The sequence below is a fragment of the Hypomesus transpacificus genome, chromosome 3 (genome assembly GCF_021917145.1).
Source record: "Hypomesus transpacificus isolate Combined female chromosome 3, fHypTra1, whole genome shotgun sequence".
NCBI lineage: Eukaryota > Metazoa > Chordata > Actinopteri > Osmeriformes > Osmeridae > Hypomesus > Hypomesus transpacificus.
This window is the reverse complement of record NC_061062.1, coordinates 14,429,814-14,568,230: the sequence shown is the minus strand read 5'-3', so window position 1 is coordinate 14,568,230 and position 138,417 is coordinate 14,429,814. Positions and strand designations below refer to the sequence as shown.

Below are 138,417 nucleotides of genomic sequence, written 5' to 3'. Positions count from 1 at the left end.
ATTGCATCTAGCCAAAACAACCCCAGCACCTGAACAACATAGACGCCACTGGTAATAATGCGAGTGAATGACACATTCCTATACTGTCAATGTATTCGCAAACCTGAATCCCAATTACTACTACTGATTCCAGACGGGATGGATAAGCCTCACTTTCTCGGTGGTGTTGATTTCTAAACAAGTTCTAGTCCCAGATGCTGCTGTAACAGCGAAAGCAGAACAGTCAGGAGAGAGACTGTGATCCTCCAGGACTGCACAGCCTAGCCAGGCTTTACAAGCTGTGGACAGGAAAGCCTGCAGAGAAAACGCTAACAGATGTGTTGTTTATAACATACCGCTGCTAAAACAGGCTACAGCAGAACTGCTAACTTACGTATTATTTGAAAAGCGGAATATTTGCATCATTCCTAAAATGTATGCATGTTTTCCTTCAAGGTACAGCTTCTAAAACTGCAGTCTGAACATTTCTTATGTCAAAACACCCACCACTACTGGGAAGACAAGCACAGACACATTTACTACGGTGCTTTGGCACTTACCTATGGGACGCTGTTGTGTCACTGTGTCCAGTTCTCTATTGGGTCCACATTGCTTAGCACAGAGCACAACGGAGCCACTGCAGATACAAGGCAGATTTATTTGATTCATTACAGTTTGAAATGAAAAGAGAGAAGGATATGACAATGACCATTCCTGTATAATCCTCTACTCAACCATAATCCTTTATGACATTAAAATCTGGTAATCTGTAAATGATAGGATAATCTTTCTCTATGTACATTTTCATATCCATCAGCATACCGTATATGTACAGTATGTGCTCCTTCTTAGGAGGCATCTTTAGGTATTATACCATTTCACACTGCAACTGTTTTAATGGGGAATGATGAGTAAATGAGGATTGTGATGTCATCATTTTCCCCATAGGGATACAAAAAAAACATTTTTTGTTGACGAGGAGAGCTTTGAAATAAGCATGGCAGGAAACTAGGGCATTCGTCATTGTCTACATGTAATTATTTGTCGACCTACTGTGTTGATAATGTGCTTTGGCTTAATAAACATTTGCATATGAATGAATGAACCATGCCTGCATCCATTTGGGTGTAATGGGTAAAGTTACAGGAAAAGACACGGAAATCAGACGTTTTGGAAAAGCAAGATGATGGACTACACTGTGAAGTGTTCTACATATTTAGATATAACTTTGCAGCTAAATGCTCAAGATAGGTGGACTGCTGTAGGTTGTTAACATTTTCAAATGGCTTCATAGGCTACAATATTTCAACTTGAGCTGTGAGCTGTGACTGAATCTACCAATCACTGTATGTGGAGTTATCTGAGCCCAGTCACACAAAACCTAGCTCTTCAGCTACACGTGCCCCACTCAAATTCAGAGATATGGAAAGGCTCTGATTCAGACCGAACACATACTCCGACTAAACCACACATGCACAATCTCCAGGTCCAGTTCTCGGGGCACTTCCTAGCACTGTGCCATGACAGACGCACAGGCCTGCTCGCCAGTGGAACCTCAGGCACAAAATTCCTCCCAAAAGATGGTGGCATCAGAGCCGAGGGGGTTTTCACCCTCAGTGGTGCAGGGTATCGCATGACCACCTTGGCATAACAAAGAGGCGAGTCAGGCTATTTTCAGACCCAAACAAGCAGCTTGCCTCTGTGAGGAGGACCAAACTGCCATAATGAAGAGCCTCCGATGAGGACACCACTGTAAAATGTTTCACTGTTAAAAGTATAAGGCACAAGGACAAGAGGAGAGGAGGGGCACGGGGGTGTTCTCTTTGTAGGGGTTTGTTGGGACTTTGTAACTAGGAATAATAAGCACTTCACACTCAAGCAGACACACATCCATAGCCACACACACTGGGTGAGCATAGAGATGCCTGAATCTGCAGAGGTTTACTATTGATGATCAATAGTTGGTGCCAGACTAATGGACGTGAAGCTTTTACTTTGATTTAAAAGTCTGCACAGCGCTGGATTAGACTTTGTCAACAGTCCTGGTAGAATGTTTCCCATACTGTAAATGGTTTTTGAGCATGTTGAGCTCCTGTCCTCGCTCCTATCCTGATCCTTGAGCACTTGATCAGGTTTGCTGTTTAATCGGCACACCGGAATGGGTACCGGGGTAAATTAATTTCATGAAGTGGGCGGCTTTATTTTTGCAATCTGAATGACCTGTGCTTTAATCGCCTAACAAATCACAGAAGACCTTCACAAGCAGGGTTCACTAAACCAGACCTACTGCCCACATGGCTGGAAGATCAATGTTGGACATAGGATAGAAAGCGTCGGTAGGGGTCACATGCATCAGCAAACAGAGTCTATAGCAATAGGTACCCATATTGTTGTCTTGCCAATTCATAACTAACCCTTTTCTTTGTGTTTACAATATGATGACCCAGCTAATGATGGAAGTGTTGAACTCCAAAGAACAGGACATGTCATGGCCTTGATTAATTCCATGTCCTTGATCAGATCAAAACACAAAATGTGTTTCCTTTGTGGACAACGCCGGCCCTCTTCTTGATTTTTGAACCCTGTGGAAACTAAATCTGCACAGGCTTATTTAATCACAAATCATTATGTGATTTAATAAACTACAAGCCTGTCACTCTGTCAAGTATGGGGTGATTCTGTTCTCCAGCCTAATAAAACAAACCAGGGACACCCCTCCCACTCCCATCTCTCTGAAGTGCTCTCAATATAGTATGACTTTACTTACATAATACAACCCACCACCCATTTAACTGTGAAATGGCTCCAAAAAAAGGTTTTTCAGTTGTGTACCATTTACTAGCTTCTGGAAGCTACCAGTGAGCTTACAAAGTTTGCTTTAGCGCAGGCTTATATATTCTCCCTTTACATGGACCCCATTCTCTGGATAGCTACAATATTTGCTTGTCTTCGAAAACTGAGTTCATTCAGTGTATCAACAGAAACACAATGGCCATGTTTCATTGGCCCACAAGATTATCTACACAATGCAATGCAGTGTTAGCCTTTCAAAGCATTCTTCATGTACTGAATGAAAAAAAGGTTGTCAGAAAGCCCACAGCTGACCCACAGCTCACATTTAAAGAGTGGCTATTATAAGCTGTGTTTTAGCATCACACTGCACTGGCCTGAGAATATCCCATTAGTAAACCAAAATCCCTAAACCCTTACATTTGTGAGAGCTGTGATGGTGTAAGATAGCGTTATTGGAAAAAGAAAAACTATATTTCTGTTTCTATTCAGACATCCACACTAGCAGGTCATGTCCTGCCTGATTTGTGGATGTTGAATCTGCTTTGGAATACAAAGTTCTTTCCAGGTCTCCTGCCAGTGGGTTGGGGCAATATGGTCAGGAGTCAGAACCCACTGGAAATTATGATGTTCAAAACATAGTGGTAGGACATGCATTATGTGAGATTGGAAGGCTCTTTTGTACTGTAAAGGAATGTTTTTTTTTGATGGGTATAAACTACAGAAGTATAGGGTGGATCAATGTTTTGTTAGCAACTTTTTACATGTGAATTATGTAATAGATTGTGATGTATGAAATGTTCTAACTTGGCATTTCATGCATTTAAAAAGTCTTGCTGCTTCTATTGACAACAAAATATGATCAGTATGCAGTGGGTCTGCAGAAATGGATAAAAACACAAAACGAATAGAACCTTTTATGAATGGCATACTGTTGTGCATTCTATCACGTCTATCCCTGGTGGTTTAAATAGCCTGGGGAATCCTCGCGAGACATTGTGATGCATTCATTACATTTGTCTAAGCGATGACAAATCTGTGAGCGATATCACGCAAGCCAAATGTGATTTACATAGGCACATGAATCCACCGGCCAATCGGCAACTCCCTACTCTAATTCTGAGTGATATAACACAGGTGAACTCCATATGAAACTCCTTGCAATGTAATTGTAATCAATCGCTGACTCCCGTGTATAAGGCAATACGTTGAAAGCATTCCTGAGTCTTGTTCAGAAAACTAAGCTATAGCCTTTAGGTAATTGTGAACGTGTGGTGAAATGGCAACAAGGTTGCACCAAGACGTTCTATGTATTCGTTTTAGTAATTTCAAACTATTTGGCTACATGTACAGATGGTGATAACCTGGATTCCGTTTTTTGTAGATAATTGATTGCGTCTCAGTGCAGTCAACATAAATTGTATTTGGAAGAAACCCCTTATAAACCGTGAAGGCCGCCGGAGCAGTTCAGATTTGTGTATTGTAGCCTTGGCTACTCTGCAGCGCATCCTTTCCCAGTGCAACCATAGAACTGCAATCGACCAACCCTCCGGACTAACAGTATTGCAAAACACCCCTAGAATAACAGGGTTCCTTCATTCTGTTATACCTATCGAAATCACTAGTTTCTTCCGAATCAGATAATATAGTTAACACACATGGCGTGATGTTTTCTGCAATGTTAAATCTCGTCAACAGTTTTTTTTATCACCTTTCGCCAGTGTAGCCCATTCAGAGAGCAGTTACAGCGAGGCGAAGGAGGCGGGTGCACCATCAAATTCAAGACAAAAAACATGCTTACCGTGGACAAAGCGGCCTAATCCATTAGGTTTTCTAGCATTAGGTCTACAGCAACACATGCATCGAAATGACTACATATGTGGGGAGGCTTTTGCAATGCGAAAACAACAGAATCCTGCCCGTCCCTGCGCCTCTCCAGTCTGTGCGAACAGACGATGGCGTAAAATATGATGCGAATTCGCATGGACCAAAGCTGTAATTGACAGCCTCTACAGCCAATCGGCGGCTACAATATGTTGTCGAACCCATTTTTGTCTTGCCCACGGATTTGTGAAGTGACTAAAAAACAGACGCGACATCACTGGCCTAGGCATTTAAAGGACTATGATATAGTGACCTAAATGCCTGTTATTTAAGGACTAATGTACACATTATGGATTACAGCTCATTCCTAGAATGCAATATTATTATTTACAATAAAATACCCTCTTACTATTATTCCTACAATTTTAGCAAATTGCTTTACACAACATAGAGTCCGTTGACATAGGTTTCTGACAAAAGTATCACAAATTAAAAAACAAACGAATAATTTGTTTTTACACCATACCAAAGTAAGGCACGGGTAAAACCCATTATCTTTGTAAATGTCATCCTTAAGATAACCAGGACCCCAGAGGGACTTCAGGAGTGGGGTGGGGATCTAAAGAAAGCATTATTTGATTTGGTGAAGTGTCAAAAGTAACGCTGAAAAAGTTTGATATCAATCACATTTTGGATGTACACAATGTTAGTTGACTGCTTAGATGCTAATAATGAAATGCCAAACTAATGCAAACGGATTCTTCCTCCGAGCTGAACTGTTCTCACTGTCCAATGGGAGGCAGTAGTGGGCAACAACTGCAAGGACACATGCACACCCACATTTCAGATTTTACAGGTGTTTTGAATGGCTGCCTCTAAATGAACATGTTGTTTGAACATCACAGATTCTTAAGACTGTCAGTTTCATATATCCTAATTCCTTCTTGATAACCATTTTAAGTAATGCATTGCTACAGATCTATGGTAGGATATATCCGAAGCTTCCGACAATATCATGACAGGATAAAACATAGAAATAACCAGAAGAAATGGGTATATGGTTGGAGACTAACCTGACTTATTTAAAACCTACTCTATTCAGTAATGATTGCATTGCATCAAGGAGCCATTTTGCAGAGGTTACCATGGAAATACAGGTCATGCATTGATTGGTGTTGAAGCTGAGAGAGAGAGAAGACTTGTGGTAGATCAGCATGCTAGAACTCTCAGTAAACACTAATGTAAAAACGTTAGTTAATAATGTACACTTAGGTCACTAGGATGCTCCCAAGAAGCAACAAGCCTAATATCAGAGTTATAGTAAATGGGATGGAGTGTGTGTGTGTGTGTGTCTGTGTGTCTCTGTGTGTGTGTGTGACAACAAATGTTTCTGTGCCATGTAAATGCATGACCAATATTAACTTTTAGAAAAAACTATGTTGTTTGGCAAAGCACAAATGCTGATGATGTCAAACTCAATAACAAATAGGCATATACGTTTTTTTATTTGTTATTAATATCACTGGCTTCAACAACTTTTTTTATGGGTGCACTTGTATTTCCGTTAGCAGTTACTTTCTAGCTGACAGAAAGATAAATGATCAAAATCTTACCCTGTGTCTAGTAGCAATGAGCACAATCTTGAATGAGTTAAACCCGACAGTCGCAACAACGACGTTCAAACTCTTTAAAATTGTTGTTGCCTTACACAGAACGAGAAATGAATGTATTCTGACAAACCTCCTAATTAGTTGACCAACAACAAATCTATTGATAGGATTTAGTCATTTCTGAGATTGCTTAGTAGCTGCCTGGAGCAAATATACAATTTTGTGTGAAGAAAATGGTTTAAGAAAACAGATTGGCTGTTTACTGTGTGACACTGATTAATGTGTGAATAAAAACAAGTTGTATTTTTCCTCCATTGTCTAATTTAACATCGCCCTCCATGAACCTCCCCACCCTCTACTTTTTAAAGACTTCTCATTGGTCGAACCAGGATTGCTGTGTCGTCATACCCTGGAATGCCCATTCATCAGTGGACTTGGGCGTTGTACTCCGCATCTCATTTGCAGCAGGGGCAATTTCTCCATTTTCAAATTCTCTTCGGGGAATAAATTGGAAGATTTTTTGTTCCTTGAATTAAATCTTGCGGCTTTTTTGCTCTCTGTATATTTCAAGTGGGGTGCTACTGGCTCGAAGTTGCGTCCTAAGCTTTTAACAAAGGGAGAGTTCAAGATCTCACTAGAATTTTGGAAGGAAGCTTGCGGTCTTTGTTCATTCATTTGATCGTTTGGGTTTCTTTGTTGGGCTAGAAGCATGGGAGCACAAATCTCCAAAACCGGTGCGAAAGAAGAAACCGCTGCGGATAAACCAGCAGAAGAAGCGGCAGTTGCAGCCAAGACAAACGGACAGGTACTTAAATATTTGCAAATAATTTGGTGATTCATAAGTCTTTGTCTAAAAATTTGGCAAAGTGTTGCGCCAATGGCGAGCTCCTGCGCAATTGAGCGCATCCCAATGATCGCCGGTATTCAGGGAAAGTGGCCACATGTATCCATTTTGGAAAAAGCTATATTCGGCACCCTTTCATCCTAAACAATTGGCATGTTAAAAATATCCAGATTTTTTTTGTAAATGTAAGGATTGTGGATTCTAGTGCCTAATTTAGTCGGTAGTTTTCTCTCTTGGGAGAGAAGATCAAGTAACGGCATTGCAACGTTTGGTACATACCAAACATTTCTTTTTGTGTGTGGCGATGCCTAGATGTTTTTGTTACATTGTGTAACCTGTGTTTTTTGGAGGAAGCATGAATACTAGACAAGACAACTTCAGTAATTAACGCTGAAATGTCTAGACTTGCCACTCAACGTGCATGACCATTTTAATCAAGTTACCACACCTTTGTTGCAAGATTGCCATGCTCTCTTTCCCCATTCAAAGACCAGTAAATTGATCGAAAATAATACACAGATAATCGGGGAGGATGGGGGGGGGGGGGGGGGCGACGACAAAGCAGGCCAAGCTGGCCATAGTTTGCTTGATCAATTCGGTCAATTGCAATATTACTCGCAATGATATTCGCTAGAGTTGGCTGGGTCAATGGTTTCCTAAAGGTAACGTTTTAAATGGCATATTTGGCACCGTTGTCATTTTTACGTTAACTTGTTGTTTTAGAGGCTTAGTTAAATTGAAGAGACAAGGCCATTTAAATCATCCCGAATTCCGGCGCACGTACCGTGATTATTATGCATTTATTGGAAGGCCACAGCGACACCTAGTGGTTGCTAGTTGTAAAGTGTAGTCGGGGGGCTAGGCCCCAGAATGATCGGTCCTTATTCTCCTAGTAACAGATGTTGCCACACTTTAAGGACATTTCTTATTGGCTGCCACCAGACATATGCAAAAAAAGGCATGCCATATACTTGCTGCTTGTGCAGGTGGTACTCTTGTCTTCAAATTTCGACAAGCTTATCCAGAGGTTTCATTGTGGTTTCTTTTTGCATTTTCATTCATATATTTAGCAGAAACAACATACAAATAGTGCATACTTGGTAGGCCCACAGCAGATGGTCTAGGTCCGAAAGTGCATTGTTGAACCATTCTTACAGGGGTTAGTGCCAATGAACAGCCACTATTGTATTAGACACAATGGCTCAAGTAAGAACTGTAGGAGTTGCTCTCAAAGAACTAGCTTTTCAAGTCACAACATTTCTTTTGTACCTTCTGGTGGTCCATGAGATGCATTTATGGAGGTAAAAGGTGGAATCAAATCCATTCTTTTAACTATATATTTGTCCCCTTCAGGAGAATGGACATGCGAAAACAAATGGAGATGCCTCTCCTACAGAGGAAACAAACAAAGCTGAGGTCCAGGCCAACGGCAGCTCCCCTACTGAGGAGACGCCCAAAGAGGCAGCAGACAAGGTAGAAGCTGCGGAGGGGGAGAAGGAGCCAGCTGCGGCCGCCACCAACGGGGAGGCCAAGCAGGAGGAGGAGGCTGCAGGCACCAGTGACGAGGCCAAGCAGAAGAAGAAGCGCTTCTCTTTCAAGAAGCCCTCCTTCAAGCTGAGCGGCTTCTCCTTCAAGAAGGGCAAGAAGGAATCCGAGGAGGGGAACGAGGACGGAGAGGCCGCTCCTGCCGAGGAGGGGAAAGCGACGGAGGAGACCGCGGCCGCCGAGGAGGAGGAGGCCAAGCCCACTGAGGCCGGGGAGGAGGCCGCCAAGGAGGCCCATGCTGAGGAGGCCAAGGCCGAGGAGCCCAAAGCTGCAGAAGAGGTGAAGGGAGAGGCCGCTGCTGGGGAGAAGCCGACGGAGCCTTCACCCGCAGAGCCCGAGTCAGCAGCCGGCGGGGAGGCGGCCCCAGCCTCCAGCGAGTGATCCTGCACAGTGCACAGAACGAGACGCCAGAATGGAGAGAGTCAAAGAACCCGTTTGTTTGTTTTGAAGGAATGAGAGGACTTGTCTAAAACCAGGGATATTTCTTTTGTTAATTTGTTGTCGGTGTTTACTGTTTTCTATCCATTTCATCCATAAATGGCTGCCAAGTCAACTGCAGTGAAGGACAGGGCATTTGTAGAGAAGGCATGCTCCATCACTGTTTTTTTGCATATGTGATTGTGTGAGTGAGTGTGTTTCATGTGTGGATGTGAGTAAGTATTTGTTTTACACGTAACCATATAACTAACTGTATTGAAGTTGGAAGTTGTCATATTTAAAATGAAGTATTTGGTGTTGGGCAATTGGATGTAGCTGAGACTGCAAGAGTGACACATCAAGATTCAAAGGGAAGTCCTACAACCAATCTAGATGTTGTCAGTGTGCAGTTCACCACATTGTTTACAATTCCTTATCATTGCCCCTGTGGCAGCAAAACCATTCCTGAATGACATAGTTTTTAGATTTAATGTAAAAAAAAAACAAAAAACATAGATGCTCATTTCATTAGATTTCACCATTTCAAAACTGTAGTAATGCACGTTGTATAGACTTTGATATTACTGGTTTAGGACCTTCATGAGATGTACCTAAAGTTTTTAACCGCTTGTTGTAAATGAAGTTTCCTGTTTACCACCACATTGATTTATTTTCTTTTTGTTTTGGTAAGAATTAATAAATTTGGAAGATGTTTTAAACATTTTGCATCAAGCTGTGATAACTTGCAACAAAAAAAGTTTGAAATTGTGAATTTTGATGACTTAACAACAAAAAGCAAACTGGTGATTTAAGAAGGAAAATAGCCAGTACAATTTCCTGAACACCATCATCTTTTGTAAATAATGAAGCTTCACCCTATTTGAATTTGAGATGGAATGTAACTTTGCCTACAAATGGTAGTAAGATTTCTCTTCTTAAGGTGTTCCATTTTTCTGTGAGCACTGTGAATGAATAAAGGAATAATGCAGGCTGGATGTCTGTTTGCTATTTTGTAACCTGACTGCACTATGCGTTTATTTAGGCAATTCTGGTCACACCAGAGTATATCGGTTTTCTTCTAATTTGCAGCACCCTCCTGTGGACACCGACATTGCTTAAAAATAGTTTCTCAATGGGTTTCCCAACTGCAGTAGACAATTCAATGTTTAGGAGCCAAAACTATTGATTGTTTGAATAGTGACAAGACCAAACATGTAACCTCTAAATTCCATTAAGTAATTTCTTGACCTAAACAACTGCTAAATTCATTCAAATGAACAGTTGTGCTTGACACAACCTCCAAACCTCATAAAACCCCCAGATGTTTTTTACGTTTGCGCGAGATGGCAGTAGACGCCACTCCTGGGTGTTTCAGTCACCCACAACTGCACCAGCGTCTAGTTTAAACCAGCTATTTGCTCCTAGATTAACCCTGTTCACTGAAATATCCAGCCACCACAAAAAGGGTGTGTTTTACGTGTAATATTCCTCTTCCTGCTCTCTGGACCAGGGGTTTTGGACAGGATCTTGAGGCTTGCGGTGTCCAGGCTGCCAACCTCTGTTTCAGTGTCGCTACATGTCTCGCATGGATGTCTCCTGGATTAAAGCCTCTGTTCGATACCTCCAGTGAAAACAGAATGGGGTCACAGTGCCCTTTTTATTGAGGTGCCAGTGCTCATCTAGTACGATTGAACAGAGCAGGAGGATATTATTACTGTTGGGCCAGTTTCAAGGTGTCTACCACTCTTTACCTCCCTTAAGTGATGGTGGCACTGCCCATCCTCCTGTCCTGCCCCACCTCAATGCCACCTCTGTGCCCCTGACCAGAAGCCTCTGTCTACATGCCAGACCTCTAAGAAGATTGTTTGTGCCTACCAGGACCAGGCCTCCTCTTACCAGTGAGTCCTCTGTTCAGTCTGTCTTGTGCATCACCTAACCACCCCCTCTTTGAACCAGGGAAGAGATTCCTGCCAAGGAATACTCCCTCCGACGCCCCGGCTCACCAACTATTTGAAGAAGTTATGTAAACTGTGTCCGCCACCAGCAGAACTAGGGCTAGCTTGAGGAGATGTACATCTGTGAAGCCTGGTTCACTGTCTGTATGTGACAGGAATATATATTCTAATAGCAATATCGACTTTCAGGCAAGTCTAAAAAGTGTGGTTTGAGGTTGGCTAGTAAGATTTGATATCATTGTAACATGTTTAAAAAAGTGATTATCATAAATCTTTTTGTTGTTGTAGGAGAACATAGTGGTTATGAAAGGATACTAATAAAGTGCCACTGAAACAAACTATTTCTGTAAGAAGTTTTTTATTTTGATCATTACTCTTTATACAACTTAATGATTCTTAAGGGATATAACAATGTTGGTGGTGAACAGTTTGTATTTGTACAACAGTATTTTGTTGGTGTGCTGTATGTTGTAGTATTTCAAATGGTCAATTTGACCATTATGATTTCACAATATTCAAGTCACATACACAAGGAAGTCAGATACAACATGGTGCACAGAAAGTCATCATGTACTTTAATAAGATTATTGGTCACCAAAGAACAAGGTTGTACAAAAAACAGACAGACATACATAAAAAAGGATCACCAACTGTAATCAGTAAAAAAAAGAAGGAGAAATTTTCAGGACACAACATAACACCTCAGTTTCACATGCTGTTTCCAAAAGAGAAAACTTGGATTTGGCTGATAACCTCCCTGTCCCTGATAACCTGTTTGCATAAATTATTTCCTTCCTCTTAGCACCCATTTCTTTGATTTTTCAAGTCGAGATGCTTCTATTCCTCAAATAAGAGAGTGAACTACCTGTCTTGGCTGTTTGGCTGAGGAAAAATAACAGGGAGTTTACTTGTTTGAGAAATAGCTCGCAGATTGAGTTGTGTGGCTTGGGCTAGCACCGTATCACGTCGAAGCAATAAGGAACCCAGAGAAAGAGCAGTGGACATTCTCAGCGGCAAAGACGCCATTGGCCTCATCGTCGGGGATCTGCAGGTAGACTGTGTCCTGCTCATCCAGAAGGAGGACAGCGCTGCCGGACATCTGGTCCAGGAAGCCCTTGTTGTACTCATCATAGCTGAACATGACAGGCTGGCCGTTCTTGTACAGGGCCACCAGAGCGTGAGCTCCGTTCACGTGGATGGTGTAGGAGAAGTAATAGATTCCGGGGACCTGGCAAGTGAACAGGCCGGTCTCGGTGTCATAGTGGGCCTCTGCATTGTACACTACTTGGTCAAACTTAATGGGGGTTCCAGATGCAGGGTAAGGGGTGGCCAGAGAGACGGTGAAAGCAGACATGGGGGTTTTGACCAGAGCTGGGACAAGGACCTCACCCATGCCCATGCTCTTCTCAAAGACCACCTCACCAGGGGCACCAGGTGGGCCTGGGGGTCCAGCAGGGCCCATACCACCATCCCGACCATCAGCACCAGGCAGACCAGGGGGACCCTGTGGTCCGGGGATGCCCTTGGCGGCCAGACCAGCTGGGCCAGATGCTCCAGGGAGACCTGGGTGTCCCTTAAGGCCAGGTGCACCAACGGCACCGGAAGCCCCAGCAGGTCCTCTGGGACCTGGGGCTCCATCGAGTCCAGAAGCACCTGGTTCACCTGCATGCCCGGGAAGGCCTTTAGGCCCGGCGGGTCCTGAGACACCTGGGGCCCCAGTGGCCCCTGTGTGTCCAGTGTCTCCCTTGTTACCTGGAGCTCCGGTGGCTCCTGTGGGGCCAGCTGGGCCTGTTGCCCCTGGATAACCTTGCTTGCCTGGGAAGCCCTGTGCTCCCTGATCTCCCTTGTATCCCTTGGGTCCCTGGGGTCCCCCTGCACCTGTGTCACCTTTAGGACCCATGGGGCCAGAATCACCTGTGAAACCTCTAACACCCTGAGCCCCAACGGGACCGCTGGCTCCAGTAGCACCTGTGGCCCCGGTGTGTCCCATCGCACCTGACTCTCCCTTCACACCTGTAGCACCTGGGCTACCTGTTGCTCCTCTATCTCCTTTCACTCCTGGAGCACCTGGCTTGCCATATCCAGCGATGCCGGGGGCACCAGTGGCACCTGGAGCTCCTTGATGACCCTTAGGGCCGACTGCGCCAGGCAGGCCTGGGGCTCCATTCTCACCTGGTTTACCTGACACACCAACACCTGGGGCGCCAGGGTGACCCTTAGGGCCCATGGGTCCCGTGGCACCTGGTGCACCATCAACACCTGGGCTACCTGACTTGCCTGGCTCACCCGGCACACCTGCCCTTCCCGGCTTTCCAACTCCTGGCTGACCTGGCTCTCCGGATGGGCCCATTGGTCCTGTGGGTCCTGTCGCTCCCTGTGGCCCAGCAAAGCCCACACCTGTATCTCCTTTAGCCCCTGGCAGACCAGGAACACCTGGATGTCCTTTCAGACCTGTCTCCCCTCTTTGTCCATTTGCTCCTGGAAGACCATGAGGCCCAGGCTTGCCTGAGGAGGAGAGGCCAGCGGGTCCGGGGCTTCCAGAGGATCCAGGCATTCCCCTGGGTCCCTGAAGACCAGGAGCTCCTGTATCACCTTTCTCTCCATTGGCTCCAGGGACACCAGGTTTGCCTGGCCCACCAGGAGAACCAGGTTTCCCAGGTACAGTGAGGCCAGCAGGTCCAGGGGGTCCAGAGGGTCCAGAGGGTCCAGGCATGCCAACTGCGTTCTCACCTGCGGGGCCAGGTGGGCCAGCAGGGCCCTCTGGTCCAGGCTCACCTGGGGCACCAGGCTCACCAGCCACGGACACCACTGTTGAGACATGTAGGACAAATCCTCATTCAGACTGTTGTGACATTGTGAGAATGATATTTGCATGTGAAAATGTGTTATTGTCAGTTCAATGGACCTTGTCTGCACACCTTAAGTGAAAGAGTGAAATTCTACTGGAAGCAACTGATTTGTCTTTTTATAAGTGGTCAATGTGTTTATGCACTTATGTGTGGCTAGGAACATGTAAATATATATTATACTGTAACAGAATCTTACATGGTACATGCTTACATGGTATTGTTTACTTAAGCTAGCATTTTCTTTATTTGTACATTTTAGCCAATTTTCAAAGGACCAATTACTATTTTAAGAGAGAAATAAAGGGACTAGTATAATATCAAGGTTTAAAATAATTGCTACAGAAAACAACGGTATTACATTACATTGCTTTTTACCTGTTCATTAACACTCTAGTAATACTAGAGTACAAGTAATACTTGTAGTCCCTTGTCACTTAACTTAACTTTAACTATTGCTTGCAAGTAATGTTGAAGTTACTTGCCCCTACTGTAAAACTGCAATAAAATTACTTTGTAATTTGAACTACACAATTTATGTTGGAAGTACATTTACATTTATGCAAGTATGTTCTTAAGTGATATTTACCCTATTGTATTTTGTACTGCATTAATACTAAAATCAAAAAATGTAAGTCCACAATGAACTTTTAACCCTGTACAACCTAAATATATTTTGCTCCACTGTTACTGAAAATGACCTGCAGATCCAAGGAAATGGGATAACTAAAATATCCAATGTGGACATTTAACAAAATATATATACTTTATAAGAGGGAGCATACTAAAACACCAGTTGTCAGTCTTGAGGACTTAAGTCTTGAGCATTTTACGTGCTGCCTTTATGTGGTAACACGGCCCAGAGCAACTCAAAAAGCAACTCTTTCCCATCAGCCATAGGGTTCCAGTTTAGATTCATCAAACAGATGTTTTTACTTCGAGCATGGCTAGGCACACCCAAACAAACCACATTGCAGGGTGACTGAACTGTAATTGTCAGTTTCAAACTATACATAATTAAATGAAAGGCAGAAGGGCTGATGGAGTATTTTGAAATAAGAAAGCTTTAGATTTAGACTTTTAGATATGAGTTAATGTCAGGAGAGGATCATTGCCTTTGACTGCACAAATGCCTAGTTATCCATAGTCAAGACTGCATTATGTTCAGGTTGTGGTCCTGCTTGCGAACCAAATTGGTCAAAATCTCTTGACAGATTGAGGACAATAAGATAAATGTGAACATGTTTGTTTTACATAGCAAAATCTTTTTGCATTGAAACATAAAAACAGCTACAATGTGGCACAGAAACCTCTAAGCAATGCTACCAGACCTTGCTAATTCTAAGCAGTCAGACTAAATGTAATGTCCATTTTAATAAAACTATCAGAATTAAAGTGCCAGAGAGTCAGATAAACCAGAAAGTGTGAATCTATCAATCATAGAAGGTGTGTCCCATGATATACAAACAAATCTGTAAACTGTTTATAATGTGAGACAATAATCTACACAGGTCAAAATGAAAACTAGCGCCCTCCGTGGGAAACTACAAACAAAGCAGGCAGCAGCTGTGTACAAAGCAATAGGAAGGCTTGTGTACAAATGGTCACTTCTGGGAAACAAACCCATTGGACAAGGATTTACAACCCTGTAGCCAATTAGAGCTCTGGATAGCTCCTTAGCAAGTGGGAGCTCATGTTTCAAAGTACAGCTGCCAGAAAGCCAAGCAGGTTGGTTGTCAGAAGTGTTTGAACCCTAGAGTAAGAGGACATGATCCTTCGTTGGACCCCTCCAGGTAAGCAGCAACTTTGACATGTCACTATCTCACATGGGGCATTTGGGGAATTGACTGCAGATTAGATTTTGGTTTCAATTGCAGAAGAGTATGATGATTGTATGAGGCCCCTTTTCCATAGGTTCAGTCTGAACTTCTGACGGCTACAGTCTATTATGATGAACATGATCCTGTTGTTTCACACATATCATACCCAAAAAACTTGCACAAATTGTAGAATCCAAACCGAATTCAAATATCACTAAAATGCCCTTATTATTGTAGACCAGAGTGCAGCTTCTTACCGTGGCTCTTGACAGAGTAGGGCTGGTACTGAGGGGCCTTCATCACCTTCTTCACCACATATCTCTCACCGTGGGCGGCCGTCAAGGCCACCAGGAGGAGGATCAGGCTTGCTACTCTGATAACCATTTTCAGAGGTGAAAGCTGTGAGAGGAGAAAATAAAGATGCTCAGGACTCCTGGTCTTTTGTGTAGACATAAGACAAACAGGGATGTGAACTTTCAAACTGGGACGTAAGCATGGATTCACTAAAACGATATAGAAACAAAATCAAACTGTCCAAGCCCTTTATCCCGATTCAAGACCCAAACCTGCACAATGATAAATACTAAAATCTCCCATAAATAAACTTTATAGCAATGTACAGCATCCTGGATCTCTAGATCCAACTGTGTTCTCAGGAGCTTCCAGCACCCAGGCTACCCGGCCTGCAGTCCCAAAGACCCCTAATCTGAACTCCAGACCATGCAGCCCTGATGGGAGCTTCTCACCAGGGCTTCTCTGGGATCACTACCCCAGGGATGGAGAGGGTAGAGAGGGAAAGAAACTCACAGACGTACCTGTATCCAGGGGGTTCCAGAAAGAGGGGAAAATAATTCTCTTCAGCACCAGTGTGCTTCCACTGCTGCTGTATATCCGTAGGCTGGGAGCACGTCTGAGGATCTGCTGCCTCCCAGTACAATGATGTTGGTATTTATACCATATCTGCCCCTTGCATCATTAAAAAAGCCCCCACCACACAAGTACCTCCCTCCTCAGAGCAGAGCTGTAATTAGAAGGCAGATCTGCCCAGTGTAGGCATGTCACATCAGAGTGATCTGCCTAGGAATATTTCTTGAAGATAGATGGGATTAGGAGTTCTTGAAAGTTCTTCTACAATAAAAGAATTAAGATCAGGTATTGACATTTTAAGAAAGTTTAAAATTGACTTTGACATAAGAATTAGATTCACTTTTAGACTTGTTAGTATATAACTTCTTCCATAACTGCCCCCAGCCTTAATAAACATTGTACCCTCTGAGCGCCATATTTTTTTCAATATAACCTAAAATGTAAGCAATTTATTGCACAGTGCAGAAAATCCACAAATATTCCCACCTCCATAGTCAAAACAAATATGAAAACAGCCCTTGTTTCTAGTTGCCCTTTTAGTGGAACCCACCTTCTCACAAAGGTGGCATTGAGGACAGGAGACTGGACATCTCCATATTTACATCTGCCCCAGTTGGTCTGTGTTTGATATGTTCTTCACCTCTTCTGACCGTCTGGGCCCCCTCCATCCCCTTCCCTCCATCAGGTGAACATGCAACACTCTGGGGCAATGTTGCTGTAGCGGCAGGGTTGGTGATGAATACAACTTTAGCTACCACTTGAAAACCATTTAATTTATAGATTTGGTATTATTAATTTGACATTCAGAATTTGTATGTACAGCACCTAACCATTAGGTTAAATATTTCTACTGTGTTGAACATATCTGAGAATCTGTTTGGTCAGCTTGCCTGTTTGGTCAAGTATACTTAGCTTTGATTTTGCACACTATTTCAGGCTTAACAGTTTATAGTCAGTTTATATTTTTGTAAATGCTTCACCCTAGAAACAGCTCATAAAGATATATAAAGAGCCACTGGAAAAGGCATTTGTGTTGAAACTGTTTCTATCTGCAGCCCAGTGAATGCAAGACCAGTGTGGTGAAAGAACACTGAGCTGCAATACTCCAGCTTGAACACCAGAGAGCAGGTTCTACTGGGGTTATTCTCAGGAGTGCTGGGAAGTGGCATTGGATACTGTGGTGACCTTTTGTTATTTTTGGAGTTCTCTGTGAATATACATCATCAGAGGTTTCAGGCCTGATTCCTACAATTACAGCCTCTGACTGTCATGATGTAGTATTTCCTCAATCAGCGATACCCCCCAGTAGCCTATTACTGTCCCCATCCTCCCTCACTCTCCACCTTGCTGTGCTTACTTTGGGTTCCTCCAGCTGTAATTTCTCAATTTCACCCAGGCCACATAGGAAATGCATACACCCAAATAATCATACGTTTTAACACAGGCTGCCATAAACGATGTGTAGGGTAGTCAATACACAGATCGCCTCCCTTTTTTTTCTCAAGGGAAGGCCATTTATGTAGGATTTCCTGCTTGCATTTTCCTGTGTGCCAATTCAGTTGAGTGTTTTTCTGTCTATTTGTATCGTTGATGATATGGATGCAAGGAGGGATGGTAGAAATCTGAGGATTTAGCAGGATTGTGTGGAGAGATTTCACCATCATGCTAGCCAGAAAGTTTCCTTTACTCAAGGGTATAATTAAACATTCCAAGAACATGGGACTTGTTTGAACCTTTCCAATTTTAGAATTAGACCAAATTAACTGTCATTTTCCAAAGTGCTACCTTGCCCTGGTTTACAGTGAAATAATCATTCATGGTTGACAAGCATTGTTTGAACATGTTGTCCCTATCAAATGAAAATTACTGTAACTTCATTTGCATTTTTCTCCATGAACAGGTTGACAGCTAGACATCATAGCCATCCAGGGTTAGCAATCGGATTGTTTTCTTTTGACAAGTAAGGTTGTATACAAGCAAAGTTCTGAATGTGAACTTTCTTGGCTGGCGTACACAAAGGAAGCGAGCCGCCACTCCCGCCAACACAGCATGTGTTTCCTATGCCACCTACTGTATAGTGATATGCTCAATCTACAGCTCTATCATTTGATTCTATTTGTGTTCACACGCCACAAGAGAGACTCCATGTCCCAGCTCCAGTCAGTCTTAGCTAAATGACAGAGCAATGGAGGGTGGAGTAACTATTTTATGAGTTTCTAGGTTCAGATAATTCCAGTTTATTTATGTGTTTTTTTTAACAGTTCAAACCACACATTTGTAGGAGAAAGATTAAGAAAAAAAAACAGCTTTAATTTGCATCTCGGCATGTGCTGAGGGAATTAAACTCAATGCATGTCTTAGAACAGCTGTGTACCTTGGTATTAGGTGAGCAAATTAACAGTGTCATTTGCTTGGTTTTTGTGCATTCACAACGTTTTGCCACACTCCATGGACTGCATGTGTGAAGCCCTAACTGTTGTGTTTCTTGGGGTTGGAGTTGACTGTTAAAGGACCAAATGAAAGTACGTGGCTGGCTGTTTCTTCCCTGTATGCCTGCTCAACCCATAACACTCCCGCAATAGTTTGATGTGGCTGCCCTGCCTCCATTGTAATAACCATTAGGGATTGTGGCAACCACATTAGAATAGAAAGTCGATGACGTAGATATTATATAGTCTAATACCAAACACTGTAAAATCCACACGTATTAAACTCACTTGTCACTTTGTGTGTGAGTGTCACAGACCCTTTAACTGACAATATATCAAATTATGAAAACAGTTTAATAAATTGTTCCATGTCATAAAGAGAGGGTTGAGGGCATTGGGTTTCTTATTCTTCTGCCTACATCAAATGTGTATCAAATGTGTGTGTGACATAGTGTATTTGTGCTGAGAGTGTGTTTATCACCTTTTCTCAGCCCTGAGCACAGTTCAGATGGGAGGAGCCAGGGTGGGAGGAGCCAGAGTGGAGGAAGAGGAAGACGTCATGGCAGGGCCACTTCTCTCCTGACCTTAGAGTTCTACAACCACCATCCTGAGGGGATCCCTGGTCAGCCTGTTCTTGTTTGTAAGGCCATACAACACACTCAGCCCTCAGTAGGCCTTCCCTGTTGTCCCCCCGAGAGAGAGAAGCAGAGCTGATGGTAAACTGGTTACAACGTGTGGGATGATGAGTGTCCAAAGAAAAGGTTTCCCATTTTGTCTTTTTTTGTGTGCCCTCTTGTGCCCAGGAAACTGATATTTCTGGTTTCCCCCCTGTGCCCTCTCCCACACCCAGAGAAAGGACATAATTGTTGGTTGATGTAATAGAGACCTAACCCTAACCCAGCACGTGAGCTAAGCTAAGGCTAAAGATACACCATCATGTCTGGGATACTGATTTAAGCTGTTCAATAAACTCAATGGACCACTAAGAGGTACTTTGAGCCTCATGGATGCTAGGGTTGGTGGGAGCCCTTGTGACTGGTTGGTGGCAAAATTACAGGGTCCCCAAAGCAACCCTCCTCTTTCCGAGAAGGAAGTGTAGCAGTGCTGAAGAGTGGCGTTCATGGAAACAGAGGTTGAAACGTAAATCGGCACACCCACAAATGCATAGCTAGCGCCATACATTTGCCTGTATGTCTCACAGAAGTTTTCTGTGTAAATTAATAATGTGTAGATTAAAGTTTCTGAACTATCTGGTTGTTGTGTGTCTAAGTGTAATGCTACAGATGACATTGGTAACCCATCTGGATACATAAAACCACAATGTTGCTGTACAGAAAGGGAATTTCTGACTCTTTCAGAAGACACTCTTATTTTAATTAGCTTAGGTTGAACAAAGGTTCACACCAGAGAACTTAAATGGGGAATTAACTTTCCATATACCTTCATTATGTTGTGAACAAATACTTTCTTTTAGATGTGGCTTTGGATTCCCTGCCATGTTTCCTGGCTTTACTTGAATAATTCCCTGGGTCTTACTGAGGCAATGGGAGAAAAGAGTATATGCTTCTTGTAGAATCATTTAAGGGTATCAAAGTTCAGCACATAAGTGTTGGTGGTTGAGTCCTGTATTTAAGCACAATCACTAATCTAAGACATCAAGACCCTGTAAATTGCAGGTTGCACTGTCTGCATGGAATAATGTCAGCTATTTTACAAAAAAACTTGAAAAATGTGTCAAAGTGTGAAATAGGGGCCTGAACGAAGAATGTCAACAGGTTATGGAACAAATTATGTACTGTTACCAGATAAAATAAACTGTGTGTCTATTGTAAAATAAACAGTCCTGTCCAAAAGTTGAAAATCAGACTAAATTCCTGCCTTAAAATATAAGGAAAGCTACAGACAGGAAGCTGAGAGTAGACACTGTCACACTGCACTCCAAAATGGATGCTAAACTAGATGCCATAATGGGTCTTGGGGAGACAAAACAAGTGTTCTTGTGTCTGAGGCCAGCCAAGATGGTCCAAAATTATGGGTGCCAAAAAGTGAACCCGGAGGCAACATTATTTACATATCTCCCTTCTACTGTAGTATATGCTCTCCCACTGTCACAGGAAACCAACCATGGCTCTGCACATGCTTCCTACCACTCTGAGGCCAGGGCTGAGGCTGGCGTTCTGTGATTTAGAGGCCTGGGGTGGCTGTCGGAGCTGACACTCGCTGGTGTCAGAAACAGCTCTGTTCACAACTGTGGATGTCTAAAATAAACTGTGCCTGCTGAGTCTGAACTAAAGTGATAGAAAGAATGTGTGTTATTGTAGAATATAGTGTTTTTTGCTATTGTCATGATTATTGTTCAATCTAACTAGCGGCAGGCTGTTAAGCGTGTACCAATGGTGACTCACTGCAAAAACAAATACCTGAGTGCATTCTTAGTTGCAAAAAACTATACTTTTATCTCACAGGACATAACCAAGACCTCTGGTTTCTCCTGATGTTTTGGTGTCTGGTCATCGTAGAGGAAGGAACTTGTCCTAAATAAATCAAAGAAAATACACTTATAATGGCGTATTCATTGGCCAGACTTTGCATGATGTCCGTGGTCGCCTTTGTGATCTGTTTGTCCAGAGGTTTGGTTGAACCAAGCCCTCCATGTTTGCAGGATATTTTGAAAAAGTGTCCCAGACGGTGCTTCTCGGAGTGTGGCTGTGTTGTGTGCACGTTAAAGCCTCATGTGGCCTGAGATTGTGGAAAACTTTCTCGGAAAATAGATCGGAAAACTGTCTGTAGGACAACATGTCTAGTATATTTCTATCACAAGCAACTATACGATGGAAACCACATGATATTAAAGTTGGCTGGCTGATGGTCATCTTTCGGTTGAGGCTGTCTCAGTCATAGTGCTATACATACACAGACAGGCCCTAACATCTCTAAAGCCAGGAGACTGTTTTATGAGTGGCGCTTCTCAGTATTAGACAGAGTTTAAGAAATGTCTGCATAAAGCTTATGATGTTTACTTTACAAAAGTGGATTTGAAAGTGGTACAGCACACACCTTTTTCACAATGAAAAGTCATGACAGAACACATTTTTGTAAGATTGTATCTGCTAGACGATATAAGGCTTATTTCATAGCAAATTAGCTGTTCGAAGCGGTTGCTATTTCCACCAACTTCACTGATGATGAACTTTAAATAGACAGGCATTCAATTAGTAGCTTTTAAGATGTTTATCAAAGTTTGAGCCATGTTTGGTTAAAAAAAGGATGTCACTATCAGAATCAGAATCAGAAATGGATTTATTCGCCATGAATGTTTACACAGACAAGGAATTGTGGTCTGATGCTACCCAAATGCCAAAAAGTACAAAGGTTTTCTTTCCCCTCTGTGTTTCTGAAGAGGCATCAGATCTGAAGTGGAAAGTGTGTTCCAAGGGCTCACCCCTCCTAGAACAAGCCTCCAAGTCTCCTGCAAAGAAAGAGAGAGCGAGAGAGTAGAATGAGTCAGTGAGCTCTGTAATTTCAGCACCCAGCTGCTGTATTTGCTGACCTCTACTGAGGACCTGTTAACCATAGAAACCCACATGCAAGACTTTCCCTTCCGGCCCAACGTAATAATTATACCGTCACTTCCCAGGACACTCACCCTTCAATTGCAGCATGTATAAGTCTGTAAATACAATGATAGCTTACTGAAAGGCGTCTTATACACAGGCCTGATGGTGGCTATTTTTGGATGCCTTTAGCCTTTTTTTTACCAACAAAGAACCCCATCAGAACAAACAAATCTCTACTTTTCTCAGTATGATTAAAATAAAGACGAGAATGATGATAAACTACTTGGGCTTCTATGTTTAGACAGTAGGGTGCTGTGGAGCTGTAGGCATTATGCCTAGCTTCCTGATCTACTGCCACAAAGCTAAAGCTGTGTATGGCAAATTGAACTGTTTAGATTGGATTTAAATATATGCAGTTTGCCGCATTAAAAACAAATCTTGTGGACCATAGATAATAAAAGAAATCTGAAGTCTTATGAATGTCCGAAGGTCCCAGAAAGTTTTTTTAAATACAAATGTGGTTGTTGAACAACTTCTGTTCCTCAAGCTAACCAGCTAGCTTTTCACCATCGTAAGATACTTTGATGGGGCTTCCAACAGCTGAGACAGTTTTCTCAGCTATTTACAGAGCTGTATTTCAAACGAAATTTCCAAATGCAGCATTTTTTGTGGTTAAGAGGGAAAAAGGAAAAAGAAAAATACTCTACTAATATTGATACACCTAAGCTGTACTTTTTTGGGGAAGTGTTTACATTGCTTGACATACAGTTGGACAAACAATTTGTGGTTGAATAAAACCATGGCTCGAACCACAATGTGGGTCTCGTATTGGAGCAGACAGGTGGACAGAAATCTATGTATGGAAATTCTTGCCATGCTCTATTATAACATGGTCATGGCTTTAAGCAGTGACATTTCACAAAGAGAAATAAAACCCAATCAGGTCTGTTTTTCCCCCCAAGATGGCAGTCTACAAAAGCAAGTTATATACTGCAAAAGCATCGGCACAAGTTGTGGCATTTAGTCAAGATACACAATTTCTAAAGCAAACATACTTGGGATATTCTTCAACACCACAAAGAAGTCAGGTGCTCAAATCTGTAGTCTTATTTCCAGTGTTTTCTGTCTATGGTAGCAGTTTGTGCCATTCGTCAAACATGTGGGTAATTTCTCGTTCATTAACAGCATTAGCGTGCTCAGGCCGCTCAGACTGGCTGAACCTCCCACTGACTATGTCTTCTGTTTCTGGGTTTTTATTTTGGCACCAGTATTACCACAAGTGAGTTTTCCTGTGGGGAGGCAGGGTAAACAGGCTGGGCCCAAGCCTGCATTGAGGCAGTTATTATAGACTATATACAACCAGGCCTGAAAGAAAAGTTCTAAATTGGAATCATCCTGATACCTCACAATGTTAAAATAAAGTGTACATCGTATACATTTAAGTGTAATAACATGGAACATGGCCCTGTCATAGGACAATGCGCCACTCAGGGGCACCCGCAGGATTCTTGGTCATGGTTGGCACGTAGAGGAATCATCTAGGTCTGTTTGTCAGGCAATCTATACTGCATTTGTATTTGTAGTTAACTATGGGCAGGCCTTCCTCTGGACCAATGGTATTATAATAGTATTGACATGGGCTACATAGCCTATGTATTTGAAAGACTCAGAGGTGGGAAAATCCAACCTTATTGAAATTTGTTGAGCTCTGTTCCTAAACCCGACTCTCTATTTCTGTACACATTGTGAGGCCTTTGTTGATTGCAGAGTTGGATCCTATCTGTATACGCCAGACAAGTGGTTGACTCCATTGAAATTAAAAAAATTATATTCTTGCCTCTGTGCATGCAGCCTTTGTAAGCTATACTTTTACCCACCATTATCTTTCTAGGTTTCGTGACTTTTCTGAAACACCCATCTCAAATTAAAGGTCGGAAATGTGCCAGAGCCTAACTTTACGAGCTAGTCACTTTTTAGGGCGAGTGAAAGTCCAAATCTCCTGAGTCAATCTCCATGAGAGGTCAGCGAATGCACTGCGATGAAATGACCAGATTAGATCTTGGCATTAGGTTTTACTTCTGCCAGGCGGTTTACCTGAACATTCAGAGGCAGGTGAATTCACTCCCAAAATGATAATGTTTTGGAGTCTAAATAAAATGCTAAATACATGAAAATAACATGTATATCATGCATGAGATTGTAACAGAAATGCAAATTCTGTCAATCACATCTACAAAATGTACTTTCAACAGTCGAGTAAAAAATCGAAAATTCCCCTTAAGGATAAATTGTAGGTTATTTTTTATGTACTGCGCAGGTTACTACTTGCTAGTCACAAACACAGACATAAAACATGACTTCCATAAGAACATCACCATGGTTTACGGCGACATAGCGATTGAGATTTACAAGCAATAACACTGTCACTGTTGCCATGGTTTCGCAGCTTAGTTAAGTGACATGCTGAAGTTACCCCATGGTAGCGTTCTGCGGTCTGAGTGATAAGATAATGGAAAACAAAGAGAACAGTGCGATTCACAAGGCTTTCCCTGCTGTCATAAATACTGCTAATGTACCCAGAGATGATCCACACCTACAGGAGACCCAAAGGGATTAGCAGGCTTCAGTTCTTCTATAAAGACAACATGTCAGTATCAATCCTAAAGTCCATCTTTAGTTAGGTCAGGTATAGTATGGTAGTACTGAGGGATGGGAATCACAATACAACTGAAGGGATGGGATGCCACAGACCTTTAGGAGGTCATTGTGCCATAACACTTTTTTTTTTACTCTCCCACTGCCAGTACAACTTGTGCTTTTGCATTTTTTTGTGACCAGTAACTTCTGAAATACCCTAAGAGTACTGAGGAGAGAAACCACAGAAATCCTGTAGTGCAGTAGCCCTCCTCTACTCCAGCTCAGGTCTGTGTTTTGTGATATTGTTTTAAGTGTTTGATTTTTATAACAAAGACAGAGTTTTTCTGTCGTGGCAGAGATGGCCAGGCATGCGAGGGCCCTCTCAGGCAGCGCTCATGCTTTAATATGTGTAGGCTGATGTGTGAAGACGAGAAAGTGGAGGGCGTGAGAGAAGCAGTTCACTCGGTTTCAATTGAGGGGTTCTGGAATCCTCTATTATTCACTGGCCTCTCTAATGTGGCTATGGGTGTGTTAATCTGTGGAGAGGATTGGTGCTAAATGTCTAATTATGCTTGATGCAGCGAAGCTCTCTCGCTTCTCAGGGTACAGTAACAGTAACTTATACAACATTTGCTCTTTAATCAGTGATGTCAAAACCCACATGGGACGCAGTCTGGGAGATAAAGGTTACAATCTAGCTTGTTTCTGATGGTCAGGATCTGACCATGTCTGCCTCAGCAATAAATCTTTGTTCTCCTTCACATGGGCCAGGACATACTGAAACTGAACATGTTGAGAAGCTTTATACAGCATTCTATCTTGCCAAAAGGAACCTAAATGATGTTCTGTGTGTATCAGCACTCAAGTGCTAATTTTCTGGTAAAATCGTTTTCATATTGTTTTCATGATCATGTAAATCAAGCGAATGAATCAAAGGCTACAGATGATGAAGTTCACCTGCACCTTATCTTCCTTTTGGGAAAGCTGTGTCTGATGCCAGCAAGACATCACAGGCTTTACTAGTTTATTACAGTTTCCTGTCTTTGTGGCAGGTTTGTCCCAAGTTCCCTTTAGTCAGCATCTGTGCTTGGAGCATTTCCCAGACAGCCAAATGAGCCGGGGATGAAAAATGATGTATCTGGAACTGAAACACATGTCTGCCCTCGGATCCAGGCCACAAATGGGCTCGCCGCACCTGACCCCCTCCCCCTCCACACACACACACACACACACACACCATCACCTTCGGCCACGCACTTGCTGAATGGACCTTAATTTGAAATATCTCAATTACAAAGGTGTACTCACAATGGCCTTCTATCAGTTCCCTGAATCTGAGAAAAACAGGGAGTATGCCAGGAACTGTCATCTGCCATTTACCAAGCCTTGTTCCTTATCCAAGATGGTGTTATTACCCCTGCACTTGTACAGGTCATTAGGCTAATGCCACATAAGTAACACATTCATGGTTGACTGAAGGTCACAGAGAGAACTGGAGGTTCTCTGTAGCTCCGTAAAAGCCTGAGCAATTTTTCAGGATTGCGTGAGTCACACCAGCTTATTTTCAAAAGATAAGCGTGGTTGAACCAGCAGTGAGTGTATACCTCAGAGACTGCCTAGACACCTAGCCCGGGCTACATTTCTCCAACGATGTGTGTTACTAATGGGAGGATAAATACAGAGTTGCATTTTTTTTGTTTATTACACAATCTTTGTGGTTTTACTCCTCAACTCTTTCCCCTTCAGCTACAACCATTTTAAAACGTAATGCACTGTCAACAAATAGAAGCCACAATGATTAGTTCCAAAGTGTTTCACAAATAGATTTTGAAATATCAGCTGAACTCAAGGACTCCGATCTGGCTCAATCTAAACCCAATAAAGCCCTATTGCCACCCTGCCCTTATGTCAGATCAAGCTGCAGCAGATATAAAGGAGCGAGCCTGTGAGATAAGGCCTCTAGATGCAGGATGATATTCTGGTATTATACACACCATGTGCTATAGCCTACGTCTGTGCGTGGGGGGACAGGGTGGGGGCCTGCGGTGACTGCCTTTCCCCCTTCTGAGCCTCCTCTGGGCCAGCCTGCCCAGCTCCCCCAGTGGCACGGCTCCAAAACCAAAGGTAAAGAAAGCGATGGAAATGATAGCGTTGCCTTAGGAGTTAAAAAATAGACACGTTTTGATCATCCTCTTTCAGCTATTTATTCCCATGCCTACTCTGCCAGGCTGTAGCATTAGTTTAGTTGGGGAAAGTAGAAATTAAAGAAGGTTCAATGCCTTTAGGTTTTCTAGTACCTTAACATTATTGCTACCAGGGGTTGCAAATTAAATTCTCCTTGTCTCTTGCCAACCGCTAAGAGACTAAAAAAATGCGTCATAAGAGACATGATGCAGTCATTTGTGGCTGCTATGCTTAAAACGGCAGCAATGCAAAGAATCAAAGGTTCATTTTTTCCCATGGGTTTCACTTAATGAGCAACCTGCTGTTTTTTTTTCATTTGCAATAAGTGCACTGCAATATATTGTTGGAAGCAAAGGCTCAGAAATTGGGCTTGAAATTAATTGATTCATCAATTCAAAGCTGCATATACAGTGATAATGAAAATCTCTTTTGTATTGGTGGACTTTGTAGCAACCCAGGGGACAACCCGATACACAATAAAATAGAACTCAGACACGGGGGGTTAACATAAACTGGTCTTTACTAAAGGGTGTCAGGGTAAGGGTAGTGGGACAAACTTTAAATTAGGGGTCTTTATATTTGATTTTTTATTCCCCTTAGTATTAGTTAGACCCCCCTTAGTATTAGCTAGACTTTGCTCCTTTTGTATAGTTAGTCCACATGTTTAAGTTTTCTATATTCCTATATGTTTAATGTATGCACCTCCTTGCCAAAGTAAATTCCTTGTTTGTGCAAACATTCAATGCGAATAAAATCCTTCTGATTCTGATTCTGATTCTTCCCGTCCGGGGTCTGTGGTCCTTCAAGGAGTGTGGTTCTGGGGGGGTCAAAGCAGAGGGAAACGTTAGTTGCAACACTCCTCCAGGGTTGTCTCTCTGGTTCTCTCCCTCCCCTGCGGCCTTGGGCTGGCTCCCTTTAAGCCCTCGCCTGATTGTCTGGTGGGCTCCAGGTGTGACCAGTGCCATGTGCCCAGTGGCTGCAGCACCTCGACCGGCAGGTAGACTCCCGGATTGGCTGGTCTGACTCCCCTGGTTTGCTACAACTTACAATACAATACATTTTCCAAACTCCACAACAATAAAACAATCGACAAAACAATCACCAGGATCCGTCTTCCAGGCCTATGCGTATTCTGAGCATGTTCAAAACAAAACAAGATGTGCATGTAAACAGAAGCCTACTCTGATCCAGTCAGCCTTTTTTAAATTTAGAGAAGCAAAAGAGTAAAATGTTCTTGTTTTTCCTTCTTCTTCCGTGTCTGTGGTGATGGTGGATATTTATAATGGAGACCAATGTCTGGATCCCCACCATGCTTTCCTTCAGAAATGTTGCCTTTTTTTGCTTCCATCCTGTTCCCTCATGTGTGAAATGACCATCTGGCCTGGTCCCTTTAAAGATCCAGGGCTGACTTCCAGAGGAGCTGTTGCCTGCAATGACACACACTCACGTAACACCCAGCACCAGATTGCAAGGATCTTACACTCTCATCAGCAGCAGAATGGAGGGCTCGAGCAAAACAAAGCCACAAAATTGCCTCGAGAATCCCCCGTACTCTGGAATGATTACACGTTCTGTTGTGCTGACTTTGCTGTGCAGCTGATGTTTGTGTGGAGTCTGTTTATTGTTTGTTTTCACCTTTGGCTCTGTAGAAGCAGCGAGGCACATCAGAGACGAGAAAAATAGTTTTGAGGCTTGGGGCCCACGAGTATTCAAAACAACATTAGTTTCCTCCTTGGTCTGGCCCTGAAAGGAAGGAAGGAGAGGTGGAGAGGAGGGGAAGGAGGAGTTTGGAAGTGATCCCATAGTGAACCCATGCTGCTTGGGTCCACTCAGTGGTCAGCCTCAAGACTGACTCTGAGCCCCGGGGGGAGCCCAGCACCAGGCAGAGTTAGCCATGGTCCTGGAAGAACTGTTTTAGATGTCCCATGTCAGATCAGACATTCAACAACAAATAGGAAATTGATCCTTCAAGAACAAATCAAGGCTTCACACTGGTACCATGCAAGTACTTCACATTCATGTATGTCATACAGTAACTGATCCAGGTATGTCGTCTATGTTCACTTGTTCCTTCCAGAAATGAAACTGATAACACTATAGGTTGATCAAGAACAACCATGACCATGGCTGAAATAGGCTGTGGCCCAAGGTGGGAGCACCTTGCTTTCAGCTGAAAACACTTGTGCGAGACGCAGAACAAACAGACCAGCCAGAAGCACAAGTCTAGTCACTGTTTCTGGGCCCAAGGCGTCTCCTTGGCTTGCATTCCTAAATGTATCAGCATAAAGAAATAGTTGCACTTATGGTTAGCCTAACGACTAAATAGAGACTAAAAAAGATAAATAAATCTTGAGCCTGGTGTTCCTCCATAGGACTTAATGATATGTCTTTAAGTTTATTTACAACAATTTCCATATCTTACAATTTGCTGATGTATTATTAAATGCAATACACGGCGGTGTTACAAATAGGACATGCTCTGGTAAGAATTTAATAGCAGTCCATTTTTTTTCCACATAGGACAATTTCTACATGACCTTTTTATAACATATCTGCATTTCCAACCGAGTCTCCAATTAGGTTTTTTCACACAGTGATAGTGGGGGAATAAGATCCTTTATACATGACATTGGGTTGTGTACTGTCTCATTTCAATCCCCATATGGAACATAAACTGAAAATAAACAATGAATGGAAAGGATTAGAATGGGCAGGGACATAGTAGAGTGACTGGGCAGCAGGATGGCCAGACTCTCTGGAGTCCGCAGGTTGACAGCACAGCCAGTACTGTCTATCAATGTTTTTTTTAAGGGAATGGTTTTGACATAACCACAGTGAAATGTACATTGCTTGTCATAACACGAGGGTTTGGATGTTGTGCAAAGCCCTCATACTATGCAGTTATTGGCAAAGTGTATTTTTATATTTTATTCGTTTTGTAATTGGGAAATGCGTCTAGTCCCTGCTCCCTGATTTGGAGTGTGTTCTTAGAGCTCCAGGACAGTGGCTAATCCAGCATAATGACTGGGTAAGTAGAAGATATTTACAGAGTCAACATAACCAGGAGTCCAAACAGGATTTGTTGTTTTGTGTGTTGGGCCCTAGTACAACCCTTTATACTTGTCAACACAGACAGACGCACACATGCAGACACAGACACATACACAAACATAAACACACACACCAGCCAATCAGGACTGTGTCTAGGATTTTGTGCGGCTACTGCAGGTTGTGTGAGTCAGTTCACCTGTGAGACTACACACAAACTCTGACTCTGTGAGGTCCTTCTTACATGCTGTGCACACACAACCCCTGGCCACTCTCAGCATCCCTCCTGAGGCCTGGGCCTGGGTGGAAAGAGAGAGGGGTTGAAAGGGTTTACTGACTTCAGGAAGAACAGACTACTTCTGGCACTGTGGTACTACAAAGAGTCCACAGGAACAGGAAGTCTTGAATGTCCTATTGTTAGTGAAGTGAGTGCTTTACTGAGGATGTAAACAACTCACCCAAGTGTACTTGTGTCTGAGTAGCTCTGCCTGGGCCAGACCCCTCTGTACTCCCCCCATCCTCCTCTGGTGAGATGTCCCTCTGAGGGAGCCCAGCAGGAACTGGGAGACCAGCTGGAGAGACCAGGACTCTGGAAGCACCTGGAGAACTCTTCCCAGGTCGAAGGCCGCAGCGTTAGCATTGAGGAGGTCCACGGCTGCGCTGGTGAAACCAGAGGAACCCAGGTAGATTTGGAGTAAGTCGAGGGACAGGCTCTGCTTGAGTTCCCTGGTCTGGCCCTGGCCAGCCCTCTGACAGTAGGCCCACGCGTCCTGAATCTCTCCCCCCTGGTGGACCAGCATCTCCAGGGCCTGTTGGTGGTCACCACCCCTCCCCACAACGATGGCCTTCTCAAGAAGGAGGGTTGTCGGCTGGAGTCTCGCTGGAACATTGGAATTGTCGGGAGATTTATGGATTCAGATGTAGAAAATTGGTCATAAACAAATCACATCAAATACTTTTATTTGCAAATACGCACATGAATGACCATAATCAGTGTTTCTGAATGGATCATATTTGCCACTGGGCTCACTAACCGAGCACAGCTGCACTATCGAAGAGCGACGACTGCCATAGCAACTGTTGCAGTTTTTCTCTGGCCTCTCGCACACCAGAGTCTGCCTCCTCTCTCCTGTGGAGAGCCGGCTGTATCTGGGCAACATATGCCACAGCCAGAAGGCTGTGGAGCTTCTCCTCCTGAGAACAGATTGGGAAGGAGAGACAGATCTGTGCCATCATCATCAGCATCACTATGCACTATTAATTCTGTGTTAGTGTTCATGCTGTTTGGATATTTCCAGCATGTATTTTTACGTGATGTCGTAGCAGCACTAACCTCCCTTTTCAAATCATGAACCAGAAACTCTAGGTAGCGAACCAACGCCTGAGGGTACTTTTTCAAGCAGACAAGAACCTCATCCTGCACTGACAGATGAGTCTCCTCGGGGTCTCTTCTGGTGAAAATACGGACTCCGACCTTTTAAGTCACAGAAAAGATTGATCACCTTTCGAATATGGAATGAATCAGTTAGCTACGATTGTTTCGTGACCCAAGAAAATACATGACATGGAATATATGTACATGTGTTTTCTTAGAACACATCATTATGAAATATCATCGTTTACATTGACTGACAATACTCCTATTCTACTGTTTGGGCCTTTACACTGCTGTGTTAAATTGTGCAACGCTGCCCTCTACAGGTGAGATGAGAAAAGAGATCATTAACAGGTACCTCCTGGTTTCTCAGAAGAGTCCAGTCTGCAAACGCCCACAGCACGTCGCTGTAAGGCAGGAGGCTGAGAGTTTGTACGATGTGCTCATAGATGTCTGAGCACGAGGTGTCCTCATAGTGTCCATCTGCAATCCTCACCCAGGTCTGACACAACGCAGCAAAGCTTCACTGTTCTGCTCAGTATACTCTCATATTTGTACAGTGTGCATCCCTTGTTTTTCGTTGTTGGGCTTTTTAATTTTTTTACCTCGATTGCATTCATATGGTCCCTGTGACTATAGTAGAGCAATCCCAGGGTGAAATATCTGAAGAGGGGAGAAAGCAAGACTGCAGTTGAATGAACGAAACAGCTTTGGACAGTGTGGCATCTCACTGAGGTCAACAATCCATTGAGCTAATGGTATTAGTAGAGACCCCTCTAAATGTCCTATGCCCCCCTACCCATCCAGCCCCTCCGACCTCTGGTGGTGCTGGAGGACGGCCACGCTGGCGTCCAGGTCCCACGCCTCGGAGGAGGACACCAGCAGGTGCAGCTGCTCCGCGCCTCCCTGCTCAGCGTAGAGCCTCAGCAGGGCCCCGTCCACCTCCGCGCCACTCCTCCCACCCTGCTCCGTCCCCCTGACGGCACTGAGAAACTCCACCAGGAAGCCCTGGTACAACTGAAATGTGGCCCTGTCCTCTTGCCGTAGCGCTTTAAGATCCCTGGCGTGGCTGGGTGGAGTTAGGTGTGAGTGGAAGGCCCCGCAGACAGGCTCCAAGTCTGGATACAGTCTAACTACTTCTCTGGGGTCCAGCTCACCTTTACTGTTTGAAAGAATCATTGGAGTTTTTAAAACCTGACCAAACTATACACTACAATAGCAGTTCAATCTAAATGATTGCATGAGAGACGTTTGATATTATATGTAATATTGAACATAAAAAAGATCATCTTATTTGAAACAATGATGTGTACGGTGGTTTTGATTAATCTCACATGAATAAATCTTTGGCTTCGGTAAAGGCCCCCAGGTGAAAGTGAACAAATCCAGCCAAGCAAGTTATGGTCTTATGCAGTTCCTGCCAAATGACATTTGCTCTTAGAACAGGCCCATAATGCATGAGCGTATCATTGTATCCATTCATCAGTTTTTATACTCAAGTTATGAGAACAGAGGATTAAATGGCTGCACTTAAATCTCAAGGGCAGTGTGCTATGCAGTACTATTTTTTTTCTTTTCTTTTTTGTAAAAGCTGCAAGATGTCTTTTTTATGAGGCAGGCAGGCAGGCAGACAGACAAAGCATAATAAATGATTCATATGCGGAGTGAATATTCATTTAAGAAACCTCATGACCTTTGACCTGTAACCTAAGACTCCACAGATTGCGCCCTCAATCGCCATCTGCCCAGTCATCATCATCATAAAAAAAACAACTCTTTGAATCACAGCTGTTAACACAATTTCACAACAAAATATCTATTTTCATAGACTGTGTAATCTGATGGTACTGTAGTAATCGTGCCAGCTCTTTAACTGTACATCCATGTGTATCTCATGATCCATTCTAAAACAATGTCATAATGCTGCAGAGAAATCATAATAGTGGGGATTTAGCATGGTATTTGAATAGGTGGATTAAGTGAGGTTTTCTAGTGGATTGAAGAGACACAGAAGATGAATTGTTTAATCCATCTGGTTTATCCTCTGTGTTTTACTTTAAGAACCCTTGTGGAGACAACGTCTGAGAGTCTATTTGTGCTGTACTTTGTTTCATTGGTTAGATTTTTTAGAGACATAACAGATCAAGCTGGTTTCCCAGTGAGATTTTATGTCTGGCATAAGTCCATTTGGTTTTGTCCGTGTGGATTCATTTGTAAATAATTGTTTGAAAGTAATTTACTTGTGTCTGCTTTGCTTCTAGTTGGCACTCATCAGAATGCATACCATGTGATTGACAGCTATTGCAAGATGGAGTCACACTTTAGTACATTATCTTGGAATGGGTCCAATTGTCTAATGGTCCACCCTGTTTTGGGTCCAAGCCCTGGTCATTTGCCACCAGTTAATCTAGCTCTCCATCACATCTAGCTCTCCTACAGTCCTGCAATAGCCTAAAGTGTTTCCTTTGTAGGATCCAAGTGCCATTCATTATGCATGACAAAATTGTGCAGAACACAATATGACACCTAGGACACACTGGAGTTCTGATGACTGTCTTGCAATGCCCCCACCCTTCAGTGCTCTCTCTGTAACATCTCCAGACAGTGACAGCATTAAATGAATGCAAATTGGATTCAAGAGGTGGGGACACCGTGTACTGTGTGGTGTGATGAGCCAGGTCTTAATCACTGTCTCCTATCAGCCACCCATCAGAGCTTTGCTCTGGAAGACAACAAGTAAAACAACCTGTAACATAAATAAGTCATGTGCTGAGCCAGGGTAATTGCATACAGTAGGCATGACTGACATAGCTTCTCGTTTTGCAAACATTCCTGCTGTGGAAAATGCTTTGTAAAAATATGTGCTAAGTTGACTGATGGTCTTTTTTCAAATGGTGATTTTGGTAATAAAATGTATTGTGCACGAAATATTTGGTGAAGAGGCCATTTGGGGGGTAGATTAGACCAGATCTCATGTGCCACTCCTTCTCCTGACACACTCATAACCTGTGCAGCCTACTCCAGGTGTGTGTTACGTAATGGGTAGAATCTTACCTGGTAGCATTCATGGGGTAGTGTGTTAATGGGTAGTATCCTACCTGGTACGAGTCCTGGGGTAGGTGTTGTTGAACTCCACCCAGCAGAGCCAGGGCCTCCTGCACCCTCTCACAGCCAGCCAAGGTTTGGATCTGCTCCTCCAGAGGCACCATGGACAAAAAGATGACCTCCCTCTCTGTGAACACATACACCCCATCTGATGGACGGATGGATGGATAGACACAGACAGAGATAAATAAAGGAATCAATGGATGAATGGTTGAATACAAAGTAAACGAATGAATGAATTAAAACTGGAATATACATATCCCCCCCACACACACCCAAACAAAAACAGTGTATCTTTATACGGATAAATTGTTCCTCATCAAAGTGCATATCCACCCGTGATGGGTGCTTCCAGTAATGACATCCAGCAGTACCTTTGGTTGGGAGCAAGCCCTTGGCACCGAGCAGACAGACGGTCTCTTTCAGCTGCTGATCCACCAGGCTGTAGACATGGAGGGCCTGGGGCAGGAGGGTCAAGACGTAGGGGAAACACACCCCAGCCGCCAACACCCCCTCAGGCCACTGGAGCGGAGGACGCTGGCACACCCCCGTGCTCATAACAAACATGCCTGCAAGACAGGGAACATACAATCTAGAATACAAACATCCCAGAGCATTGTAGATGTACAGTACCAGTCAAAAGTTTGGACACTTACCAAAGTTTTGACTGGTACTGTATGTATATGTGGCTCCTACTGTGTGTGGCATGTTGAATAGTCTATTGTCATCCATCATTTACGTTACTCTATCTGATAAGGCAGAAAATAAGCTGTGTTCACAGTGCCTTTCAGTGTTTAATGTTTTGCTACGTAAGTGTTTCTGGGGATTAGAGATCGACCCGCTTTTTCTGCACAAGCTGTCTGTAACGGACACAGTACATAAACTGTCTAGCAGTCGTCAGCTTATACCCAAACAGTCAGGTCCGTTCAGTAGGAACTCTCCTCTCCCCGCCTTGCTCACGATGACATTCTGCTTGTTGAGGTTGTGAGGGAAGAGATCCACGCCGTTGCCTGTCTTGTAGTCGTGGAGGAGGTATCTGTTCCCGGTGGCCACACACACGACAGTGTCCTCCACCGCCAGGGCCACGGGGTCCTGGAGCAGGGCCACCTCCTTCACACACTCCCACCGGTCCACCCCCAACACGTGGATCCGGATCCCACGCTTCCTGCTGGAGGCGGTCACCAGCTCCACACTCGCATGCTGGGACTGGGTTGAGAGAGACGACTCACAGACCTGGAACAGAGACACGTGCTGGATCCTTTTCAGTGAGGGGGCTGGGTCGAGAGAGAACATGTTGAAGGCGCTGAGGGAGCGGTCCCACAGCACCAGGAGGTGGTTGAGAACTGGCACGGCCCGCAGCTGGGATACTGGACCGCCGGAGCCCAGTTTCCTCCTCCTTCCCTCTCTGGTGGTCCTGTCCGGGTCGGCTTCTAAGCGTGAGCTGCTGGGTAGGGTCAGGTGTTGGACCACCGAGCCCCTGGTTCCGATGTAGATGTTCCTGCCGTAGCACTCCAGACAGTGGATGCCAGATTTGTCCTTCTCTTTAGGGACATTAGGGCTCTCGTAGACGAGTGATTGAGTGAAGGCTCTGAAACTCATCGCGGATGAGCACTATTTTGTCCTAGAATTGTTATGTAACAAAATATGCATTACAGACAAGTGTCTATTTAAATGATGCTATCATCCAGTTTGAGATCAATTAAATGAGAAAGTTCAACAATGTTAACATGTAGTACTGAAACTGCAATTGTATGTAACGTGCAAAATGGGACATGAACAATTAAGCGCAACAAAACTGGATATTTGATGACAATACAGTTAATAGGCTACAGTATTTCTGTATCAGATTGATCCTACCTGATTCTGGTCCACAGGTCTCAGCGTCTTGCTGTTGTACATGAAATGCAGTTTGACCTAACCATGTGACTCCATCCTGACAGGAAGTCCTGTGTCAGCGCTTTACACTGATCCCTCCCCCGGCCAGGACCATTGCACAACTCCTCCTTGCAGTTTGACCAATAAAAAGATATGTTTATGAGGATGAAAACAACCTGACTGGTGGTCAGGGGATTTTATTTTTGGGATTCCCACAGGAATCAAAATGAGTTGTAGTGTTGCGGTGTGAGAATTGTGAATGACCAGATTAGCCCACTGTATGGTCTATCTTGTTTATACAGTGTAAACTCAGGAACATTTCAAAGGTCACATAACTAATTTACCTAACTACAACACATCTAATATACAATGTGGGAAGTGGAAAGGATTGTTTAATATTTGTATGCATCTGGGTTTGTTTACAGTTATCTGCTGCTTTCAGATTTGTACCCTTTGTGGTTAAGCCCAGAGGGCATGTCTCCTTGTCTGGCTACAGCTTGTTTTCTCCGCACCCAGAATTATAACTGAGGCCCAGACACGCTGGAGGTCATCCCTCTGAATGGTATACTTGCTGCAGGAATCCCTGGCTGGAGGCAGTCCTGCAGGGAACAAGAAGCCTTTCCCTGTCTTCGTTATGCATGCTCAGCTCAGTTCAACAGAGGACAACAGAGAAACAGGACACCCAGTTCTTTTTATTACAGAGGCCAAGACACAGTCGTCCACCACGGTAAATATGAGTGCAGTGAAAAGAAAGACTTGATGTACGCATTAGGATTCGTTAATAAATGACCAACAAGCTTGGTGTTCCTCAACGCTGGTCTGGTGCTCTGCAGTGGCCCGTTGGAGGGTTGCGACGCCAGGGCGAGGTCACTTCTCGCGGCCGCAGTCGGTGCAGAGGATGTCGTCACGCTGGGTGAGGAAGCCGCGGCCCACCAGGGACACGGAGCACTGCATGCAGGTGAAACACTCGCTGTGCCACTGACGCTCCTCGAATGAGATGTACTTAGCCCCGGCCAGGCCTAGACAGAGGGACAGACAGACAGACAGACAGTTGGATGGACAGACAGACAGGTATACAGACAGACAGACAGACAGACAGACAGACAGACAGACAGACAGACAGACAGACAGACAGACAGACAGACAGATAGATAGATAGATAGATAGACAAACATATTCACACGTAAGCACACCCAGGATACACAAAAAGCACACACAAATAGGATAACATCAGACAACAGTACTTGGGATGAGCGCAGCCAAATGAGCAAGGTTTATTTTCAGTCCATCTCATATGTTCACACATTACATGGCCCCTGTCACACAAACATCAACAGACCACGTGAAGTCACATCACCATTTTTGGAGCATTTGCACATATATTTTCATATGTAGCACTTTTCTGTTGCTCACAAATTCCCCCCCCCCCACACTCACACACCGTAAATAGAGGCTCAGAGGCAGTCAAGATAAAGCGTGAAGGGTGTTGAATATGAACGAAAACATTGGTGGAGTGACTCACTGGTGATGGGCTCGGTGCAGCCCACACACTTCTTAGCATAGAGGTGGCTGAAGCAATCAAGGCAGTAGGGGAAGTTCTCTCTGGAGGTGAAGCGCTGGCCGGACAGCTGCTTCTTACAGCCGATGCATAGGAAACACTCCCGGTGCCAGGGCTTGTCGTTGTAGGTCACCCCACCAGTGGTGATGGCCTGAGGGAAGGAGACACACACACATGCATGTGGACGCACCCACATTGACGTCCTCGGGTACAGTTTAAACTGACACATGCACACATGCACACACCCTCATAGACTCCCACATGAACTTACACACACACCTGCACACATACATGCATATTATGCACGCACACACGTGACCACTCACATGCATGAACATGAACACACATAGACACACACACATGCACACAAACACACACAGGCACAAACCAGATTGAATTTCTATTGACATTTGCTGTCCTGACATGCCCTTGTGTGCTATTTAGATCCTATTAGTATTCATCCACAGTCTAAGGCATGGAGTATAAATATGCCAGAGAACCTGGGAGATTTCGAATGCATCCGAGCCTAAACACCACGAGACAGCCAACGGGACTCACTTTCTTACAGGCGCAGCACTGGTAGGCAAACTGCTTCTCAAAGCAGGGCACGCAGAAGTAGCCGGTGTCTTTGGGGATGAAGGACTTGGTTCCCATTGGCTGCTGGCAGCGGTGGCAAAGGAAGCAGGTCTCATGCCAGCTGTTCCCCTTGTACTCCATTTTGCGGGAGCCTGCCACCAGAGGAGAGGAACAGCCTCGTCAGCATGTGAGAGACACAAACATGGGAACACATAAGGACACTGGGCCGGTGTTGCCCGGCAGAAATAGACCAACTCCTCCTGTAGGGATGAGGGAGAAGGGTTGGGACAGACCATAATATGAGATAGCATGAGGTCATTGATGCTCTTTTTGGACTAGAGGAAGGTTTCTAAGATAGATAACTACTTCATGATTTATGGCTTTGGTTTTTCAACATTAGCGTCCTCCTCTTTCCCCTTCTTTATCATTGTCATCGTTGTCATGGTCATCTTCAATTTCTCCTTCTCATTGCTATTGCTGCTTTAATAATGTCCTTCTCGGAAACGTCATCATAAATTATCTGGACTGAGAGAGAGCACAGTCACAAACGTCTGGGATCCAGAGGTCCTTGTTTGTTTGTGTACTCCAGAGCTCTGCACAGGCCTCACTAGCGTTGTTTACAAACACAAGCGACTCTTTTACTGGATGACACACAGATGTCACACTGTACTATAGATGTGCCTGGAAGGGTGGAGCATTGGAGGGACATGTACCAAAGTGGTTCAGCTAAGTGCCAGCATCACATCATCATCATCACTGGCAGCCTGAGCATCATTGTCATCAACAACATCTCAATTTTAATCACAACCACCATCATCATCATCCCCATCATCATCATCATTATCCTACTCCTCCTCACATTCCAACCCTACCAGGCATTATGGTCTTCTTGCAGGTGGTGCACTTGGAGGAGTACTCATGGGAGTAGCAGTCAGTGCAGAGCAGAAGCTCGTCCTTGGCAGCAAAGGGCTTCTCCACTAGGGGGCGACTGCACTTGGCACACTTAAAGCACTGCTCATGCCAGTGGCGCTCCTTATAAGACAGGTCCTATGACACAGATAAACATGAAATATTGAACTATTCAATAACACATTCAAGAACGAATGGCTTAGAATAATACTCAAGAATATCTGCCAACATCTTGCTTTACGGAGCAAACCTTGAGATTGTGATGGCACAACGATGGCAAAGACCAAAAGTGAAATTCTAGTTTGAGCTGTTTAAAAAACCTGCTTAAAACCAGTATATAAAAAATCCAGTCTTCCTACTTTAACCATACGCATAGAGTAACCTTCTGTCCTGAAAACCAAGGACAGGTTTATGCTACTTCCATCTTTGACGTCAGAGAAAGAAAAGGATTGAATTAGACCAGGGAGGTAGTCTTACCTTGCAGTTGCACCCAATGGGTAGAGTACAATCCTCACAGCAGTTGGCAAACAGGTTCTCGTAGCATTTAGTGCAGTACTGTGTGTCCTCTTTCATAATATACTTCTTACCCAGCAGAGAGTCCTTGCAGTAATGACAGTCAAAGCGTTCAGCTGACATGATTGCTCTTTACCTGCAGGTCAAACAGAGAAGTAGAGCGATTTTAAAAAACGAAAAAAGTAAAGGCAATGCCAACTTCCTTCCTGCAATCAAGGGGTCAAGCAATTTAGCCCCCTCTTTATCAACAAATAGCGGGGGGCAAATTGTTTGGCCCACATTTCCAATAAGGTTGAAATGTTGAAGTCGAATGTTTGCGTTCTTCGTGAAGAAGGAGCGAGCTCGGCTAGTTACCCCAGTGGATGTGGTGATCAGGGAGAGGCCAGCTGGAGGGCTGTGCGGAGTGGAGCAGGCGTGAGGATGGAGAGGGGATGGAGAGGGGGAAACAGGATTAAGTGGGATACATCGAGGGGGTCCATCTATAAATACTACCCCTCTTGTTAGTAGGGATCTCCAGGGAGCATACAAGCTCCCCTCCACTGCTCTGCACCTTTTAAGGTAGTTGGTTGACTACACGCCGGCCCTTATACACCGATTGAAAAATTATATTAAAAAAACTAGTTTTAGATAGAAAACCAACTCAATTCAGGTGTGCATGTCTACATGTTTTTTTTATATACATCCGGTGTGTCGATGAGTGAACATCCATTTATTCTCCATCACTGCTTTAAACAGCTTCTTAACAGCTCACCATCCTGAGCCCAAAGCTGTCTAGATCCGCTCAACCCACATCTTTCATCCTCCAGACTAACATTCCATGATACAGTTCTAGATTACAATGTAGGGGTGTCATGGCAGCAGGTTCAGACACACTTGTGGCCCAGGTCCATGCTCCGGCTACACGAGCAGTTGCAGATGGCTTAAGGGAGACCGGCGCCAATCGCTTCCTGTTTGCCAGGCCCTCTCATTGGCTCTCGACAGTGCTTTGGCTTCACCTCACATGGAGGGAGCTGAGGCTCTGCACAATCTCGATTGACAATATGGCCAAATTCTGAGACAAGATGGGCTTTGTACGTTTACAGTCACTGCAACCGAAACCGCACACAGACACTCACAGGAAGAATTGTAGTCATTGTTACAGGCATTTGACTGTAAGGAAACGGAAGACATCTTGAAATTGGAAGATATCTTAAACCTACAAACTATTGTAACATCATGATGCAACCTAGATCTCCTGGTGTGGCACTGTGCGTGATTGACAATATGGATGCATCTTTTACCATAATCCCTGCAGATAGATAGGATGTATCTGTACTCATGAGATTGCAATGTGAATGTATAACCAGAAATATCCGCACTGTCATTTTGCCACCTCGTTAAAAATCCCCACACTTTATCATCTTTGACTGGCTGCCAACTAATTAAATTTGAATCTTAGAGCATGTGATGGTATCGTTTATCAAGAGGATCAGGAGGCGGTCGTCTTAACCAAAATAGCCTGGGAAGACCACCATTCCTGAGGCTTAATCCTCCACATACACACAGGAAGGTCAGGCTCAGAGACGGAGCTGGGAGGAATGCAGATCCTAGGAGACTTTCTCCCCTGCTGTCTTCCCTGCTGCCCGCCACATAGCTGGGATTCAATGTCCTTACAAGAAACTAGTAATTACACCGTGATTATACTGAGGAAGATAGATTTCTCCAGTCAAGCTGTGTCTGAGCGAGGGAAAGACAGCTGCACCTGTACTGTTTTGTTAGGTGCTGTGTAAAAGGGAATGTACAACAGTCCCCATGGGAAAATGCAGATTGATGTTCTCTTGACCTATAAGGATGTTCTCTTGACCTATAAGGATGTTCTCTTGACCTATAAGGATGTTCTCTTGACCTATAAGGATGTTCTCTTGACCTATAAGGATGCCTTCATCTGAACCTTCTGTTCCAAGATAAGGTCAAATTGACACATCAGGTCTGGAATTCAAGAAATACAGAAAGACTGCATTAAATGAGATCATGTGATCCATTTTCTTAGCATTTGGGAGTGTACGTGGGATTCTGTTGAATTTCTTATCTGCAGTGGATTATTTAATGATTCTTAGATAAAGTACAAAACCAAATGCTACAACCTAACCATGCATGCTAGAGACAAACAAATTCCAACATAGATGGACTGTGGGTGAACCCCCCCAGTGGCACTTGTAATCTTTGTTGCTTTGAGTGGCATGTCTGTCTGCATTGTGAAGTATAAAGCTGGAGTGGACGTGACCTATATTTACAGGCAAGCAAAAGGGCACACAGATCTCATGCTGTGAGTTGGCTTAATCTGATTGTGGTCGTGAGAGAGCACTTGTGTGTCAACAGACGTTAACACACTCAAGGTTGCTAGGCTGAGTTGGAGCCCTGTCTCATGCCTGCCAGAGCACAGAGACACAGATTATTGTTGTGACATATTTGTGGATGATGTTCTTTTAATCTTGGAGTGTGAGTTCACTGTGCGTGTATTTTCCGATGAAAAAATTCCCCTCTCCTTGTGAAAACCCGCTTTAAAATATCCACGGCCTATTCTATGACATGGTGCCAGTCTTTATCTCAGATGAATTACTTCAAGATGGATGGCAGTTTTTACCAACTTTGCAGAGCGAAAGTTTGCTGATCTTGCATATTCTGTTCCCTGCTTTAATCCCCTGAAGTCCACAGATGGGCGGTGGCCCGCAGATCTACAATACCGGCTGTCTAGCCCCAATAAATAGGCTTTTATCAGCCCTGGTGTCAGGTATCCTCATGTCTTTAGTGAATTCAGTCATTCAGACAGCAAGGTGTCTGTCGTTGTTCCCAACAGCAAGGCTGTGAGGAAACCGGTTGCATTTGCTTCAGTGTGGTCACTTGGTCCTTTGAGGTGGTGACTTGGTGATATAGGAGGAGAAAGAGGGATGAGACAGAGGGGAGGAGAAAGGGAGGAGATGCTACAACCATTTTCCTCCGAGGTACAAAGATGGCCGGGCAGGGGCTGACAGTTGCATGGCATGGTGTTGACAGGATAAGTGGATTGCTTGGGTTGAGATGGGAGGGCTCCAGTGCTTAATGAGAGGCCTCACACAAACCTGCTCCTCAGAGAAGGGTGATAAGCTTTCTCCACCAGCGGGACCTGTGGCCCGGTGACTGTGAGCAGAGCACTCAGCCGCAACGGGATAGCCTCACAGGGGGTAAGCAGGGGGACAAGGAGACACAATCACAAACCCCTCTGATCTAACACAAACCTTACACCCCTTCAGGGAGGAGGAGAGCTGTGAACGCCCGGGTAATCGCTGCCCTCCCACTCCAGCCCAGTGAGTCATGGGTGGAGTGGGTGGCAGGAGCTGTCAGAGAGCCAGACATATGAGCTTCACCGCTAAAGAGGAGCGAAAGTCCTCATGCTACACAGAAAGTCCTGAAGAAGGTTGAGACGTTCATCTCCAGCAAAGTACATATTCCTCCACTATTCATTTTGACCACGTGAAATAAGCTGTGGAAAGGGCAGGATTGCCATTGCTTGTCTATCAGTATGTCTGGCATTTTTTTCATTTCTACACCATCTGTAACCCTGCCAATCTGCAAACACCATAGCGAATAGAAAAGAGCCTACCGTTCTGAGACAAGATGAGTCAGCCTTCTCATAAGGTGCAGACAGCTTCTGGAGCCACATAAAGCTGGAGACTCTCTCCCTGTCCTACCAGTCTTAGACACTGAAACCCTGAGCCTCAACTGTGGGGAGAAGGCAGCTATTTTCCAACCTAACTCTTTGGCTTTGTCCAAAATTGCTTGAGTGAACATAAACAGTGCTGCACAAATATACACTGCTCTAGTTTTCCTATGAAAAGATCCAGGATTCCAGCAACACATCCAAGGAAGTGCTGGCCTCCATCAGACAGCAACAGTGGTAGGAATGACAGGAATCTTGGTTGGATGATCATTGTCCACTGGGACGTTTCTATTTTTAGGTAGTGTTACAACTGTTAGAGTGCATTGCTGTCTCAAACTTTCCGGCAAATCTGTTCATATTATGAGATTTACTGGAAAGCACTACAAAATAATTCATACATTGATTTGAGCTCAAACATTGCTAAAATACGTTTTGTTGACGATGACCCACGATGACTTTTAAGATTGGGTGCTTTTTCAGTTCGAAAAGCTCCATGCGAGCAAAGTTTCAAAGAACCTTCCATCTTCCACCAATCCAGGAGACAAATCTCAAAGTGAGATATGCTCATGCCAATCTCCTTACTCGTATAATGCTCAAATTACATCAGCAGTGGATTTACCATGCATATCTGGCAAATGTATACTTATCTCAAGTTAGGATTTGGCCACCAGAGGTAATAAACCAGTCTGAGTTAAGTCTGCATGCGATGGGTTGGGTGTGGGGATGGCGGGGGTGGTGGTGGACAGTAAATGACATTTTGCTTGATAGGATCAACGGGTAACCAACAACAGCCTGAGGATCCTGCTGTAACCACCACAACACACGACCAGGACGCCCATCCATCACTCCTCAGCACCCCCGGCCCACTATTTATATTCAGGGTGGGACATAGTCCAGCAAGCAGCCTATGGGGAGATTAAAGTGCTATGCAATGCTAAGCTATTGATACAACCACATACTGTAAAGTAACGGAACACAATGTAAACAGCCCTTGAAAACACCGATTTAAAGAGAGAAACTTAGCTGTCAAACGAAGTGACAGGATGAAATGTGCACAGTTCAGTCAAGATGCTCACATATTGATTTTACCATTGAAAGATTACCATAGATATTGAAATATGTGTTTGATTTAGACAGAGCGGTTCTATCGAGGGGAAGCACTCCCTGCCCTAGAGCACATATACATATAATATGAGGCAGGAAGCAAATCGACAATAAATCCCCTCTGATTGACAGTAACATACAGACACAGGGGAGATGGGGATGGTAGAGGGCGGCAGCAGCCCAGAATCATACAACAACCAGGGGTGAGTGCACGTGTATCTGTGTGGCATTTATATACTATCGTACATGGACCTATGCGCTTGAAGTAGCACAGGTGTAGATGATGAGATAGATCAGTGGTTCTCAACCCTGGTCCTCAGGGAACACCTGTCCTGCATGTAGATGTTTCTGGGCTCCAACACACCTGATTCAAATGCATGTTCGTTACCAGGCTTCCACAGAGCTAGATAATGACCCATTCATTTGAATCAGGTGTGTTCGAGCAGGGAAACATCTAAAACATCCAGGACAGGGTTGAGAACCACTGAGTTAGATGACACACGTGCAGCCCAAGTGCCATGCCCAAGTTTTTGTTCATTAACTGATGAGCATATATCATGCTTCTAGACTGTAAAAGTAAATGTGGGGGGGGCATGTAAATGTCATTTAAAGAAATATTTAGAAGGAATCCTTCAAGGCTTTGGAAGGGTGAAAAGCTATAACCACAGTATCATCTTATTCTAAATGATAGTTTCACAGAAAACAGAAAACCCAATGTTCAAAAGAGTAAAGACTCAAACTCGACTTCTTATTATCCATTTCTTTATTTTCTTGACACTATCAGACATCTACAATTAAACACAACATTTGGCAAAATACAACAATTTGGCAAAAAACTTGTATTGATTGATTCACTATTTCTTCCAGTGTGCTGACAGAAAATGAGTTTTGTTCAAGAGGGATTCACACTCAGCAACACATAAAGAACTCACTTCACTCATGGACTATGTCTAGACTAGGGACACTGCCCGATCTACTCAGAATCGGCCACCCTTACAGCAACACACTGTCAGTGAACAAATGGACACAAAAAAGACAGGTTGTCATGTTTGTTTTTGCAAAATAAAAAATAGAACAAAATTGCTGAGAAAACGAAAGGCGGAGAGAAATAAGAGATAGAAAGACAGAGAGAAGGGACAGGAAAAAATACAGATTGCTGCATGTCATTAACGTTCACTATTAACCCTCCCACAGTAGCAGTTTCATACAGTAGTTGAAGACAGTCTTAGAGAGCAGTTCATGAACGCGACACAAGCTCTGTTTGAGACAGCCACTAACACAGAGTCACACATTTCCACATCAACTTGGCTGATTTCCACTATCTCTCTGATGAATTTCGGCAAGACGGGTACAATAAGGTCATTTCAACAGGATTAATGACTAATCCAAAAAACTTCCTGTATTCTTCTTTGTAAAATGGCCTCACTTGAGGACATTCATAACAGACACACCATTATCTCCAGCACTGGCCCCTCAGACAGTAGCAGTTTCATACAGTAGTTATATTCTGAGACACTCTTAGAGAGTAGTTCATGAACGCAACACAATAGCTCTGTTTGAGACCGCCACTACCACAGAGAGTCACACATTTCCACATCAACTTGGCTGATTTCCACTAGCTCTCTGATGAATTTCGTGCAATTAGGCAATTTCAACAGGATTAATGACAAATCCAAAAAACTGTCTGTATATTTCTTTGTAAAATGGTCTCACTTGAGGACATTCCTAACAGACACACCATTGTCTTCAGCTGGCCCTTCTGTTAAGTGTCTCTTCTCTGACCCCCCCCCCCCATTCATAAGCTGCTTTAAAGTTAGAAACATCATTCAAAGTGAATCCACTTTCAATGACTATGCCTGCCAATGCTTTGCATGTTAGAAAGAGAATTAAACATTTGCAAATATGTACAGTACATTGTATTGATCAATGGCTGAGCTGTGGGTCCTTGTCCAGCTGGACATAGAGGAATGATATATGTTAGGGGGCTAGTTTGTTTTAACACCACCTTGACATACAATGTTTCAATGAACAGTTATATACATACAAAGACTACGTATATGGAACCACAATCTTCTCTTTTATCTGATCCTAGTCAACGTCAATGGTCCCTTTTAACAGTAAGTAAATAAGTCTTCTTGCTTATCTTGCATATGTGCACATATGTTGCCAAGGTTTAGTTTGACACAGTTATTGTTAGTTAAGGTTCAACCACTGTGTCATTATAGCTGCTGAGTGCTGTTTGGATGCATTGTTTTATAAAGTTGGACAGGACTCTGCAGAATGAGCGTTGTGTACAGCGTGCTGTTGGACTGAGGTGAGAGTGGCCAGCAAGCCATGCAGGTGTAAACAGGAATGTAAACAGAACCCAGAAATTCATCACTCACACACAACCTCTCCTTCAGGATACTTCAAGAGGACAATAAAATAATTGTTAAAGAATGATAGTATTATTACTATCCAGATGTTCAAATTATCTTTCAAAAGTAACCTAAACCCCTTTGGGATGATCCAAGCATGAACAATGTCATGTTTCCCGTAACCGTATGGTGACATGGTGAGGCTGAAGTATCTGTGAGATGATTAAAGTACATAGCAAGCCCACATCAATAACATATATGCACTATGACTCATTATTTATGTTACATTTGTGCTCTCATACAGTGTCCTCTGTATCTACAATATAGTATATTCAACATTACCATCTGAATGTCAAGAGTGCAACCTCATTCTGTAGTTAAAGAGGGAGAGGAGGGAGGGTTCACATAAAAATACAGTGATGCTGTGCAGCCTAATCTTCTACAGGGCAGTCGCACAGGACTGTTATGCATTTCAATATCATAATGCCCGATTTACATCCATACTAAAATAGTGATGCTTCCCTGTGCCATTTCTGCTCCCAGTCTCTGTGTACAACAGATGTATATGACACTAAAATAGCGATCCTTGTCTATGCCGTGTAATGTATGCCCCGTTCTCTGTTTAAAATGACAGTGTTAAACCCTTAATGAGTGCCCTTTTGTAAAGATAAGTGAAAGTTAGTTTTGCAAATCCGATTTTACAAAAATATGGAAAAACAATAGCCCGATTTATCCGAAGAAATACACATATGTACATTTTACAGTAGATGATGCAATTGAACGACTTTCTCATTTGAAGTTCATTAAACACTGCATAGGTGACTGTAGCACTATCACAGATGACATTGTTTTATCTTATAATATCTCACTTCAATAAATAGCACATAAATATTTGTATTTGAACAATTATTACTTTTTCCTTGTTCCAACAAGTTATTGTTCACTTTCGTGTGAAAACACAACGTAACAACTCGGTGTCCAACATTGACATTACGTCATTGATGACAATGAAATTGTTCCATATCCAATCAAGCACTGAAAACAAAAAGCAAACAAATAGCAGCAAAAACGTGGACTTGTTAACAAAAATATTGTATTTGATGTATTATAAACTCAATGTGCTTATAATGAATATAAAACAAATACAAACTATGGTTGAACAACAATGAAAAAGGCAAACTAAGGCTGACCAATACAGGCTTGCAAAGCAAGACAAAATAAGGAGTGTCTCATTTTGGCCACTGTACCAGCGGTCAAACAAATCATACAGTTTCACTATATCAAATGTCAGTGTTGACGTCTCAAATAACATAGAAACAAACATTTAAAGCACTGCCCTCAACAACTAAGCATGTGTCTTCCAGCCCCTACAGGACATCAGCCACCCCAGTACCATTTGTCAAGGTTATTAAAGGCCTTGTACTCCTTGTGCCTCCTCAGGTAGTCACAGGCCAGACACGTGTGCTCCGCCCAGAAGTAGGCCTTTTTCACCTTAAAGTGCCTCCGCCACTCAAAATACCTGAGGTACAGTTCCTCGTTCTTGTCCAAAAGCAGCAGGTATTCAGCCAGCTCTTTGGGCGAGGGGAAGTCATCCACGTGGATGAAGGCGTCCCCTTGGACGAAGTTCTCGTAGTTCTGTCTGGCGGGCCCCAGGACCACGGGCACGGAGCCCACAGAGAGCGGGTTGTACAGCTTTTCCGTGATGTAGTCCTTGTGGATGGAGTTTTCGAAGGCCAGGTAGAATTTACAGCTGGCCATGGTGGGGAAGTAGTCCTGGTCAGCGATGTATTCACCGAAAGCCTGGCCGTAGGCATGCACCTCAATGTGCTTGTACAGCTCGTTGTAATATTTGACCCGCACATGCTCCGGGTTCCAGTTGCTCACGATCCAGCAGATCAGCTTGCTCTTGCTGGGCGGCACAAAGTCCTCCTCCCCCTCGGTCGCCACAATGGACCCGTAAGGCACTTCAATGTCTGCATCCTGGCGGTAGTTGAGCGTTAAGTTGAAGAGGTTCTCAATGCCGGGAAGCTGGGAGGAGTGGGACGGAGACTCCAGATTCATCCATACCCACTTCTGGAAGGAGGGGCGCTGGAGGGGGGGCAGGTTGGAGAGGTCTGTGCAGATGTCCCTGTGGTGAATAACGACGCCATCGGACTTGTTGTAGAGGTTCCTGTCTGCGGTAATGAAACAGCCCTCGATGTTGAACAAAGTACTGCAGACACTCAGATCATAGGTCTGTCCGAAGGGCCAGAGCCAGACTAGCACGGTAGTCAGGTTCTTGTCACTCTTGGTAGAGAAAAGGTTCTTGACCCGGTCTGTGGATGCTGTGGACTCCACGGGACCTGACAGCCAGCTGGTGGACGGTTTAAAGTACATCAAAAATAGAGTCACAAAACATCCCAGTAGAAAGGTGCCGAGCAGAAGGGGTCGTAGAATTCTGTGGAAAGGTGCAGATGGCATACTCTATTCTGTGGAAAGAGGAAAATAAACACATTGCGGTGGATAGAACATAATACAGAATAAACAAAATTCTAGATTCTCCGATATTTCCCATCTCTCAAGCTGATATAACATTAAATGTGACGTGACCAAATGAGAAGGCCTGACTGGGCTAATAACTCTAATGCACACCTGATGGATTTGACTTAATGCTGAAATCCAGGCAAGATTAGGAGTCATGGGATGTTGAGGAACAGGTCTGGTCCTACATTGGGTCGACCGTGAGATTTCTCTTCTTAGTGAGGAAGTGTTCAAATGAAAGGATGCTGCTCACAGTGGTTGCAAGATCCTCAGACATCTAGATTGATCTTGAGTTGACATGTCCTTTCACTGGCATCTCCTTCAAATGACAAAGAAGTTAATTTGATTAAACCGAATTAAAAGATGAGAACATTGTCAGGAGGTTTGAGGTTAGGTTATTTTATTACAACATCTGAACATAGGATTGTGTTGTGAGCATATTATGCACCATAATAGTTATGTCCGACACTAGTCCACTGAACTAAAGATAATTCTAAAAGAAACATGGGTTTAGACTAAATCAGAATGGTCTTTGAGGACTGTTGTTCAATGTTAGAGCAGCAACATTACTTCATTTGTCTATTCTATTCTTAGAAACTGATGGAGTTCCTTTCTCCATTAAATATACAGCCTGCCACATGTGAAACGTATTTCTGACAAATCTACGACAATGCTGCCATCTTAAGGCTTCGGTGAGTAAAGTGGCCTTGTAATGCTCCAAGCTCCAAGTCACAGACTATACAATGCACCTGCATTTTGCATAAGGCCAATACATGGAAAGAGAAATGTCTGTTAGAAGATCATATGGTGGCAAAATATTAAAAACACTATACATCGGTGACAACAGCTCAATCTGTTATTTCCTTATTTCCAACCAACTGTCAGATATGCTGTGATTTATGATTTGCAAACAATTTGACATATTTCAGAGGGCTCACTATCATTTTCCCCTGAAGAGGAATTTTCCCAGACCGGCAGGCAGGCGGACAGATGTTACTGACTGAGATGAGGAAGGCTGACACAAGCAGCCATTAACAGAGCAGGAAAGAAGAGGGCAGATGAACGCAATTCCATTTAAAGGCTTTAAAAAAAAAAGCTTACAGTATCAATGCATTTTTCATGTAGACCAAATCCTCTTAAACCCCAGAAACACACTTTCACTCCATACCAGAGTTATCCACCCCCCCCCCCCCCCCCCCCCCCCCCCCCCCCCCCCCCCACCCCCCAGGTCACAGGATGCATATAATACGGCCAAACATTTCAACAGGATCCAGGCTCTTGACAACATAAGGTTAGATTATGGCAATGTTTTGATAAGGATCAATGGATAAATACATAAGGTCATGGTCAGACAAGTGTTATAACTATGGCTTTCAATGGGGCTTTTAAATAAGAGATGGCAAAGTTACTCTGTCTCCATGGTGACTATGTGTCAGTTTGGAGAGGTACATTAGAATGAGGCCATAAACTGTATATTCATATTCTAATTGCTATGTTCATACAAAGCATTTCATCTTAAAATGGAATTAGAACAAGGGGTAAACCCACGTGTGTGACCATGCACCGTATTTTCATTCACATTTTGAAATAGCGTTAAGCTAGGGTTTTGTCAAATGCATTGTGATGTATTTGGGACACAGAAAGAGCACCACATGGGTGAGTGGTCTGCAGAGGGCTACATTTAAGTGACTGTGGGAAAAACAAACCCAAGGCAAAATGGCTTAAGGTAGCATCAGTCTGGGAGTGCTACATGCACAATGGCTCTCAATTGATCTTGCCTTAGTGATTTAAAAGGCTGTCAGTTTAGATGTTACCATTACAATTTGACAAATACAAAACCATAGGGTAAAACCGTAAGGAGATACATGCCCATGGGGCTGTCAAGCCAAGGTTAGAATTAATTTTCTTGCCAGAGCGACTGAAGGTCATTTTATAACGTAGTGCACACACTGAGACTCACACGTACACACGTTTGAGATGGGTGTCACTCGTTGTGATACTGCATTGAAGTTAATGAGAATAACCTAAAAGCAGAGGCAGAGGCATTTTGATGTTTCTTAAGCATCAAACGCCCTTCTGCACACACAAATGTCTCAAGAGCAGTGGGTAACCCGGACGAATGTCTTTCCAATGAGGACACTGCCAGGAGTGTATTCACTACTCGTAGGATATTATCATGCATCAAGGAGCGCCAAACATAATCGAGAAAAAAAAAACGTAAAGCAAGACCCTAAGAAAAATCTGTAATTGTTCCAATGCCGCCGCCTCCTTACTCCGGCCAGAATGACGATTGTGAAAAAATGACATGCAGTGATCAATTAGTTGATTTTTCAGGCTTATTTGTAATTAGCTTAGGCTACATCACTTGCTTTGCAAAATTTCAGGTAGCATACCATTGCTCTGACGATTAACTGAAAAAAGGCATCTGACTTACCATCTCGAAAGGCGTGAATCAAAATATGCATTTCTTCCCATTTTTTTGCAAGTTCGTCTCCTCTTGCTAACACGTACCTTGCTACATGCCAAAAACATGAGCGATGTACACTGAATTATTATTTACGCTGGTGGCAATATTTGCAGAAATCACATGCCATTCGGATGAGCACAATTCCATAGTCCCGATGTCAGACTACTCCTGAGAAGCGCATCATTCCCGCCTTCCGATGCAAATAAGCTGATTTAACAAAATTATATTAGGATTCTAAATTCACGCATGCTCTTTCCTTGAACGATATCAAATCCATCCTTTCGTGCATAAGGACGCCATGAAAGGAATGTGATTCGATGTGGAATAATTCCCTACTGGCTGCCCATGCGCTACCTTTCCCTGTTTACCGACAATGCAGCTGTGAGGCTGAAGCTATCCGCGGAGCGAATTTGTGATGTGTAGGACCAGATTTTATAGCGTCTAGCGGGTGCAAGACGTGTTTATAATTCAATCAGATGGCACTAACGAGCTAACTTAAGTTTTGATCTGCACTATTAACGCAGGTTTGATACATTTCTGTACAGGTCTAGGTTATAGATTGGAAACATTTCACATGTTCACACCATGGGATCTGTTTGTAAAGTCAATGTAGCTCACATTTTTTTTATTTTTTTTTATTTCCAGGCAAGTAGCCTACAGTGTAATTAACTTCCCCACGGATTTGTATCCTAGCGTTTATACCTGGGAACGTGGATGCCAATTATAATAGCCCCCACCCTTTCCTTGCTGCTAGATCTGGCAGTGCGAATAAATATGATTCAGATGCATACGGTAAGGTGTCTAAAGCATCGTCATTTAAATGCTATTCCATATAGACATACATATGGCACACAATGCCTATTCACAGTGACTGTTCATAGTGGCATAAAACAGGCAGATGAACGCAATTCCATTTAAAGGCTTAAAAAAAGAAGCTTGTAGTCTCTCAGTGCACTAAGGATGAATATGCTCCAATGAAAACAAAAAATAAAGACAGTAAAATGTCAAATAGACATTTAAATCCTCAATTACACAATACTAAAATAAAAATCACACATAAATGTACCAGTGTAAGCTGTGATGGAGAACAGCCTTTTCCTTAATGACTGTCATGATTATTTTGGCCATGGATCAATAAGTGATTAACCAAGTGATTTAAGCATTTTTCCAAAAATAAATTACAATCGGAAAACAATCTGGTTCATAGAATATATACGTTGCCTTTTGTCATCATCAGCCTGGTCCAAATATTACAAATATCATAGGAGATGACACCCACAATGAGCGGCCTACTCCTTCATAACAGCATTTCCCTTATAATCCCTTGGTGGGTTTCCATGGTAGATGGTTAAGGGGGGTCACACACATACACAATAATACCACACGTTTGCTTCCAATCAGTCTTGCCATCTCTTACGCTCGCTACCAAATATTCCTGCCCATTTGCGAGTTATCTCTAAGTAGACCACAGGTCTGTTAGGCAAATAGTCCAAATAAACAGTCTGACTGGTCTTTGGCACTGCCATCTCAATTTGAGTGCCTTCATGCCACTCATTAAAGGATGTTATAGAGATGATATCAGGCCTAGATTCCAGGGCGCTGCTCAGTGCCGTCTCATAGTATTTCCCGTTGATGCGATTCCGTGTGTTCTGGAAATTCCAGGGTCTGATGTTGGTGTCGATGTAACCAGGTCCTACGCTTGGGATGAACATCAAGCTGTTGTCCTCGCAGAATGTTTTTATGTCCTCCCAGTTGCGGTGAGAGGAGCCGTAGGAAAAGCCGTTTGTGGCAAAGTACGTGTAGACACCGTCGAAGCCCGCGGTGAGGATGTCCCTCTTGTGCTTCTCCTCGACGAGGAGGGCGATGAAGATGCCATCGTAGGGGGTGTCCCTGACGCTGCTTTTCTCGGTGTGTTTCAGGAGCTTCGCCCACCGTTCTGAGTTCAGAAGGTAGGAGTCGTAAACGTAGAATAACGGGAGGAACTTGCCGGTGCTTGTCTTGTGTCTGTAGAAGGCTGGGTGCTTGCCATACCTGATAAGAAAAGATATTCACATTAGTGCTCTTTGCAGAGACAGAGGTCTTGGCTCTGATTAACTAGGGAATACTAAGTTGTATATATCCATTAAGCTTTCGTAACATTTATTGTGGTTATTATCATCCTTCTCCAGTATTACTGGGCATACAATTGATATTAAATACTAAATCTGTGCTTACATCTTGATGGAAGCACCTGAGTAGAAATGATTTGATTAGGGTGGGTTAATACTTACTTATCAATGATGTACTTGACATTGGTCAACATGTTTGCTTCATCTCTTCCTTGGTATGGTTCAATGTGAAAAGCCACCTGTACAAATCAACAGAGGGGAGGGAGAGAGATAAATAAATAAAAACCAACAATAGAGACTAGAGACGGAATATTAACAAACCCTATCAACAAAAAGATACTTAAACATTCATTAATAATCCTCATGCACACCTTTATGAGATATTTGTGTGCCACGTCCAACAGCAAAGGCACAAGCTCATCTGTTGATTCACCATTGTCATCCTTCATACCAGCTGGGTACCATGACACGGCAATGACACCTGACAATGCAGAGAGGGATATAACTCATAAAACAGAAAATAACTATCAGAACTCAATAAAATGGGATTATGACAAGCTCAGAGAACCACTAAAGAAGACATAACTACAGCCTAGGTCTTACCGATGGCAGCCGTTCGTAGCTGCTGCATGTGTGCTTTGATGACAGAGGGGTCTCTGGAGCTGTAGGCCCCCAGAGCTGGGTAGAAGTTTGCCCCAATGTCATCGGGAGGGCTGTGCCTCCCTCTGGGGTAGCCTTGGGCCACCTTGGAGTCCCAGTGAGGCAACACAGGGTGATCCCAGTGGATGTACTTGTTGTCAAATTGCGGATTACCGAACCAGGTGTAGTAGAAGGCATGGACATTGTAGTTGGGAGCAGGAAACGTCCTCAGCATTGCTTCCATTTTCATATCTTTTTCTGGCTGACTATTGTTTGTTTTAATTTGGTCAAGTTTAGCAGCTGGCATTTCACTGTGTCTCTGTGGGTCATTATGATTTCTAGACTTTATGTCTGGGAACAGGTCAAGACCTAAAGGACTTCCCATTGGATTTTCTGGCATGAGGGACTTCAGAACCAATGTTACTATGAATATCAGCGACACAACTCCGATTAATGCAATACAGGATTTACGTCTGAGCCTGGCCATTCTTCAACAGGAGCTTAAAGTTGCCCACTCATTGTCCATGGTATATGTATTGCTTCTATGTATCATGTCCAAATGTTGCTAGTTCGCAATACATGCCGAAGGCTGCAGTTGTGTTAATCAGAAAGGAATTTACCCACTGCAGTTTCATGAAACCAAATAAGACGTAGGCTACTGATTTATTTTGTTGTACAAAAGCGATAATTACCTTTTTTTACCTGCACTACTCGTTACTTCCCTAGACAATTGAAGTGTTGCAATGAACTTTACACCAGCAGATATAATCCATCATGAGACAAGACTGTAAACCTGTCGACCAGTAGCCTAACTAACAGCAAATGCTTTTTGCTCTTGACAACATCAGTGGTAAAATGTACAGAGACAATTATATTTAGGTCTAACGCTACATGTTTAAAACAGACTCCAATAGTTTGTCAATACATAGTGAATTAAGACAAAATGCAAGGTACATCGCTTCGCTTGCTGCTGTATTTTTGCCATGTCACATGGCCGGGTGCCCTTTGTGCAGTCACAAATCGCAAAACAATCTGTCCTCTATCCAAACCGTTTACTCTTTCCATCCACATTGTATCAAGATTTGTGAACGTTCTCCGACTGCATTACGCCCAAGTCAACAAAATTGAGAAAAGAGAATAGTTGACGATATTTAATGGATCCCGGTATAGTCATATCGCCCTCTAACACTAGGATGGGTTACTGCAACTATAGAACAGTCAAATTTAATCCGAACTCTGTGCGATAATCTTAATGGAGGACTTTCTGGATGTGTCCTGTCCATTAGCATGACACGTTTGATGACAAGTGTGATAGCTTCTTGACAGTTTATTTATGACGTCAGGAAAAGTTTGTAACTAATCAGCATTCCCGTTTGTAAATCGGCGATCTCTGAAAAGTGTCATTAAGCAATGGATAATCGACAAGGTAGGCTATTTGTCATTTATTTCTTAAATGCGTGCACATTCGTTGATGTTTGTATACTACTACATATAACTATAATGTAGCCTATATCACACGATAGGGGGTGCTGGCCTAGAGCTACTGTAGCCTACTACTGTATTTAGCTACCATCGTGGCGTCGGTCTGTAGGCCGAAAATAAATCAGTCTTGCTCAGTCTGTTATAACACGTGCATCGAGTGTGATAGTTTAATTAATTACTTGATATAACTGTACTTGATATTATGTCTTGTAAGCTATTATAGAACATATTCAATCCAACGTTTAAACAGTTCTACATAATTATTAGCCAACAGTAGGGTAAGCGACAACAGATTGTAGTTACCCCCGTTTGACCCTACTCCCTAGCCTTGGTTGTTGTGTTCTCCCTGTCCCCTGAGGACCTAATTAGACACAGGTGAAACTACTCCAACAAACGAGCCAACAAACTAAAACTATTACACAGACATAATAAGACAGGAAATAACACGGTCTACACCCATGGAGACGGTAAACACTGGGGAAAACCCGGGGCACGGCCGTGGCCATTTTGCATTTAATCATTTGGCTCCTCCAACACAATTTCCAGGACTAGACTGTGACCAAGTAACCAATAGTGATGTGTCGTTCGTGAACGATTCGTTCATTTTGAACGAATCCTTATAAGGACTCGGGAGTAACGAGTCCTCTCAACGAGTGATTCGTTCATTTCCCGACTCGGTCTTTCTACGAGTCTTTGGATCATTTTTCACGTGACCTGCATAGGCTCTGTAGCTAGAGGAAACGAACGATTCGTTCCTTTCCCGACTCGGTCTTTCTACGAGTCTTTGGATCATTTTTCACGTGACCTGTATAGGCTGTAGCAAGAGGAAACGAACGATTCGTTCCTTTCCCGACTCGGTCTTTCTACGAGTCTTTGGATCATTTTTCACGTGACCTGCATAGGCTCTGTAGCTAGAGGAAACGAATGATTAGTTCCTTCCCTGACTCGGTCTTTCTACGAGTCTTTGGATCCTTTTTTCACGTGACCTGCATTGTATTTTTTAGTAGAGGAAACAGTTTCCTTATTCCCTTTCGCGTGGCCGCTGTTTTAGTAAGACGTGAATGAATTATATTCGCTCAAGTCATCATACTGACTGGTTTTGTTATTTTCACTCTACATTTACACTTACAGTTTAGTGCAGTGTTTGACGTGATAATTAAATGCTAGTGTGATAATACATGACCAAATCACACAAACTCATGATACATTATTTTAATGCAGGAATTTATTTTGAAATAGTATTTGCTGGTGCACATGTCATGCACTAACCTACAGTGGACGTATAGGGGCTATACGTCCTTTGCAGTGGACGTATAGCCCCCAACCCCCCCCCCCCCCCCCCCCCCCCCCCTCCTGACATGAACAAATGACTCGAAAAAAGATTCGTTCATTTTACTGAACGAGATTCAAAGAACCGAATCAGTAAAAAGAACCGAACTTCCCATCACTAGTAACCATTATCCTGCAACACTGTCACTGCTAACTACTAAGTTTGAGTAGCCTAGGTCTACACCGCAGGGCAGCTACTCAGGGCAGTATCATGTAGGACAGGGCTCTCCAATTCCGGTCTTTCAGGGCCACTGTCATGCATGTTTTACATGTTTCCCTGCTCCAGCACACCTGTTTCAAATGAATGGGTCCTTATCAAGCTCTGTGGAAGCTGGGTAATGACCATTCATTTAAATCAGCGGCCCTTGAGGACCGGAATTGGAGAGCCCTGATGTAGGCTGTTTCCATTTGTGTAACCAGTTGTGGACATATATTTTAGTATTTGCAGTGCAACAGGGGCGTCCTTAGACCCTTTTTACTGGGGCACGCGCCCCAGTATGAATCTGCTGTGCCCCAGTCAAATGTAAAATTTGATTTTGAACAATTTACTTTATTAATCAGTGCACTAATTTAGATTGATAATCCCAGAAAAATAATCCCAATCAATGCTTGTAAAATCAAAGCAGTTTAACCTAAAACCAACCGATGCATGCAGAATTCCATGTCAGCGCGCTCTTCTGAGCTTGCCAAATAGCCACTGCAGCGTGCACACAGAAGTCCAGGTGTCGGATTCGGCACTTAAATCAGAATTGAGGTAGGCTAAGAAAACATAACATTTACATTTAGTCATTTAGCCGACGCTCTTATTCAGAGCGATTTACAGTAAGTACAGGGACATTGCCCCCAAAGTAGGGCAAAGTGTCTTGCCCAAGGACACAACATCCTTTCGCACGGCTGGGAATTGAACTGGCAACCTTCAGATTACTAGCCCGACTCCCAAACCGCTCAGCCAACTGACTCACATTACAAAACTAAAGAAAGTTTCGAAATGATAGGCCTACCGATCATTTTATTTTGACTAAAATATAAAAGCAATATTACATGAAGCTCAAAAAAACTGTATTTGTGCTGAAATGAATGCGAAAGAAATGTGCGCGCTCGCATTAACTATTGATGTCCCTGCCAAAACTGATATCAAACTTGCATCCCTGAACTGTTGTATAATGGGTTAAGCAAGGATCATTTCTATATCTTAGTAGTGCATTGTGCGCAGCAAGTTTGAAAGTTGAAATATTTTATAGACTTCTAAAAAACAAGCATTCAATAATGTCCTCTAAATCACTAATGGAACGCCTCTCAAATTACTTGGTTGGAACTGACTTGTATAATATTACACTTCTCACAGGTATGGAGGCTAGGAGACAGTCTGTGCCTGGCCCGGTGATGAACTTACTGACTAGGAGAAGACGGGCCGAACCGGCCCATGACCCAAATTTGCAGGTCAGAAAGGAAAGTGTACTGGTGGAATGGAAAGTCTATAGTGTTATTTGGAACTCTGCAACAACACAATGATGTGTATCTCTCCTCCACAGTGCAACCCTGAGTGGCTGATACAGTGCAACCTGCTGAGGTGGCTGTGGGACAGCAGTCTTGGCTGTACGCTCAGAAGCAGCTTCCTGGGCAGGCAGCTGGGGAGCAGCAAACTGGGGCTGTGGCTGGACTCCCACTGCCCGACCCTAACTACCCTCCTGCTCCTCAAGGTGGTGCTGTGGCTTTTCCTGGTGTGGATCCTGTCAGACCTCCACATGGGGCTGCCATGTTTTCTTCTCACCATCACTTACTGGCTGTATGAGGGCCCTCTAAGCAGAGCTGTGGATTGGATCAGGACACGTTGGCAGAATAGAGCCCTGCCAAGGCCTAGGGCAAGTACAGATGACCCGAGAAGAGTGTCGACCCAGAGGGGCGTCCCAAGTGGGGTGTCCAGGGATACGTAGGTAGAGGACCTCCTCCCCCAGCGCCGAGTAAGAGCGTGGAATCAGCAGACTGGTTGACATTAAAGGTTTCCCGACTTATTGCCAAGGAGTGTGCTTTTCTATAACTTTGCTCTAGCCTTTGATGCACCTTGTATGATGTAGTTAGAAGTAGGTATAATAAAATGGGTTACAGAGAGGGACAATTAAGCTAATAAAACTAGTCATTCTAAAGCTGTGATACAGTAGGTATATTCAAAACTACAACAAATAAATCCAAGACTAATTTAGTTCCATCCATTTATTGAATTCAAAGACTTGAAACCAACTTGTACAAATTGCAAAATAGTTTGGTAATACCTTGGATTTTCCTACTAATGTTTCGGAAATGAAAATAAAAAGTAAGCAGAATTGAATCGATTATATAGAAACAGCACATAGGAGAGCAAGTTTCCATCACATCAAACTTGAATGCAGGTTTTCTGTGGGCTGAAGCTGAACTGTTGACTCGGCTTACTGTGGGAGAGCAGAATAGGCAACTATTCAACAAGTACCTCCAGATTCAAATTATACAGCAACCACTTTGCTCTGGTAATGTCATATGGAAGACAATAAAAACAGGATACTCTGAAATGCAAGTGAAGTGACAGTAAAAAAAGAAGAAATGCAGTGAAAGTGTCTCGTCACCTGATGGTGCTACTATCACGTGTCACATCCGTTGGTCTCACCTGCCCCAGAGTCTCTGATGAGGAGGGTTTGGTGCAACAGAGACCACATAAATGCTGAAAACGTCCACCTTACTTTCCCTTTGGTTTGATTCACTTGCCTCTCTATGGCGCTCAAGCAGATAGGGAAGGGAGGGTTTAAGGAGAGGGATGACCCACAAATATTAATATCACTACTTCACAGTCCTTCATTTAGTACCACCGTAGTCAGGTTTACTTGCTGCATACACAATCCACACAGTATTAAAAAAGATGCCGAGCGGGGCTACTTGCTGTGCTCCAAGTTATTATAACAGTAATTTATTTAAGAGCTCACTCGCCTGAGGGAGTTATTGCAAGTGCTGACCCTCCAGTGCCTGCTGCCAGCCAGGCGTCTTCGAACCAGCTGCCTCGTGCCAAGTCCAGACCAGCAACCACACAAAGCCACGATAGGCCACAAGCCTGTGCAGGCTAGTCTAGAGCATGATCTTTGCACCTCACAGACTGTGCAGGTAGCAGCTCATTTACGATTTTCAATTCTAAAGGATGGCCGACAGGGAATTGGTCGGCCAACACGTTGTAAATAACAAAGGGATATGTGAGGTCATTCTGGAAGAGGGGAGTAAGAATGTGTGTGTGCATGTGTGTGTGGGGGGGGGACTGAGTTGATATGTGAGTGCGTCACATGCACCTTAGTGTGAGAAGTGACATGGGCTTGTGTGGGGGTTGTGCGTGATCTACAGTAGACACGGACAGGCGCTCCAGGGCGGAGGGAATGTGTGTTTGTGTGGCGTGTGGGTGTGAACTGCCAGCAGCATCTGTTATTGCCTGCGTTGTTCATTCAAGCTTTCGGTCTCTCAGTCCTAATGGTCTGTATTGGACAGACTGGGGGTGGACTCGTCCATGGATGGGGGAAAAAAAGATGGGACAACGCAACAACGCATGCACACGCACACACAGAAACATTCCCTCGTTCACTCGGCCCACAAACAATCATGAGAGCTAATCACTATCAATATGAGAGTGTACGTACAGACCATTACAGAGTGTCTGGTTTAGCTGAAATCAATTTTGTCTGGAGTTTTGTTTGTTTGTTTACTGCTAGGGGGGACACACAGAGCAAAACAGTTAGATTTCCACATCCATTTAAGTTCTCTCTGAAGGCAGGAGTTTCTCTGACTTGTTCACATGGACACTAAGCGTGGTTCTTTACACTACACCTCGGAGACATCGGCTCGAATGGCATCGCAAGAAAACCACAAGAAAGAGTCAATAAAAAATACCACCATACAGGCAAAAAAAAGAAAGAAAAAAATATATAAGTCATACGATTGGTCACAGCAAATTTATGTACACATACAGAAAAGAGTCGTCAGGAGGGTGGGATATGGGGAGAAAAAAGGAAAATGAGTGGAGGGTAAAAGAGAAAGAGAGAGAGGGGATGGGGGGAGGTATGGATAGGCCCTGCATCTTCCATGAGTTTACTGGGCTTGCAGCGAAGGAGGTTGGGGAGGCAAGGGGACGTAGGGGCTGGGCTGGGAACAGGCTGTGTGTTCACCTCTTCTTAGGGACCTGGGCAGTGCGGGGCGGGGTGACCGGGCGCCCAGAGTTTACCCCTCCATACTGGTACTTGGCCTTTTTCTCTGAGGGCTTTAGGATCTGTAAACAGAGGGCGGAAGAGGGAGCTTTAGAAGAGAGGAGTGTGAATGAGCCTGGGATGTGGGACTGTCAGCGTGTGCCTGTTATCACACATGGCATGTTTATTGTATAAATACAAGTAGCATCGGTGTGTGTGTGTGTACCTGGAAAGAACACATGAGGGACTCATCAACACTCATCATGCCGCCAGCGTTGTCAAACTCTCCGCAGTAGTTGGGTGCGGAGAAAAGGGTAACCAACTGGCGCTTGGCAAAGAACTCGTATCCATCCTCCACAACCTATGAGAGGACAGGCCATGTTATAAAACCTCATCCATCCCAATTTATATCCCCTATCTGCCCCTGCGAATATGCAACCTAACTTTGTTCCATGCAGCTCCAACTTGACAAGGTCATACGGTACAACCAATAGTTACCAAGCTAAGACCCAAACGAGGTTTTTAGTTGACAAAATCACCTCACACTCAGTAGGTTTGTTAGCTGGACAATCACACAATTCCCACCAAAATAAAGAAAATAAAATAATAAAGTGTGAGTGTGTGTACAGTACCAGCCAAATGTTTTTCAAAATGTTCAAAAATGTGTCCAAACTTTTGACTGGTACTGTGTGTGTGTGTGTCAGTACCTGATGGGCTCTGCAGATGAGGTCCAGGTCATGGCGGTTGAGGAACTTGCTGACTACATCCGCTCCAAAGGTGAAGGAGACCCCGCGGTCGTTCTCGCCCCAGCCCTGGACGTCCTTGTCTGGGTCTGACCACAGCAGGTCACACAGCAGGCCTGGGGAGGTAGAGACAAGGGAGGATACAGTCAGTGAGGGGAGGAGAAGGAGGAGGTAATGAAGAGGTTAAGGGAGTTCAGAGTCTGGATTCACAGGAAACAACCTAAATTGGACACACACACACACACCTGTATCTGGGACATCTGTTGGCCTCATGATCCTACGAATCTGTTCCATGGACTGCAGGTCAGGTGACAGGCCTGCAGGTTAGGAGAATGCATTGAGCATTGATAGAATATCGGGGACAACAGGAAGACAGGACAGAGAGCGAGCAGAAAAGAGACGCCCCCCCTCCCGTCTATCCTCTGACCTCCATGGCAGCAGAAGATCTTCTCGTCGATGATGGCAGCTATGGGGAGACAGTTGAAGCAGTCCGTGAAGGTCTTCCACAGCTTGATGTTGAACCTGCGCTTACCTGGTGTGTGTGTGTGTGGGGGGGGGGGACACAGAGAAAAGCCGTAAATGTCACCGTGTGTGTGTATGTGTACACAGTGACTGGGAGTGAGAGAATGTACTGTACGTGTGCGTTCACATGCTCGCTCACACTCATCGTAGAAGCCGTAGATGCGGTTGATGGACGCACACTCGTGGTTTCCCCGCAGCAGGAAGAAGTTCTCCGGGTACTTGATCTTGTAGGCCAGCAGGAGACAGATGGTTTCCAGGGACTGCTTCCCTCGGTCCACGTAGTCCCCCAGGAACAGGTAGTTAGCCTCCGGGGGGAAGCCTCCATACTCAAACAGCCTAAGCAGGTCTGTGTACTGCCCATGGATGTCACCTGGGGAGGGGGCAGTGAGGGGTTAAGCTGACTGAAGAGCATCTCTCTCTCTCTCTTTTCCCTCCCCCCTCCATCATCGTCTCTCTGTGCGCTCTGGGAGCTTGGTCATCGGGTGGGATCAACGGCTGTAAAAGCGCAGGGGCAGTGGCTGTCAGTTTCCAAGGACGCGCACTCACATGGAGCCATTGCAGCTAGTAGCACCACATGAGGGCTGAGAGCCTTGAGAAAAGAGGGGGAAAGGATTATGCATCCAGGTTAGCCATGCAGTCTTTACACACGCACACACACCTGTCACAAAATCTCAAAACATCAATTTCCCATTCCTTCAGCGTCAAACATAAAGTATCAGTCCGACAGGCCTCCTCAGACAGACACAGCACTGACTCTGCATAGCTCCGCCTGCTGTGGTACACTGGAGGCTAGCAGGGGAGCACGTCAACAGGGACCAGCCCAGATTCCAAAAATATCCTCCTGCACCAAGGCCGGCTGCAATTTGGGTTAAACGTTGCCGTGATGAAGATGAGGGAGGGAGTGTGGCCAGGTGCATAGGCACCCTCTGAATGTTAATATTCCCAGGTCGACAGACTACAGCAAACTGCAGCTATGCAGCTCAGAGTATAAGCTAATCTAATGGGTTACCAGAGAACAAACTGACCAGTGTCATTTTCACGAAGCTCTAGAAAGCTTACCATGGGCTGCATTTCACATGTGAATGACATTTAACTTGAACATTGTAATGCTTTGAATGTAACGTTCACTTGATGGCCATCCATTCGGCCCCCTTTGCTGGCCAGGGTCCAACCAGCTAGGGTGGACTCCTCCCTTCTCCTGACCACCCCCCCCCCCCCCCCCCTCAACCATCATTGGACCATGACAGTTGTTTACAGAGTGCCTGCCAGTGTCTTGAAAGCTTGAACTGGATTGGATGAGAGTGGAGGGTGGCGCCCTGCCCCTTCACGCTGGGCTGGGAGGTGAGGGTGAATGATTTACACAGGGCATGTCTGCAGTGTCAAAACAGGGCTGAGAATAGCAGGGCTGATTTAGTGGTCAGAGAGGAGGAGGATGGAGAGAGAGGAATGAGAGAGGGAGAAGAAAGCAAGAGAGCAAGCAGGCGGAAAGAAAAGGCCTGGAGTGGAGGCGGTGAGTGGGAGAGAGAAGGAAAACAAGTGGTTCTAGAAGGATCCAGACCCCCACCCTTTTCCCCCAATATATTTTTCTATCTACAATCACGCCACTGGGACTACATTTACTTTGTGTTTGTGTGTGCGCTTTTTTTTTCCATGACAGCAACTTCAAATGACCAGAAAGCTCTTATGACCAAACCTCTGTCATGCCAGCTCATCTCGTCTCCTTCCGAGAGCACTTCCATTACATAGAAACATCTGCTGTGAGCCAGAACACTCACGGGACTCAACAGCCAGAGTATTGGTCAATTAGGCTAGCTGGAGGACAGCTAAAGAGGAGGGATGAGAGGCTGAGAGGAGAAAAGGACAGAGTCAAATGAATGGAGGATAAAGAGGGAGAGGGGGTAAATTAGTGAGTGATTCCCTGAAATTGACAATGTCTTGGGGTGCAATGTTTAGGGGACACCAACACACACACAGAGATGGCCTCACACACACAGGGATCGGCAGACACACACACACACACACACGTCGATCCAAAACGAGGCGAAAACAAACAACGTAGGCAGCACAAAAGCTCGAGGAGCCAGAAAGAGGAAGCCAGTTGTAATGTCCCTCCACTCTGCCCCTCCTCTGGCAGACAGGGCACAATGCCCACGCACCAACGCCACTTCCATCAGCAGGCAGGAAGCGACATCATGAGGGTTTAGTGTGTGACAGGACGAACCTGATCCGTGTGGCCTAAGTGAATAATTAAAGGCGAACATTGTTAGTCGCGTCTGCATCAGGAGCAGCCCCCTCCTGCCAGAGCTGGGTATGTAGGGTAGGTACCCAGCAGACGACCCCAAGGTTAGGAGCTTGTTAACTCCATAGGAACCATGGAACCACCAATAGGCCAGTCGTTATTCCGCATCATCCAATACTAAAACCCACTTACCCAATATTTGATTGTATACAGATCAAGATGATTTGGAAGTCAAAACAAACATAATTGACATTCAGTCAATTGGCATTCCTGCCATGATAGACATCAGACACTGGTATCATGCCCACCAACACACACACACACACGCAAACAGTGAGAGCTGGCGGTGTGTGGGAGGTAAGCTGCCAAACAGATAAAATCACGAATGTGTTGTGTGTGTTGAGGGAATGTGAATAAATGGAGGGGTACCGAGCAGGGAGGACGTGGGCAGTGTGAAGGCTGAGTGCTGAAGGGAAAGATGCTGTGTGGGAGAGTGCTGGGATGTGTGGGAGCCACAGAGATAAACACACAGGACTCTTTCTACGCCGGAGCAGAGGAGAAAGACTCAGGAGTAGGGGTGGGTATCGTTTGGGATTTTACCATACCGGTGCCTGAACCGATACCAAAAAATACAAAAAAAGACACAAAACGACGGGGAATGTACAGAATGTGTGTGTGTGTACAGTACATGGGGGCAGGAGAGTGACAGTGACTTGATGTGGCCCTGCGTTCTCTGCCCTGTTGCAAAAGCGAATTCCAAGCTGCATCAAAGCAGTAGATTGTTGCTCTGCGGTCTGGAGACGAGGTCCTGCGGTCAGGGTTCGAGCGGCTAGGAGAAGAACGAGCTCTCCTTCTCCCTTTTCTCAATCTCTCCCAGCCTAGGGCCAAGGGATTGTCGAAAGAGAATCATGCATACTCTACATATGAAGCGAACATGAAAGGGATGCATGTTTATTAGGAGGTTCTCACCGTGCAAGAGGGCGCAGCAATCATGGACTTTGGTTTATGACGCGTTTTAAGCATTAATGATTAATGTTGAGAGACAGAAACTGACGAGCAAAATAATATTCACACACACCAACAAAACATACCTAGAAAAAATATTCGAGCTGAAAAGAGTGGAGGGCATAGAAGGGCTGGGAAAGATAATCCCCTCAGAAAGTAAAGAGGACAGTGTGACAGAGGAGTGCAAGGTGGTGAGATACAGCAACAGGGAGGTAAGAAAGGTTGAAGGGCTTCTCGTACTGACCACAGATCTTCAGTGGAGCCTCCAGTTCCAGCAGGATGGGCTGGCTGAGGAAGATCTCCCTGGACTTGATGCACAGCCCCCGCACCTCCGCCTCCGTCATCTGGACAATCTTTCCAGGACGACATCCCCGCACTGGAGAGGGAGGGGCGTCCTTGTCATCAACATTATTTTGATGATTCATTATCATCTTCACCACCGCTTGGACCGTTTTCATTTGCCTATTATCATCACCATTGTCATAACCGTCATGGTTATCCTAATCACATTATCATCTGTAACGTTTTTACTACAATACCCATCATAAGTAGAGGCTTCATTTGAATGACTCTTGCCTTACATGGCAAACAACAGAAATCTCAGTTTGTCTCTAAACCTAGCTCATCCAAGTCCTAACTCCTGACCCCCAGACTGTTTACATGCTATACACACACACTTTGGTTGGTGCCTACTGTAAAGAAAGAGAGCAAATTTAGCCTATGCTGGTGTTGGCCTATTCAATTCTAATTTGCATGCAGCAAGTCTCTGAGTCAGTCTGGAGACAATCAAATCAAAGGTCACATTTGTTTAAAGGGGGTGTTTCAGAACCAGCTTATTTAGACAACCCTTAACACGCCTGCTCTGTTTCTCAGCCAGTCAAGCTAGACTATACTAGAGGATGAATGATGGCTGTGATTTGGTTAGACAAACCCCTAACCAAGGAGTTAAGCAACAGCCCAACTAGCAATTTTAACTCTGAGATACCCGCCTTGCTCAGTGAATTCATGAAGAATACAATGCATGCTTGTGTGTGTGAGTGTGTGTGAGAGAGAAACAGCAGATACGTAGATCGGTCTCCTGTTCCCCTAAAAGGGAGACCAATTGTAGCGTGTTCTCACTGTGAGCAGTCTGAGCTGGATTAACCAGTGTGGCATCTCTTCCTCACCCCTACCTCTGATAAATCACACGACACACACACGGCCTTCCACGCATGCACACACATGGAATAATGCGTTGCAAAAACTGTACATCTACCTGTTCTATATTGTTTATGTAGTTGTACTTGTTTCTAGTATAATTGTCTTATTTAGTGACTTAATTGAAGTAAACAACACATTGTGTTCACATGTTCGTACTGCACTGGGAGCCAAATGCACGTCTTCTAAGCATAAGCAAGCTCCTAACAAAATATTTTTGCCCTTAAATTTAATAGAGCATTTTTGCAGAGTGGCATCTAACTTCCTGGAGAGCAGGGTGTGGAGGGTCATACCACCATGCCCAGAGTACAAACACAGTCCCATGTCATCAATCTACCCTAACTGCCTCGAGTGGCCTCCTAGTCAGAAAATGCAGAGGTAGTGCTTATGTCAATGCATCAAAGCTGAGTGAGCTAAGGCAGCCTTGCAAAGACGGTTTGCAGCGTTAAGGCCAGAAGTACACAGCTTTTGCAGGCATGCACTTGTAAAGGGGATTAGATCTTTAAGACCATGGATGGGTAAAGGCTGAAATGAAGCCATGACGAGGATTTGTTCCCATCTCAAACTGCCAAGTGGGACAGTCCGAATGAATTCAATGGGAAGCCTGTGTGGGCATTTGTGTGTGTGTGTGTTTGTGTGTGTGTGTGGGGGGGGGGGGTTACTGAATAAGCCGTCTCCACTGAGTTGACTTTTCATCGACATTACATTTTCTGACAGCATGAGAACATATTACGTAATGTTGAAATGCCTGACCAAGCAAGCGAGTCGCCTCAACAGAGTCTAGGACAACAAGACTCCATAGATGCCTGGCTTCTGTGCAGCACAGACACGCATCTTTCCTTATCAAAAAACCTACCTTAATGCATCTGCTAAATACATCGTACAGCAGTATCCATTTCTTTGTGCCCTGTCGAGTAGTTGCATTGTCCTTCTTGCCTTTATCACAAACAGTTCTACCAATTCTAGCTTTGAGGAAAACCATGTGTGTGGGAGTGTGTTGCGTGTGTGTATGTGTGTGTGTCGTTTCAGAGTGAGCTGACTTGTGAGACCATAATTCGGTAGTGAGGGACATTTTAATAGAATCTAGGCTAGCTAATGTAAGATTCCAGAATCTGTGATCACCACTGTAGGAAAGCTGCAATGGCCAAGAATAGTCGCTGGCTTCAGATAACTATGCCCACGTACTAAATACGTCTCGCTGGGGCGTACAGGAGAACGCGCTTGGAGGACTAAAGAAGGGCCAGTTATAGGTGTACATGTTCATGTGTTTAACTAGGCTACATACGTCTATTTGGTAAGCGTAATACCGACCATATCGTGTCAAGGGCAAGAGGTCCTAGGCCAATGTGTGCGAGACGCGGAAACAGCTGTCACTGAAGTGGGTGTCAGTCTCTCACACTGTGCTGTACCAACTCTGCATAGCAACCGCCTAATTGTAAGACGTTAGCAAGCGATGGAGCAAGCAGTGCTAGCAGGCTGATTGCAAATGTGTAGTAGTCTATCGAAAACCTACACAATTAAAATGGTCAGAAAGCCGATGATTTCTTCCTGTAGACTTGAAGATGGCTGAAGATGATGCTAAACAGCAACCGTAAAAGGAGAACACGACGGCTGCACACCACACTAGCCGTGTGGCCACACTGTTTATAAACATTGTTGGGCGCTAGCTAGCTAAAGTAGCTAGAGCTAGAGCTAACTATCTGGCGTTCGCTTTTAATAATGTCACTACGCGTTTAACATAGAGGTGTGTGAATCATTATAACCACACAATGTCATACATAGTTAGAACAACAGTCAGGTCCCAGAACATTTTCAAGGCTACTCACCTTCCAAAAGCCGAGAGATGATACTGTCCACGTTCAACTCGGTCTCCGCCATCTTCGCTACTGAAGTTCGGGGTGGAATGTTCAGTTTCTTCACGTTCAACGCCAGAGGGAGTTCCCAAGGGTTTCTTTGTATCATGAATTCATAGAGGTACAGAATATAGCCTACCTATCAATATCATAACATCGCAACAAGCAAAACAGAATGTGAAGTATCATAACAAATCTATTATTTATTAAATAATAACACACATTTGTAATGTATACCATTGATACATTTATTTGACTGTATGCAGTGCAACACAAAGTTCAAAAGTCCAAAGTTTCTTCTTATGAAATAGCTTAAGATGAAAGCAAAAAAATATACAGCAACTGTTGAAGAACATTATACCACATGCTTTGCAAATCGGCATTACATGACTAAATTGCCCATTTTAGCATTGACTAATTACTTTATTTTAAATTACTTCAGCAATACCATATAATATGTACAATAAAATACACTGTGTTAGTCCAAAACGTGGTTCTGAACATAAATGAGAGCCTACTGAACATAAATGAGAGCCTATGTTCTTATGAGGGCTACTTTACATGTACACATGCTGTGCTTGTGTGTTCTTAGGAATGATCAGTTGAATTCATTGCAGTATGTGGTTGAGAACGGCTTGGTGTATTCTAAACAGGCCTCGTTATTGTCTATGACCTTAGCACAGGGCAAGTGAACATCAATGATTTCAGCCACACTGGTACAGATGGAGAGGCCAGACACAATAGTTACATGAACCCTATTTATGATTAATACAATGCTAGAACCCAGTTCCCTTCATCTCTCTTTCCTCCACCATCTTCATCTTCCTCCTGTTTCTCTTCTCCCTACAGGAGAGGAGGAGCCAAGTTAGACCCCAGCCCATCAGAAGTCCTGTGACAGCCAGCACTGCAGCTGCCCATACAGGCACATTGTCAGAGCAGGTTGGATTGAGAGGTGTGGATGTGCTGGGTGTTTGGATGGTAGTGGTGGTAGTGGTGGTGGTGGTGGTGGTAGTGGAGGGCACTGGAGGTAAACTGTTAATATTGGTGAAGATGTAAGGTTGCTCCTGAAGGATGAAAGAAGACCATTCAGTTATTTGTGCAGTGCCATTACAGTAGGTCTAATTTAAACACCAGTTCACTATTATACCCAACAAATCTTACCTCAGTGGGGCACTTAATGCTGTTTCTGTCATTTGTAAAGTTGTTGTATGTCTGTTTTTGGCCCACTGGTTCCAACTGTAATGAGAAAATTAAATCATCAGAAATCCAGTAGAACACAGACACAAAAACAGGCCCCTCAGTTACCTAATTCAACAGTTCTGACTTTTCATTTTTACCATGTTATTCCATAGAGCGACAGCCATGTCAGCATGACCCCGCTCACTGAAGTGGAAGCAGTCCACGGAGAAGTAGGTGTCGTCTGGTTTCCCTTCCTAGAAGTCAGTCCATTCAGTCAGAATCTACTTCCCTACAGTATGTTATTTGTGTACAATGAATTCTGTGTCTACTACCTTCCTTGTTTATGGTTATATGTGTGTGTGTGTGTGTGGTGTGTGTGTGTTGATGGTGGACATACCGTGTTAACAGGAACCACAGAGTTCTTGAAGAAGGGTTGGAGAACAACAGTGAAGTCCTCTCGGCTGTCATAGCGACCACTATGGATCAGGTTCTCTGTCTCAGTCTAGGTGACAAAAACACGGAAGACACTGTCATACTAGATATTGAGATATTGCTCCTGTTCCTTGTTTTTCTCTAAGTTGATGAGTGCTACCATCCCTCTTTGGATGTTGTTTTTTGAAGTAAATACTTTTCCACAACTTGTAAGTTGTGACTACTTTATAACTTTACATTTATTTGCATATTTTCCTAGTTACTCTGTGTTCTGTACCTTGGGACTAACCATCTAATAGTGATAGAACTGTGCACTTCTGGTCCTTGATTATCTGCGGCACCCACTATATGCACTACTTCTGCATCACTTTGGATAAAAGCATCTGAAAAAATGTATTAGGCTACCTGTATTCATAAAATGCATGTTAATTGTCCAGTTCACAGACCTGTACTTCACGATTGATTCTCTTGATTTCTGACAGTTCAATGGAGTCCTCTCCTGGTTGTAGGAAGCATGGACAGACATTCCTGAAACATAAGAATGATGTTTATTGCTGTTGTCTAAGCAAGTGTCCCTACCACCATTCTGGACTCTAGAAGAAGTGCATGGAGATCCTGGGAGATCTGTGAAACAAAATGTGAGCAAAGCAGCAAAGCAATCTGTCTTTGCCACAGGCTCCTTCAGACACATAGCTACACGTTTGTCAATGGACTGCACTCTGATTGATTAGTATATAGAGTAATTTATAGATCTGTAGTTGAATGCTACTATTGTCAGTATATCAATAGGCTGACTGTGCTTTTTTCACTCAGGGGACCTCTGAACACTGATGAACCTTTTTACAATAACCTTTTAAGGTATTGACACACTAAGAAACGAATATATATATATATTTAACCAAATAAATTAAATCTAGGACACACACGTGTATTGATTTATTGATAGACGGATGGATTAGCTGACATACTTCTGTAAAAGGTTGCATCCCAGACTGTCTCTCTTCACTCTACGGAGACCTACAATCTCCAGGATTGCCAACACGTTTACCATCACCCTCGGAACCTGAGGTCACCAACAAGGACATAACATATAAATCAATATAGAATATCCAACCTAATTCACCAGTTGTTATTTCACATTAGTAATACAAAATGATATTCAACTTTATTCATGCATTTTATCACGACAACAACATTTTTTTATATAGTATTTCAAATTGTACCAACCATTCTCATTACATTTACAATATAAACAAATTATATAGGATATCTAAATGTATTCATCCAGGTATTAAAATGAAAAATATAATTACTTAAATTGACAATTAGGAGAAGGTATATTATTACCTCATTGTAGAGCAAATCCAAGCTTGCCATCATATGACTACTGTAATTCTTAGGTGACAATGTGGCCTGTGTCAAAACATGGAAACACCATGTTAATGTAAACAGTATGTAGTACATAGAAACACATGCAAATCTTTTGGAGACAGATAGTAAACCACTCATCCACAAATTGTAGTCACATTTACAACAGCAAAAAAACACTAAACAAAAAGGATGCTATAAATTGTACTTATGTGTATGAAAGCACAGAAATATAGGTTAAATGGTTTGGGCTCAAAATCTCCAAGGAGAAAGCCAAAGTAGAAGTTCCTACTTCAAGGAAGCTAACATGGCTGCGTAAGTGCACATATGTACCAGTGTAAAAGGATTAGAAAATGACCTGTCTACAATATTGACTGAGGGAACGAATGTCATGAAACATGCATGGAAGGCTAACAACTGGCCAATGCTAAGTTGTCACTCGCCGTGACTCTGAGCTCATGTCAAATTGATGCTGTGCTTTGATATTCTGTTTCAGAGCAACAACATTAAAGAGAGCGGCTGGAGGAGGGGGTGGGACTACAAGAAAGAGAGGGGGGCGTGAGGAGACGGAGGGAGGGGGGGAGGGAGGGAGGGAGGGAGGGAGGGAGGGAGGGAGGGAGGGAGAAAAGATCTGACAGAGAGAACCATGTCTTTTGGGTGTTTTAAAAAAACAGAGGGAGTGAGAAATGAAGAGAGAGGTTGTCTTTCTTGTTGATGGAAGTCGGAACAAGGGCCGATCCTGTGCTCCTCTCATGCAGAGACAAAGAGAGAGACAGAGAGAGAGAGAGCGAGAGAGAGAGAGAGAGAGAGAGAGAGAGAGAGAGAGAGAGAGAGAGAGAGAGAGAGAGAGAGAGAGAGAGAGAGAGAGAGAGAGAGAAGGAGATCCTGTGACATAATCTGATCATTCAAACGAAACCTTGTCTGCAATAAAACAATGAGAGGATGGTCACGATGCTTGGTTAGCCTGACACGCCGCTGATGATATCATAGCACAACTATTAAACAAAAACACATTCTGATTACTGAACAATATAGAAGGCACTTCTGGTTAGCAGTGTGGCTAAATCTGCTAATAATCCACATTATAAATAACACATGCATTTATCCCAGGATGTTGAGGGGATGGTTGAGACAGGGTTGGCATTCCTATCTTCCTGTCCCTGTATCATCCAAATGAAAATTCTGAAGAGAGTTATGAGACCCCTGATGAGCACTTGCTCCATGTGTGTAGCATGTTACGTCTGAAGGGCACGCTCACCCTGTCATTGCAGTACTGACACAGATCGTTACCCCCGATGAACAGTGTGACCAGCTTCCAGTCATTCTGAAAATCCACCGCCTAGGAAACCAGACACAGAAGCGGGGAGGAAGGTTCGGAGTTCCTGTCAATTGCAGTTCAGCTTTTGTCCTGTTTTATAGTTGATTATCCATCGCATTTACAAGATCAGCAGAAGACTCACAGAATTCTTCTTCATGGCATCTATGAGATTTTTTATCTGTCCTGGAATTCCCCTGTGCGAGATCAAGAACAGATTTTTGTTAGATCAATTTCACCTGATACCTGTACCATCAGTACCTAATCATATGTACATAATCATGACATGCCAGATCATTTAAATTCTTGTATTTCTCATGATGGCAGTCCTATAAAGGCCTTGTGACAGTTTTACAACAGAACAGAGTTGAATGTAACAACTGCACTCACGATATTTTGGCACCAGAGACCGCCAAATTGAAGCCTGTCTGCCCTTTGCCATTACCCTTTGACATACCCTGGATATTGGGGTTAAACTTCTTCAGAATATCTAAACAGACACAGAATGTTTATTAACTCATAGTAGAACAAAATTTCTTTCGATAGACTATAAATGAGGATAAACCTAGTGATTTCACCGTTTATAGTCGCTTTATAACTTTCACTCGATTTAGTTTACCATTGATTTTCAGCCTATGGAACGATACCTTAACATTTCTTAATCTGACAACATAGGTTGTGGAGAGATTTACTTGGTAGTGTTGTGACAGTCTGGAGGGTTTTATCTCCTCCAATGCTGGTGAAAAAACAACAAATATTATTCATTTAACTGTGAACCCTTTCAAGTCATGGCCACGAGTTACTGTGGCAAGGCCATGTTTCAATCATCCGTGGCCACAAGATACGGAATCTGGGGTTTAGGCTATATTGACAACACCGGATGAGCTCCTAAAAAATGTTCTTCACCAAGATTATAATGAAATGTATCACATTTATCCATGCTTTCTTCAAACGTGATAATAGCCTATGGATCTCGCCCGGTGTTAGTATGGCCTTAACAACAGACTGTGGCCATGCATTATTAAGATGTGGACACAATTTTGTTACAGTATCACGCTCACACGCCTTATTAACTTGTGGCCCCTAATGATCTCATACTTCATTGAGTAGTGGCTTTCTCATATGTTTCCCACGAATATCAACACGGGGGCAATGTGTTATTCTGAGTCCTTGTGTCGCCTCTCACCTCCATGCAACGCCTCTGTTCTCAGTTGCCAGCTGCAACAGGTTCTTTGCCTTGGCCCCAAAGGCAGCCTGACACAGTAGAAGATAGAGATTCATCAGAGGGAGATCAAACATGAGCAGTTAATAAAATATGAGATTCTGTGAACACATGGTGCCTCCCTATCCAGCACACTCACAGTTAGAGAGTCCCCCACTGCAGCCACTACTTTGATATCTCCAGGCTTCAACCTGTGAACTGAGAGCGGATCAGCTACGTGAACAGTGGGATAAACGAAAAACCACAACCAGTAATGTTCGGCCCCCCCATCCAATTACCCCGCCCCCCGCCCCCCGACCACCCAATCCCCCTCCCCCCGGCCCGTGTCTCTCACCTGAAGTCGGTACAGTCTCAGACGGAGCCGTGTTCACACAGGAGAAATCACTTCCCCAGTTCTACAGAATTGCAGACAAACACATTCTCAACATCAAACCCTCAATAATCTAAATTTCAAAATTGAACACTGAATGACCTACTGTACCGTGATTGGTGGAGGAGAGGGAGGAGGGCCCTGATAGGTGTAGTTGCTGTTGTGGGCTGTCCTCAGGAAGGGTATGGTCTGGTCCAGAGGCAAACAGAAACAGAGTCATCTATCCCCATGTACAGTTGTGTACATATTCTACAATGATTTCCAAGGACTGCACTTATGGAGGACTAAATGTGCCAAAATTAAATACATAAATAAATAAATACTTAAATAAATAAATACTTAAATAAATAAATACTTAAATAAATAAATAGACATCTCTTAAGTGATGATATTGTTAACATGTGGCCTGTTCACAGTCACGTTTATTGAAGCAAGCACATGATCAGGTAGAGGGTCAGAGAAGTGTGTGCGTCTTGGTTGTGCCAGGCTGCCAGCACCGTTCTACAGCTCCACACCAGGCACAAACCATTACAGGTTACGTTTTAGGGCCATTTAATTGTTTTATAAAGCCTAAAACACTGCAGTTCCATGAGGACAGTTCTATCAAATGGCTTATGTCCCGCCTCTTTACATTTAAAATGAAATGCGCATTTTATTTTAAATGAAAAGAGGCGGGACATAAGCAGTTTTATCAAAGTCCCGCCTCTTTACATTTAAAATGAAATGCACATTTCTTTTTAAATGAAAAGAGGCGGGACATAAGCAGTTTTATCAAAGTCCCGCCTCTTTTCAAAGGAAAAGAAATGCGCATTTCATTTTAAATGAAAAGGGGCGGGACATAAGCCATTTGATAGAGCTGTCCTCATGGAACTGCAGTGTTTTAGGCTATTTAAAACATAGTTTTTTCCTGAACATGTTTAAATGGCCCTAAAATGTAACCTGTAATGGTTTATGCCTGGTATTGAGCTGTTGAACGGTGCTGGCAGCATGGCACAACCAAAACACACACACTTCTCTGACCCTCTACCTGATCATGCGCTTACTTCAATGAACTTGACTGAGAACAGGCCACATGTTAACAAGAAAATGTCTGGTTCAGTCGTTTTCAAAGTGGACCATTTGCATTTCAATAAGACTGAATATGTCTGCTCCTTGATTGACAGCTCAGGTCTGACATTTTGCTATCAAACACAGTGTCCAATCACAGTGCTCCAAGAGTAAAACATTGCAGTCCAATAAGGACAGGTCTGTGCAACTGGTGATGTCCCGCCTCTTTTCAAAGGAAAAGAAATGTGCATTTCATTTTAAATGTAAAGAGGCGGGACTTTGATAAAACTGCTTATATCCTGCCTCTTTTCATTTAAAATGAAATGTGCATTTCATTTTAAATGTAAAGAGGCGGGACTTTGATAAAACTGCTTATGTCCCGCCTCTTTTCATTTAAAATGAAATGCGCATTTCATTTTAAATGTTAAGACGCGGGACATAAGCCATTTGATAGAACTGTCCTCATGGAACTGCAGTGTTTTAGGCTTTATAAAACACAGTTTTTTCCTGAACATGTTTAAATGGCCCTAAAACGTAACCTGTAATGGTTTATTCCTGGTGTGGAGCTGTAGAACGGTGCTGGCAGCCTGGCACAACCAAGACGCACACACTTCTCTGACCCTCTACCTGATCATGCGCTTGCTTCAATAAACGTGACTGTGAACAGGCCACATGTTAACAATATCATCACTTAAGAGATGTCTATTTATTTATTTAAGTATTTATTTATTTAAGTATTTATTTATTTATTTAAGTATTTATTTATTTATGTATTTAATTTTGGCACATTTAGTCCTCCATATGCACTAACTATCAGAGCGAAAGGGAGCTACTGACACGTCAGAGATCTACTGACACGTCACCAGCCTATCCAGTCTGTACTACCTTAGAAGGACACTGCAAAGGCACACCCGCAGAAAAGTCTTGGGAGAAGGTCTTGTTTCCCACTGGTTCTACCTGATCGAGAGTGACACAGACCACTCAGGTTATTGTGACTCAGAATGACTTGCTGAGAGATCCTTTAGAACAGTTTACGCATAGATACGAAGAATACCATGTTGTTCCAGATCCCACTGGCCATGAGTCTGTGGGCTTTCTCACTGAGGTGGAAACAGTCTGGGGAGAAAAAAGAGCGGTCGGGACGACCATCCTGAAAGAGAGAGGGTGGGGGGGTGGGGGGGTGGGGGGGGGGGGGCAAGAGAGAGACAAACAGTTGACAAGTGCTGTAACATCGTTCCTCAAAGGCATGAGAGTGCATCGTCCAGTCTACAATGTGCATGTAGCATTAGAATGGGATCTGTGGCCGATTCCATCTAGAGCATGGAGTGACTCTCACCTCCAGCAGGGGGAGGTAGACCTCTCTGAGGAAGGGTTGCAGCACCACAGTAAAGTTGTCATGGGTGTCGTATCGCCCCGTGTCCACTAGCTCTCTCATCTTACTCTGGAACGACACACAGACAGATAGTGAGGCAGACAGAGTTAGGCAGATAGACACACTGAGGAAACTAAATGAGCTTTTTGTCCAGAGTATTGTCTTGTCCACAATATAAACCAATAAAAATGTCACATTACTTTTTGTTTAACTCATTACAGAGACTTTAAAAAGTTGTGGGTCCATCACAGACCCACTGAGAAAAAAGTGAAAACCACAAACGGGTTAGACATGAATCTTCCTCCGCCAGCCATGGGCCTGTGTACCTGGTAAGCTCTGTTCATGTCTTGGAGCGACTGGAGTTCACGTGAGCCCTCGTTCGGCTTCACCACACAAGGGCACACAATACTGAGGAACAAACAGAGACTCGAGAATGAAAATGAATCAATAAGGATCAATATTTGTTATGGTGAATCAGGCATGCAGAGCCAAATGTGTGACTCTGCGAGCTCGAACTGCTCTCCGGCAGCTTCAGCAGCACACATGACCACCGGGTGAATGTCTCACTCACTTGACAAACCAGGTGGGACAGTTGATGCTCTTGTCCTGGTGCAGCTGACGCAGGGGCACGATGTGAAGCAGCTCAACTAGATTCACTAAGGCACGGGGCACCTGGAAATAACCAAAACACGTCAAACACGGAAAGCTGTTTTAGATGCTTATTTAAAAGCTAGAGTGCCCCTTTATCCAACGAACAGACCAGACAGTCATGGCAACTGTAGCTTACCTCTCTGTGTAAGATATCCAGAGCTTCACGGATGCGACCGACCACGTTATTGGCTGAGAAGTAAACCTGTAGTACCAGAGGTGTCAGAACCAACATCATTTCTAATGTTGTAGCAGATGTAAGTAATCATTAATTATTCATTTGGACACTCGCTTACAGAGTCAGTGCAGAAGTCACACAGGTCGTTGCCTCCAATGAACATGGTGATCAGTTTCCAGTCGTTCTGGAAATCAACACGCTGTGAAGGAGGAAATGACCATCAGCCTTTTTCTGATTCACTCACGCGGTCTACGAATGGTGCAACGTACTGTGTGTGCGTGAGTTAAGCTTTAATATGTTTTGTTTCGCCTCACCGAGTCATTCTTCATCTTGTCTATTAGGACACGAGCCTGAGTGGTCATGTCACTGAAAAGGACAACACATTCATTTTAAGTGAGGGAGCAAGGGAACAGGAAAGAAATAGAGAGGAAGAGACACAGAGAAAAAGACAGAGAGAGAGAGAGACAAAGAGAGAGAAAGAGAGAGAGAGAGAGAGAGAGAGAGAGAGAGAGAGAGAGAGAGAGAGAGAGAGAGGGAGAGAGAGAGGGAGAGAGAGAGAGAGTAACTGACCTGCTGGTGGCTCCAGGTACAGCCTGGTTGAGGAAGGCTTTGGGGGAATCCTTATTCCCTATCCCCATGGAGAATCCAGTCAGCAAGGGGTTAAACTCCTTCAATATATCTGTACAGCAAAGCCATAGGGGTTATACATAGTTAGAGTTAGCCTTACCTGCCAACTATCACATAGCATAGCATTTAGAAGCGACACAACCAAACACGCCTCTAACATTGTATAATATGGCAGTATGTAATTCACAAAAAATCAATATCAGTAGTATTGTAACCCAGTGGTAAGATCTACAGCTGCTGGATATCTGGTATACGGCAAGGTCCCTTGCAACGATAAGATCACACTTGGTTTATTATTTAAGTGCTAAAACAATCATAGATGGTTATCAATTACTATCAGTGGTCAGGTACAGTAGCATTAATACTGTGACACAAACCACAAGATTGTTGTTATGTTTAAGCAAATTAACAGTTCCATGTTGTATAGTATTATGAAGCATGACAGTATAAAACTGTAGGTCTAGGGTCACGTACTGGGCAGGGTGGTGACTGTAGTCAGGTTCTGATCTCCCCCAATGCTGAAAGATAGACACACTATGTTAGTTTTCAGGGCTGCTGAGATACAGCAACCATGGAACTCAAACAGATACTTTTTCCATGTGCATGTGGTCATTAGACAGCCAGTGAACTCTTGCACACCTCCATGACAGTCCTCTGTACTCATTCGTCACCAGCAGGAGGTTGTTTGGGTCTTTCGCACCAACCCCATTGGCTGCCTGTGGTGAGGAAAAGAAAGAAATGATTGGCCAACTCTATTGTCCCCAACATTACAACAAGTCCCCAAAGAGAGCAGAGGGAAGCACAGATATGATTGGAGCAGTTAGCTAACATGGCCCGCCCACCGTTAAGGAGTCTCCGAGTGCTGCCACCACTTTGATATCCCCAGGCTGAAGCTCATGAACTGCATGGACAAGAAAGACAACTTCCACGTCAGCCAGCAACGCACACTAACTGCCAGGGGACGTGTTTACCCAACTCTCTGACGCTCTTTACCTGAGGTGGGTACTGTAGGGGATGGACCGCGATCTGTGCAGGGTAGCTCAGAGCCCATGATCTACGCAAACACACAAACACACACAGGATATTTTGATCATTTGTATGTTTCTCTTAATGTGCTTCCTCACCAGTGTCCAGACTTATGGCAGATAGTAAGGGAGAGGAAGACGTACGGGGTCAATGAGAGGACTGGCCTCCCTCCTGTTGGTTGAGGAATGCTCCTGGTGTGGGGACGGGGAGTTGAGCTGAGTCCTCAGGAAGGGCTGCTCCTGGGTTTGGACAGGAGAGAGGAGTGTGAGAGAGAACCATGTCTCCATTACTGTCACCTTGGTTGGCTAACCCTTCAGTATTTGATGTCTGAAGTCTGAGAAGGGAAGAATGATGAATTATGGGGTGATGGATTTTGGATGCTTTATGATCTCAGATGTCTTTCTGATTTGCATTTCCACGAGAATATGTCTCACCTCAGTGGGGCAGGATATACTGTTGATGTCATTGTCCTTCACTTCAGTCTGACCCGTCATTGGCTGAAGCTGGGGGAGAGATGATTGTGATTGGTCAAGGACAGATCATCTTACCTTATGTAATCATCAGATTACACCGATAAACTTTGTAGACCTTAAGATAATATAAATCCTTGCCTGGAAGAACCAGAGAGTATGAGTGAAGATTATAATGGAACTCATAAAACAACTACTCTCGACATTGGTTATCTAATCTCTGATATTTAGAAATAATCATAAAGTCCCTTTTCTTATCATTTGCTGAGTCACTTTAACATTGTGCCACCCAAGGGCCAAAACAGTGACATCACATTCTGTCAAGGAATCTACAAACACTTTCTCTTAGACCAATTATGTCTGCTGCATTTGTTGCTGTTACAATGTGCTCTGTGAAAAAGTGTTTTCCCATGTTTGTTGCCCACAATGTGTTTATTGGGAGCTTACCAGGTTGTTCCACAGCTGAAGAATCAACTGGATTGTGTCAGATGAAAAACCTGTCATCTTCAATGAAAAATTTGACCTGCATTTATCTCATCATTGTTTATAGAGGCTCATTTCCACATACTCTGGTTATACAGCATCTGTGGCAATAACCCTGTTATTATTGTTGCTATTAACCTGGTTATTGTTTATGAAAACAATAAAGATGAACAGCATTATATGTGTGGCCCTTATGTCCACTCACTGGGTCCGTGACCACAGGGCTGGTGTGGAGCAGGACTGCAAAGTCCTCCCTCTCACTGAGCCGCCTCTGCCTCTGCAGGACGCTGTCCAGAGACTCCTGGAGACACATAGAAGGCTCTCATGCACACACATCCCTTTCACAAAATCTCTTACAGTTCGACAACTTCCTTCAGTTTCAAACAGAAAGTGTCAGTCCGACAGGCCTCCTCAGACAGACACAGCACTGACCCTGCATAGCCCCGCCTGCTTTGGCTGTGGTACACTGGAGGGCAGCAGGGGAGCACGTCAACAGGGACCATCCCACACTCACACACCCACACACACACCCACACGTACAACACACAAATACAGAGTTTGTGTAGTGTACCTGCAGTGCTCTTGTAGAAACAGCTCTCTGGAACCGTTGTTTGGCTTTGTCATTCTCCTCCATACACAAGCATGACCTGCAAATCATTAGCGGCCAGGGAAAGTCAAGCATGACAATCCTCTTACTGCTTTTACAATCTCATGCTACGTCAAATTGTAACTATTTAATGCATTAAAGGTTGTAGATTATTTGAGATTTATAGCCTACATGGAAAATGGAAGGTAAAACAACAGCAAATGCTGTGTACTGTAGAGTGTAACTTAAACTGGTGTATTCTAGAATCTTCTGTATCTGTGTGGTTTTAGGGTGAGGAAACACGGACCTGTCCTGGTGAGAGGGCACATCAGAGAGCCCGCTCCAGACCACAACATGAACCAGGCTGTGATGCAGCTGAGGGAGGCAAACAAAGAATGCAATATTTATATTTTTGTTTATCAAACTTTTATACAAAAATGACATGGAGGGGGGATTTGAACCTAGGACATCCTGATGTTCAGTCAAATGCTCTATGACAGAGAAACCTAGATATAAACAGAAACACACGAAACAAAAACATTGACAGAGACACTGAATAGAGGAAGGACCTTTTTGAGCAACACCTCCAGGGCAACTTCCACCTCCTTCACTGCAAACTCCACCTGTGTCCTCGCCTGGGGAACAAGACAACATTTCCGTCTCCACCTCCACAGCATCTCAACGAGCTCTCACATCAGGAAGTTTAGAAGCACGATGTTTCCAATATGTGAAGGACACTATATGGGGGTGTGCAGTATGATTGGACGGGCACAGTATCCTACAGTACCTGTTGGGAGCAGGCACACACAGAGTCTGCATGGACGAACAGCAGCACCAGTCCCCAGTCTCTGTCTGTCTCTCTGGCCTGTAAGACACACACACACACACATACACACACACATTTGTAGACAGGCGCTGAGAGAGTGATGCAGTAGTAATTGGACAGGCAGTGTTTGTGAGTGTAGCAACAGCCACGGCGAGGGAGAAGGAATACCTGGTGATTGGAGAAGGAGAGAGCTAGATCTTCAGCCTGCTCCAACAGACTCCTATGACCCATGAACAGACATGTAGTAAACAATGACAGCATCGGTGTGAATTGTGGGTACATGTGTGTCTGTTTCTCTGTGTTTACCTGTGCTGATGGGCTGACTGCTGGGGTAGGGGTGTCACATCAGGGTTAAACATAGACAGCAGTTCTGTAAGTTAGGGGTTGGGGATAGAACATGGGGACAGGATAGGAATATGTCAGGATGAATGTATACACATGATAGTCTCATGTTCTTATGGAAATCAATAGCGCTTTATATGTTCAACCAGTCACTTTGTTTCTTTTAGTACATACTGTACATTGCAGACTTAGAGATGGGGTCAATGGCCACTCTTATCCACACATAATAGATAAGAGTTCAAATAGATGCATATTCTGATGGTCTGCACCCAAAGGAAACAGTGTGTCTTAAGAGCGGTTGTCTTTATAGAGACAATCTGGCTCACGACGGTTACCATACAGACATATCTAAGCAGTTTCAATATTAGTCTTTTATCTTGACCATGTGTTTTACTGGCTTTGTAAAGATATGGCGAACAGTAGTGTGAACGAACAATCGTATGATTCTGTCCTATCGCTTAATTCAAGGTTTCACCATTTTGAAGGTGACAGACAGAGGTCCAGATAGCTAGATGAGTTATTGTATGAATATGACTGTAATTCAGTCACAAAACAGACTCGTTATGGTCCCACTTCCTGTAACATTTCCATGAACCCTGACCTCTTAACTGGAAACAAACGTTGGGCTTCTTTTTACAGCAAGGGCATTAGTGAACTAGGAGATTAGATCAAACCTGGTCTGCTCTACATTTCTAAAAGATTAGCACAAAAACGAACTGAGATGATGTGAGGGGGTATTGTTCCTCAAATCTGTGGAGTTAATCAGTGACAGAAACATCAATTGGAAACTTCTGTAGCATATGGAGTTCACAGTTCTGGATGAAGTAGACCATTTTACTATAGGAAATAATGGCAAGGAAAACAATATTAACACAATGGCAACCCGCAAACATAGACTGTCGTCTGACCAATATATTTCATGGCTTCAGAGAGGAAGTGAACCCAATGCCCCTTTAATCAACTTGAGTTTTATTCCATCTCTGGCAACCCTACCAAACTGGGAGAACGCCAATGGCTAGGTTTCCCAAATTCGTTAAGAAGCTCTTAACGCTAAGAGCTTCCTATGAACGTTCTAAGAGCGTTCTAGAGCGCTCTTAGAACGTTCTTAAGAGGCTCTTAGCATTAAGGGCTTCTTAACGAATCTGGGAAACCCGGCCAATATCAATCAGGCTAAATAGACAGTGCATTAAAACAAATAATGGTTAACTGATTGATAAACCTTGAAAACCTCAAATCCCTCTGCTGTGTGTTCTAAAACAGATATTAAACTGAGATTTTGGGACCCAAAAAGTTTTGTTCTTGATATAGAAAGTGAAAACGTAGATTGTTTTCATAGAGACATTCGAACGAGAATTAAGAATTCAGACTTACCAAGTATTCTACTGAGAACAACTCCTTCTCCCCTGTGGTGATGAGTGAGGTTGAACACAGTGTGAGGAATGAATCAAGAATGAGGGATGAATCATACATACAAACATCTGACACAATGTTGTGTCCAATGAAATGCATTCATGTGTTTGATCCCCATCCAACGAACAAAGAGGAATTGTGCCGCTGGTGACAAAATGACTACTGCTTACCCGTGTGAGTGTGGAATTCCCATAGTAGACACAACTGCAATGTCAGCCGGCCTCAGAGCATGAACTAATGAAGAAGCAACAAGTACAAAGACACTTCAGTGACTGTGAGGCTGTGAGGTTGCTGTACTTGTGTACAAGAAGGCTTGTTAGAATTGTAAAGAAAAAAGAGGTTACATAAAATAAAAAAACACGTGGGTATGTCATCACGATTTATTAGTTTCAATTTATTTTAATGAAAAAAAAAGGATTTTACCAGAGGATGCTGGGAGAGCTGTGGCAGGAGAACAGAGGGATGTCATGTAGCTCTCTGTCTGTAAGAGGGACATACAGTACATGCTTGGTGCTAATTTTCTGGAAGAGAGTAATCTCAGTGACCTGAGTGACACATTGAGACTGAAAGGACAACCACAGTCAAACACAAACCTTCTCTGACTCCTTCACAGGCAAGTTGTTGGGTGCTTTGTGAATGTAAGAGGCATCTGAAAGTGGTGTTGAAATGAATGAAATCCAATGAAACAGCATGACAGACAAAGACATGTTTTGTTTGAGATTACATTTGACATTTTATTCATTTAGCAAACACTTTTATCCAGAGCAACAGTGATCATATTGTTGTTGCACTGTAGCAACTGCAATACATTGGAATGGTTCACTTTTTGTCCTTAATTTTGTCCTGTACTAACTACAGTCACCTTCTGAACGTTGCTATAGATGAATGATTGTGTTAGTGAATGTGCTTATAGGCACGGTCACATTCACACATAAACACACAGAGACAAACAACAATAACACACATGCAACAATCAGGTGATTTTCTTTAAACAACAGTCATTTAGTTTTTATGTCTATGTCGCCCCTACCAGGACTTTGGATATTGATCACAGACATACTGGATCATGCCATAGTCAATAACAAAGCTGTAGTCACTGTGTACCATATCTTCCAATAGGCTACAGTGTGTATCTGGGTGTTAAGGATAAGGCCATGTATCTGGAGAAGACACACTTCACTGGCATTGCGTGAACTTGAAATACTGAAAAATGATTTCACCCTTGTATCAGTGACAAATTAACCATAGTAAGTTACCTCAGTATGTCCTTGAGTACAAATTCCAATATCAATATAATTAACAGATTCACATCCACTTCTAGCCTAATGAATGGAATTGTATTAATTGCTTAAATCTTAAATGCAACTCTGCTGAACTCTGCACTTATTTGGTTTTTCACAATGTATGCTTCATGTTTTGGCTACCCGCAATGTTTGGGGCTATCTCGTTGTTATGATCAGTGACCTATGCACTTTTGTCATTCTTGGAAGTCGCTTTGGATAAAAGCGTCTGCTAAATGAATAAATGTAAATGTCATGTAAACTCTGTACATTAATAAAAGTAGGCTGTTTAAAAAGTTTCTGTTTACGGTTCAGTTTGTTAAAGGCATAAATGTAACATTTCAGGGATTTCTGTCAGTGTAGGATTTGTATGTCCAATATAATGCAATTAGTATGATTCCTCTGTTGAAGGAGACTTGCAGTCTGCCTACCTGTTATATGAGCACAAGGACCCAGAAGGGTCACAGCCAATGTAGCCAGAAGAATCAGTCCAGCTCCATCCATGATGATGTCAGACTCCTCTACCCTGAAAAGTAGTCCTCTCTGTTTCTCAATCACTCACTTTCACTCTGCCTGTCTCCTGCTGCCTCAGAAAGTGTCAGTGTTTCCTTGGGTTGTCCTCTCCACTGTTTTATTCTCTGCCAGCTCACCCTCCCTTTATCTCCTCATCTGTCTATCTATGAACAACATCAGTGTATCTCTTACCACATGCACCTCCCCTCGTCTGCCCGCATGCCTACTCACTGATCACCTGTGTGTCCGCTTTTGTGTGTTAGCCTGTACAATTCACCTCAGACTGTGTAGTGTCCATAGGTTTTGCAACAGTTTTACATAAACAATACTGAATGGGTTGATCAGTTCTTTGGACCTTTTGGAGTCAATGACAACTACTCTAGCTGAGACTTATATTTGTAATTAGGCACGTTTGAGTGTGTGTGAAATTAAAATACAACTGTTTAATCATGGTCCGAAAGTTTCCTATCAAAATGGTATTTGGAATGTTCCAAATCCGTTAGTCTACAGATGTCATAAGAGTGTCCTTACACAGTGATACAAATCTGTGATAGAAAACAGTGGGGGTTTATGGTGAGCATAAAACTGAATGGGTGTGTCATACTAATTTGGTGTGTGCACAGATGGACTTACGATTAGATTTAGAGATTATGAGATATGACTGGAGATTTAGAGATTATGCCATTTTATAGTCCATATCAGTTTAAATCAAAGATATGTGAGCCTTGATAGGACATAGGGTCAAGGAACACAGTAGGATTTAGAGAAATGCATCTTTTGCTTTTAGAACAGTGGGTGATGTAAATGATTTAATGGGTCATATGAAGTAAATCTCAGAGGTGTGTGATGGCGACGTGCAGATTTCTTAAGGAGACAGTGCAACATCTACAGACATACTGAAGATATGAGATAAGATAGATGGGAAAAGGGAGTTCATGGAGAGGCTGTCCAGCCCAACACAACATATTTACATAAGCATCAGTTGTATTGTGTTTGTGTTTTCATTTCAAGGCAACGCATGAGTGTTCACAGGTCCAATTTGTTTGGTTCAATATGTTTTACATCAACAATACTCACTAAACAAATGTGCTATTAACAAAACTCTTTCCTGATGGGCCAGATTGAGAAGTTCCTGTATAAAGCCTATACAGAATTAGCTGGAGCCTACTAGCTCTTGATATTGAACACTGATATTGAGGTTGACATCAATAATGAAGTTTAGAAACAAAAACTTTGCAATGTTTTGTTTTCAATACAGAATTCCATGAGACTTAATTTGCTACATCCACATTGCTGAATATGGAAAGGCATTTTAAACAGGGCTTTGCTGGGAGTTCAAGGTTCCTTAACCCCTACTGCACGGAACACATGGATACTTGACTCCATCATGTACTTTGAACTACTTATGGAACTGCTGCTAACCTGTAACCGTAATGAACAATAGGAATAGGGTAGGCCTAGTGCAAATGCATCGAGATAATTCGGCTCTTGACTTCATAAAGCCAATGATTAATGCTGCATTCCTGACACCTTGCGGGTGGAGATGGTAGTAGTGAACGAAGTCAAACCGGATGTTGACACACACAGACCGAGAGCGCAGGAACAGCTGAGAAAGGACAACAAAGCAACGACGACGACGACGACAACCGTACAACTGCCTAAAAGGTAGATTTGAAGAGATAACAATTTAACATAAACGGTGAGAACTTTACGAGGGGCACAACTTGTATTCTTATACAAGCTACAACAGTCGAAAAATAGACGCGAAAGATACTGTCACGAGATATGTTTATGTCTCACCTAGCTAGCTTGCTACTGTAGCTGATTAGCCATTCTGCCATGATGGCATTTAATAGAAGTCAAGATGACAGTTCTAGTATAGTGAAAATATAGTGTATATCTTTCTTTCTTCTTTCTTTCAATACATTTTAATGTCAGCGTAGGGACAATAGTTGTCGTAGGTTCAGTGTACTTTCCCATTAACTGTTAGTTATCCCTTTTAATTCACAAACCCGGCTATGTGCTTCAGCGGGTAAGTTCCAGAAGCAACATGGGGCGCATCTTCCTGGACCACATCGGGGGCACGCGCCTCTTCTCCTGTGCTAACTGTGACACCATCCTGACCAATCGCTCTGAGCTCATCTCTACCCGTTTCACTGGCGCGACAGGCCGAGCCTTCCTGTTCAACAAGGTAGCCCCACAACAACCACACTGTAACGTCTGCCTGTCAGTGCCAAACTTACTAAACCACCGGCTTTGTTAAACAATTGCAATGTTGAAATGGTACAAGATTGCCCATGTTATGTCAAATACCAACTAGTCCAAACTGTGTTTCCAACACCCCTCAGGTGGTGAACCTGCAGTACAGCGAGGTGCAGGACAGAGTGATGCTGACAGGCAGGCACATGGTGCGAGATGTCAGCTGCAAGAACTGCAACAGCAAGTTGGGCTGGATCTACGAGTTTGCCACGGAGGACAGCCAGCGCTACAAGGAGGGTCGCGTCATCCTGGAGAGGGCGCTGGTGAGAGAGAGCGAGGGCTTCGAGGAGCACGTCCCCTCGGACAACTCCTGAGGCCACACTGGGATGACTTGCTCGCTACATCCCCCACCGCCACCCTCACCCCCACCCCACCCCCCCTCTGAAGGCCCTCTGCCCTATCCCCTGACCTCCACATTTCCGAGCCAAATCCCAATCACAGAAACAGACCTTTTGACCCCCTTTGGATTGGCTGGATCTCTTGATGCTGTTTTGGCTTTGTGTGACCCCCCCCCCCCCCCCCCCCCCCCCCCTTTGCCCCACCCCTCAGAGGACTTCCTTCCTGAATACTTTGACAAGGTCCCTCCTTTCCCACTCTGTTGAGTTCATGCACGCTCACACACAGACCTGTTAACACCAATGCGCAAGTTTCATGGCACACAACTTTGGTCACACTCACCCACACATTCACACAAACACATTTACACACACACACAAACTCACAGGCATGCTACTTAAGAGGAAACATTTACCCTGCTGTTGTGTCACCAGTATAGCAGCAGTCACGGTAGATAGGTACCGGGACAAAATAGGATTGTTTTGTCAACAGATTCCATCAGTTTATGCACAAGGACATTGGCATGAATCTTGTTTAATAGTCTGATAAGATAGTTAACATCACTGCTAGCTGACACACAAAAACTCTTAGGGATATTATGTTTAATGTACAGTCTGCCTAGTGTTGTGTTGTGGTAAACCTTGTGTCAGTGTTGTGTACTGCACCTGTCCGTAAGCACAACTCTGACTGTCAATATTTGGACAAGCATTGATTTAGGTGACATATTGTTCTTGCACAAATTGATGAAATGCTTTTGAAATGGCAGCCAAAAACCTCTGTATTCCATTCTTGCTGTGTGAATCTTGGACATGGAAACATCTTCTGAGGATAGCATGTATCAACTTCTAGCCTATTTCATCAAGCTGATTCTCTAAGCATGGATGCTGCGCGTGTGCAGTCAAGACCGACCGGTCGCTCTCTGACTTGTCAAAGCGACAGACCTCCCCTTTACCCCCCCCCCCCCCCCCCCCCCCCCCTTTCCCGGAGCGTGTGAGGAGTGTGTGGGCCAGGGATTTCTCTCACGAATGCTTGGAGCATGGTAGACACGTGCCCCAAGAGACTGGTGGCCTGCTGTGCCGGCGCGACCTGGACACAAACTGCTGCTCCCAAACCTAAGCTGTGCAAGGAAGAGAGGGGGGCTTTCTTAGCCATGACCTCCCTCAGTCACCTGGAGCCTGCCATCTCCAACCCTGCCCAGGCCAACGTGCATTCGGTGGACATGGGCAGATTATTACATTATTGCTTCTTCTTCTTATCATTTTATTATTAGTCGGTATACTTAATGTACGATTGCATTATTCTTAGTGAGATTTTATGGTTTGAATTGTTTGAGATGGCTCTTGTGTTATCTGTTTCTTGATGAGGTAAAAAAAAAGCAAGCTTGTTTTTTTTCTGTTGACTTTTGCCTAGATTTAATCTCTAGTAAAGATTTCTGAATAAAGTATCAAGTATTGCAGAATTTTGGTTGGTCCTGGTGTGTGTCCTTTCAGGCAGACATTCATGTGTGAGTCTGAAAGCACTAGGGGGCAGCAAAACACTGAATAAAAGTATGCGCTTTTAAAGAATGTTAGCATTGTGGACAGTCCTCTTTAGTTCACCAACCAAGTACACAAGTTAAATGTTCTGCGTGAGATCAAAGGAACAGCCATGAAACAATTTTACACATTTAACGTTTCATGCCACTATGGTCAGCCTTAAAAAAAGCTTTATATAAACTGTGGTCTTTCAAGTCTTACATAATCATATAACACATCGTGTTTAAAAAGTATGAGTGGATCCTTATAAATTGTTCTGTCATGAAAACTGGCCTTTTGAGTACATTTACTACTACCATTGACACATTTGTGAAATCAAACAATGACATTAGGTGACCTTTTAATTAAGTGAACATGCCCGGGCTATCTTGAAAGGTGTAAGGCATGCTTCTAACATTGTCAATCGCACCTTAAATCTTTCCGACAGTCATTGTGTACTCCTGAATATAGACATGTGTACACAAGTGGGAGAACTAGAGAAGGCATTTACTGAAGTCACATGCAACAGGATCTGGATGGAGAGCTGCGTCAAGACAGACTTAGCTAACCTACTCTGAGACTCATTCAACACTGGATACAAATTATGGTTGGCTTTGGTGGTGTGTAAAATAGGCTTAAGGACAGGCAGTGACGAAGAAGTCTTAATCCAGCTATAGATATGACTGAGTCCTTGGTGTTATTTTTAGACTTGATCTTGTTGGGTGCTCTCTTGGCGGGTGTCTGGTTGGATGTTGAGTGTTTGTGTGAATGTTCGGTTCAACATGGTCCTTCACTCGTGACACACCATGACACCATGACTCGTGACACACCATCCAGGACAAACAGGGGAGAAGGGATCCACAGTTAGACACAGCTACAGCACATCCCACCAACTCAGTTGTCAGGCACACCCACTGGCAGGTGTGATGAATGAACACACCCTGTGTTGTCCTTGGCTCACTCCAGCTCTAAGCCAATCCATCTGTAAGCAGCCAACACACATGAGGTCACCTAGATAGCTAGGTAATCACACCTTTCCTGCTCATCCTAATGCTCTGCATGCCACAGGCCAAGCCATGAGTCAAGTCTCAAAGGTGGGGAGCTTAGTGATGGCATCCAAGTTCTTTCTAAAGACAGTGTTTTCGATAATCCATCGCATTGTCTCTGTGATGCTGTTAGAAACGCTTTGTCATCATGGAAATGGGACACTGGGTGTCCAGGTATTTTGGGCGTGAGGGTCAGCCTTTCAAGGAGAGGGGCGAGAGGGCGAGTGAGGAGGATATGTGTCTCTACAATCAGCCCACCTTGTTGGCTCACTGTAAGACGGCATGTGTTTCTGCATCGTGCCTCCACCCACTAAAAACCAGTCATAGGTAGACTTCTATGGAAGCACAGGGGATGTGTATAACCAAGAAAGAGGAGGGAGTTGGAGAGGTGGGGGTGGGGGGATAAAAAAGAACACTGGCAACGTAATTGCATCCATAATCGGCCAGTGATTCATAGTTGCTGGGTGCCTATTTTTAAAAGGCTTGCATCAATCGGGAGTCTTCCACCCGTATTGTCACTCATCTATTACCAACTGTCAGCCAGCGTGAGCCCCCACCACTTCCCCCCAGGATTACTCTGCAATGTATAATAAGACCAGATAGTGGGGAGGGGGGGAGAGGAGAGACTGACAAAAAGAACGATAGAGCGGGGAAACAGAGAAAGGGAGGGAGAGAGAGGCAGAGGGAAAGGGAAGGATACAAAGAGTCAAAGAAGGCAGAGGCCTTGTTCCATCAGCAGCAGGACAGAAAATAGTAATAGTTCCATTGACATCACTCCCCATCATGTTGCTAGGAGACGAGGGAGTCAACATTAGTTGCCAAGGCAACCCCACTTCACCTTCAAATCTCTTGCCCTCCGCATGTCTGCGGTAGTCTTGTGTGTGTCAGACAGAGAGAGAGTGGTGTTGTGTAATATTTACATTAACATTTAGTCATTTAGCAGACGCTCTTATCCAGAGTGACTTACAGTAAGTACAGGGACATTCCCCCTGAGGCAAGTAGGGTGAAGTGCCTTGCCCAAGGACACAACGTTAGCATGGCCGGGAATCGAACTGGCAACCTTCAGATTACTAGCCCGATTCCCTAACTGCTCAGCCACCTGACTCCCAAGAATAATATGAGCGCTTGTTGACTTATTCACTGCAATAGGGTTCACCATGATCGCTGCAGAAGTGCCTCTTTCTGCCTGTCATAGTAGTGCTCATAAAAACTGCTGATTATGTTCAAAGTGACATGACTCTGCGACCATAACTCGCTTTCATTTCTGCTAATGCCTTCTGAAGGTCATTTTTATCAGTGACAGTTTGGTGTCATTAACGTAATAGGCCACAGAGTAGATCTGGGGGTATATCCTGCATGAATAGAATCTCTGATTGTACCAAAAGCGGATATCTTTACACAAGCACATGCAGAAAAAATAACAGGACTACGACAAAATGGGTTGAAACAGTGAATGGATTTATTCCTATTTATTATACAGCGTGACGGATAACAGTGGCCCGTTAAGATATACCTGAGGACGGTGATTGTTAAGTCCAGCATCAGCGGTTGATTGTATTATGAGCAAAAATACAGGAGAGAAAGAGAGGCATGGAGGAGAAACAGAGATGAGAGGAAGGAGAAAGAGAAGTAAAAAGAAGGGGAAATCATTTGGGGAGAGGGAAAGCTGCTTTGGAGGTCTTGGTGAACAGAAAGAAATGGATCATAGGTAAATAGGTCAAACATGCTGATGAGCGAAAATAATTCAGTCCGTCCATCACAGTGTGTAGAATCCAGCCTCTCTACTCACACACTAGGGGCCTCGTGGGAACACACTAGGGGCCTTGTGGGAACACACTAGGGGCCTCGTGGGAACACACTAGGGGCCTCGTGGGAACACACTAGGGGCCTCGTGGGAACACACTAGGGGCCTTGTGGGAACACACTAGGGGCCTCGTGGGAACACACTAGGGGCCTCGTGGGAACACACTAGGGGCCTCGTGGGAACACAACTAAAAATGGGGAATAAAAACAGCCTCAGCCGCATCACTCATGGGTGAGCGTTAACCGCCGGAACAGCACATATACTTAAGACTTGTTTATAAAAAGGACCGTTGGACCTGCAGCATGGAGGAGGCCTGGGGGACACAGATCACCTGTGGCATCTACATTGGAGGGGACTGCAAGAGAAGAACCTAACCCCAACCAACCAGCCTCTATATGGCAAGGTTGCTGGGTTGGTAGGAGGTGGCCTGGAGAGAGATGGACAGGCAGGGGACGATCCGGGTCGGGGGGGGGCGGGGGGGGGGGGGGGTTAGAAGAAGATCAAGTGCGGCCCAATCTCCTGTTTCCATTTCGCTTCCATATTTGCTTTTTTTTTTGGCACAATCGGTGCAGCTTTCTCAGCTGTCGTTCCCTAATTGAGTTTAGCGCAGGCTCATCCCACGCCAGGTCCCTGGAGAGAGGTAAAAAGAAAGAGAGGATGGGGAGAGGGAGGGAGGTGGGCATCAATTGGCGGGGGGGCATTTTTGGATTAGGGTGTCCGAGGCAAGTTTTCCACTCCAAGTCTGGTCCTCCTTCGTGACACCCGGGAGGTAGTGGGGTTACGTCGCTCGCATGTTTCCACCCCCGAAACCCCCAGCCAGCCAATCACAGTCTCCCCCCAGTTCCTAGAAAGAGCAACAAAAAAATCTGCTTCCCTAGTTTCCTATTTGATGATGACCATCGTTCATTTTGGCGTGACTCCCACTGTGTGTGAGGTCACCTACACAGGCACCTTGGCACCACGAAGAGGAGCTACCCTGTCCTGACAAAGGCAGTCCAGTCTACATTCTACAACGGTTTCTCTTTACCTCGCAAACCGCTTCTCGACTTTGGCTCGCCTGTGCAAAAGCTATTTTTTAATGCATAAAAAAACCTGGCAACACTGTACTTGACATAGGTCTCCATAACAACCCAAGACACCTTTATGGAACCTTTATGATTGCTGATGTATAACGTGTGATTTTGTATATATTAGAAAGGGGCGGGCAAGTGATTGGTAGATCTTATCTTTAAAGCTGCAGACAGAAATTATTATTCCTACATATGTAATGTTTGATAGTTTTGTGTGAATGTAGTGGTTGGGTCCCTGATTGTATAAGCATGTGATTGTTGGTAAGTGAAAAGAAACATGAGCATTTGAGATGTCATGTTTTTAGATTTTCAGGGTAAAATTGCTATAATATTATGACATATTTAAATTGTTGTTGAATGTATATGACGTGAACATAGGCAAATGTACTCCCACTCACATAAAAGTGTTCTGAATGCTTATAAAGACCGTCAAGTAAAATATTGTCGAAAACCTCATGTTCCTATTTTGAGAGCCAAACATAAACAATATAAAAACCTGTATAGGGGCTTAAAGCAAAATTGTACAAAGACAGCCTTACTATATGACAGACTAGACTATTCTGATTCAGCACAGGTAAACAATGCTACACTTGATGTGTATGACTGACTTCACTTGGACTCCTAGCAATTCAGTTCTTATCATTTCATCTAGTTGGCTAAACAATGCCTGTGAAAACAGTGACTCATTTGGCTACACTTACAAGGAATCTAGATCAGCTATACACAGCACAGTATTGGAAAGGATATTGGCTAGAATTGTCACAGTATACACACAGGTTTTGTATGAGTGCCATGCACTATGGCTCTGCTCCATAATAATAATCCCAATAAATAAATAACAAAACAATGGAAGAATAACAAAATAAGCATAAAAAAATAGGAACCAACTTTAAAATCCCATTTAAAAAAACACATTGCTATGGCTGAACATAAAATTTGAGGAGGTGAAACTAAAGCCATGCAGGCCGGTCGCCCGCCCGTCTGCCCTGAGAGCGGCCGTGGACATGGAGGTTAGTGCGAGTAGCACCCACCTGCACCTTAGGGCCCATCCCTGGACCCTTGGAGAAGCTCCCCCCCCCCCCACCGCCCTCTGTCCAGCGCCCCCTCCCGCCCACCCACCCACCCACCCACCCCTTCTCATCATCCCTCCTTCTTCCCCTCCAGCAGGTCCTTCTTCTTCCTGTCCCTGGCCACGGACGTCCAGTAGCGGTGGCAGGCCAGCTCCAGAAGCTCCAGCCCGCCCCCCAGCCTCAGCTGGCCCATGTACACCGCCACCATTAGCAGGAAGTAGACCCGCAGCATGGGCCACAGCCACAGCCCGGCCATGCACAGGGGGATGAAGCAGCTCCAGTAGAGCAGCGACACCGCCTTGATCAGGGACACGCGCAGCTCCGTCTTGCAGGGGGGCACGCGGGTCGGCCCCTCCCTGTGGAAGGCCCGGGGCTGGCCAGCGTAGAAGTGCCTGAGGCGGACCTCCTTCTCCGCCCAGCGCTCCTGGCACCAGGTGTTCAGTTCGGAGGGGGAGGTGGGCAGGGAGGAGGCCGGGTAGCGGCGCACGTGGAAGTGGATCTCGCGGGGGAACAGGCCCAGGATAAGTTGGCGCTCTGTCTGGGCGATGTTCTGGGGGAAGGCGATCGTGATGTCGTGGATCGCGTCCAGGTTCTTTCCTGTACAGGAGGAACATGAGAGAATGGGAGATCATCATCAATATTACAGTTCATAACATAATTAGCCTAAAGAATTTAAAGAGACTCCTCCAATAGATTATAGACAATTAACTATATATTATAAAGAATCCCAAAGACAGTCTTCCTTTCCTTCCATATAGATTGATATTGGCCCTGGATGGATGCTTTGCAATGGACCCTTGACAGATCACGCTACCATTGCACAAGGTCGCTCGTGTCAGAGTAAGACAGTGCCAAAATTACTTATCTTTACTAATCTCTGCTGTTGACTCCATCACGTGCTTGTTATGCTACTGTATGGTAAACCTTAGCCTACATTACGGAATTAGTCTCAGTCTCTCCCATATCACAGCACAATAGGCTTTGAGTTTAATATCTGACACCTGCCACCCCCCCCCCCCCCCCCCACCCCCCCAAACCCCTGCATCCCCCCTCCCTTCCCACCTGTGTTTGGGTAAAGACATGACGGCAGGAGGAGGTGTATTTAAGGCATGCTGGAAGAGAGCCAGGGTGAGCTAACAGGGAAATGCGATCCAGCAGTGGTAGTGGTGGTGTAATAGGTGGCGCACTGTCGATGAGGCACCAGTCTGACACCGGGGACAGAGGAGTCGGACAGGGGGGTGGCAGCAGGGTGGCAGCGGGGATTGAAAACGCAGCTGTCAGGAGATCTAACTCTGGCAGGCTTTACAGTGTTGATGTATCAACTGTGTTTGACAGGTACATTTAGCTGGGAGTTCACATCATGGGCTGTTATGGTGTACCTAGCGTTGTTTTCATAGGGGTTCAATGGTGACGACAATCACACACGGAACAGTATTATGATATACTTATACTCTATGGGACAACTGCATTACAACCTTTCACTGATTTTTGTTGTTTTTCCCCCCCATCATTGTTGTTTTAGTCATTGGACTGACCTTTGTTCAGTGTGTCCACGATGAAGGTGAAGCCCCTGGTCCTGGGGTGAAGGACGTACTCGAACTTGGGAAGGCCGTTCTTCTCTGCAAAGTCATCACTCCTTGCTCTGGTGTATTCTGCAGGAGCGGGGAGCACAGATGGGGGGGTTAAGGGTCAGGCAGGGAGGAGGAGCTCCAGAGGTTGACATGGGGGGGGGGGGGGGGGGGGGGGGGGGGTGTATCTATTTTGGTCCAAATGAGACCAAAGCCCTCTTTCTTAGCGGATTTACCGGGAATGATGAGTGTTTAACTTTTTTAGTATGAGTGGGGACAGGCAGACATGCAGGACACTGGGAGGGTGGAGGGGGAGGTCGTCTAGGGAGGAGCCCTTCACCTGGCCATCCCCAGAAATCCCCTCCTTCAGGGGACAAAGCTAGGACCTGTCCCATATGGCCTGTTCATTTCATAAAGTAATAAAGCCTTCTTTGATCCTGCAGGGACCACAGAAATCCTCAGGGGGGCTTAGCTGCACCCTCATCTAAATCCTACAGGTGTGTGTTGTGTTGTGTTTGTGTGTGTGTCGTGAAAGGGGGTCATCTTCAAGATGAAGATGAGAGAACAGTACAGCTATGAGATGTAATTTCTGACCATGGATTTGCTAGTAAACGTAAGCCCCGGTTTAAGGGGAAGGCGCAAAATCCTCGGAAAGAAACACACAAACGACAGAACATTCCTTCCCAGCAAAGATACAAAACGGTAGTTGAAAGGCTTAGGGCTATGCCCAGTTTGGGGCTACGCGAACAGAGGAGATGTATGGATGTAGGACAGCTAAGCTAGCTAGCTTTCGAACCAATATAACTTCACTTGAGGTCTGGTAGCCCAGTGACGTCAGGCTGACAACGAAATGAGCTGGCTCATCCTGTCTTAAGGATGGACAGGGACTTTGGCTTAGTGTGGCGTCTAAGGTGCTTTATGCGTTAATGGTCTAAGTCTCCATGTTGGGACGCTGCCCTGCCCTGTTTCCCAGGAGCCAGTGTATTGTAGTCTTTAGCTCCAACCCTAATCTAGCTGCATTTTATTAAAATAAAGATTTGGTCACCATGCTGAATCAGGTTAGCCTCGTCTAGAGAGAAAATCTACTCTTTGGGAACAGGGCTGGACAGGCCTTCTCTGTGGGAATGTTTTGGTAGAAAAACAGATTAGAGGCTATTAGACTGACAAACAGGAAATGATGTTTCCTCACCTGACCTACCAGTATAAATACTGTCAATAACAAAACATTACAGTACAGTTTCTCAGACACAGATTAGACCTAGGCTTAGACCAAGAATAGATTGGTCCAAATGAATCACCTAATTTAATCATTTTAGACTAGGAATTAAACTTAATCTGTGTCCAAAAATACAGGGCCTATACATCATGGCCTACGATCCCAGGTTGTGCGGGAAGGGGCTGTCGGTTAAGGTGTGTGTGGGTGGGCACGTGTGTTCCGCGGGTTCTCACCAGTCAGGTCGGTTCCCTCGGGGAACAGCAGAAGCTGCAGTGGTTCTCCAATGTCGCAGAAGTACTCCAACATGTTCTCTATGTGTTCTCTGTCATCTTCCCACCGGCGCTGGACAAAGATGTAGCAGGCCACCTGCAGGGCCCAGCCTTAACACACACACCACACACACACACTTCAGTCACGGCAGCATTTTATCTGCAACCCCAAATGAAAGAGCTCTATTCGGCTGTATACTACGCTGACAAATAAGCACTTCCAAGTCCCCTGTGAGGTGTATGTGTGCGCGTTTCCAAGCTACTCATACCCACCGAAGGCAGGCACTGCTTTGAGGGCAGCCTTGAGGCAGATCTTCTCCAGGCGCAGGTAGCTGTACCTGAGCAGGTAGCACCAGAGGAACATCCAGTCCAGACGTGTGCGGTGGTTCATGATGATCACACTGCGCTCCCCCGGGATGAAGCCATCCCCCGTAATCACCACCTTCACCCCAAATACCAGCTCCAACAGGGCCTGAGACAGAGGGAGGGAGGTGGGGAGAGGGAAGTGAGAGAGACAGAGGAGGAGAGATAGCGAAAGAGAGGAAGGGGGGGTGAGAGACAGAGAGGGGAGGGGGGGTTCGAGTGAGCCAGAGAAATGATAAGGTTTGAGGGAGCGAGAAAAGAAAAAGTCAGAAGTGAGAAACCAGTTTTGTCTTTCCCTGCACATGAAGGCAATGTAACACGGCCGCTCATGAGACGAGCTGTTCCAACACGGACACTGAGGTACAGCCAGGAACAAGGCCGCTGGAGTAAGAGGTCACAGCACAGCGTGAGGGCGGCCACAAGGGCCAGGCTGCCAGATGACAGGCTCAGGGCTCACCACAGGCAGGGTGAGCCAGGTGGCTATAAGGCGGTTGCTGATCCAGCGGTACCAGGCGGGAGACAGCAGCATGAGAGGCAGAACCGGACCCAGCATGAAGATACTGCCGAACAAGATGCCCAGGAACAGGGTCAACATGAAGTACAGACCCCGCAATGACACATCCATACCTGGGAGAGAGAGACGGGGAAAGGTGGGCGTGAGAGAGGGGGTGGAGAGAAAGATACAGATGGAGAGAGAGAGGGGGAGAGAGAGTAGGGAAAGGAAAAACAGACAGACACCGTCAATTCAACTCTGTGGTTCTGAGTCATCCCTAAGGACTGAAAACTAGTCTAAGTGGGGGGGGGGGGGATGTTGTTAACCAGGAAGATGAGTGTGTACAGTACGCTTAGTGGAATTTTCCTTTGAGGATCCAGGAGGCCGGCAGTGAGACTGGGCTCAGGAATTGGATGGAGCTGCCCAGTCGACGCAAGACAAATGGAATGATCGACTTTATTAGCGTGCACATCCATACTGAACCCCTCTGCGTCTGCCGAGCCTCTCAAAACATTTCCCCCACAAACAGTGGAAAAACACGACGGCGACGTTCCTGCTGAAGGAATGTAAATACTGAATCTTTCCAGAAGATGTGCACTGCACAGTCACCAAATCCACGATTAAAAAAGAAGACGGGTGTCTCACATTTCATACCCTTGAACCGGGTATCACTTGAAACATTGCACTTTTGTCCTCAAGTGTTCCATGTTCAGTTGACGTCAGGCTTCAATTCATGCTCAGTTAACGCTGTGTCCGAGTTATTCAAAGCCTCGTCTGCATCAAGAGCTCTTTCGTTTTTATCAGTAGCGTGACAACAAGACAGACATACCAAACATAAAAAAGGAGTCTCCTGAGGAAGCTAATTTCTTAACAGAGTTATGAGACCTTTGGCTGCAAAACAACGTGCTCACTGTGAGGACATACAGCTTCTTAGCTGTGGTCTAGCCCTGTTCAATAATACGCTCTCATTTGTATGTCCAAGGCCAACCTGCCGACTAAGTCGGTTATAGTGTCAGTTTCCCCATTATGTATCAGTAAAAATGAGTCATGATCATGATGATCATGATGCTTGTTAATGGGGCAACCTAGGTTAGGTTAGCCCAGTGGTTCTCAACCCTGGTCCTCAAGTACCCCCTGTCCTGCACGTTTTAGATGTTTCCCTGCTCCAACACACCTGATTCAAATGAAGGGTCGTTAACAGGATTCTGCATAACTAGATAACAACCCATTCATTTGAATCAGGTGTGTTGGAGCAGGGAAACATCTCAAACGTGCAGGACAGAGGGTACTTGAGGACCAGAGTTGAGAACCACTGGGTTAGCCTATCTTAACGTATGTCCTCTGACTGCCATGATAACCAGTGTTAAAAACTGCAAGGTGTAGCTAATGCAGGGATTCAGGCTGTCAGTCTACAGGCTGAGGAAGCAGGGAGGAAGCGACCACCACCCAGCAGGTGTTTCATTCCCTGGGTTGAACTTTGGTTCATGCTACCCTGCCTCAATTACCCTGGCTCTGTGATTGCACAAGCCTTCACCTCAAACCACCTCAGGCAACAGCAGCATCATGACACAGCAGGTCTCAACTCCGCAAGCAGAGTGGCTGAAGGAGCACTTAACAACCCAGGTATGTGTGTGTATGTGTGTGCGTGTGTGTGTCACACTCACAGTAGAGTGAGGACATAAGGGTTTTAAACAACGGAAAATATGAAGCGTGAGAGAGGAACAAGCTGGTTCAGCACAATTGTCACACAATTATGACCTCCTGTTACAGCTTTCTCCCACAACGTACACACGCACACACAAACCAAACACACAAACCAAACGCACCCTTGGGTGTCTGCTGGAACATGCTGGCGCATATTCTAAAAGTGCAGGCCCATTTCAGTTATGCACTGAAGAGGACACACATTTGAGGTCCCCTGAGAATGAGGTGAAAAGTGACTGGAACTACCGACCCAAAACAGTAATAATGCTAACAGTAATTGTGCTCCTTCCACCTACGACATCTCACCAGCCTTCCACAGGAGAACCACATTTTCATACTCTGGGTCAGATGCAAAGACAATGTCATTGACTCTGCAGAGTGAGGTTTGATTAAACATTTGTCGGGTCACAATAGCAATGCCTATTCGAGCACTGCCCAAAAATGTTAGCCAACCGCAATGAATTGATGTGCTCTTAGTCAGACCCTGTATTCTTTGGCAGTCTACCTGCATTCTTTCCTCTTAGTCAAGAACAGACAGACGTCGTTACCATGATGAGAGGTTAACCACATCTTGGCTTTATACAAGGGGGCTATCTGTGTCCTTTCTCCGAATCCTGGTGTCTGAGCTGCGACATGTCGACTCTTCTGGAAGATTCAGTGTCCTCCTCAGTGACATACAAGGATCCCTGGCCAAAATGCAAGCTTCTTTAATATCAGCGCGGTGTGTGTGTGTGTCTGTGCACACGCATGCATACACACACCATTCGGCTGCATCTCTACCTGTTTAACGTGTGGTTCTTTGAGAGATTGCTGAGTAATCTGTCTGGCTCTGCTGTGGAAAACCGGAGCGGACTTCAACCCCTGGGTTCCGTCTCCAGCTGCTGGGCTCCAGGGTAATTGCTCTCTGCGATGATGAGCATGGCAGTTTAAAGGGGTAGTGGAAAAACAACAAGTCTTTAATGACTTTTTTCCATTGGAGCTCTGATAAAGGTCACCCAGATTAAAAGTAAGGAGTACAAATGAATACACCGAGGATGGTATGCACGAGAGCATACACACACAGATGCTGGAGTGAAACGCGCACACACACACACACCAAAAAGGCTAGCAAACACCCGCCTACATGTGACAAAGATACAGTTTGCATAGCCTACATTTGACTATCAGATCGTGACAGATTGCAAAGCAAGGGTTCCTATTTGTCACTCCAGAGACTAAAACAGATGTCCCTCTGTGTTGAGGACTCTGCAGCGAGGACATCAGGTCTGTTTCACTGGCCCAACCACACTGCAGGGCCACTGAGCCGGACAGCCAGCCAGGACTAGGGACCCGCACACCTACACAAAACACTTCCTTTTAATGACATACAAATGCATACACAAGGTGTCCGTGTGTGTGCCTCTACATGAGAGTATGTGCCTATGTGTGTGTGGTAGCAGAGTGGCCTAGATACAGCAAAATATGTCCACTGTGAATGACATGTCCAAAGCCTTCCAAAAACCCAATAAAGTGTGGGTGTTTTTTTGAATATGACAGAGGTAGGCCAGCCCTCTTTGCCTGCTCATTTTGCTAATGGACATCCTGACTGTGAGGATTTGTGTTGGTGGCACTGCCACCATCAGAACACACAGAGGACGTCTGTCTTATTAATGAGGTCTGGGTAATCTCTGTGAATAACAAAGTGACAGTTACTCAGAAACAATAGGGACAAAGACGACCCATTGAAGAATGCGCATCGCGGAAAAACAAAGTAAAGGCAACCCACAGTGGCCTCATTCGATTGTCACACATTCCTCTGATTGTCATTGCTTAGCCTTGCTTCAGGACTATAAAGTCCAACTTCCATGGAAATCAGTCTTCTGTCAAAATCAAAGAGATGTATTGTTATATGAACAGTACAACACAGGTTCCTACTGGACAATGACATTATTCTGACATGGCAAGCTGTGTAGTCGTATAAAAGGGATAAAGAAAATGATACAAAACACCAGCAGCAAAACTGTCAAAAAAGCAAGTAGCTAAAAGTATAAAAATAGCAATATACCAATACAAAAACACTAAAATGGTCACAGTTGTATATAGTGCTGATGTAACTCTGTGGTCCTACAGTATTTACACTGAACTGTCTCAGAGCTCTTACAACACTTTGTAAGCCTTTGTACCCATAACTAAATGCTCCACCCTCTGATCATAGGTAGTGTTGCTGCAAAGGGATGTCAATCCAAGGTCAGGTTGCTCACAGATTAACCTTTCTGGTCTGGTCTTCTGGTTATGGAGGGTAGTCCTGTCAAAGGCTACTTATTTCTCTCACAATCAATTGCAAGCACCATACAGCCAATCGGTCTTTCAAACATGTAGTAGTTTGAAGTGAAACATACATTAAACAAATTAAATTAAATTCATGCTTAGCAATGTGATTTACCCTAACCTGCTTCTGTGTATAATACGCTGATCATATGAACCTGGCTATGCCTTACACACTCACTTCTAACTGCGTACAGATCATGACACCAAGTGAGGGTTAAGGATAAGTTTGGTCAAGTGAAGCTTTCTGGTTTGGCTAGCTAGCTACATGTCTAACTGGTTTACATTAGAGATTAAATTGAGTTGTCATTTGATCACTCTCATGCGAGCATTGACACATCATTATTAATGCAACTTTGCATTAATATTGTTGGCAACAGTGACAATGGGCACGCGTAAATGTGTGTGGATTTACTGTACTGTACCTCGGTACTGTAGCTGTGCTGTTTCCACTGAATTTTTGTTTTGGACCGTTTTAAATAGTTTAATAACTAGTTACGTCTTTGTGATGACTGTGAAATGATAACTAAATTATATCGTCCCACAAGTGAAGAATCTTGTGATGTGTGATGTTAAACTATTGAAAGTCATACTAGTTGTGGTAGTTGACTAGCTTAAGTGTCACCAAGTCATGGATAACTAGCATAGAGAGCTAGTATAAGATAGGTAGGTACGTGCAACTTCAGAGCTAGCTAAAGAGCTACACTGTAGCTAGCTAGCTTAAGACTAGTAACATACCATCAAAGCATATTTAGTTGGATAACCGTTAGGCTAGAGAAGTAAATGGAATAATGTTACTCACCTGCAAAAGTGTGCTACTTCCTTGTCAATTGTAAAAAGCTAGCTGGCTACAATATGCTAACGTTGCCTCGGAAGACCAGTCCGGGGAGATGCGCCCAGCCATATAAATGTCAACAACTTGGTTGCGACATTAGCATCTGCTAGCTGTTGCTAACTAACTACTGAGCTCGCAGGCTAAACGTGTTCAAGTAACGCTTTGGCAGGCTCGCTGGTAGGCACTGCACTGGAATCTGAAGCCGCATTCGCAATTTTGTCGTTTGGCTGACTTTACTCACAAACTATAATAACATTCACGGATTGATACCGTACACCTTCATGTTTTAGATGCACGCTGGGAGCAATGAGCTCTGTCAACATCACTGATTCGGGTAACCTGACAACTTCAACTCTCAACTCTCAACCCATCTGCTTGCTTGCACCCCAAAAATGACGTCAATAGGGGACGCTGTTCGTGTGGATTAAATTACATGGAAAATGTGAGAAATTATGAAAAAGTATCTCTTCTGAAACTCTTAATTTGTAATGTATTTATTTAGGTGACGCTGCTGTTAACATGCCATGTTTTGTCTTTCAGATAAATCACCTATCAGGAAAGGGTGTTCAAGTCAAGAGTGCTTCATAAAAATGTATTTAAAAAATAACATTTAAATTTATTCATTTTGCAGACACTTTTATCCAAAGCGACTTCCAAGAGAGAGCTTTACAAAAGTACAAAGGTCAATGACATAGACCCAAAACATTGTGGGTAGCCAAAAAATGAAGCATGCATTGTGAAAAGCAAATATTACTACACGATGATACATGCTGAATTCATGATCTAATGTCCCAACCTATCCTTTTAGAGCAGGGTAAATAAACTCATTGCATGTCATTTATTTCCTTTACCTACAGTCATTCTGCTGTTAAAAGTGACCTCAACAGGCAGGGATGTGTCTCTGATGTGTGTGTGTGTGTTTAGCATGTGTTTTGTGAGAGAATACGTATGTGTGTGGGAGTGTGTCAAGAGAGTGAAAGAACAAGAGAGAGAGCACTTACTCAACCTCAAGTCTTTTCCATGACCTGCTCCCTTTGGCATGCACTCTAACTCAGCGTCCGAGTGGACTGTATGGTTTTATCAGTAAACTTCTCAGGGGTCAGCGTAACGCCTCAGAGAGAGAGAGAGCAAGAGCCGTGAAGTGGCCTCTCTGACTTGTGTCTCACAGCCAGCTCACCTCTACTGGAGACACGCATCGATCACCACACTCGCCTTAGACACAAGATAAACATCTATAGGGAAGCACATGTCTTTATTTACTTCAGTAGTTTGTGTAGGTTTTCTTTATGCATATTATAGTATATAAGTAGTAAACGCATTTCAGAGAGGCATCAAAGATGGAGTCTGTGTGGTTATTGATGGAAAAACAGTATGGGTGATTCATTATGATACAACATGAAATACAGCAGTGTTTCACAAAAAGAAAAGTTAATTATGTTGAACCATTGCACCTGTGGTTACATGCCTGTTCCATGAGAGTGCAGTGTGCCATTTTTCTTTGTCTGTGAGTAGGGGAATTATGTCTTTTTTTGGGCATTGGACACTATGTCTTGGGTTGTTTTTTTTCAAAGGAGTCTATTGATAGCACTAAATGGAGGCTTTATTTAAGAAGAAATCTCTGCTGGTTTGTTGTTTTTACACATTCTTGTCCCTCCTGACCCCTTGTACTTTTTGCCAGTAAAGAAGGAGGGAAGAGGGGGATGTCGAGGTTCAGGAAAGGGACAGGGATGATTTAACTCAAGTCTTCCTCCCTCTCACCCTACACTTCCCTCTGCATCTAAGGCCTAAGTAAGCATGCATGTACAGTATCTATGTCTCCCTCTTTCTTACGCTCCTTTGAAGATCTTCACACAACAGACTTGGTGAATCAGTCCCACCTCTCTCTCTTTCTCCCTCTTTCTCAATGTCTCTCTCTCCGTCTCACTTGCTCTCCTCTTTCTTTATCCCTTGTCTGAATTGTCAGAATTGTGAGGTGAGGCTGTTTTCCAGTCTCGTCTCCAAGCCAGGAGTATTAGGGGGGCATAAGCTGTCTATTTATATCAGTGACGCCCCATAGAAGAGCAGCAGAGTCTGGATTAGCACATTAACACACAAAAGTACACGCGTAATTGGATCCTGACAGGCACAGTGATCAAAGCTCAAAAACATCACAGATAACATGGCAGCACTCTTGTACATCACCCTATTAAACAGAGGATGAATCTTTTAAGTGTTGAGAATCATCGGCCCAAATTAATATGTGGCTGTGTGAGTGCATACTTGGGAATGTCTGTGGATCGCTCCTTGTTGAGGGTTTGATTCCAGAGCTGCTTGGCACTGTATTGATGGTTCTTGACTTGGATGGATTGTGTAATCGTTTCGGCTTTGTTTTGAATGGCAATCACTGCGTCAGCTTACTGGCCCCTTAGGGTATCTTGACTGAAACTCACTTATTCTATCTGAGTGAAGGAAGGTGGAACAGTTGACCATAAAAACTGAGCTCCTTGTCCTTCAAATGGGGGGTATATTGTCCTTTTTAAAAGCCTAATCATTCTACTCTGACATGTTTCCCTGTAAAATCACAGGTAAAGCCACACAAGGCAAATTTGAGGAGGACTAATTTACACCGATACTATAGTGTCAGAAAAGTTAGTTCCAAACCTTCAACTCATCTCACCTCTTACCTTATCTCGAGTGACTCAAAGAAACCTCATAAGCCACCACGTCTCTCGCACTATCTCCAGTGAACCCAACATGACCCTGTGTGACACCTTTGCTGCAGTACATTGTGCTCTCTATTTTAGACCTGCTCCATATCCACCTTCTCCCCTCTGTTGACTCCTCAATCTCTTCATCCTCCCTCTCCTTCTGTTCTGTCCCTCTCCACTCTCCCCTGCTCAGTTTGTTGGCAGTGCCAGCTATGTGGACTCTTGGTGTCCTGTCTCCAGACTTGTTATAAATAACTAAGCAACGTTTTCTCTTCATCTCCCGAGAGCTCCACGTTCTCACACTGGAGAAACCATGGGAAAAGAATCTTTCCTTTACGCACACGGCAAACATAGTAACGCGAAACAACAACAAAAAATCAGGCACAAAAACGCACACAGTTGCACAATGTACTGGTGAAAAACAAGACAAATGTCATGTTGCAATATGTAACCCCCACCGTGGGAAAATATAAAGGCACAGAGAAACAGAGAGGGAAACAGAGAGAGAGACACACAGAGATAAATGGAGAGACAATGAGCACACTGTCCCTAGCTCCTGCGATGTGATGCCTGGGGGACAAGAGTGCCTAGTGGGTGTGTGAGGGGACAGGTTAGAGGGTGAGCATGTAGAGAGAGGTGGATAGAGAAAAAGAGAGAGAGAGAGAGAGAGAGCATGTTGGTGTGGCTGCAGTGGGGACTCGGAGAGGAGTCTTGGGTGAAAGGGTCAGGCTGTGCTGACACACTGGGATCAGTGGCAGATTGTTTCCACTGGAAAGAATTCCAGGAATGGGCTAGAAGAGCTATCAGTGACTGTGCTCAGAGCAGAGGACTGACAACAGTTTATTACACAACCAGACACACACACACACTCTATCTCTGTTCTCATACACACATTCAAACATGTAGTGGTGCACGCCAACGTTGGTGTGCGAGACACAATCCGTCCCTCATGTCATTGCAGGGCTCGGATCTCATCCCAGGCCAAGTGAGGCCCCACTCTCCTGTCCACTAACATTAGCCTACACGGATGTGGGTTGTTAACAGAGAGATTCATGGAGCCACTAAGGATTTTGTAAAACACAAAGAGGAATTCAAACTAAAACTGGTTGTATATGATGGACATTTATTACTTTCTTGTCTTGAACCTGTGACAGCCTTATCTCTGGCAAGTTGGACTTCACCGTTGAATGCTATTGTGGGGCCCAGGCTTACCCTGGGTTTGGAGGTCACTGGCTGGACTCAGCAAGTCGTTGTTACTGACTCCCTAGCCCCTGGCCTCCCGCATGATCCCACGGCCCTTCTGCTTTATCAGCAGGCAGGTATATTAATAACTCCTCGTGCTTGACTTTTTTTTCCAGGAAGTAGGAAGCATGGTAGAATGTCAGCTCATTGTTCTCTTTCCAGGATGTAGCCTTAAGACCTTGTGGAGATGCCACCTGGCCAATCTGAGAAACCCTCGAGCCCTTAGGGCTGCCCCCTCCCAACTTTGATGGACAGTTCCAGGTACAAAGCACCTCCATCAAACCTGACCTGACCATGTCACACTACTATACAGCAACAAACCTCCTAGGAAAGTTTCCGTTGTAGCAGTGACCTGAAGCCCCCCCGTCGGTTCTTGTGCACTGTATTGTTTTTTTTTTACCCCCAAACATTTTCTATTGTCATTTGTGGGATGGTTCTGTTGTCACATCCTACCTTTATCTGCAATCTAATGCATTTATGTAGCAAATACTTTGATCCAAAGGAATGTACTTTACAGGAGGGACTTCAACCTGGGAACTCTTGATCTGCAACTGAGATATACCCATTACCAGAGTACAATGTTTATGCAATACCTGATTCTCACATAGCAGAGGGACAAATTGCATTCCTTTTAGACATGAAATTATAACTATAAGTGTTTACATTAGCTCGATAACGTCAACAGTATTTTTCATGAAGCTCAGAGAACATTCTGTACATATGTACTGGAAGCTTAACCCTCCTGTCTTAAGACATGCTGACACCTCCCTGGTGTCTCTCAGTGACCCGGGGTCCAATTTATCTCATAACTCAACTAAACCTTTGAATTTAAATGTGCAATGTGGTACAATGTCACATTCTGTAAGTGCTCTAATATGCGTGTAATATGAGTGTAGAATGCAACCAAACAGTCAAACTTTTGTTTTGTAAACTTTTTAGCATCCACAAAAGTTAAAGCTATTAAACTATGGATGCCAAAAAGACAGCCTATAGACATCTTTTAAACTATGTCAAGGAAGTTGTGGTTCTGTAATTAAAATGAAAACGACGTTTTGTGTCAATTTCTAGACTGATTATTACATCTTTGAGTTACTGCTCTTTTCAACATCCATATAATCCAAACATACACTCATTGAAATGAAGGATTAGACTAAAACCAGTTTCTTGTCAATCTCTCAACTTTTCTAAATCCTGATATGGTTGGACCTCACTGGGACTGATCCAATACCTATCAACAGGTGTTTTTTTGAGGAAGTTAGACTGAAAATGATCTTCAATGTTTGGGGTCATTTTAGGATACTACATAGGAGGCCATCTACTTAGATTCATGTTTAAAACATTTTGGGTTGTTTGATATGATTTTGGTCCCCAGGACAACAGGAGGGTTAAGAGTTTGTGATGAAGGGGGGGGGGGGGGGTGAACACAGGAAGAAGCATGCGGTCCTCTGCACTCGCTGCTATATTTAATTTATTCAGAGAGACAGCAGCATAGAGTGGAGAAGGAGAAAGGCAAGCTGTAGGCAAGTTATATGCAACAGATGAGAACTAAGCAGAGATGCTAGGCAGGAAGTAACAAGTTAACCACAACATGCAGGTGAGGGGGCTGAAGAAAGGGGAGGTTTCACCAAAGAGAAAATGAAAGGAAACAGTATAGCAAGTCTCTTGAAAACAACTTTTGTTGTGCTATAGGGGTACCCCCCCAAATGTATTTTTCATCAGCGTTTTACCTTAACAGTGTATCCTAATAAACTGTTGGACTGATTCTTGACGTACTGTATCAAACAAACAGGAAAGCAAATTCAAATGTTTATTTACAAGCTCTGCACGTTTCACAGAGAAGGTGATGTAAATACAAAACAAAATGAGTGATAACGGCGGCTTTTCTCCCTGAGCTTTACAAAAACAACACAGGATCAGTGAGGGACAGCAGAGAGATGTTCTGTACAGAGCCCTAATGCCATCCAAAACACTACAATACAAAGAAACACTACTGTCAAGTTTATATACAGTAAATAGAACAAAAATAATTTTACAAATGTAAAACTGACTACCCCATCAATAAGGAACACTCCTGTGACAATTTACAACTTCCATAAAAAGACATGTTGGGTATGTTGAAAAATATGAACAAACACTTTCCTCAAAATTGCATACAATAGAAACCCAATGGCATCTCTTAAAGCAGGATCAGTAAGCCAGGCAACCAACTCCCTGGGGTTATAAGCAAGACAAACGTTACAGGGGCATTCTTTAATATCAGAAGATAGATGACTGTTAGCTACAAAGCGTTAGCTGTCTAGCTCATTGATCCTGAAGTGTTGTCATACAACTTAAACACGTAATTGACACACCATCTGATTTCAAAATTAGGAAGACTACCGCCAGTGAAAAATTGGGAGTTCAGATGTGACGATAGACTACAAGGCCTCAGGTATTGGTCTCTGAGGTAAAACATGGATATTACACAGCCTTCCATCAGGTCTACATCAATTATTTTGGTCATCACCGACCCAGTCCTCCTCTCTATCCAGTCATTGTCATCTGAAGTAGCTGTACTTGTTCTGTCCTTGCTAAGGCTGTGAGTGTAAAAAGGATGAGAGAAGGGGGAGAAAAAAAAAAGAGCACACAAGTGCTTCAGTGCAGAACCAGCTTGGACGCCAATTCGTCACAGCCACCATCGCTGTTAGGAATTAACACCACATCAAAGTTGTTTATTTTCCAATACTCTACCCTATACTCCACCCCTCATGTTAAAGCAGTTACTCCTGTCCACAAGGCATTCTTTCTTCCTTCCTGTCTGTCTTGCCCGACCAACTGCCTCTGTCATTTCACTGAAACCCTTCAAACTATACTCATCACAATGCACCATAATGAAAATAAAAGAAAAGAAACCCTTGACATGCACACAAACACTGACTTCTGTAGACAGACAGGGTTGCATTGACAGCAATCAGTCATACATATGACATTCAAATGAACGTACTACACAGGTATGGACAACAAATGCATGTGTGGGCAACATTACAGCAGTCACATATGGGTATACAAGAAGTATCTGGGGTTATGGCACCAGCCATAGAGAGTTGTCCATGTGGCCATCAGCCATCAGTCAGATTGCACCTCCATTGTAAAACAAAAAGGGGGTGTTCAATCAGTGGACAATGCTGGATTTAAGCGTGTGCATCTTCATACCAAAGTGTAGATGGATGCATGTGGTTCTCAAGGAACTTATTAGGGTTGTGGTCTCACAATCCTGTTTGCAGGTGTGGAGTGTGAATGCATGTGTGAATTGGTTAGATGTTTGAGTAAATTATGCTTTGGTGTCAAAGTCAATAAGAGTGTGGAGTGAGCAGTCAGTTTCGTAGGGAAGTGATGTACAGCCTTGGTGTGTGTGTATGTATGTATGTATGTATGTATGTGTATATGTATGTGTATATATATATATATATATAATGTGTGTAAGTGTGTGTGATGGGGCAGATGAAGAGTGGAGGAAGGAAGTTGCTGCTGGGCTTCTAATGCTGAGTATTCTGCACTGGCTGTACATTTGGATTTGCGCCGTTGCTTTCCTCTTCCTCTCCATCGCTGACGAGGAACTCCTCTGGAGGCCACCGCAGCTCCCCGCTCTCCACCTCGCCCTCCGTGGGCTCCACCACAATGGACGGCAGACGGTCCTTCAGCTTACAGCAGCGCTCAAAGTCAGAAGGATCTGGGAATATCTGGGACACACACACAAATCCATGAAGCTCTGGGTGGCTGATTGAGTAAAAGGACATACACACCTACGCACACCTGTAGCCAATGAAGAACAAAAACATTGTGATGTGACCGAAAGTGACAGGATTTATGCAATTAAAATGCCGGCATGCAAATCCATACTTTTAAGTGACACTTCTGTCACCAACACCCAAGTTTCTCTTGCTTTTTGTGCAGAATCTGAAATGAGGGTCATGAGAAAGTCACAAGCTGTGTCTTGCAGTCAGGCCTGGCCTGAAGATCTGCATGTCTGGATCAGAAAATGAACTCTCGTGAGAGAGACTGAAAGAGCAGTGAACATAGACCAGGCTGCTGTGATTAGTCACCGGTCGCAGTCTCCCTCTGGTTTGGAAATCGAGGTAGAAAAGGGCCCAGGGGAAGAACTCCAAGTCCAAGAACAGCATTTATAAAAAAAATAAAATAAAAAAAATGCTGTTTGGATAAAGTGGAAGAATATTTTTAGACCTGCATATTTCACTTGGAGACACAGGACGGGGGAAAGTGATGTCGCTTGTCTGGGCAAAGAGCCCAGTGGAAAGAAAGCATTAGACGGGGCCGAGTGAGAAGGAGGAGACAGAGAGAGAAAGGGTCCAGCTGTGTCCAAATCTCCCTGAGTGTCATACATTAGGGATGAGGGGGGGGGGGGGGAGGAATGACAAAACCTTGAGCGAGGAAGTGTCAGACTGTGCGCGCGCACGCACCCACATTTGTGGCTGTGAATTTGCGCCTCCTGAAAACAGCTGTGTATATGACCATGGGACTATCTGAGCTATGGGTGATGAGTGTGCAAGAGTGTGCGCGGCATGATTGTGTGTGTGTGTTAGTGTGAGATAAGATTCCTGTTAGAATGGAATATCTGAGATTCTGCGTGTGAGCATGTGTGCCCCCATCTGAACGCCTTGTGTGCGTGTCGACAGCTTTAGTATCTGCGTCTCCCTGCATGCGCTGCTGAAGTCAGCTGTGCGTCAGCACCGAGGGGAGTTGGCTAACGAGTGACCTTGCCTGTGGACCCCCAGCTCACACATGCCACAGCTTCACTTCCAAGGGCCGGAAAACCACGACACATCACCAGCGATGCACAGCGACGGCTATTTTGGGTTGTAAGGGTGGGAGTGGAGGGAGGAGAAAGGGTGCAGGAATTGTGACCGTTTTGACTGACTTCAGTAGAGGGTTAGGCAGAAAGCTACCTTTCCTAACTGACCGTACGAGGGTCCCACTGTCCATTTGAAGATGGAGGAGCAAACCTCCCAGAGATGTGTGCCACCTTGCAGCTGATGTCACTGTGGATGGTGGATCCATAGACTTGAGAAGCCACCAGTATGAGAGGGGGGGGGGATGCCCAACCACTACCAGTCAGGCCATGGGGGAAGGGACTGAGACGAAAGTTGGGCCAGCAGGGCAGTAGTGTAAATGGGGATTAGAAGTAGCTTGCAGACCACATTTTCCTCTGAGTCTTTCCGTCCCTTCCTTCCCTCTCCTCCGATCCACAGCTGGGGTGTGAACCATGACAGGAAGAGGAAGTCTACCTCCTCCCTCTGGGTCCAGTCTACATTCCCCTCTTCCTCCATCAGCTCCCTAAAGCATGGCAGGATAGTTCTTCTTACCCCAATAAGGATGTATGCTAGGTATGGGAACGGGTGGTTTAGATGGGAACTAAAAAGAGTTCCCTATACACCATCTGGGCATAGATGATGACTTGGGGTTGGGAGTAGTTGGCCTTGGAATGGAGGCAGGGACTCAGTTTGTCCTACCTGGAAGGTGAGACGATCCTTGCTGGGGCTGAGCCTCATGTCCTCCATGGGGGTGCTGGTGATCATTACCTCAGTCATGTCTCTCCTGGGCACAAACACTGGGCTGCAGGAGACAGGAGACACTGAAGGTTAACACACACACGCCTAATTGGGAGGAAGCTTCTGCATTACAGAATAATGGAACCGAGAGTGGAATTTTGTTCACAACTATCTAGATCTGCTTTCCTGCAGTCGGGGAGTTTTTCGTCAAACCGACCAAGAGTATACCTTTTGAGGTGGTGATGCGAGAACCAGACAAGCAAGATATGTTCCACTGAGGCGATGTAGACCCTTAGTTAACATCAGTCTGGGTCTGTCTGTAAAATGTAAGGCCAATCTTTTAGAGAAACCTGACCACTGAAATGGAATGCAGCGTAACATGGCGTGCACTGCAAAACCATGCTAGCTGAGGCGTTGTGGTTAATGTTACAGTAGTTAGCCTCGTTTTGGCTCAGGATGAATTGTTTTGGTGCCTTCCATCAGGACAGAGTCATTGTGAAAGTGTGCAGTGGGCGGGCGTGCATTGCCCTTTCATCTGAAACCTAAACACTATTGAAAGTTTCACGGAAGTTTCCATTTTAGCCTGAGTAAAGAGAGGTTTATTTATGCTTTTTGGAATGCTGCTTTCCAGTCACAGCACTTCTGAGGGATGACTGGTGTCAAACATGTGCTATAGGAGGAAGAGAAAGACTATTCTTGGGGCCACAGATCTGAGAACCAAGATGGCAGCAAGATTCTCACACTATTTCAAGTGTGACGGCATGGTGGTCAGTGTGTCTACAGGCCCTGTGGTCAGTGTGGCAACTCTGGCCTGGCTAGGGAGTGTAACTTGAATGAACAAAAACATTTTGTATATATCTCTACAAATGAAAGCTGCATGGTAAGCAATGTTGACACAATGGCCAAAAACAGCAACACACCGAGTTGAGACACAAACTGTGAAAGTACAGGCTTTCAATACGCAACTCATGACGTTTGACTTTTCTCAAGTCAATCCCAGGCTTAAGGCTTAAACCCACCTCTTAGTAATGTCTTATTATAAAAAGTTTGCCATAGCTTATTTTTGGCAACGTATTGCTGAGTCTCAGATCAGAAGTTCGGTTCTAAACAAAAGGCAGTGAGAGTCCCTTTATGAAGCAAATGACAGTGGCAAGTCACGTTGGCATACATTATATATACGTGTGTGTGTGTGTGGTGGAAAACTCCTAAAACAACATTCAGATTCTTTTCAGCCTCAGAGAGTGAGACTAGAAAGAATAGAAGCTCAGCATCAGTCTGATCTATAGGGATTAAACAGCAGATTCAATCTTTAAATTGCTGTCAGTCCAATAATTGCATTTAAAGCCCCAGGGCTCCATTTTCCAACACGTCACTTATCTCAAAAGGTTCTTCTGGCCTAAAGCTATCATAACAGTGCACTAGGGCTGGTGTACATTCTTTGGGATAAGATCTTAATGATTTATACATTATAGTACACCGATTTACTTACAATAAAAACATTAAAAGATAGGTTTAAAATGGGGGGGGGGGGGGGGGGGGGGGGGGGGGAGAATGGGTCAATACATGCCACAACATACTGCCACACCCTGGAGCGATGACGACCATCCGCTGAAAATCAATGTTTTCCATTTCCAAGTCACATACCACTTGTCCCATTGACTGTCATACAGGGCTGGGAGGGCCTTGAGGTTCTCAGTAAAGGCATTAGGAATGCATTATGACACCCAAAAAACATAACTCTTGAATCTTTTTTTTGTTTTTGTTTTTTGAAGGACAAGCATGGGTGGACAAAAACCATGGCCGGGGATCTAAAAATAAAAAAAGTAAACCAAGAGGATATGCAGGCTTCAGCGATGGAAAGCTTAATTTCAGCAGCACTGCTCTTAAACTTCTTTCATCCACAGAGACAGAGACGGAGGACGCACTGTACGGGGGACAGGACAGACCTGAGCAGTTGAGTAGGAGAAGGATAAACACTTAAGCCTTGCCAGTCATATTTCTGCTCTGGGATCGTATAAACATCCTGCTCTGCTAAGAATAACAGAACAGCGGCCTAATAAAAAGGGCACAATGAGAAGGAAGCTGGAGAGTCCAAGTAACAGTTCACCCTGGGAGAGAACTCACATTCCACTCAGATCCATTACAGAAAGAAGCAGGGAAGCCAGGACGAGGATACACACTGTGGCAGACCTTTCTCCAACCTAACTCTTCCCTCCCCATCCTCTTCAGCAGTCATGCTAAGCGTTCTGTAGAACCAACTGAACCCCGGCTTAGGTGAACTTTGGGACCACAGGAAAATAAGAAACTGACAAACTAAAGCCGGGTTAACGCTCCACTGTAGTTTTACGGACTGTGCATAACTTTGACGCAATCCCCATGTATAACTTTACACGTTCAAAATGGCCGTGAATGGGTTTTTAACATGCCGAAATTACATACAGTAAAAAAAAAAGCACACTCAGAACCCGTTTCACTGCAGTAGCCCATCAGTAAGTAGCACCAAACATTAGAGAACGTCTACCCTGTTCAGACAGGATCTGGCAAAAAATAAGCAACAGTGTGAACCACGCGTAAGAGAAGGCAAATGGTAAACAACACAAATAGGCCACAGGTTTCAGCAGCAGACATCTCCATATCCTGTCTGGGATGCAGTGTGAAAGCTGCCGAGGACGTACCACATGATCATGAACCTGCCATCATGAGGCCCTCAGGTCATTCTCCACCGATAGATGCTTCTGCCCACCTGCCTTACCAGGATGCTCTAGCTAGGTCAAGACATGGATGCCAGACACGTTTTCATGGGCATAAAAACGCTAATCCTGACCTATCCATAGAACCAAGAGCCAGACAAGACTAATCTGTGCCTAGAGCTGGTATAAGTGTCCCTAAAGTCATGTGATTTTAAAGGGTCTGTGTGCATGTGCTTGGGTGTGTACGTGTGTGTGTGTGTGTGGGGGGGGGGGGGGTTAGCACAAGGGCCAGAGAGAGATGATATGTATGCCATTAATCTATGATTGAAGACACGGTGGGATGACTTGGATTTTGAGGTGGATTAGTCAGAGATAGGATATGGCTAATTATCGGGAACAGAGGTCATCCGATTATGTCTCGTCTCAGTGGAAACGTGCACATCAAGTACAAATCAACCTTAATGACCTCATCACCATTATGGAAAAAGTAGCTTGCGCTTACTAATCTCCCTTAATTACGGGTTACAAAACAAACCGCTTAAAGAACTGTTCCATTTAGTCTTGTCCTCTATTTGTTTATCACTTTGCATTTGCCCTATTTGTTCATTCAACTTTTACTAGCAGGTTGCATTTTGTGAACGGGGTGTAGCTGACATATCAAACAAGCTACAATCAGAGCCCAGCAAAGTTCTAAACAGACCCAGCTCTAACCACGTCCTCTGTGTTGACAGGAACCAAAATGAGTCGCAACTTCGAACTCCCAATGTGATACCAAGCGTTAGACTGGGAGAGACCCCCCACCCATCCCATCCTCCTCTCCCGGTTCTCACTACGGGCATCGTAAATCTCGGCACGGCGACAAAGCCAAGGCTCTGACATTCCATACCAACACTGAGCTTCTAAGGATGCCAAGTTGCACACAACCAGGAGGTGTGTAGAGGGTGGGTGCCGTGTCAGCACCCGGAACTGTCATAGAATGGTTGGCTCATGGCCATAAAACTAGGGGGAGCAGTCCCCCCCCCCCCCCCCCCCCCCCCCCCCCACCCCTCCTACAGATGTTGACTAAGATTAGACTACACCCCCTTTTCCTAACCTAAATGAAAGGAGAACCAAAACGTTATCACTGGTTAGGGATAACTGACTGTTGATGCATATCTCGCTACAGGCTTGCTCGGGAGCAGTTTTTGATGTGATCTTTGAGGTAACCAGTCAGTTTGACAAACAAATTTGAGGCACACTATATAGAGACTATAATGTGGATCTCAACATGCAAAAGGGTTCCCCTTATATCATCTTAGAAGCCACGCTTCTGTAGAGATAAGAACAGCACAGGGAGAGCGGGTTTGTGGTTTTACAGTGAAGATCGGTTGGGCCTATACTTCCTGGCTGAGAACAGACTGGCAGAGGTTAGAAAAACACAGAAGCAGAACAATGTCTCATCAACAGCTTGCACATCCTCCTTCTCAAAAAGGAATGTACTTTCTATCAATTGGGGTTTCAACATCTGGTCTTTAGATCACAATTTGTCCTCACAGAACTGAGAAAAAAAGCTTTCAAAAAGAAGAATCGAGAGACAACCTAAAGAGATGATGCACTGACTGCATGAATTTAAACCGTGCATAAATTGACTCATGAGAACCAATCTTTCTCTACTGCGTCGAGCGCCACACCTGACGCATGAGCTTGGCGTCAGACTGAGTTGATGCCACAAAAGGTCAAGCAATTTCAAACGGTTGGCAGGTTAGACTCAGTTTCTTATTTGCCGACGAATGGCATTTCCTCACTCATACAAATGTAGCCTGATAGCAGACATCTGCCGATATATTTATTTTGGCCATTTCATTTTGGATTTTAGTTCCTTCAAATTATCTGACATATAAAACAAACACCTATCTCTATAGGCTACATATTAGATGTTATAGAGAAACAGTGGTAAAATTAACGTGACCTTTTTAACGTAAAGCAAGCCCACCGAACAAGTGATGAAACTGCACCTGTCACAACACCAATTGGAAACATTGGTTTAAGACATCCTAAACTTGTTTCTTTCTATTTTATGGGGTGTTATGACCGCCTGTGGAAACAAAGTGGGTGTTGCGGACATACGCTAACTAAGTAGGCTAATTAATGTGACTTGCTTCTCTTCCTTCATTAATTTGCACAACTAGCTAGGCAACTCTCCTTTGAATGCAATTATTACAACGTAGCCTATACGCTACATGCATGGTTTATCTATATTATTAAGCTACATGGTTGCAGTTAAGTGACTGAAAAAAAATATTGAACATTAGTCAAGTGTAACATGTTGCCTACTCACCAGTATATTTGGGGAGAATACACAGACATGAATTCACACCTGCAATTAATTCTGATGATCAAAGTAATCTGTCGGAGATCCGGTTAACTGCGTTCTTATTCTCCACCAACACTGAGTACCCGTCCCTTGAAAAGAAAAGCGACTTCACAGAGCAAAGACAAAATTGGTTGGCAACCGCAGTGACTTTACAATTGTTCAGCGTTTTGTCCGTCTAATCTCTCTTGTATTGAGTATTTATGTAAGAGGCGTGTACTTGTTCCGCTACAGACACACCTCCTCACGGGCTCGAATTCTTCAATGGCAGCGGTAAAATCACCAAGGACCTATCAGAACACATGTGCTTCGCACCCAGTGACGGTAGCAGGGATGAACAATTTCATTGGAAAATCAAGATACTGCAGCACTGTTCAACGATAGTCGCTAAGGCGACAAAATGTGTCTATGCAGAAAAAGAAGGAAAAGGTCGCTTATTCTTGTTATCTAATAATAGATACACAAACTGAATGTGCACAACTGAATGTGCACAAATTGAATGCAGATCACTAGAAGAATTAGAAGACCAGCAATTCGAAGAAATATACCAAATGTTGTTTAAAGAACACGTTTGACCTTTTCTTGTTCGTGTTGAGATTGCTGACACGCGGGTATTTGGTGATACACAACAAATATGTTACAATCCGTCAAAATATGCCAAACTTTTGTATGTATTTCACATTTTACAGTAGGATACTTTATCTTTACCAGGTCATGTGAAGGTCATTTAGTCACATGTAAAAAAAAGTTTGCAATACTACAAGGCCATTTACACCTTATAGAAATGCCCAGCTGTTCTTCAAACCCCTTCCTCAACACGCACATTACTTAAAAAAACATTTGGCAAAGGAGAAAGCTGGTGGACATCACTTTATGAAGCATTGGTGAGTCCCTGCAGTCATCAAAGCATGTACTAAGGTCCATCAATGCCATCTGGTGGCAAGCGTCATAATACTCATGATCATCTAAATAATCATTCACTTACAGGTCAGCTTTTTGTAAGCCCCAGGTATGTAAGATATGGCTTTCCTATAGTATTTTAAGTATTTCATTTAGTAAAGCTCCTTATACACAGTTAAAACGGTAGCCATTCACTTTCAAACAATATCAAAGTTTATTGGCAACTAGAAACATGGTCCAGGCCTGATTCTGTGCTTCAGTCCCAGGCATATAATTCTTTTTTTTTTTTAGTTATTCAAATTATAATCTTTTTTCCCACCAGACTACAAGAAAGACATAACATGATAATTCTATATTTTGATTGTTTGTCATTTCTTCAAAATAAAATCCTTTGCATCAAAGACTGGCTCTTCTCATCCTCAGGATTTAACATACTGTGTTTAAGACCATACAATGGGGTGGATGAGGATGATGTTTTTTGTGTATATATTTTCAAAGCAAAATACAAAAAACAAAACAGCAAAGTGTAGAGTGTTGTCATTTCTACAATTGTACACGTATGTCAAGTTACACTGTACATTTCAAATATAAGAGTTCTGCTGTATTTTCTCCTGTTCCCTCTCACATGCAAATAGCCAGAAGTTGTCAGATTGCTTGCAGTGTTTAGATGAATCATAAAGGCTTGTAGTCCAGCTTGGACTCCAGTTTTTTGGAGTCCGCCACCTTTCGGACCGCTTTCATGAAGTCTTCCTGGGTTACATACTCGTGGTCGGCGCGGATGGCAAACATTCCTGGATTACAAGGGGGGTGGTGGTTGTCAATGCTTGATGGGAGATCACGTCGCTAATTCAACACGATACAGGTCACGATACAGGCCTATTATAATGGATACCAACCTGCTTCAGTGCACACGTTCCTCAAATCAGCTCCGTTGAACCCATCGGACAGCTTAACTATTGCTTCGTAATCTGCAAAGACGTTTTATCCAAATCAACCGTGTGATTTGCATTCAAAACTCCTCAGGGCATACAACAATTTATAATAAAAGACACAGCACTTGAATAAAATCTGTTGGACTGACCCATTTCTCCATGCTTGGTGATTGGTCCAGAATGGATCTTTAGAATGTCCATACGAGCCTGCTCATTGGGCAGTTCGATGTCTGCAAAATAAGAAAACACACAAAATAAAAGGGTTGTAAGCAAGCTCAAAGGCAAAGTTTCAACAAATAGGAATGGAGGGTGGATGAGGAAGGTGAGTGGGTGGGTGAGGGAGGTGGGTGGGTGGGTGAGGAAGGTGGGTGGGGGGAGAGGGAGCTGGGTGGATGAGGGAAGGGGGTGGATGAGGGAAGGGGGTGGATGAGGGAGGGGACGTACGGATCTTGCGGTCCAGCCTGCCAGGCCTCAGCAGGGCAGGGTCCAGCGTGTCAGGCCGGTTGGTGGCCATGATCATCTTGACTCTGTGCAGGGTGTCAAAACCATCCATCTGGTTCAGCAGCTAAGGACGACAACAGGGGAGTGACTTACGGCACCAGTGGCTGCACGACAGAGCAGTCTGAGGGGGCTCGACCAACGAGTCAATGATGCTGATGTCAAAGCATGAGGAGGCACTGTATGTGTTACGGCAGTGAGCCTCACCTCCATCAGTGTCCTCTGAATCTCTCGGTCTGCAGACGTCCCCTCAGAGAAACGACGACCGCCTACACACGCACATCACAGAAGCAATAAGGGGGAGGCGTCAAGGTCGACTGACACCACCACACTTAAAATATTCTCATTGTACTGGTTTATACACTGAGGCTGTACCTATGGCATCGATCTCATCCATGAAGATGATGCAAGGCTGGTGGTCTCGGGCGTAGTTGAACATCTCTCTGATCAGCCTGGCACTCTCACCAATGTACTTATCAACTATAGAGCTGGACACCACCTGGAGAGAGGGGAGGTGGAGGGCATGTCATCATTGATATGCAATAACAATTGATATACTCAAGAAGTCTTTAAGTCTATAAAGTCTCACCTTCAGAAAGTTACAGTCAAGCTGGCTGGCTACTGCTCTGGCCAGGAGGGTCTTTCCGGTTCCTGATGACCATGAACATTTCATAAATTACAAAATGACACAACATTAAACTAGCAGAACAATCAGTGGTGCAGCCCCTACAGCCTGAAGTGGGTTGACTAGGAGATGTCAATGTGATGGAGCTGTGAGGAGTCAGGGAGGGGGCCAGGGTGGGTAAGCTGTGAGGGGTCAGGGAGGGGTCCAGGGTGGGTGAGCTGTGAGGGGTCAGGGAGGGGTCCAGGGTGGGTGAGCTGTGAGGGGTCAGGGAGGGGTCCAGGGTGGGTGAGCTGTGAGGAGTCAGGGAAGGGGCCAGGGTGGGGGAGCTGTGAGGGGTCAGGGAGGGGTCCAGGGTGGGTGAGCTGTGAGGGGTCACGGAGGGGTCCAGGGTGGGTGAGCTGTGAGGAGTCAGGGAAGGGGCCAGGGTGGGGGAGCTGTGAGGGGTCAGGGAGGGGTCCAGGGTGGGTGAGCTGTGAGGAGTCAGGGAGGGGTCCAGGGTGGGTGAGCTGTGAGGAGTCAGGGAAGGGGCCAGGGTGGGTGAGCTGTGAGGGGTCAGGGAGGGGTCCAGGGTGGGTGAGCTGTGAGGAGTCAGGGAAGGGGCCAGGGTGGGTGAGCTGTGAGGGGTCAGGGAAGGGTCCAGGGAGGATGAGCTGTGAGGAGTCAGGCGTCTCACCTGGGGGTCCATAGAGTAGACAACCTTTGGGAGGGATGATGCCTACCCTCAGGAACAGCTCAGGGTTAGTCAGGGGGAGCTCAATCACCTAAAACAAAGCAGCAGATGTACTCCCTCCTCTGTCCATAGATGTACAATTACTCCCCCGGTATTATTATTATCATTATTATTATGCGCAAAATATTTTTTTATTTTCTTTGTTTAGATACTGAGCGATCCTGACATACCTCACGAAGCTCTCTGATCTGTTCAGCCAAGCCTCCGATTTCAGAATAGGAGACACTTCCTGGGTCTTCATGGGACATGTTGTACACCAGGGGGTCAACCTCTCTGGGCAGGTACCTGAAGGGGCACAGTCAGAAGACATAAGGCGTCACACACTGTGTATAACTAGTACCGATTATGGTCAGAGGTTCTGAGAAGTAAAGATGTAGACATTCCAAGGTAGTTGTCCAAGTGTAAGTGTCCAAAAGTATTTGAGAATAGGCTGAGTTACATTAGTTGCATGTGGGACCTGGGAACATGTGGGCCATTCACCTCATGATGGTCAGAGTGGTCATGTCCAAAGCAACTCTTGTTCCTGGTTTCAGCATGGACTTGTCCAGCTGCATCACAAAAAGTATTGGACAGGTTTATTGCTGACCAAACATTTATGTTTGTTGGCAATAGAATAAACATTTCTAGATCATGCAATATGATGACAAGTAATTACCTGTCGTCTGCAGCCAACAACATATCTGGGGCCATTTGTTGCTTTGACAATAACTGTTAAAGTGCAGACACAATTATTATAATATTTTTTTACCAGACATGAAAGAATTACATAGCTACGTTGGTACATTAACTGACATTAATTTCCAAACATTACAGTTCAACAGTGATTTCCTATAAGTATCAGTTACTTCAGCACTTACATTTCTCCTCAGTCAACTGTTTCAGGACCTCACCAACAATCTAGAGTACAGGAAAAACGTAAAATGATTAGTTGTAGACAAGAACACCAAGAGGTCAATCAGCAAGCAAGGACAGAAGGTTTTGGGGGTATACTTGCTTACCTGTCCAACACTTTGCAGTGCTTTAAGGTCGTTTTCTGACTTTTCATATTGTTTTGTCTGCTCTCTCAACTGCTCACGAACTGTGTAGATAGAAAAACATAGTCACAAACAATGGAAGCCAACTAGCTTGGGAGAAAATGTAAAGTAAGAGTAAATTGTAAAGTTACTTCTTTTAGCAGATAAGGTTGTGGACGGCTACGTTATTACTAGCGAGCTACTGTAGCTACGTTACCCGGCTAGCTGCTCAGCATCGCTAGGGTCATTGGTAACATTCGATTAAAGACGAAACTACCACTTTGGCCACAACACGAGAAGATACACGACATCAGAAATGGAAGATTTTGTATTTTGTCAATTAGCCAGGGGTATTGACGGTCGCTACAGTATCTGGCATTGCATGCTAGAAGGCTTGCATGACAAAGCGTCTTCTTGGGCAGCAGTTGTGATGTGTCTTTCAAACGCTAGAACGTTTTGTTTGAGCAGCACAAGCTAGCATCTGACCAAACTATGTATTTAATTATCAACATCTACTCACGTTCTTTCAGACGCCCATCAATTTCTTTATGTTCAAGCAATTTCTTTCTGTAATCTTGCAGTCCCTTGTCTCTTGTATCCGCCATGACACCGGTGTTAGAATTCAGTTCCCCTGTTCCACTTACTTGCGCGTGCGCGAAAAAACGTTTTAGCTTGTTGCTGAAGCACGTCAATAGAAGTTCTTTGGTTGAGCTGAATGTGATTTATATGATCGCGTTTTAAATTGCTACATTTTTGTTTGTCCCCTGAGGTCTTTGTTAAAAAGGTCTGTGCCCCTGGTCTTTATTTGTTTTATTTTGCATCTGTATAATACTGTTGTTATTGTCATAAACCGTCCTTGTGATGCTCCTATTTAGCTCATTTGTTTGTAACTTCTCTTATTGATTGTACTATATTTCAGTACTGCATAAAATAAAAACTTTCCATCAGCATAAGGTACATTTCTTGATGTTGGTTTGTTAATTTGCACTCAAATACAGTCTTTTAAGTATCGTTAGTTGTATTGCTCTATCTCTTTCTGATGAAACGTATTACTGATCACAGTAAAATACATACAACAGCATCACTGTATTGCTTTATAAATGGTCATACAGGGGGTGAACCGCAGCCTAAAAGACTGATGTGTAGATGACACTTAAAATAGGAGGGGGGAACCACTTTCCTCAGGCCTGCAGGTAAATATGTTACTCACATACCAGGACCAGTTTCCCAGACATGGGTTTAGCCTCCTCCTAACGAGAAACATTCAAGGAAGACCTCCACTTTTTTTAAACAGGGACAAGGCTTAATACATGTCTGGGAAACTGCTCCTTAGAATGTCAGGATACACTTCACATGGACACTTCTCAAATACTCTTTTGAGTACCTGAAATAATACATTGAGCTTGCATTTGAAATGACACAACACAAACACTGAGATATATATTTGTGTAAAAAAACACACACACTTTAGTTAATTTGAACATTAAACTGTGGGGTGAATGAATAACACAACAAAACATACAAAAATCAAACTTTCAAACTATCTGCTAAAGTAAATAATTTTTTTACGTGTAGGACAGCATGAATCAGAAAGGGTTTGAATTGCCATGAACGTTTGCACAGACAAGTAAATTACTTTGGCAGGAAGGTGGATACATTCAACATATAGGAGTAGATCAGAATCAGAAGGGATTTTATTTGCCATGAATGTTTGCACAAACAAGGAATTTACTTTGGCAGGGAGGTGCATACATTAAACATCTTAAATAAGTGGTGTAAGTACAAGTTTAACTATACAAAAGGTGCAAAGTTTAATTAACTAATACTAAAGGGACAGGTATGTAAAAAAAAAAGAATATAAAATAGCTAATATGTACAATATAAAACACAAAAATACAAATAGGGTGCTTAGTGCAAATATGACTTGGGTGCAAAAATGGCAAGGGTGCAATTTATGGCATGAACAAAAATTACATAAATGCACTTAACAACTGCAACACCTGTGAAGAGAAGAGAGGGTGAAAAGAGGCAGGGGGAAAAGACAACAACAACACTTCCTATTCCATTTAGAACCTGAGCCACTTAACGAAACTGGTCACACTCAGCCGAGTGCCAAGACTGAAAACAGTTCCTATCACGAACCAAGCAAAGTCTCTTGCCATTACATTCTGGTGCGCAACAAACTACTTTGGTTTTATGCTCAGCCTTTCGTTTCCGATAGCATAGCCAACATCTCCTAGAGGACTCTTCCAATATAGGGACATGGACTGTGTGGACTGATGGTGGAGGTGAAAGAGGGACAAAACGCTTTGGTGAATGCAAAGGGAAGCTCGCTTGAATATGGATACCTCCCAGCTGACGTGCTAGGTTTTCTCTGAAATCTATCTCTGTCAAGTTCATTAGTCTAGACACATCCCCTGGTTCCGCATGAATAAGTTGCCATTCCTTAAACAATATGAAACTATTTACTACGGCAATGTCTATGAAGTGGAAAAAAAGTGTTTTCCACCACTTATGAGTTTTTTGTAGGAAGTCATATGATTTTATCATTTGGTCTGACCTATCAACACCACCCATGTTTTTGTTATAATCACTGATGACACTGGGCTGGGGGGCTACTTCCTTTGTCCAGTTACCACCATGTTTTACAAACCTCGTTACTTCAGTCGTGTCATTGGCACTGTGGAAATTAGAGAGGACTGTGATGGCACGCGAGTCCTTCCACTGGATTAGAAGTATATTCCCCTCAATCCTACACCACCTCATATCCCCACGAGTTGTCATGCGTTCCCATCTTTTGACGTCTTTATATTCTGCAGGAATCTGTTTCCGATTCACCTTGCATGTCCCACAGGCGTTAATTCCCATTTCTAACAACTTCACCATGAGAGCTGGGGATGTGTAAAAGTTGTCAAACCAAACATTGTGGCCCTGGTCTTTGAATGGCTGCAGTAAGGATTCAACTACTGTGGTGGCCAAGTCAGTGTCACGCTCAACACTACTACCTGTGTAGACATTAAAGTCCAGAGTATACCCTGAGTCAGATGTTGCAATTACCCATAACTTGAAACCCCACAGAGTAGGCTTGCGCTTCATGTATTGTTTAAATCCTGACCGACCTTTAGACTTGACCATACGTTCATCTATTGAGAGATTTTGGTTAGGCTGAAAAAGCTGCTGGCACTTTTGTTTGAGGTGGTCTGTAAGATAACGCAACTTCTGAAGGCGATCCTGATTATCCTCCGTGAGAGGGTCTAAAATATGTAGAGCTGCCAAAATAGCCTTGAAGCGGTCACGCGACATAAATCCCCTTGCCCACGAACCCTGAAGTGACTTGGTTCCCCAATGACGATGGACATCAGGGAGAACTGAAAAGCCCATGTAAATGAGCAAACCAAGAAATTTGTAAAATTCATTGACGGTCACCTCCGTCCAAGTTCCATTGTAGCTGGAATATGTCGGACAGTTTAGGACGAGCGCCCACCCCTGACGATTTGTAAAGCTGCATATGTCAGCAACTACAGCCTCAGTAAAAAACAGCATGAAAAAGTTCATTTCTTGTGACATCTTTGTGCCGGACCCCAGAGCCCGACATACGTTTCCTAAGTCAATACCCAAAGGACGTGTAGGAGTAAATGGGATAGGATTTGGTGCGTTTAAATCCGAGTCAGAGTAGGAGGGATAAGAAATCCAGTCAGGTTCACGCTTTGTCTCTGGATCAGGTTCCATCTCCTCCTCGTCCGTCTCTTCCTGGAGCAGTTCCTGGTCTAGCAGATCCTCCTCTTGTGCTCTCATGCCCTCATGAGCCACATCCTCAGCTAAGAACCGCAGATCAGTCAGCTTCCTCCTCTTCTTGGGGGTTCTGAACTGGGCGCCATCATTTCCATCCATCTCTACAACAGAAAAAAGGTACAACAATTAGTAGCCAGTTGTGTTCACCAATCCGTACACTGAACAAACAGTCACCAAAAGCTGGTAGAATAACCACAGGGTTCCCCCCTAAGCTGTCACTGTGTTGTCAATGCCTCGAGAGAGAAAAAGGAAGTGACTCAGAGCTTGCCGTAAAGGTGTATCTCTGGCCGTACAATGTGTATGACATCATTGACATTTTAAAAGGCTTTTTCGGACAAAAAAGCGACTTTGAAAAAAATCTACCACTCAGCAGTTTGTATTTTCGTTGCCTCCACTTTCAATTGCAAAATGTAAATACCAGACAAAAATATATATCCTGATTAAAGTGTATTTTGAGGGGTATCGTAATATAACTCCATAGACCTCCATTCATTCTGCACTTGCCCGTGAGCACCCTCATTTGGAACCAGAGTTGAACCGCAACTAGTTTTGAAGCCGGAAGTTTTCCCGAGTGGAAGTTCTCCCCTTATTAGACAGTCTCTTGTGTGTACATTGTGCACGTCTCCATTGCCTTTAAATGTACACATGTGCAAAGTGCAATACCAAAAAAATTGTGGCGCTGTTTACCAAAGATCACCTGACGTGCTGCAATATAAAATCAGGAAACAGTGAAGAAGTAGTAGTACACAACGGCGGTACATTTGAAAGAGCAAAGAATGTGAGCTGGCTAGCAATAAATAGGCTACAGTGAGATAACGCTAAACATTATCAATACCTCCGCCCAAGTTACAATGGTTATTGCTGTTGTATTACGTATTCAGTCAAAACGTATTTTGTTGCTGACCTGCCTCCTATAAAAGACATAACTAAAACATCCATGTTGACAAACCGTGGAGTATGTGAACAATGTCGCTTGTGTACTGTGTAGCTAGCTTTCGCGTGTACACGTACGATAACTGGAGTTTACCAAGTCATTAAGTGTTCTAGTATTCCTAATGTTCATAGAAGTAAGATACTTATACAAAAGAGTATACTTCAGAATAATACTTACGTCGACTTGATGTTTTTTCGGCAATCCGTGACGCTGAGAGAACAACAACCTATCACGTTTTACAGGGACTAACGATTGAGCAAAACAACTTACTACCTATACTATACTTTAAAGGCTGTATTTGAGTGCAAATTAAACAACCAACATAAACAAAATTACCTTATGCTCATGGAAAGTAGGTAGAGTACACTATAAACTAACACACGCGATTATATATAAATCACAGCTCAACTAAGCAACAAGAGAAAACACGAGCGAGCAAAGAAGAGGGAACAGGGCAACTGAATTATCCGGAACACCGGTGTCAGTACCGACCGTGAAACTAGCCGAGTATCCGGTTTTCCGATTTGGCCTTCAGAATAAGGGCATGGCCTCAAACAAATACTATGAGTGACATGAGGCTTTTAATTGAGTTTTTAAATTGTGTCACATGATTGAGAAAGTTCAGACCTGCTCTTGTGCCCTACCCCTACTATAAAGAGGCCCTACTGTACTTTTTTATTAAAGTATGTGAAAGATAGCGTGTGCAGGCAATGAAGAACAACAGACAGTGTAGAAATATAGTGTAGTGTTTCAAAGTTATGGCCATTCTAGTAATTTGTGGGAAAACATAATTTAAAACCCCATTTAGGACCAGTTTCCCAGACATGGGTTAAGCCTCGTCCTAAGGAAAGACATTCAATGAAGTTCTCAACTGTAGTGGGGACAGAGACAGATTCAAGGAGTCGAAGAACAGGTTTAGCATAGCGGTGATAGAGGCTAAACGACTATTCAAAATACTGAAACACCAGTTCTCGGCTAACGACTCGGCTTTTGTCTGGAGAGGGCTCAGGCAGATTACTACAAACCCAGAGCCCCCCACACCACTAACGACTCTCGTCTGGCCAACGACCTGAACGAGTTCTACTGCAGATTTGAAATACAATTGGCCTGTCCTCTACTACACCTTGCTTCCCAAGAGGCCTCCTCCCCTCTCACCACAGTGATGACTCTTCATTCAGGAGAGATAAGTAAACAGACTTTTTAAGAGGCGGAATCCCCGCAAAGCAGCTGGGCCGGACTATGTCTCTCCTGCCACCCTCAAGCACTGTGCTGACCAGCTGTCTCCGGTGTTCACCTACATCTTCACCACCAACACCTGTCTCAAGTCCTCCACCATCATCCCTGTGCCCAAAAAGCCAAGGCCAACAAGACATCATGACTACAAACCTATCGCTCTGACCTCTGTGGTAATTAAGTCTTTTGAGCGCCTGGTGCTGGCACACCTCAAATCCATCACTGACCCTCCCCTGGATCCCCTGCAGTTTGCATACAGAGCCAACAGGTTTGTAGACGATGCAGTTACCATGGTCCTCCACTTCACCCTACAGCACCTGGACTCCCCAGCATCCTACACTAGGATCCTGTTTGTGGACATCAGCTCTGCCTTCAACACCATCATCCCCGCTCTGCTTCCAGCTGCAGATAGATCACAGACTTCCGGTCTGACAGGAAGCAGTGCGTTAAGCTGGGAACACAAGTCTCTGACTCCCAGTCCATCAGCACCGGATCGCCTCAGGGCTGCGTCCTGTTCCTTCTGCTGTTCACCTTGTACAACAACAGCTGCACCTCCAGTCATCTGTCCGTCTAACTCTTGAAGTTTGTGGACGACACCACCCTCATTGGGCTCATCTCTGGTGGGGATGAGTCTGATTATAGGTGGGAAGCTGACAACCTGGTGACCTGGTGCAGCCAGAACAACTTAGAGCTCAATGCTTTCAAGACGTGGAGTTGTGGACTTCAGAAAGAATACATCCCCATTCGCCCCTATCACCCTGTGTGACTCCTCAGTCAACTGTGGAGTCTTTTCGCTTCCTGGGCACTATCCTCTCACAGGACCGGACCTCAAGTGGGAGCTAAACATCAGCTCTCTCACCAAGAAACCACAACAAAGGATGTACTTCCTACGACAGCTGATAAAATTCAACCTGCCAAAGACAATGATGGTGCACTTCTACACGGCTATCATTGAGTCCATCTTCACCCCCTCCGTCACCATCTGGTACACTGCTGTTACTGCCAAGAGCAGACTGCAGCGTATAATCCGTACTGCTGAGAAGGTGATTGGTTGCAATTTGCCTACCCTCGAGGACCTGCACACCTCGAGGACCCTGAGGTGAGCGAGGAAGATTGTGGCCGACTCTTCCCACCCTGGACACACTCGGTTTCAGCCACCCCCTTCCGGCAGAAGGCTGCAGTCCATAAGGACCAAAACCACTTGCCACAAAAAAGCTTCTTCCCATCCGCTGCTATGCGCTGGCCTCTTCAACAAGGCCATGGGCTCACATAGACTTTAACCATTGACACATTTGCACGCATCATTTTTGCACGTTGCAAGTTACCCTATTTGTATTTTTTACTTTTATTTTATAATGTATATCATAGCTACTTAACTTTGTATATTTCAATGTTATTCTAAATACAGCCCCTTAGTATGAGTTTGACTTTGTACCGTTAGTATAGTTAGACTTGTACACCACTATTCAAGATTTATGATCTCTATATGTTGAATGTATGCATCTTCCTGCCAAAGTTAATTCCTTGTCTGTAATAACTTTCATGGCGATTAAAACCCCTTTCTTTTTCTTCTGAAAACGTTTTTTTTAAGACTGGGACAAGGTCTAATCCATGTCTGGGAAACTGCTCCTTAGAATGTCAAGATACATTTCACATGAACACTCCTCAAATACTCTTTTGAGCACCTGTAATAATACATTGAGATTGCATCTGAAACGACACAACACAAACACTGAAATACACATTTGTGTTAAAAAAAGACACACACTTTAGTTAATTTGAACATAAGACTGTGGGGTGAACAAATAACACAACAAAAACATACCAAATCAAACTATCTAGGCTAAAGTAAATACATTTTTAACGTGTAAGAGTGCATGAACAGAAGATCCATACATGTATAAACATTTAACTGCAACACCTGTGAAGAGAAGAGAGGGTGAAAAGAGGCAGGGGGAAAAGACAACAACAACACTTCCTTTTCTATTTAGAACCTGAGCCACTTAACGAAACTGGTCACACTCAGCCGAGTGCCAAGACTGAAAACAGTTCCTATCACGAACCAAGCAAAGTCTCTTGCCATTACATTCTGGTGCGCAACAAACTACTTTGGTTTTATGCTCAGCCTTTCGTTTCCGATAGCATAGCCAACATCTCCTAGAGGTCTCTTCCAATATAGGGACATGGACTGTGTGGACTGATGGTGGAGGTGGAAGAGGGACAACACGCTTTGGTGAATGCAAAGGGAAGCTCGCTTGAATATGGATACCTCCCAGCTGACGTGCTAGGTTTTCTCTGAAATCTATCTGTGTTATGTTCATTAGTCTAGACTTATCCTTTGGTTTCCCATTAATAACTTGCCATTCCTTAAACAATATGAAACTGTTTACTACGGCAATGTCTATGAAGTGGAAAAAAAGAGTCTTCCACCACTTATGAGTTTTTTGTAGGACGTCATACGATTTTATCATTTGGTCTGACCTATCAACACCACCCATGTTTTTGTTATAATCACTGATGACAGTGGGCTGGGGGGCTATTTCCTTTGTCCAGTTGCCACCATGTTTTACAAACCTAGTTGTTTCAGTCATATCATTTGCATTGTGGAAATTAGAGAGGACTGTGACGGCACGCGAGTCCTTCCACTGGATTAGAAGTATATTCCCCTCAATCCTACACCACCTCATATCCCCACGAGTTGTCATGCGTTCCCATCTTTTGACGTCTTTATATTCTGCAGGAATCTGTTTCCGATTCACCTTGCATGTCCCACAGGCGTTAATTCCCATTTCTGACAACTTCACCATGAGAGCTGGGGATGTGTAAAAGTTGTCAAACCAAACATTGTGGCCCTGGTCTTTGAATGGCTGCAGTAAGGATTCAACTACTGTAGTAGCCAAGTCAGTGTCACGCTCAACACTACTACCTGTGTAGACATTAAAGTCCAGAGTATACCCTGAGTCTGATGTTGCAATTACCCATAACTTGAAACCCCACCGAGTAGGCTTGCGCTTCATGTATTGTTTAAATCCTGACCGACCTTTAGACTTGACCATACGTTCATCTATTGAGAGATTTTGGTTAGGCTGAAAGAGCTGTTGGCATTTTTGTTTGAGGTGGTCCATAAGATAACGCAACTTCTTAAGACGATCCTGATTATCCTCCGTGAGAGGGTCTACAACATGTAGAGCTGCCAAAATAGCCTTGAAGCGGTCACGCGACATAAATCCCCTTGCCCACGAACCCTGAAGTGACTTGGTTCCCCAATGGCGGTGGGAATCAGGGAGAACTGAAAAGCCCATGTAAATGAGCAAACCAAGAAATTTGTAAAATTCATTGACGGTCACCTCCGTCCAAGTTCCATTGTAGCTGGAATATGTCGCGCAGTTTAGGACGAGCGCCCACCCCTGACTATTTGTAAAGCTGCATATGTCAGCAACTACAGCCTCAGTAAAAAACAGCATGAAAAACCTCATTTCTTGCGACATCTTCTTTGTGGTGGACAGCAGAGCCTCACATACGTTTCCTAAGTCAATACCATAAGGACGTCTAGGAGTAAATGGGATAGGATTTGGTGCGTTTAAATCAGCGTCAGAGTAGGAGGGAAAGGAAACACCGTCGGATGCACGCTTTGCCTCTGGGTCAGGTTCCATCTCTTCCTCGTCCGTCTCTTCCTCGAGCAGTCCCTTGTCCAGCAGATCCTCCTCTTGTGTGCTCATGCCCTCATGAGCCACATCCTCAGCTATTAACCGCAGATCATTAGTCAGATTCCTCCTCTTCTTTGGGGTTCTGAACTGGGCGCCATCGTCTCCATCCATCTCTACAACAGAAAAAAGGTACAACAATTGGTAGCCAGTTGTGTGTTTTTCACAAATCTGTACACTGAACAAAGTCACCAAAAGCTGGCAAAATAACCAGAATGTCCACCTGCAGAATCAGGTTTGTTGCCCAATAAGTTTACACACAGAAATAATTTGCTTTGAAGGTTCTTCCATAACAATAAACATAGTAAGTAGATAAAAGAAGTAATGAAATATTGTTGTAACATACATTTACTAATAGCCTATATAAAAATGTGTACAATGTGACTTAAGTAATTGAAGAGCCATATAGGATAAGCAAAAATTCACAGCATTAAAGGTCCCATGGCATGCTGTTTTTGGATGCTTTATATAGACCTTGGTGGTCTTGCACGGTCCTACCTCATTTTCTCATGGGCGGGCCAAATTCTCTGGGCGGGCCAATAGGCAGAGAAAGGGGAGGTAACCTTCCCCCTTAAGACAATCAATCATTTTCTCAAACGAGGAGCAGAATACCCAGGGCTTGGTTTATACCCATCGCAATTTCTAGCCACTGGGGGACCATAGGCAGGCTAGGGGAACTCATATTAATAATTAAAAAACTCAAAGCCAAATGTTCATGCTGTGGGACCTTTAAGTTGTCAAAGACAGTATTGCAGAAGAAGTGCCTTAATGTAATGTCAAAGTCTGTCAATGGGGGGACCCAGACCTTGTGGATGAGGCCAGCTGCGGATGGGAAGACGCTGTTTTGGTGGCGTGAAGTGTTGGTCCTGATGGATCGCAGCCTCCTGCTCTGGGGAGAGTGTCTGAAACAGTTTGTGACCAGGACGAGAGGGGTCAGACATTCGTTCCTGCTCGCTTTAGGGCCCTGGAGACACCTTGCGCATGCGTACATTTAATGGCCGAAAGATACTGCACAATGTTTACGCATACGCTGAATGGCTGTTGGTTGTTTGGTGTGTAGGCTACATTGTACACATCTCCCTGGCCTTTAAATGTATGCATATTCAAAGTGCAATACCAAAAAAAAAAATTGTGGCGCAGTATACCAAATATCACTTGACGTGCTGCGAAATAAAATCAGGAAACAGTGAAGAAGCAGTAGTTCACTACGGCGGTACATTTTGCATTTACATTTAGTCATTTAGCAGACGCTCTTATCCAGAAAGCAATTTAAAGAGCAAAGAATGTGAGCTGGCTAGCAATAAACAGGCTACAGTGAGATAAACATTAACAATACCTCCGCCTATGTTACAATGGTTATTGCTGTTGTACAACGTATTTAGTCACAATATGTTTTGTTGCGACCTGCCTCCTATAGTGGAAATTTAAAACATCCATGTTGACAAACAACAGTGGAGTGTGTGAACAATGCCGCTTGCGTAGCTTTCGCGTGTACATGTACGAAACTGGAGCTTACCTAGGCATTAAGTGTTCTAGCGTTCCTAATGTTAATAGAAGTAAGATACATATATTAACTTAGAATAATACTTACGTTCTCCTCTTGTGTGCTCATGCCCTCCTGAGCCACGTCCTCAGCTATGAACCGCAGATCTTCAGTCAGATTCCTCCTCTTCTTGGGGGTTCTGAACTGGGCGCCATCGTCTCCATCCATCTCTACAACAGAAAAAAGGTACAACAAACAGTTGTGTGTTTTTCACAAATCTGCACACTAAACAAACAGTCACCAAAAGCTGCTAGAATAACCAGAATGTCCAACTGCAGAATCAGAATCGGGTTTATTGCCCAGTAAATTTACACATACAAATCATTTGCTCTGGTAGGTTTGTGCAACAATAAACATAAGTATATAAAACAAGTAATAAGATATTAATAAAAAATACATTTCAGAATAGTCTGTATAAACATGTGTACATATAACTTAAATAAATGATGAGCCATACAGGAGAAGCAAACATGTACAACTTTAAATTTAAGAAGATGTGCAGGACAGTATTGCAGAAGAAGTGCATTAATGTAACGTTGAAATCTATCAGTGGGTTTACCCAGACCTTGTGGATGAGGCCAGCTGCGGATGGGAAGACGCTGTTTTGGTGGCGTGAAGTGTTGGTCCTGATGGATCGCAACCTCTTGCTCTGGGGAGAGTGTCTGAAACAGTTTGTGACCAGGATGAGAGGGGTCAGACATTCGTTCCTGCTTGCTTTAGGGCCCTGGAGACACTTGCGCAGGCGTACATTTAATGGCCGAAATATACTGCACGATGTTTACGCATACGCTGAATGGCTGTTCGTCTGTTGTGTAGGCTACGTTGTGCACGTCTCCCTGGCCTTTAAATGTACGCATATTCAAAGTGCAATACCAAAAAATACATTGTGGCGCAGTATACCAAATATCACTTGACGTGCTGCGAAATAAAATCAGGAAACAGTGAAGAAGTAGTAGTACACTACGGCGGTACATTTTAAAGAGCAAAGAATGTGAGCACAAAGGCTACAGTCAGATGAACATGAATAACAATACCTCCGCCGATGTTACAATGGTTATTGCTGTTGTACAACGAATTTAGTCACAATATGATTTGTCGCTGACCTACTTCCTATAGAAGACAACTAAAACATCCATGTTGACAAAACAACAGTGGAGTACGCTATGTGAACAATGCCGCTTGCGTAGCTTTCGCATGTACCAGTACACGTACGAAAATATGAGTTTACTAAGACATTAAGTGTTCTAGCGTTACTAATGTTAATAGAAGTGAGATACGTATAGGCCTATTTAAAATTATACTTACGTTGACTTTATGTTTTTTCGACATTTCGCGACGTTGAGAGAACAACAACCTATGACGTCTTACCTGTGTCTACTCGATCTGCACAAGCAACGGTTGTGGGCCGTGCGCGTGGCCTGTGATATTTGAACATTTAAATTGTCATTGTTTCCAGAATTTTCAGCTACTTTCCACTTCAAACTCTGAGTTTTTAAATACTTTTCATGTGGGTAAAGCATTTTGTACAAAAATATTAATCATTGCAGAGTATTTTGACATAAAAAAATCACAGTTTGGGGACTTTAGGGGTGTGTAACTTAAAAATTCAATTATGTTAACATTCTTTTGAAGACAAGTCTAGAAAGTGTGGTCTGAATTTATTCAACTTTATAAAGCCCAAAGGACAACTCAGGAACAATGCAGTGCAACACAAACATTTTATTTAAACAAAATGTATGGAAGTAACATAATGTATAGAAGCCAGGCATATTAGGCATTTTTAAGCATGTTGGGCAAACATTGACAATAAGATTGAGTACTGCATAAGTAAAGATAGGCTACTTTGAAATCAGAAACTTTGATATCAGTGTTAATGCAGTCCTAAATTCAGACTTTGTAGTATGTATGACAAATTGTTTCACCATAGTGTTTTCTCAAAACAATAAAGTCGTTGTTTAACAGCACCAAAAACATTGGCGCTGTTGCTGCCATAACACAGTTGTCCACAGGGTGTCACCCAAGTCTGTAAATTAATAATCAATTTCCCTGTAGTTAAAGGCTCGAACATCAACTGCTTGACATTTCAAAGCTCTCTAAATGTCCACATTCTAATACACAGATTGTGGAGCAGCTTGTAATACAACAGTGTTTCAACAACGTCTTGGGGATAAATTGGTCTGCACAACTGCAGTCAGTATTGGCTTCTCTCCCCTCTAGTTATGGAGAAACAGACAGGGGTCCATATCATGGCTTTATTTCAGTTGACAGGGTTGATTATTTAGCTTGTACAGCCTGCAATGGTTCAAGGCAACAGAACTAAGGTGGGAGAAGCGATCCCGAACCTGCTGTTGGAGGCCGACAGTAACCAGAGCCGTCAGCTCTTTCCTCTGGAGCCTCGCGGCGCCCCCCTCAGTGCACCATGAGCATGTGCAGGCCGGCTGTCATGACCGCTGCCCCACATAAACAGACGCACATCTGGGCTGGCGGGGCACGGAGAAAGAGGAGGAGGGTGGAGAGGGAGGGGGAGCACCTCAGGGGAGCGGCCGGGAGGCCACGGCCGTGCGACGTGTAAATGGACGAGGCCCCTGAGGGGTCGGCCGTCGTCAGGCACCCGTCGTCCTCTTGGCCGCGTTTCCATGGAGGCTTAAGTTCCTTCCACGGGGCTCTGAACATTCCGAGTGCTGCTTTTTTTTGTTTCTTTTTTCTACTTCTTCCTCTTCTTCCTTTTCTCTTCATCCTGCATTACAGCCCGTTTGGTGTTACCTAATACAAAGTATGGGCAAGGGATGGGGCCGTTGCCATGGACTGCTTGCTGGGGGTAGAAGAACTGTGTCAGAGTGGTCAGAGGCCTGGTGGAGAGGGTCTGGGGGGGGGTTGTGCATCGTCCCTGTGCCCTGTCTCCCCTCTCAGACTGGGGGGTGTCAAGGCTGCCTCAAGGCAGCCCAGATCAGTTTTATTTGGGTTACAAATGGGAATGTTGAAAGAACACTGTTTTCATGTTTGTGTTAGGAATACTGTAAGTTTAGCTATGAATGCCAGTTCACTGACATGCAGGCCTGAATGAGTGTTTCCATGTACTGTACACAGTTCCTGTGTGTTTACATACTGTGCATTTGAGGAACATGCCTTTGAGTGAGATAGTATACACACAGACTTTGCTGGGACATTTAAAGAATGTCTGTGTGTTTGTGTGTCAGCGTGCGAGAAACAGAAAAGGAGTGTGTGTTTGTGTGTTTGCATGCGCGTGTGGCGAGCTGCTAGGGGACATCCGATCCCGTTTGCTCGCCGCACGCCACGCTTGCTTGCAGGTGGTCTGTCCGCGCTCAGGGGCCAGGCAGATTTAATATTTCATAGGAACGCAGCACGCCCATGGACGCCGTCATTGAGTCCACATGGCCGGCCGGAAAGCTGCTTTGTGAACACTTGGTTGAAATATGCAGCCTTCCAGGCCCCCTCCACCATGCGGCTCACTCAATCTCTGGGCCTCACAATTACAAGCCAACCTCAGCTACAGATGTTGGCAGCTGTCTTTAACCCTCTAGGTTCCGCTGCTGTCTGGCCTGTAGCTCAGCGCTTTGCGTGTGCTTCTCTGTCGAAAGACAGAGTGTAAATGGTCAACAGTTGAGTAGGAAGAAGAGAGAGGGAGAACATGAAAAAGGGAGATGTAGATAATTGACAGAACGTAGATGTGGAATGAATGGAGGAAGGAAACAAATGTAGGCAGAAGGAAAGAGATTAAAATAATACATTTGGGTAGAG

The 138,417-nt window shown here is 44.1% G+C and overlaps 15 protein-coding genes and 2 long non-coding RNA genes across 23 annotated transcripts in view; 4 read left to right on the top strand and 13 right to left on the bottom strand.

Moving 5' to 3' along the window:
• Window positions 1-4,713, bottom strand: part of fyna (FYN proto-oncogene, Src family tyrosine kinase a) — a 12,681-nt gene extending 7,968 nt beyond the window's left edge. The window contains 2 exon segments of the mRNA XM_047018378.1: window positions 540-616; window positions 4,571-4,713. The gene's annotated coding sequence lies outside the window, so the exon portion shown is untranslated.
• Window positions 4,714-6,640: 1,927 nt separating this feature from the next.
• Window positions 6,641-9,998, top strand: marcksb (myristoylated alanine-rich protein kinase C substrate b). Of its 2 annotated transcripts, none has more exons than XM_047015250.1 (2): window positions 6,641-7,008; window positions 8,404-9,998. In XM_047015250.1, the coding sequence occupies exons 1-2, from the start codon at window positions 6,913-6,915 to the stop codon at window positions 8,971-8,973; spliced, it is 666 nt and encodes a 221-aa protein (XP_046871206.1). In that variant the 5' UTR covers window positions 6,641-6,912; the 3' UTR covers window positions 8,974-9,998. The 2 variants fall into 2 exon arrangements, with proteins under 2 accessions (XP_046871206.1, XP_046871197.1); XM_047015241.1 differs by having other exon boundaries at window positions 8,401-9,998.
• Window positions 9,999-11,516: 1,518 nt separating this feature from the next.
• col10a1a (collagen, type X, alpha 1a) lies at window positions 11,517-16,570 on the bottom strand. 2 transcript variants are annotated; one of them, XM_047016970.1, is made up of 3 exons: window positions 16,438-16,570; window positions 15,888-16,029; window positions 11,517-13,772 (listed from the first exon to the last, which is right to left on the bottom strand). In XM_047016970.1, the coding sequence occupies exons 2-3, from the start codon at window positions 16,012-16,014 to the stop codon at window positions 11,926-11,928; spliced, it is 1,974 nt and encodes a 657-aa protein (XP_046872926.1). In that variant the 5' UTR covers window positions 16,015-16,029; window positions 16,438-16,570; the 3' UTR covers window positions 11,517-11,925. The 2 variants fall into 2 exon arrangements, with proteins under 2 accessions (XP_046872926.1, XP_046872925.1); XM_047016969.1 differs by having other exon boundaries at window positions 16,446-16,570.
• LOC124465085 lies at window positions 13,780-20,113 on the top strand. Its single transcript, XR_006955781.1, has 3 exons — window positions 13,780-15,603; window positions 18,398-18,457; window positions 19,418-20,113. It is a non-coding gene; the product is annotated as an uncharacterized LOC124465085 (long non-coding RNA).
• A 9,301-nt stretch (window positions 20,114-29,414) lies between these two features.
• On the bottom strand, window positions 29,415-36,759 carry si:ch211-266g18.9 (transforming growth factor-beta receptor-associated protein 1). 2 transcript variants are annotated; one of them, XM_047018477.1, is made up of 12 exons: window positions 36,690-36,759; window positions 35,741-36,453; window positions 35,207-35,401; window positions 34,826-34,980; window positions 33,062-33,144; window positions 32,527-32,889; window positions 32,333-32,390; window positions 32,086-32,229; window positions 31,686-31,826; window positions 31,387-31,546; window positions 30,811-31,232; window positions 29,415-30,651 (listed from the first exon to the last, which is right to left on the bottom strand). In XM_047018477.1, exons 2-12 carry the CDS (start codon window positions 36,429-36,431, stop codon window positions 30,508-30,510), a joined length of 2,556 nt encoding a protein of 851 aa, XP_046874433.1. In that variant the 5' UTR covers window positions 36,432-36,453; window positions 36,690-36,759; the 3' UTR covers window positions 29,415-30,507. The 2 variants fall into 2 exon arrangements, with proteins under 2 accessions (XP_046874433.1, XP_046874434.1); XM_047018478.1 differs by having other exon boundaries at window positions 32,545-32,889.
• Window positions 36,760-37,379: 620 nt separating this feature from the next.
• fhl5 (four and a half LIM domains 5) lies at window positions 37,380-40,737 on the bottom strand. Its single transcript, XM_047018406.1, has 6 exons — window positions 40,618-40,737; window positions 40,228-40,399; window positions 39,714-39,888; window positions 38,824-38,993; window positions 38,230-38,416; window positions 37,380-37,726 (listed from the first exon to the last, which is right to left on the bottom strand). Exons 2-6 carry the CDS (start codon window positions 40,384-40,386, stop codon window positions 37,575-37,577), a joined length of 843 nt encoding a protein of 280 aa, XP_046874362.1. The 5' UTR covers window positions 40,387-40,399; window positions 40,618-40,737; the 3' UTR covers window positions 37,380-37,574.
• A 7,602-nt stretch (window positions 40,738-48,339) lies between these two features.
• On the bottom strand, window positions 48,340-52,728 carry fut9a (fucosyltransferase 9a). Its single transcript, XM_047017029.1, has 3 exons — window positions 52,355-52,728; window positions 50,032-50,239; window positions 48,340-49,868 (listed from the first exon to the last, which is right to left on the bottom strand). The coding sequence occupies exon 3, from the start codon at window positions 49,858-49,860 to the stop codon at window positions 48,778-48,780; it is 1,083 nt and encodes a 360-aa protein (XP_046872985.1). The 5' UTR covers window positions 49,861-49,868; window positions 50,032-50,239; window positions 52,355-52,728; the 3' UTR covers window positions 48,340-48,777.
• A 250-nt stretch (window positions 52,729-52,978) lies between these two features.
• Window positions 52,979-56,143, bottom strand: manea (mannosidase, endo-alpha). The gene is made up of 4 exons (XM_047014900.1): window positions 55,099-56,143; window positions 54,867-54,976; window positions 54,658-54,734; window positions 52,979-54,418 (listed from the first exon to the last, which is right to left on the bottom strand). Exons 1-4 carry the CDS (start codon window positions 55,619-55,621, stop codon window positions 53,785-53,787), a joined length of 1,344 nt encoding a protein of 447 aa, XP_046870856.1. The 5' UTR covers window positions 55,622-56,143; the 3' UTR covers window positions 52,979-53,784.
• Window positions 56,144-60,141: 3,998 nt separating this feature from the next.
• On the bottom strand, window positions 60,142-69,775 carry LOC124464470 (serine/threonine-protein phosphatase PP1-beta catalytic subunit-like). The gene is made up of 8 exons (XM_047016347.1): window positions 69,668-69,775; window positions 66,889-67,020; window positions 63,540-63,770; window positions 63,306-63,410; window positions 63,124-63,195; window positions 62,843-62,994; window positions 62,362-62,496; window positions 60,142-62,218 (listed from the first exon to the last, which is right to left on the bottom strand). Exons 1-8 carry the CDS (start codon window positions 69,717-69,719, stop codon window positions 62,114-62,116), a joined length of 984 nt encoding a protein of 327 aa, XP_046872303.1. The 5' UTR covers window positions 69,720-69,775; the 3' UTR covers window positions 60,142-62,113.
• A 180-nt stretch (window positions 69,776-69,955) lies between these two features.
• LOC124466509 (phospholipase B1, membrane-associated-like) lies at window positions 69,956-86,637 on the bottom strand. Its single transcript, XM_047018414.1, has 43 exons — window positions 86,307-86,637; window positions 85,189-85,244; window positions 85,019-85,076; window positions 84,766-84,829; window positions 84,557-84,588; window positions 83,150-83,213; window positions 83,012-83,063; window positions 82,805-82,882; window positions 82,587-82,652; window positions 82,325-82,392; window positions 82,003-82,078; window positions 81,637-81,732; window positions 81,396-81,452; window positions 80,913-80,981; window positions 80,622-80,717; window positions 80,446-80,506; window positions 80,295-80,353; window positions 80,092-80,168; window positions 79,927-79,970; window positions 79,396-79,504; window positions 79,140-79,191; window positions 78,944-79,024; window positions 78,787-78,852; window positions 78,571-78,671; window positions 78,326-78,407; window positions 77,964-78,068; window positions 77,682-77,777; window positions 77,513-77,584; window positions 75,692-75,769; window positions 75,545-75,605; window positions 75,350-75,408; window positions 75,175-75,242; window positions 74,681-74,724; window positions 74,379-74,478; window positions 74,134-74,185; window positions 73,932-74,012; window positions 72,653-72,718; window positions 72,274-72,368; window positions 71,752-71,833; window positions 71,271-71,375; window positions 71,032-71,127; window positions 70,856-70,930; window positions 69,956-70,758 (listed from the first exon to the last, which is right to left on the bottom strand). The coding sequence occupies exons 1-43, from the start codon at window positions 86,377-86,379 to the stop codon at window positions 70,471-70,473; spliced, it is 3,360 nt and encodes a 1,119-aa protein (XP_046874370.1). The 5' UTR covers window positions 86,380-86,637; the 3' UTR covers window positions 69,956-70,470.
• LOC124466510 lies at window positions 78,847-81,582 on the top strand. Of its 2 annotated transcripts, none has more exons than XR_006955949.1 (3): window positions 78,847-78,904; window positions 80,127-80,450; window positions 80,580-81,582. It is a non-coding gene; the product is annotated as an uncharacterized LOC124466510 (long non-coding RNA). The 2 variants fall into 2 exon arrangements; XR_006955948.1 differs by lacking the exon at window positions 78,847-78,904 and adding an exon at window positions 78,986-79,103.
• Window positions 86,638-87,964: 1,327 nt separating the features above from the next.
• Window positions 87,965-90,442, top strand: LOC124462329 (protein yippee-like 5). 2 transcript variants are annotated; one of them, XM_047013962.1, is made up of 3 exons: window positions 87,965-88,053; window positions 88,418-88,579; window positions 88,737-90,442. In XM_047013962.1, the coding sequence occupies exons 2-3, from the start codon at window positions 88,439-88,441 to the stop codon at window positions 88,959-88,961; spliced, it is 366 nt and encodes a 121-aa protein (XP_046869918.1). In that variant the 5' UTR covers window positions 87,965-88,053; window positions 88,418-88,438; the 3' UTR covers window positions 88,962-90,442. The 2 variants fall into 2 exon arrangements, with proteins under 2 accessions (XP_046869918.1, XP_046869917.1); XM_047013961.1 differs by having other exon boundaries at window positions 87,973-88,087.
• A 5,109-nt stretch (window positions 90,443-95,551) lies between these two features.
• On the bottom strand, window positions 95,552-104,598 carry lclat1 (lysocardiolipin acyltransferase 1). The gene is made up of 6 exons (XM_047018407.1): window positions 104,207-104,598; window positions 99,361-99,530; window positions 98,814-99,012; window positions 98,505-98,651; window positions 97,023-97,139; window positions 95,552-96,084 (listed from the first exon to the last, which is right to left on the bottom strand). Exons 2-6 carry the CDS (start codon window positions 99,526-99,528, stop codon window positions 95,558-95,560), a joined length of 1,158 nt encoding a protein of 385 aa, XP_046874363.1. The 5' UTR covers window positions 99,529-99,530; window positions 104,207-104,598; the 3' UTR covers window positions 95,552-95,557.
• A 5,363-nt stretch (window positions 104,599-109,961) lies between these two features.
• On the bottom strand, window positions 109,962-118,947 carry lbh (LBH regulator of WNT signaling pathway). The gene is made up of 3 exons (XM_047016968.1): window positions 118,722-118,947; window positions 113,676-113,778; window positions 109,962-111,887 (listed from the first exon to the last, which is right to left on the bottom strand). Exons 1-3 carry the CDS (start codon window positions 118,748-118,750, stop codon window positions 111,684-111,686), a joined length of 336 nt encoding a protein of 111 aa, XP_046872924.1. The 5' UTR covers window positions 118,751-118,947; the 3' UTR covers window positions 109,962-111,683.
• Window positions 118,948-119,844: 897 nt separating this feature from the next.
• Window positions 119,845-124,090, bottom strand: LOC124462224 (26S proteasome regulatory subunit 10B-like). Its single transcript, XM_047013847.1, has 14 exons — window positions 123,973-124,090; window positions 123,438-123,517; window positions 123,297-123,336; window positions 123,095-123,147; window positions 122,920-122,987; window positions 122,610-122,724; window positions 122,383-122,470; window positions 121,674-121,735; window positions 121,460-121,583; window positions 121,292-121,353; window positions 121,031-121,151; window positions 120,736-120,816; window positions 120,551-120,622; window positions 119,845-120,445 (listed from the first exon to the last, which is right to left on the bottom strand). The coding sequence occupies exons 1-14, from the start codon at window positions 124,055-124,057 to the stop codon at window positions 120,327-120,329; spliced, it is 1,170 nt and encodes a 389-aa protein (XP_046869803.1). The 5' UTR covers window positions 124,058-124,090; the 3' UTR covers window positions 119,845-120,326.
• Window positions 124,091-124,794: 704 nt separating this feature from the next.
• LOC124463843 (piggyBac transposable element-derived protein 4-like) lies at window positions 124,795-128,644 on the bottom strand. Its single transcript, XM_047015619.1, has 3 exons — window positions 128,515-128,644; window positions 128,356-128,423; window positions 124,795-127,345 (listed from the first exon to the last, which is right to left on the bottom strand). Exon 3 carries the CDS (start codon window positions 127,341-127,343, stop codon window positions 125,535-125,537), a length of 1,809 nt encoding a protein of 602 aa, XP_046871575.1. The 5' UTR covers window positions 127,344-127,345; window positions 128,356-128,423; window positions 128,515-128,644; the 3' UTR covers window positions 124,795-125,534.
• A 2,391-nt stretch (window positions 128,645-131,035) lies between these two features.
• LOC124464170 (piggyBac transposable element-derived protein 4-like) lies at window positions 131,036-136,065 on the bottom strand. 2 transcript variants are annotated; one of them, XM_047016115.1, is made up of 5 exons: window positions 135,964-136,065; window positions 135,224-135,320; window positions 134,707-134,828; window positions 133,921-134,017; window positions 131,036-133,231 (listed from the first exon to the last, which is right to left on the bottom strand). In XM_047016115.1, exons 1-5 carry the CDS (start codon window positions 135,985-135,987, stop codon window positions 131,415-131,417), a joined length of 2,157 nt encoding a protein of 718 aa, XP_046872071.1. In that variant the 5' UTR covers window positions 135,988-136,065; the 3' UTR covers window positions 131,036-131,414. The 2 variants fall into 2 exon arrangements, with proteins under 2 accessions (XP_046872071.1, XP_046872079.1); XM_047016123.1 differs by having other exon boundaries at window positions 136,027-136,047.
• Between the last annotated feature and the right edge of the window lie 2,352 nt (window positions 136,066-138,417).

Excerpts from the sequence above, each read along its gene's own strand:
- fhl5 (XM_047018406.1), bottom strand. The coding sequence starts at position 40,386 with ATGTCAGCTGAACGCTTTGACTGTCATTACTGCAAGGACTCTCTGCTG. Across the intron at positions 39,889-40,227 it reads CCATTGGGTGCAACTGCAAG|GACCTGTCTTATAAGGAGCG; the intron begins GTAAGACTACCT and ends TCTGTGTCATAG. Across the intron at positions 38,417-38,823 it reads AGTGCTGCGCCTGTAAGAAA|GCCATCACCACTGGTGGGGT; the intron begins GTGAGTCCCGTT and ends TCCTTCCCTCAG.
- col10a1a (XM_047016970.1), bottom strand. The coding sequence starts at position 16,014 with ATGGTTATCAGAGTAGCAAGCCTGATCCTCCTCCTGGTGGCCTTGACG. Across the intron at positions 13,773-15,887 it reads CTACTCTGTCAAGAGCCACG|TGGTGTCCGTGGCTGGTGAG; the intron begins GTAAGAAGCTGC and ends ATGTCTCAACAG.
- marcksb (XM_047015241.1), top strand. The coding sequence starts at position 6,913 with ATGGGAGCACAAATCTCCAAAACCGGTGCGAAAGAAGAAACCGCTGCG. Across the intron at positions 7,009-8,400 it reads CAGCCAAGACAAACGGACAG|GAGAATGGACATGCGAAAAC; the intron begins GTACTTAAATAT and ends TGTCCCCTTCAG.
- LOC124466509 (XM_047018414.1), bottom strand. The coding sequence starts at position 86,379 with ATGGATGGAGCTGGACTGATTCTTCTGGCTACATTGGCTGTGACCCTT. Across the intron at positions 74,725-75,174 it reads AACAGAGGCGTTGCATGGAG|CATTGGAGGAGATAAAACCC; the intron begins GTGAGAGGCGAC and ends TTTTTTCACCAG. Across the intron at positions 70,759-70,855 it reads GCATTAAGTGCCCCACTGAG|GAGCAACCTTACATCTTCAC; the intron begins GTAAGATTTGTT and ends TTCATCCTTCAG.
- LOC124463843 (XM_047015619.1), bottom strand. The coding sequence starts at position 127,343 with ATGGATGGAAATGATGGCGCCCAGTTCAGAACCCCCAAGAAGAGGAGG.
- si:ch211-266g18.9 (XM_047018477.1), bottom strand. The coding sequence starts at position 36,431 with ATGAGTTTCAGAGCCTTCACTCAATCACTCGTCTACGAGAGCCCTAAT. Across the intron at positions 32,230-32,332 it reads ACCATATGAATGCAATCGAG|ACCTGGGTGAGGATTGCAGA; the intron begins GTAAAAAAATTA and ends GCGTTGTGTCAG. Across the intron at positions 30,652-30,810 it reads TCAGACACAAGTACACTTGG|GCCCAGGCCTCAGGAGGGAT; the intron begins GTGAGTTGTTTA and ends CTTTCCACCCAG.
- lbh (XM_047016968.1), bottom strand. The coding sequence starts at position 118,750 with ATGTCTGTGTATTCTCCCCAAATATACTG. Across the intron at positions 113,779-118,721 it reads TATTCTCCCCAAATATACTG|CCCAGTGTTTGTGCCCAGGA; the intron begins GTGAGTAGGCAA and ends TGTCTCCTGCAG. Across the intron at positions 111,888-113,675 it reads AGGATCGTCTCACCTTCCAG|ATATTCCCAGATCCTTCTGA; the intron begins GTAGGACAAACT and ends TGTGTGTCCCAG.
- manea (XM_047014900.1), bottom strand. The coding sequence starts at position 55,621 with ATGGCCAGGCTCAGACGTAAATCCTGTATTGCATTAATCGGAGTTGTG. Across the intron at positions 54,977-55,098 it reads GCTACGAACGGCTGCCATCG|GTGTCATTGCCGTGTCATGG; the intron begins GTAAGACCTAGG and ends CTGCATTGTCAG. Across the intron at positions 54,419-54,657 it reads GTCAAGTACATCATTGATAA|GTATGGCAAGCACCCAGCCT; the intron begins GTAAGTATTAAC and ends TTTTCTTATCAG.
- LOC124464170 (XM_047016115.1), bottom strand. The coding sequence starts at position 135,987 with ATGTCGAAAAAACATAAAGTCAAC. Across the intron at positions 134,829-135,223 it reads CAGCTGGCCTCATCCACAAG|AGATGGATGGAGACGATGGC; the intron begins GTCTGGGTAAAC and ends TTTCTGTTGTAG. Across the intron at positions 133,232-133,920 it reads CAGCTGGCCTCATCCACAAG|AGATGGATGGAGACGATGGC; the intron begins GTCTGGGTCCCC and ends TTTCTGTTGTAG.
- LOC124462329 (XM_047013962.1), top strand. The coding sequence starts at position 88,439 with ATGGGGCGCATCTTCCTGGACCACATCGGGGGCACGCGCCTCTTCTCC. Across the intron at positions 88,580-88,736 it reads GAGCCTTCCTGTTCAACAAG|GTGGTGAACCTGCAGTACAG; the intron begins GTAGCCCCACAA and ends AACACCCCTCAG.
- fut9a (XM_047017029.1), bottom strand. The coding sequence starts at position 49,860 with ATGCCATCTGCACCTTTCCACAGAATTCTACGACCCCTTCTGCTCGGC.
- LOC124462224 (XM_047013847.1), bottom strand. The coding sequence starts at position 124,057 with ATGGCGGATACAAGAGACAAGGGACTGCAAGATTACAGAAAGAAATTG. Across the intron at positions 122,471-122,609 it reads AGATCAGAGAGCTTCGTGAG|GTGATTGAGCTCCCCCTGAC; the intron begins GTATGTCAGGAT and ends GCTTTGTTTTAG. Across the intron at positions 121,736-122,382 it reads TCTACTCTATGGACCCCCAG|GAACCGGAAAGACCCTCCTG; the intron begins GTGAGACGCCTG and ends CATGGTCATCAG.
- lclat1 (XM_047018407.1), bottom strand. The coding sequence starts at position 99,528 with ATGGATGTGTCATTGCGGGGTCTGTACTTCATGTTGACCCTGTTCCTG. Across the intron at positions 98,652-98,813 it reads CAAAGCAGTGCCTGCCTTCG|GCTGGGCCCTGCAGGTGGCC; the intron begins GTGGGTATGAGT and ends GTGTGTGTTAAG. Across the intron at positions 96,085-97,022 it reads CGTGGACACACTGAACAAAG|GAAAGAACCTGGACGCGATC; the intron begins GTCAGTCCAATG and ends CCTCCTGTACAG.
- LOC124464470 (XM_047016347.1), bottom strand. The coding sequence starts at position 69,719 with ATGGCGGAGACCGAGTTGAACGTGGACAGTATCATCTCTCGGCTTTTG. Across the intron at positions 63,196-63,305 it reads GATCTTCTGCTGCCATGGAG|GCCTGTCACCTGACCTGCAG; the intron begins GTCAGAGGATAG and ends CCTAACCTGCAG. Across the intron at positions 62,497-62,842 it reads TCATCTGCAGAGCCCATCAG|GTTGTGGAGGATGGATACGA; the intron begins GTACTGACACAC and ends GTCCTCTCATAG.